The sequence below is a fragment of the Perognathus longimembris genome, chromosome 3, assembly GCF_023159225.1.
Source record: "Perognathus longimembris pacificus isolate PPM17 chromosome 3, ASM2315922v1, whole genome shotgun sequence".
Classification (NCBI taxonomy): domain Eukaryota; kingdom Metazoa; phylum Chordata; class Mammalia; order Rodentia; family Heteromyidae; genus Perognathus; species Perognathus longimembris.
Window position 1 is genome coordinate 80,099,401 of NC_063163.1, and position 140,182 is coordinate 80,239,582.

A 140,182-nucleotide genomic window follows, 5' to 3' on the forward strand; every position below is an offset into this window, starting at 1 on the left:
GTCACCCAAACTATTAGACTGGTGCCCTTATCATCGGCATTGTTTGTGCAGGTGCCCTACCTTGCCTGTAGGTTCCTAGTTTCAGAGAGGTCACTGAGGCTGGGAGCAGGGATGTGATTTGTCTAGGATGATGCTGGCTCTCATGGGGGCAGAGCCATCCACCCTGCCTGAGGCTCTAAGCGCACTTGGCACCTGGCAGTAACTGAGATGGGTAGAGCTGGCCTGGGAGATCTGACCCTCTGAACTCTGACCCTTTTTGGTCCAGACACTGCCTTCCAGGCACATCTCTGCTGTGTGTGAAAAGAGACTGTGGATCAGAGAGGGTGTTGAACTTGCTCAAGACTCATCCAACTTGTGAGTAGCTGTGCCCAGATGTGAACATGGGTCTGCCAGGGAATCAGTTGGTTGGCCAATACAGGCTGCCAATAATGCCCTGTACAGATGGAGCACTGCCCTGGAGCGGGGTGCTCCTGCCCCATCCAGGCTGCTGCATTCATTTCCTTTGCTCATCTGTTAAGCAAAGCAGCAGGTGGGCATTGTCTGCCCCCCTCCCCATGGACTGCACACTGGAGCTGGCAGATTTTAGAAAAACAAAAACAACAACAAAAAACCCCCACCATGACCTGTAGCCCCACCCCACCCTCCCTGCCCTACCCTGCTCCACCCTAGTCCTGCAGGCTAGAGCTCCTCCCACCCTGGCAGCCACACTTGGCTGTTCCTGGCACTTAGCTATCTCTGCATCTGTAGCAGCACCTTGCACCATGCCCCCCTCCCCCAACTGGAGAGCCCTTGGCCTCCAGGTCTTTTTCCTGGTACATTTGATTTTCTCTTTGCTACGTGCCCAGCTTGTCCAAACCCAACATATGGTGATTCTTGGCCTCCCCTCTGGCCAGGCGTCTAAAGCATAAGTCCAGAGGGCTCCATCTATTTTCCTGTCTGCCTGTCGGGATTAGGGAAACATTGAGGACCCGCTCCCGCGACTTAAGATTGGGCAAGGCGGGGTGATTGCATGAGAGACAATGTAGGCTTTAGTAGGGGAATGTGGCAAGCTGGAAGGAGGGCGACCCTGTGGGCCTGGAAGCCTCAGATGGCATAGAAAGGCCACAAGTACGCGGGAGCTTACTTACACTCAGGTGGAGGGCTGAGCCAGCACCTTCCAGAAAGAGCGAGTAGCAGATAGATAAAGCTACCCTGCACTGTGTTGGGGACGAGCTGCTGCCGGGCTGTCCAAGCCCCTCCCCCGTGGCCTGACACACACACCACTGGCCTCTTGCTGAAAGGTGACACTCCATAGGCCCAGTTCCCTTAGTCACCCTGTGGGCGCCTGTCAGACTCGAAGGAGAATGAAGCTGGTGGCTTTGCCCCAGTGACGGTAAGTGACAGCAAGCAAGCAAGCGTTCTGGGCGGGAGGGAAAAAAAAATCTCGAAGTGCAGAGGGACATTGCTGGATGGTGATAGGCTGTCCTGTCCCTCAATTCTAGCCAGGAATGGTGTGTGTGTGTGTGTGTGTGTGTGTGTGTGTGTGTGTGTGTGTGTAGAAACAAAAGCATTCCCCCCCACCAACCTACCGGTACCCAGCAGCTGCTGGTCAGTGCTTGTTGAAACTCAGGAACTTCTTCCTGCATGTATTCATTGTGGCCAGGCCCCGCCCTGGCAGCTGTTGCTTGGGTTTAATTTGTAAAAAGTACAAATAAGATTGGAGAGGAAGAGTAGGGAGTTGTTGTCACTCAAAGGTAGACTACCTGCCTTGCATACATGAAGTCCTGGGTTCAATCCCCTAGCACCACAAATGAATAAAGGAGTATTGATAGCTTTGGCTGGCATCCACTTTCAGGTCAGCTGGGTTATTACAGCAAAAGGCAACAGTCTGCAATGTGAGGTCTACAGGGGTTCATTGGCAGATACCCCAACCTACCCTCGGCCTTTGCTGCTCCTAGACTCAGACCCTGTGAACAGTGCTCATTCTAGACCACTGTCCATGTCTGGCATTGTCAATTTACATATTGACCTATGGATCCATTGGGAAGATGCATGTCTGAAGTTGGGATCTTATCTCAGTGTTTTGTGTAATACCTTCTGCTCTATCAAATTCATTCATGTGTATTTTCTTTTTTTTTTTTTTTTTGCCAGTCCTGGGCCTTGGACTCAGGGCCTGAGCACTGTACCTAGCTTCTTTTTGCTCAAGGCTAGCACTCTGCCACTTGAGTCACAGCGCCACTCCTGGCCATTTTCTGTATATGTGGTGCTGGGGAATCGAACCCAGGGCTTCAAGTATACGAGGCAAGCGCTCTTGCCACTAGGCCATATCCCCAGCCCTCATGTGTCATGTGTTTTCAATGTCTGGGAAAGGTATGGAATGTTGGGCCAGGGTTTGAGCCGGTACCAAAGATTAGGCATTTCTGAGTTATAGTTTCTCAAACTGTGAAATAATGTATATATATATGCTCGCAATATCCCTGAAGTAGTTCTGTGGTTTGGAGGAGGGTAAGGGAGGAATCCTGGAAACTAGGGGAGTGGGCACATGTGTGTGTAAGTGCGATGCATGAATAAATACCATTCAAAGAGCAGCTCTGAGTCAGGAAAATAGAGCCAGAAGTCATGTCTCCATTTTGTAGAGGAGGAAACTGAGGCCCAATGGGTTTCTTTGGCTTTCTCAAACAGTGTCCCTACTTGGAAAAAAAGTCTCTGGTGTCACGACTCCAAAAGAAAAGGAAGGCAAGCATGGTCATGCAGGTAGCCCTGGCCAGGTAGGTGTGGGGTATAGGAGCCACTGGTTCCCATCAGAGGACTGGTAGATCTGAAAGCATTTGCAGAATGAGGAGAGGGGTGATCCCATCATTCATTGTGGATGTCTACTTTCAAGCTTGGTACTTGGCACATGGTCCCTGGATAGCATCCAGCATGTGCTTGTGTCCCCCCCTCTGAACCCCTCTCTCCATGTGCCACCTATCTCTCAGTATCAGACTATGTTCTCATGCAGTGAGAAAATGCCTGATGCTGGGTCTTTTGTAAAGAAAAGAGGTTTATTTAGTTCACTTCTGGGGGGAAGGCCCAAGAGTAATGTGCCATCTTCTGCTCAGCTCTATTAGAGTCTTTCTACCAACAGCACGATGTGATATGGTGGGAAGGTGTGTGGGAAAGAGACCATTTGGTGACACAGGAGGCCAAGGGGCATCAGGTGCCTGGCATGTCCTGTTTATAACAATTTCATTCCCATAAACAACAAAGCCCAAGTCACTCTGCAAAACCAACCTAAACCTTCCAAAGATGATGATGCCTTTATGACCTAATTGCCTCTTTAGGCTCCACCTCTTAAAGGTGCTGCTATCTCCCAGCACTGCCCCCTTCTGGGAAAACCATTTCTAAACCACAAGTCACCACATTTCCCATCCTTTCACGCAGCCAGATCCCCTGAGATTTCCCAAAGACCTTATCTAATACATAGTACAACTTTCCAGTAACAATAAATAGTAAGAACACATCCTCAGAATCTATACAATTCCATACAATTGTAGCATGTTTTGTTTTGAATTCTGTTGTCATCTTAGCAGTAAGCTTAAATATTTTTTGATGGGGGGGGGAGGAAGTGGGGGGGGGACCGAAGGGCACCTAGCAAATAAATCAATTGTATCCACTTAGCTATTACTTCTCTTGATCTCTTATTTTCAACTTGCAGGGTTGCCATGGTGATGACACCCCCCCCCTTACTTCCCCTGGGGCTCTTGAACACCGGTTCAGGACAGCATCCTAAAATCAAAATTCCAGCTTGGTTTGAGCCATTGGTTGGCGCTCAATGTGTGGGCATGGTTTTTTTTCCCCTCATGGATTCTGTCACTGAGCACGCGGTCATTGTGTGCTGGACATAAGGATCTCAAAATCAGTGTTCCCCAGGGCAACCCAGTGGGGCAGGGAGGACAAGGGCAGTTGGAACAGCAGGTTTCCACTTTGTGTTGTAATCAGGACACAGGTCCTCACCCTGGGGCTGAATAGAGAGCCCTGCGGCATGGATGGGGGGGAGGGCAGGCTGGCAACTGTGTATGAGTATGTCTGTGTGTGAATAGTCACACCACAGAGCTAGAAGATCCTTTGCACTCTGTCACACCCTCTTGCTGGACTTGTGGGGGTTTGGGGTGGTCCAGAGGTGGCTTTTGCAACATTTTTGGCAATACCATGTGCCAATGACTAATTTCAGAAAGTTTCTCAAGGGCCTGTTTGAGCCAGAAGCTTTGGGACTCTGACCTTTCTTAGTGACATTTTCTTTTTTCTTTTACAATCCAGTTCTATCTGTGGATTAAGAAATGCTGTATATTGGCTGGGAATGTGGCTTAGTGGTAGAGTGCTTGCCTAGCATGCATGAATCCCTGGGTTTGGTTCCTCAGTACCACATAAACAGAAAAAGCCAGAAGTAGCACTGTGGCTCAAGCGGTAGAGTGCTAGCCTTGAGCAAAAAGAAGCCAGGGACAGTGCTCAGGCCCTGAGTTCAAGCCCCAGGACTAGCAGAAAGAAAAAAAAAAAGAGTAGGGCCAGGATTTGAAATCTCTTTCTAGCACAAGCCCCCCACTGACCTAAAGACCTCTCACCAGGCTCCATCCTCTATCGGCCATGCCTCCTTCTGTAAGCATCACCATGGGGTTTGGGCCTTCATTTATATCATGTTTTGTAGATTTTCAGTGTACAAGTGAATATAAAATTTATGTCCCAAATATTTTGTTGTGTGTATTACCTGGAAAAACATCCTTGCCAACATTTCAGCAGTGCTGTCCCAACAGAGTTCAGGAAGTTCTTGGCTTGTGTATTTCCAGGAAACCACAAGAACTTTTCCTCTTTCCTTCAGAACACTGTGTTGAAATTACAGAAGAAGAGGCTGTGGAGATCCCAAGTCAATCTGGCTATGCGTTTTGTGGTCCTGACTTTGTAGTGCTTTTGGTACATCACTGGGGCAAAAGATTGGCTCATTTATTTATTTATTTATTTATTTATTTATTTATTTATTTATTTATTTATTTATTTATTTTTGGCCAGTCCTGGGGCTTGGACTCAGGGCCTGAGCACTGTCCCTGGCTTCTTTTTGCTCAAGGCTAGCACTCTGCCACTTGAGCCACAGCGCCACTTCTGGCCTTCTCTATATATGTGGTGCTGGGGAATCAAACCCAGGGCCTCGTGTATATGAGGCAAGCACTCTTGCCACTAGGCCATATCCCCAGCCCCAGATTGGCTCATTTATTGACTTTTTTGTTTTTGTGGTGCTGGGGACAGACCCGCAAGGCCTCACGCCTGCTAGCCATTGGCTCTGCCACTCATCTCCAAACCCAGCCTGCAGAATGGGTCCCCAAAGTTGTCAAAGCATGTTCAGAGCCGGCACGGGTGGCTCACAGCCGTCATCCTAGCTACTCAGGGTTGAGATCTGAGGAATGTGGTTCAAAGCCAGCCAAGGCAGGAAAGTCCATGAGACTCTTATCTTAGTTAGGGGTACAGGGTAAGCCACTAGTGCCTGGCTTGTTTTGAATATTTTGTTACCGTGCTTTCAACCTCATCCACCATGTACAGTGTGGATTAATGTTGCCCTCCTTTTTATGACTGAATAATATTGCATGGTGTGGATGAACCACGTTGTGCTTGCCTTTCTACCCATCGATGGCTATTTGGGCTTTTCCACTTTTTTTTTTTTTTTTTTTTTTTTTTTGGCCAGTCCTGGGGCTTGGACTCAGGGCCTGAGCACTGTCCCTGGCTTCTTTTTTTTTGCTCAAGGCTAGCACTCTGCCACTTGAGCCACAGCGCCACTTCTGGCCATTTTCTGTATATGTGGTGCTGGGGAATTGAACCCAGGGCCTCATGTATTTGAGGCAGGCACTCTTGCCACTAGGCCATATCCCCAGCCCCTTTTCCACTTTTTTGACATGATGCATCATGCTGCTTTAATGTCTTCATCTCATTCAGTTCTCTATCATGGGTATATCTATGATCTGGAATGACTGTTGGTACTGTACTGTGGGTCTTAGTCTGTGTGTGATATCATAACCTGGGTATCTGAGTGTTACAACATGAATTTCTTTTTTTGCCAGTCCTGGGCCTTGGACTCAGGGCCTGAGCACTGTCCCTGGCTTCTTTTTGCTCAAGGCTAGCACTCTGCCACTTGAGCCACAGCGTCACTTCTGGCCGTTTTCTATATATGTGGTGCTGGGGAATCGAACCCAGGGCTTCATGTATATAAGGCAGGCGCTCTTGCCACTAGGCCATATTCCCAGCCCCTACAACATGAATTTCTGAGACAGAGAAATTTGTAAGGAACAGAGATTTATTTGTTCCAGTTATGGAGACTGAGAAATTCAAGACCAAAGGCTTGTTTGTAGCAAGGGTCTTCTCATTCCCATAGAGAAGGCAGAAGGACAACAGAGCCATAGGGGCCCAGGCTCCTTTACAAAAGCCCTCTCTCCGGGGTAGGGAATATGGCCTAGTGGTAAAGTGCTTGCCTCATATACATGAAGCCCTGGGTTCGATTCCCCAGCACCACATATATAGAAAAAGCCAGAAAGGCTCAAGTGGTAGAGTGCTACCCTTGAGCAAAAAGAAGCCAGGGACAGTGCTCAGGCCCTGAGTTCAAGTCCAGGATTGGCCAAAAAAAAAAACAAAAAAGCTCTCTCTCATGATTACAAACCCTCTCCTGAGATGACAGCATCAATCCTGGCCCTCATGGCTTAGTCACTTCTTAACCCATGTCTGGACACTGGACACCATCACATTGGAGATTCAGTTTCTAACCCATTGAAAACCCAAAGGAGAGACAGGAAACTGAGCATCAAGGAATGTGCCCAAGGCCACACAGCACATTGTGGGTCTTGTTGGGCCCAACCACTTCTCAGCCTGCTAGCTCCTGTGGGAGAGAAGTCACTCAATTATGTCAACTGAAAAAAATAAAAATCTCAGGGGCTGGGAACATGGCCTAATGGCAAGAGTGCTTGACTTGTATACATGAAGCCCTGGGTTTGATTCCTCAGCACTACATATGTAGAAAACGGCCAGAAGTGGTGCTGTGTCTCAAGTGGCAGAGTGCTAGCCTTGAGCAAAAAGAAGCCAGGGACAATGCTCAGGCCCTGAGTTCAAGGCCCAGGACTGGCCAAAAAAAAAAAAAAAAAAAAAAAAAAAAGAAAAAAGAAAAAGAAAGAAAGAAAAGAAAATCTCTGTCTTTTCTTTTCCTTTACAGATTTCCTGAATGGTCTTGCTCCTTTTCCTCTCTTGCCTGATTTTCTCCTGCTTGACGTTTTCCTGGTTAAAAATCTGGAGGAAAATGACAGACTCCAGCCCAGTCACCAACAGTAAATTGGAAGCAAGTCTCATCCCAAATCAGGAGCCCTTTCCAGCCTCAGGTGGCTCAGAGGAGCCAGGCCAAGAAAACAATGGCAGCTCCCTGCCGAAGACTCCCAAACAGGCCCAGCAAGCCTCCCATGAAAGCCCCAATGATGCTTGTCAGCAGAGAAACTCCCTGCCTCCCCCACACCAGAAGCCCCCGAAAACCCCCCACTCTTCCAATGATACCTGGCCTGCCCGAGAACTGCAAGCCAATGGGACAGGGACCCAAGACCTGGAACCCCCAGATATCAACAGCCTGTCCTCCCCCACCAGGCCCCAGGGCCAGAGAGCCAGATCCCCGTCCAAGGAGGACAAGAAGCAGGCCCACCTCAAGAGGCAGCTCATGACCAACTTCATCCTGGGCTCCTTTGATGACAACTCCTCTGATGAAGACTCAGGGGCTAGCATTTTACGAGAGTCTTCCCGAAAGGGCAGTCGGGCCAGCCTGGGCACCCTGTCTCCAGAGGCTGCTGGGATTGCAACTGAAGCTGACTCTCATAAGCCAGCTATGAGGTAAGGACATCCATTCTCCTCCAAGTGGGCAAGGCAGCAGAGAGAGCGGGGCTTGCTCCCTTTCTCACCCCTCTCCTGCCTTTCCATCAGGGCAATGCCAATACTCAAGGTAGCTGTGTTTGAAAACGAGGAGAAAACCCAGGGTATGTAAGCTCTGCCTCTTAGTTCTCTTTGCTCAGCTGGACAGCCTGTTCTCTTTTTTTTTTTTTTTTTTTTTTTTTTTTTGCCAGTCCTGGGCCTTGGACTCAGGGCCTGAGCACTGTCCCTGGCTTCTTTTTGCTCAAGGCTACCACTTGAGCCACAGCGCCACTTCTGGCCATTTTCTACATATGTGGTGCTGGAGAATCGAACCCAGGTCTTCACGTATACAAGTCAAGCACTCTTGCCACTAGGCCATATTCCCAGCCCGGGATAGCCTGTTCTTGAAGACAAATGTCTTCCAACATTTTGAGGTCTCTAGTTTCTCCAGAACAAAAGTAGGGGGACCTGGGCTCTGGGCTGATTCTCCCAGTCCTTTCTCCATTTCAAAGACTGAAAACTAAGGGCTTAGCTGGGTGCCTGTGGCTCATGCTTGTAATTCAAGCGACTTAGAAGGCTGAGATGTGAGGTTAGCAATTCGAAGCCAGCCTGGGCAGGAACATCTGTGAGACCCTTATCACCAATGAACCACCAGAAAACTGGAAATGGTACTGTGGCTTAAAATGGTAGAGTACTAGGCTTGAGCAAAAGGAGCTCAGGGACAGTGCCCAAGTGCCAAGTCAAGCCCCATGACCAACAAAAAATAACATACAATAAAAAATAAAATAGGCTAAAAACTTAGGGCTAAGGGAACCCTGGGGTGTTCATTCAGGGCTCTCCCCTCCTTGTGGAAATTACAACAAAGACAATAAAAGGACAACGTGCCCTTGCCCTTCATGGTTTCCCAAGGGAGCCCTTTGGTTTGTTCTGTCCTGCCAGGCCACCTCCCCACCACTAGCCTCTTCCTGCTGCTCCATTAGTAGGAGACTGGAAAGCGTGGATGAAAAATGGCTGTGTTGAAACTTGCGTCCTGGGCAGAAGCTTTCTCTAAGCCACATTCAAAGAGATCTTTTCCATCCTCTGGCATCCTCACTCTCAGGCAGCACTCAGCCTCAGCCCTCTCTCTGGGCCTCACTTTAACCTGCTGTTGTTCCTGAGCTCAGTGAGGTGCTTTTTTTTTTTTTTTTTGCGCCAGTCCTGGATCTTGAACTCAGGGCTTAGATGCTGTCCCCAACCCTCTTTGGGCTCAAGACTAGCACTCTATCACTTGAGTCACAGCACCTTCTGGATTTTTTTTTTTTTAATTGGAGATAAGAATCTCGTGGACTTTTCTGGCCAGGCTGGCTTCAAACTGTGATCCTCAGATTTCAGTCTCCTGAGTAGATAGGATTATAGGTATGAGCCACCAACACCTAGCTAGAGTGCTCTTGTATACTCCAAACTCCCACCATGGCCAGCTGGCCTACCTTGCACTGAGAGGGACCACATGCTCTGCTCCCACCCTCTTTGCTGTTGACTAAGGAGCAAGCTCATTTGTATTCTTCCCTGGTTGCTGGAAATTCGTTAGTGGGTCCTTCTATCCAGAGTTACCTCCTCTGGGGGACCCTCCCTGTCCCTGTCCCACCTTTAAAACATGCCCCCCATCCTAGGCCCTAGTTTCATTGTTGTCTCAGTTTCTGTGTTTTGTTGTCTCCCTTCTGGAGATTATGTCTCCTCCTGGAGATTATGATTCTTGCTGGTTGTCTTTCTTCCTGCACTGCTGGGCAAAGTCCATGAATTCAGGGCCAGGTTGGCCATGATCTGTTTTTTTCCTACTGTTTTGTCTTGTACAGACTATGAATGAATGTGTGCCAAATGCACAAATGAAGTGGGCAATGTGGGCTTGCCTCATTGAATCCTGTATCTTGGGACATGAGAAACACTTGAGCAAGGGTGGAGATGGATGAGTGGATAGATGGATAGGGAAATGGATGGATGGATGGATGGATGGATGAGGAAATGGATGGATGGGAGGATGAATAGGCATCTTGTTTGTCTTCAGCAACAGTGATATTTTATTCTCATAAACCCTTCTTGCATGTATTGGTATAAACTTTATAGTCTATCCTGGAGTTAAGCTCCAATTTTAGGAGTTAAACTCCAATTTTGGATTTTTCTTTTGTCTTTAATATGCTCACAGGAAGTCATGGTTTCTCTCACCCCCCCCCCCCCCCCCCACTTAATGAGTGCTGGGTACCATTATAGACCAGAGATTTGTGTGCTGTGTTCTGGTCTCTCTTCAAGCTCATTCCCTCGGGTTCATCTCAGGTCAAGGATTAGGCCTGTCCTGTCCTTGGATTTGGAAACATAGGTTATGTGTCATTGGTATGATTAAATATTTTATCACAATTTTATTTATTTTTACTGTGCTTGAGATGATGCTAAATAATAAGCGTAGCATACCTTAGGAAAACTTCATCAACTGGGGTTACATCGACATTACTGCCGTGTTTTCTTGGCAGCGCAGTTTGGCTCTTTGTCTTTTGTTATATTTCTGGACGAAGGAAGCATCACTTATTCCTTCCTTCTAACTGCAGTCAGTTTGTCCCATTGGGGGAATGCACCTCATCTGTGTATTGGGAATAAACAAACATGTTAACCTTGATGGGAGTTTATTTAGGATCCAGGGAGAGCAGCTGGGGTCCTCTCTGCCCTCCCTTCCTGGGTCCCTTACTTGGGGACCCAACAGGTTCCAAGTGCCTGCAGAGCCCCTCAGTGGGGAATGGGAATGGGGGGGAGGGGAGGAGGGTGTAGCAAACTTGCCATGGGGGAGAAGGGGGGTGTCGAAGTGAAAAAAAAACAACAAATACAGGAGCCAAAAATTGACATGGCAACACGGGCTTTTAAAAGGCACCGGGGGAGGGGTGGGGGTGGGGGTGGGGGAGCCTCTAATTTGAAATGTCTCCTACCGCCCCCCCCCCCCCCCGTGCGTGTGTGTGTGTGTGTGTGTGTGTGTGTGTGTGTCCAACTGCAAGAATAGCCACCGTATGTAGGGGTACAGAATCTTTAATTCTGCTTTATTGGAGGAGCTAGGCAGGAAAGTGCAAGAGTTTTTTTTTAAATTGTTTTCCTCCTGTACTCAGGGTACTCAAGGTCAACAGCGGTCAGCCATTGGTGGGGCGGGGCTGGAGTGGAGCAGAGGGCGTGGCTAACCAGAACCGGGCAGGGGCACCATCGGGGCGTGGCCGGAGAGGGGCGGGGCTTTGACGGGCGGGGCTTTGGTGGCGGGGCGGGGCCGGGGCGGCGCCTTGGTCCCGGCAGCGGGCGCAGGGGGCATTTCCGGATGGAGCAAGCGCAGCACGCAGTTGGGTGTCCGCCCGCAGTGGCCACGCGCAGCCCCAGGCGCTCTAGGACAGTGCCTCGGCCTGCTGGTCGTGACCTAGCTCTCCTGATGGGCCTCGGGGCTGGGGTCTGCTCTACAGGCTTAAGGGCTGCCTGCTCTGCGCCCCTGCGGGAGCCGGGTGGGATTGGCCGGTGGGTCGGTCAACATGAGCCCAGCCAAGTGCAAGGTCTGTTTCTCTGATCGCCCCGAGAAGTAAGTAAGCTGCAATTTTCATAACTGTTACCTCTTACGAACGTATGCAGTCCCCCTCCCTCCTCGCCCCAGGTCAGGCCGTCTGTCCTCTTAGCACCCCTTTTTCCTTTGACTCCCCAACTAAAGAAATGCAAGCTTAAGCTTTGGCTTTGGCTGCGGGGCAGATAGAGCCCGCTTTGCAGAGTTCCGCAGGCCTTGGAGGGAGGAGGAGGAGGACGCCAGACCTGACACCCACAAGTGTGGGATCCAGTGCCTCAAGGCTTACCCTGGGGTGGGGAGCACCCTCTTCCCCCCACTTTGCCAGCTAAGCCTTGAAAAATGCCACGGCAGTGGGAAGGAAGGCTTTTTGAAGTGGAACCCCGGGTGAGACCCAGACCTGCAGCTGGCATCCCTATTAAAGCTCATTTTCTGAACAGACTCACAGGAGTCCCAGAGCTCCTTAGCCACACCCACACGTGATTTTGCCTTCTTCTTTTTGTTTTCATTTTGTTGTTTAAACAGTTGCCAAAGGGATGCTGTATTTGTTGTTGGACATTCAGAAAATCAGAGATAAACAAAAAGGAGGAATATGAGTCACCACAATTCTTTCCCCAGTGACCAACAGTTGTGTATCTTTGTAGTGTTCAGTGCAGATATGTATTAATGTATATAATTGAATCATGCGCCCAGCACAGATGGCTCAGGCCAGTAATCCTTGCTACTCAGGAGGCTGAGATCTGAGGATCAAAGTTCAAAGCTAGGATAGGCAGACATCTAAAAGTCTCTTATCTCCACTTAGGCAGCAAAAAGCTGAAAATGGGATATGACTCAAGTAAGTGGCAGAGCACCAGCCAGTGGGAAAGCCATGTGAGAATGTAAGGTCCTGAGTTGAAGCCCCAGTACTGGAACCAAAAGAAAAAAAAAAGAAAGAGAAAGAAATTATGAAAATTATACAGAGAATACTAGATTGTAATTTGTGTGTATTGGTGTTTGCCAGTCCTGGGGCTTGAACAACTCAGGGCTTGGGTGCTCTTTTTTTTTTTTTTTGCCAGTCCTAGGGCTTGAACTCAGGGCCTGGGCACTGTCCCCGAGCTTCTTTTGCTCAAGGCTAGCACTCTACCACTTGAGCCACAGTGCCACATCCTTTTTTTCTGTGTATGTGGTACCGAGGAATCAAACCCAGGGCTTCATGCATGCTAGGCCAGCACTCTATCACTAAGCCACATTCCCAGGCCTCCCTGAGAGGATTTTTTGCTCAAGTTTAGTGCTCTACCACTTAAGCCACAGCTTCACTTAGGGCTTTTTGGTGGTTTATTGGAGATAAGCATCCCACTGGCTTTTCTTCCCCTGCTGGCTTTAGATTGTGATACTCAGATCTCAGCCTTCTGAGTAGCTGGGATTACAGGTGTGAGCCACCAGTGCCTGGCCCACAAATCAAGGTTTTCTGGAAGATAGTGACATCGTCAATTTGCATTTAGTCTATGGCTCCTTCTGCTTGATTGGTGGAGTTGTTCTGAGGACACAACTGGCCTGAACACTTGAAGAACTATGGATTGACTGATCTCTGCCAGAATTGCCCTGCAACCCTTGCTTTACCATGGTGTCCAGGGTGTTGCTATAACAGGATGCATCTTAAAACTCAAGCTGTTTGTCTCTCTTTCTCTCTTTTTAATGCTGTTATGTGCATCATGTTGAGGAATGCCTTGTAGGCAGTGAGTCACTTCCTGTGTTACTATCTTAGGGTAAAGGTACCTGCTCTGTAAACTTTCTGCACATACACCTTCCCTGTGTGTGATCCATCATCCTCAGTGAGCAGGAAGGGACCCAGAAATCTCTGGGAAGCATGCCTTCTACCTTCTAAAACTGATTTAGTGGGAGTAATTCAGACAGATGTCTTGTCAGCTGACTGTTTTATCTGTGGTTTTGTTTTCTGTCAAATGTGGCTCAAATGGTAGAACATCTTATTAGCAAGCTCAAGGCCCTAAATTCAAAACCCAGTACTTCCACTTTTATTTATTTGTTTATTTACTTAGTTTTTGCTGCACCTCAGGAGTGAGCTTAGAGCCTAGGCACTGTTCCTGAGCTTCTTTGTGCTCAGGGCTAGCACTGTTCCACTTGAGCCACTTCTGGCTTCTTCTGTATAGTTTTTCGGAGTCTCACGGACTTTCCTGCCTGGGCTGGCTTTGAACCTTGATCCTCAGTCTTAGCCTCCTGACTATCTAGAATTGTGGACATGAGCCACCAATGTCCAACTGCCAATTAAAAAAAAATCAGTCTGAAAATATGAAATGAAAAACTCCAGAAGCAAGCAATGTATGTGTTTAAAATCACTTACTTTTCTGAGTAGTCTGATGGAATCTTGCACATTTCTGGGTGGAGAATGCGTTTCCATATTGTATATGCTACCTACATGTTAGTGGTACTCTCATCATTACTTCAGCTATATCATGGAATCATAGTACTTGTGTTGTAAGTAACTAAACAGTGTCTCTTAAGCACAAAAGTAGTGGTGCTGGAAGTTTTATTACAGCATCATATTATAGCTATTCTATTTTATTACTATTGCTGTTCACCACTTAGTGTACCTGATTTATAAATTAAGCTTTATCCTAGGTATGTGTGTACAGAAAAAACTTGTTTGCATGTGTGTACACATATACAGTTTAGTACTAGCAAAGGCTTCAGACTCTCACTGGATGAAGGGTGTCAAAGAATGTGTCCCTGTGGACAAGGGGGCTGACTGTAACTCTAGTTCCAGGCCTGTGAGTTTGCCAGGATTCACCACCACCATTTGTGCTGTGCCACTCTGAGTGCTTTGTAAGTGTGACTTTGTGCCATCTTCTCTAGACCATTTTAGGTGGCCATGCACGACTTGGATCTCTTCTTTCTGGTGTACCGAATCCTTCATGGAGTTTGGAGGTCCCGTGTTGTCCATGGCCGCAGCCTTAATCCATCTCCTCACTCAAGCACGAGCATGTGCCCCAGTCAAACCATGTAGTCTGCAAAGGATCCTTTCTTATTTGATCTGTAAAGGTATTTGGACAAGTTTAGTGTATTAGTCATATGCTGGTACTGGTCCTTGAACTCAGGGCCTCAATGTGTAGCTTTGGTGACCCAGCTCTACTTTCAGCTTTCTGCTGGGTCATTGGAAATAAGAGTCTCACAGACTTTTTTCCTTGGGATGGCTCCAAACTGTGATCCTCAGATGTCACCCTCCTGAGTAGCTACAATTACAGGTGTGAGCCACTGGCACCCAGCTTTAGTATATCAAGTCTTCATTGTTGTTGTTGGTGGTGGTGGTCATGGAAATTAAACTCAAGCCTGGGCTCTGTCCCTGAGCTCTTTTGCTCAAGGGTAGCGCTCTACCACTTTGAGCCATAGCACCACTTCCAGTTTTCTGGGGTGGTTCATTGGAGATGAGTCTCACAAACTTTCCTGCCTGGGCTGGTTTTGAACTGTGATCCTCAGCTTTCAGCCTCGTGATTAGGTAGGATTATAAGCAAGAGCCATTAACACCTGGCTTAGTCAGTCTTGAATAACACTTACTGTGCCCTTGATTCTCATACAAATACACTTCCCTTTAAGCCAGAAAAAATGAACCTGCAAGAACTGGGAGCTGACCCAGCAAGTCCAGGACATGAGGTGCGCATAGATGGTGGAGTGGATGAAGTGGTATGTGCTCTATAGAGTGACCACAATGTCTCTCAGCTTACAGCTAGAATTTCTAGAAGATAGAGTTAGTCCAACTCTGCCCTTGAGCTGTGACCTCGAGCAGATACCATCTAGCCATGGGGGCTCCATTTCTTCCTCTGTCATCCGGGCTAACCCCAACTGGCCTTTCTAGAATTATTGACATGCTGGTTTTAAGAGCTTCCCTGGCTCACCATGAATATTTCACACCAGCTGAGAATAGCCAAGCCAAGTGTGATGACACACACCTACAATCCCAGTATTCAGAAGGTTGAGGCAGGAGGATTGTGAGTTTGAGGCCAGCCTGGGTTCACAGTGAGACTCTGTCTCATAAAACAACCAAACCAAATACAGAGGAGATAGTTGAGCAGTGACAGAAGCCTTGGGGATTCAGAGGCATTTGGGGTCCAGCCCTGGTGCACTGGGCCGTCTAAGGAGCCAGGTGCCTTCACCTTCCTGTGCATGCCCCAAGTGCCCACAAACATTCCCTGCTGCGTGAATGGGGCCAGAGTTCAGAGAGCAGAGGAGTGAATGTGGGTCAGAGTGGACAAGGGCTTCATGGAAGAGACTTAGATGGAAGGGAGAAAAGAGAGAGATACTGGGGAGGAGGAGGCAGCAGAGCTGGGCTTCCAGAGTTTCTCCTGCCCCCCACCCCCATTCTGCTATGGGACTCTGCTCAGAAGGGGACCAGTCCCCGCATGGAAGGGGGTTGCTGGTAAATAGCGCTCTCATCCTTGATTGCATCTAGGATTTCTACAATGGTGGTAGGAGCATGGCTCTGCATCATCACTGATTAGTAAGTCTGGGGTGCACGCAGGCATGGGTGCTTTCTCTCTCAGCATTTTTTTTTTTTTTTTTTTTTGCCAGTCCTGAACTCTGGGCTTGGGTGCTGTCCCTGGGCTCCTTTTCTGTTCAAGGCTAGCACTCTGGCTTTTTCTGTGATTAATTGGAGATAAGAGTCTCATGGACTTTCCTGCTCAGGAATAACTTCAAACCATGATCCTCAGATCTCAGCCTCTGGAGTAGCTAGGATTACAGGTGTGAGTCACCAGCATCCAGCTTAGCATACATTAATTATATAAGACAGCTTCATTGTAAAAATTCCACAGATGGGCTGGGAATATGGTCTAGTGGCGAGTGCTTGACTTGTATACATGAAGACCTGGGTTTGATTCCCCAGCACCACATATATAGAAAAAAAAAAAAAAACAGCCAGAAGTGGCGCTGTGGCTCAAGTGGCAGAGTGCCAGCCTTGAGCAAAAAGAAGCCAGGGACAGTGCTCAGGCCGTGAGTCCAAGGCCCAGGACTGGCAAAAAAAAAAAAAAAAAAAAAAAATCCACACATGCATACACTGTGCATTGAACAAGTTTGTTTGTTGCTCCTCTTAGCTTTCTTCATTCCAACTCCCTTCCCCAGTCAGTATCTAGTGGGTCAGTCTTATTATGCTATCTTTATATATAATATGAATTATAGCTGGATTCTATCTACCTCTCAGTCCCCTCTCCTCTTTCCCACTGGTTTCCTCCCAGTCCCCCTTTATGCTTACATTTCCTCTTCCTCTTCCTCCCCCTCTCCCCATCATCATATCATTTTAGGTCTAGAGTCCACATGTGATTGAAAACATGCAGCAGTTGGTTTTCTTGAGCGCGACTTATCTTGCTCAACATGACGATTTCCAGTTGCACTCATTCCCCCCCCTGCAAACAGCATCATTTCATTCTACTTTAGGGATGAATAGTACTCCACTGTTGTACGTATATCATTTGTGTATCTCCTTTATCCACTTACCAGCTGACAGGCACCTGGCCTGATTCCTCAGCTTGGCTACTGTGCACAGTGCTGCAGTAGATGGGGGCCTACAGGTTTCTCTCTTCTCTGTTGATTTACTCTCCAGGAGTGGTATATTGGTGGGGTTATCAGAAAAGTGTTTTTAGTTGTTTTTATTCCTGAGGACCCTCCATACTGATATCCATCATGTTTGTACTAGTTTACATTCCCATCAACAGTGTGTACAGGTTTCTTTTTCCTAATGCATCTTCCCCCCCCCCACCCCCCCCCCCCCCCAGCATTCACTGCTGTTTGTTTTCTTGGCCATGGCCATTTTGACTGGGTGAGGTAGAATCTTAGTGTGGTTTTGATCTGCATTTCCCAGATGGCTAAGGATGTGGAGCCCTTCCTCATGGGTCTGTTAGCCATGTGTACTTGATCTGCATCTGGATTCTTCAAGTGCTTCATGTCAGGGCTACACACAGCTGCTTGGCTTGCGGGGACAGCCCTCTGTTTTTGTGAGGGACCAGATAGTATTTTCAGCTTTGGAGCTGTATGGTCTCTGGACAGCTCACTCTGCTCCTTCCTTCAGCCTGAACTACAATCAAGCAGTATTTCCAAATGAGCTGAATCTGGAATTTCCCTTCATTTTTGTGTGCCACAAAATAGGATTTTTTTTTTTCACTGTGAACCCCATTAGCCTGTCGGGGGTGTAGGAGCTCCTAGAAAACTGGATTTGGCTCTTGGGCCCTAGCTTGTTCACCCCTGGTCTACAAGTGTGTGGCCTGAAAAACTTCCCCAGGGTCTGCTTGTCTTAGGAGTCTTTTTTAAAACTTTATTTTTTTTGGCAGTGCTAGGGTTTGAACTCAGGGCCTTGCTTTAGCTTGCAGGCGCTCTGCATTGGAACCACACCTTCAGCCTCAGGAAGCCTAGTTTTGTGTTGTTTTAAAGATGTTTTAAAGTTCTCTGCTGGACTACACAATGTCCCTTCTTGCTTTATGATAAGACAAACATTTGGCCCAGAAAGTACCTTTTCTCCCTTCATCTGGCAGTTGGAGTGTGTGTCCCCTTCCATCTCATGGAAGGGAAGAGAAGGTGGTGACTCTGATGGCTGGAAGGGGCCAGGGCCTTGGCCCCGTGTGCCACCCTTGGGCTGTCATTATGGCCTTCTCTCAGAACAAGAACAACAGATAGCGCAGAGTTGTGAGCTCCATTTTGGGCCAGCCCTATTAGTTGTGTGTGTTTGTGTTTGTGTGTGTGTGTGTGTGTGTGTGTGTGTGTGTGTGTGTGTGTACTTGAACTCAGAGCCTGGGCACTGTCCCTGTGCTTTTTTGCTCAAGGCTAACATTCTACCACTTGAGCCACTGCACTACTTCCAGCTTTTTTTTTTTTTTTTGTAGTTAATTGGAGATACAAGTTTCATGGACTTTATCTGGGCTAACTTTGATCTTCAGTCTTCAGATCTAGCCTCCTGAGTAGCTAGATTACAGGCATGAGCCACCAGCCCCGGGTTTAATGCCTCCTCCTCCTCCTCCTCTAACTCCTCTTCTTCCTCCTTCCTTCCTTCTTCTCCTGTTGTTTGTGGGGCTTGAACTCAGGGCCTGGGCGCTGTCCCTGAGCTTTTTCACTCAAGGCTAACACTTCCATTTTGAGCTACAGCTCCACTTCCAGTCTTTTGGTGGTTCATTGGAGATAAGAGTTGCACAGATTTTCCTGTCCAGGCTGGCTTTGAACCATGGTCTTCAGATCTCAGCCTCCTGTAGCTAGGATGACAGATGTTCTTATTTATTTATTTAGTCTAATCAATAGGATATGCTTTCATTTATCTCAGAGAATCCCTGAACCTCGGTCTCATCTGGAGCCAGTGATGAGACACTTTGTCCCCTTTTGCTCCCCAGCTTAGTCCAAAAGCTGGTCCCTGCGAATGCTGATTTCCTGTCTCCCTCATTCAGTTCCCCTGCTCTCCGTGCTGGGATGACTGACTGGTGTTTGGCTGGCACCTCTGTTGTTGATTGCTACCCGAAGCCATTTCCAAAGTCACCGTGGAACATTTCAGCTTGTCCTATTTGTGTGCCCGGCTGTGTAAGGCTAGGGCTTAGGGTTGGGCTGAAGGCTCAGGGCTTAGCAGGGTTGTCCTTCACCTGAAGCAAAGGCTGGCTGAAGGGTGAGCTCTCTGGAGCTCTAGCTCTGGTCTCTAGCATTGTCCAAAAGAATTATAATAGCCACTTGCTTAGAGACTGGGCCAGACACAAGGCCACCTGGCAGTATTATCTGTTCACTTTTGGGGTTCATAGTGATGGCTTATGGCTTGCAGGATGAAGGGGCTTGGTCACCAGCTTTGACATCAAAATGGTGACTGTGAATGGTTCTCTCCTCCCCCCAGGATGGAGTTTTCTCCATTGTGCTTTAGGTCAAACTGTTAGTGCTGGTGATTTGTGTGTATGGAAAAAGGGAAATGGGGGCTGGGAATATGGCCTAGTGGCAAGAGAACTTGACTTGTATACATGAAGACCTGGGTTCGATTCCCCAGCACCACATATATAGAAAACGGCCAGAAGTGGCGCTGTGGCTCAAGTGGCACAGTGCTAGCCTTGAGCAAAAAAAAGGAAGCCAGGGACAGTGCTCAGGCCCTGAGTCCAAGGCCCAGGACTGGCAAAAAAAAAAAAAAAAAAAAAAACAGAAAAGAAAAAAGAAAAAAAAAAGAAAAAGGGAAATGGAAGACTTTCTGGAAAAGGATCAAGGTCATGGCCAGATGGGGAGAGCATTCAAGTGGGGTGCAGGACCTGAGCATCATGGCCCAGGTGGTTGAGGGGCTTGATGCTCTGCTGGATAGGGCTAAGGGCAGATCCATAGTCTCCTACCCTCCTGGCTTGCTGTATGGAAGTAACTGTTTATTGTGTGCCTGACACACTTTTTCCCTCCATCCTTCCCTCCTTCACCCCTCCCCTGCCTTCCTCCCTTCCCTTCCCTCCCTCCCTTTTTTCCTTCTTTCTTTCTCTCTCTTTCTCCCTTCCTTCCTTCCTTTCTTCCTTCCTTACTTCCTTCTTTTCTTTCTTTTTTTTTTTTGGCCAGTCCTTGGGCTTGGACTCAGGGCCTGAGCACTGTCCCTGGCTTCTTTTTGCTCAAGGCTAGCACTCTGCCACTTGAGCCACAGCGCCACTTCTGGCCGTTTTCTGTGTGTGTGGTGCTGGGGTATTGAACCCAGGGCCTCATGTATACGAGGCAAGCACTCTTGCCACTAGGCCATATCCCCAGCCCTTTCTTTTTTTCTTGCTTTCTCTCCCTCCCTCCCTCTCTCTCCCTTCCTCTCCCTTCCTCTCCCTCTCTCCCTTCCTTCTTTCCTTCCTTCCTTTCTTTCTTTCTTCCTTCCTTCCTTCCTTCCTTCCTTCCTTCCTTTCTTTCTTTCTCCCTCTCTTTGTTTCTTTCTTTCTCTCTTTCCTTTTCCCTCCCTCCCTCCCTCCCTTCCTTCCTTTTCTCCTCACTATGTAGCCCAAGCTAACCTCAAACTCATAATTCTTCTGCAGCTAATATAACATGTCCTAAGTACTGAAATAGCCAAATGGCAGCTTGGGCTGTTGGCCAGCTGGGGAGGGAAGTGAATGAGGTCGCCGTGGAAGAGCTAAAACTTCATCTCTCTCAAGATAGGAAGGTCACAGATGGCTTCTCAAGTGGAATGATACTGTTATGAACATGATGGCTGAAGTCTGTCATCCTAAATACTTGGGAGGCAGGGATTGGAGGGATCATAGTTCAAGGCCAGTCTGGGCAAAGAAGTTCATGAGACTCCATCTCTACCAATGGCTGGGTACTGTGGTATACACCTCTTATGCCAGCTTTAAGGGGACACAGTGGCTGGGCAGAGTGATGTACATGCATAATGGGTCTGGAGGCATGGCTCAAGTGGTAGAGCACCTGTCCAGAAAGTGTGAGGCCTGCAGCTCAATCGCAACTACTGCCAAAAAATTAAAAAGCACTGTCATGTGCCAAACAATGGTACTTCAGTCAATAGCCTTTGGCTGCTGTTAATCACTATATATGATGGTGGGCCCATAAGATTACAGCCAAGTGCTGGGTGTGGTGGCACACATATATAATCCCAGCTCTTTGGGAAGATGAGGCCAGCCTAGGTTCCACAGCAAGACCTAGTTTCTAGAGAAAAGGAAAAGAGAAAGTAGCCTGAGGAGATCGTAGCTGATTTAGTCCGATACATTATATTCCATGATGCCTGCAGAATGGCAGGATCATCTATCTACTTATTTCTCATTACTAAGCAATACTTACTGTTTAGAACCTTGCAGATGTGAAGCTACAAAACAGGCTAGGGGTGGTGGCACCTGCCTATAATCCCGAATGCTTGAGAGGCAGAGATAGGAGGATTGTGCCTATAGACCTGCCTGGACTGCTGTGGTTCGGCTGACAGAGTACACATGTAATGCCCTGGGTTCAAACCCCAGTACCAGTAAGAAAAGAAAATGTCAGAAAGAATCAACAGTCATTTGGTAGGGTTTATGGAGGGGCCAAGTGAGACAATAAACCTTTCTTTATTGTAAGTGTGTGTGTGTGTGTGTGAGAGAGAGAGAGAGAGAGTGAGATGGGGCTTGAACTCAGGCCGTGGGCGCTGTCCTTGAGCTTTTGTGCTCAAGGCTGGCACTCTACCACTTAGTGCTACAGCCCCACTTCTGTCTTTTTAGTAGTTAATTGGAGGTAAGAGTCTCATGGACTTTCCTTGCCCAAGCTAGCTATGAATCATGATCCTCAGATCTCAGCCTCCTGAGTAGCTAGGATTATAGACATGTAATGTGTCATGTGGTAAAGAAAAGAAGTGTTGGGGCTGGGGATATGGCCTAGTGGCAAGAGTGCCTGCCTCGGATACACGAGGCCCTAGGTTCGATTCCCCAGTACCACATATACAGAAAACGGCCAGAAGCGGCGCTGTGGCTCAAGTGGCAGAGTGCTAGCCTTGAGCGGGAAGAAGCCAGGGACAGTGCTCAGGCCCTGAGTCCAAGGCCCAGGACTGGCAAAAAAAAAAAAAAAAGAAAAGAAAAGAAGTGTTTTCAGTTTTAATTTAAATACTCATACAGAAAAGTACTTAAAAGATAGAAATATTTTTTGACAAATCTGAAGTATTAAGTATTATCAACTTCCATCGTGATCGTACAGCACCCATCCATCTTCTGTAAGTTTTTTTTGGTAATATCTGAGTTCCTAAATTAGGCGCAGGCAGGTGACGGAGCCACAGCTTCTGCATTCGTGCCCCAGCCCCGGCCTCCTTGCCGATGGCTTCGAGGTCTCTGGGTGGTGAACACGGTGGCCTGATGCTCTGGGCTTCTCCGTTGGCTCTGCTTCTCTCTGCACAGAGCTCCGACTCGCCCTGCCTAGGCTGCTCCCTCAAGGCTCTGTCTTTCTCCGCAGGCCGAGCATGTCAGGGCTCCACCTCGTGAAGCGGGGCCGAGAGCACAAGAAGGTGGACCTGCACAGAGATTTCACCGTGGCCTCCCCCGCTGAGTTTGTCACACGCTTTGGTGGGGATCGGGTCATCGAGAAGGTACGGGTAACCCAGGTGGGGCTGGGCTAGGGTGGGAAGGACGTGGGGGGCCCTCTTCCCATGACACTTGTATTTAATGCTGGTAATACTCTTGGCTCCCACTGTGGTCAGATGCAACAGGCTCATCGCCCCATTTCACAGCGGGGAGACTGAGGCCTCTGGGCATGGTCAGTAGACACAGAACCCTGAGCGGCTTTTATGCAAGGCCGCTTTCCTGGTTATTTGTAATGATGCATACAACCCAGACACCCCCCTCCCCCAAAACAGGTTCAGACCATTGCCATTCATGAAGGCCCACACTCTCCCCCTTCTCTCTCGTCAAGGCTCAGAACCCTACTCTTTGGTTATTCCTGCTGTGTTCCTAGCCAAGCTGGCTGCAGAGATTGGCATTGGTTGTTCAGGCTTGTAGCTATAAAGTGGAAGAGCCAGGACTTGAACCCGGGTCATGTGGTTGCAGAGGCTGTTCCATTTGAGAGCATGGCCTATTGAGTGTGGGGAGGAGGCCTCCTGTCGCCTCCTGTACACCATCCTGTCTCCTTCGGCCATCCTCAGTGCTCTCAGTGGCTTTACAGATGAGGAAACTGAGGCTGAGAAGCTAGGGTTTGAATTGGCTGTTGGACCCCAGTAGTGCAGTTTTCAGGTTCCCCAGCCAGGCTAGCTGAACACAGTCATTCTTCTACTCTGCCCCAGATTTAGTCATCTGGGAAGGATCCAGAAAGTACGGTTTTTGCCACACTTGGCCAGAGACTGTTTCACAGCCTGTCCAACTTGTGGGCAGCACCAAATTCCCAGGAGCTCAGAGGCCAGAGTGCTGGGAGAGGCCTCAGCCCAGAGCTGGTGCACCTCTGGCTTCACTGTGACCTTGGCTTGTCCTCTCCCACAGCCTGGGGATTAGAGCAGCCATCAGTTCCTTCCCCTTGGGCTTTCTGGAGCATTCTAGAACAGATAGGGCCACCCATTCCTCCTTCCCTCCCCTCCAACCCTTGCTTTGGTAATAAGGTTGACAAAGCCACAGCCCAGCCAGCACTGGTAGCTCACACCTGTCATCCTAGCTACTCAGGAGGCTGAGATCTGAGGATCAAGGTTGGAAGCCAGCCCAGGCAGAAAAGTCACCATGAGACTCTTATCTCCAATAAACCTCTCAAAAACCTGAGGTGGTGCTGTGGCTCAAGTGGTAGAGCTAGTCTTGAGCACCAAGAGGCTCAGGGACAGTGCCCAGGCTCTGAGTTTAAGCCCCACGACTGACAACAGCAACAAAAAAGCCACAGCCCGTTTCATCATTGCCTCCCAAAAGTTACTTGTGCCCCAGCAGGAAGAACAGTGAACTTGGGCTGGAAGCCGGTGGTCAGATCCTCGCGTGGCTGCAGGGGGATCATTTCATCAGGTTGAGGAGTCTCAAGCCAATACTTAGCTAACAGTGGAGGAGGACTTAGCACTCTCAGACAGCTTTCAGGACCGATTGAGTCATTGACAGATTGTTTGATTGACTTAAATATTTACTTAACTATTTATATATAATATGTATATTATAAATCATATATAATACAAATACATATAATATATTATTTATTTATTTATTTTGTCCTGGTCCTGGGCACAGTCCCTGACCTTCTCCCACATAACTAGGATGACAGACATGAGCCACCAGCACCAGCTGAGTTTTAGTGTCTTTACCCTCAACTTGGAGAGTAGTAAAAAAAAAGAGAGGTAGTCAAAATGAGAGCAAGTGAAACATACTTACATTGTGGTGCGGTACATACTTACATTGTGGTGCGGTACACACTGAACACTCAAGAAATGTCTGCATTGATCAAAATCCCGCCCCTCGTCCCCTCATCCATTCACGCAGTCTCCCATTCATCCATTCCCTTGGCCATCCATTCATGTGGCTGGCAGCCTGTGAGGGATAGAAACACAAAGCGTCATGGAGGAGTGCCGTGGGTGTGGCGCTAGGCTCTGCCATCATGAGATGGACCTGGCAATGGCAGGCAGCCGCCATGTACATCAGCCTCCTTTCTGGCTTACCTGTGTAGGTGCTCATCGCCAACAACGGCATCGCTGCCGTGAAGTGCATGCGTTCCATCCGCAGGTGGGCCTATGAGATGTTCCGCAATGAGAGGGCCATACGCTTCGTGGTCATGGTGACCCCGGAGGACCTCAAGGCCAACGCAGGTACCTAAGCCTGACCCCTCCCCTTGTCATCTTTACTTGTCCTCTCCTCCTCCATCCTGCCTGGCACCAGAGTTCCAGGATACCTTCACAAGTCTACATTTATTTACTCTTTCTTTTTTTCTTTTTTTTTTTTTTTGGCCAGTTGTGGGCCTTGGACTCAGGGCCTGAGCACTGTCCCTGGCTTCTTCCCGCTCAAGGCTAGCACTCTGCCACTTGAGCCACAGCGCCGCTTCTGGCCGTTTTCTGTATATGTGGTGCTGGGGAATCGAACCTAGGGCCTCGTGTATCCGAGGCAGGCACTCTTGCCACTAGGCTATATCCCCAGCCCCTATTTACTCTTTCTTTATATATGTATATATTTTGTGCTGGTCCTGTGGCATGAACTCAGTGCCTGGGCCCTGCCCCTTAGCTTTTTGCTCAAGGCTAGTGCTCTACCACTTGAGTTATAGCTCTGCTTCTGGCTTTTTGGTGATTAATTGGATTTAAGAGTCTCATGGACTTTCTTGTCCAGTCTGGTTTTGAACTGTGATTCCCCAGATCTTAGCCTCCCAAGTATGTAGGATTACAGATGTGAGCCACCAGCCCCTGACTCCTCTCTTCTTTATTTAACTACAATGTCTGCTGATCACAGGAGAGATCTACGTGCCTTAGGAAAAAAGCAGTGGTCAGTTAATCTGCGGAATGGAAATCCTATCATTGTTCTGGCAGCTTGGGATCTTTTCCAGATGTTTCCCTCCGGTGCTGCTGTTCTCTGCTGTGTTGCAGTCACTTGTCTGGTTGTCTTTGCTCACCTATGTCTCTTAAACAGACTCAGTCTGTAACTGCTAGATGATTCATTCGCTTCCTGAGTAGTCTTGTCTCTTGATAGCCCCTTTAAGAATGCCTCAGAGGGGGCTGGGGATATGGCCTAGTGGCAAGAGTGCCTGCCTCATATATGTGAGGCCCTGGGTTCGATTCCCCAGCACCACATATACAAAAAATGGCCAGAAGTGGCGCTGTGGCTCAAGTGGCAGAGTGCTAGCCTTGCGCAAAAAGAAGCCAGGGACAGTGCTTAGGCCCTGAGTCCAAGCCCCAGGACTGGCCAAAAAAAAAAAAAAAAAAAGAAGAATGCCTCAGAGGCCCGGGTCCTGTTGGCTCACACCTGTAGTCCTATCTACTAAGGAGGCTGAGATGTGAGACTCACAATTTGAAGCCAGCCTGAGCAGAAAAGTCTGCTCCCATTAGCCAGTAAAAAAGCTGGAGAGGAGGTGTGGCTCAAATGGTAGAGCAACAGGCATGAGGAAAAAAAGCCAAGTGGGAGGTCCTGAGTTCAAGCTCCACTACTGACTGGCTTGTTGGCTTGTGTGTGTGTGTGTGTGTGTGTGTGTGTGTGTGCATGCACCCCCCGCCCCCCATACACACACTGCTTCAGAGGCCGCAACACTATACTTGGTGCAATCAACCTCAGCATCATCTCCTAAGCTCTGCCCTGCATGGACATGGCCTTGCTTGTTTCTCAGCCCCATTTTACAGATAAAACCATTTGAGATATGGGGCACAAACTCACCACTTGCCCACAGTCCCATAAGCAGCGTGTGACACAGGCAGGAGGGGAGCCCCACTCTGTGGTCAGGTATTATCCCGTAGGCTTTCTCCACGTTGTGCTGACAATTCCTATCCTTACCTGGGGTAGGTAGGCCTTGTGTGCTGGCCCCTACCAGCCTCGGATCCCTACCGTCCTGGTGAGCTGCCTCCTTTCTCTTCTGTGTCCTTCTGGGCCTTTTCCAGGACACCGGTATTCACCTAATGAAAATCACATGGAGTTTTCTTCCAACTTTATTACATTGGTCCACTGCTGTCATGGAATCTTTGTGGTTGCTTTCAGGGGCTGGAATGTGGTTGCCATTGACTTCAGTCTCCCCATAGATCTTCCCCTTTTCTTCCTGCTCCATTCCAGAGTACATCAAGATGGCAGACCAGTATGTCCCTGTGCCGGGAGGAACGAATAACAACAACTACGCCAACGTGGAACTGATTGTGGACATCGCCAAGAGGATCCCAGTGCAGGTAGGTGGGCCAGGCTGCCCTGGGGGGGCCCCACAGCCTGGGGGGGGGTGCCCTGAGCTCTGGAGCAACTGGGTTCCACCGTTCACCTCAGCTGGTAGGACACCACACAGAGCTCTGGGGGGATGGGAGCTAGGGGCTTAAAGATGGAAGGGTCTGAGTTCACCCCTTTCTGTATTTACAGGCGGTGTGGGCTGGCTGGGGCCATGCTTCCGAAAACCCCAAACTTCCAGAGCTGTTGTGCAAGCACAGGATTGCTTTCTTAGGTAGAATGTTCCATCCAGCAGGGGTGTGAGCACTGGGGCATGGTATGGGATGACACCTGTTCAGCATCTCCTCTGCTTCTGCACTACCCTTCCCTTGTGAGGACCAAGCCGACTGGGAGGGGGGCAGGCCCATGTTACCATGGTTACCACAGCAGAATGATGGGAGGCCAGTGGAACCCTCTGTGGTTGTTTCTGTTGGTCTCATGGTCACGGCCAAGTTCAGATATTTGACTCTGTGTGTGTGTGTGTGTGTGTGTGTGTGTGTGTGTGTGTGTGTGTGTGTTTGAGGGACCACATGTTTATCTGGGTTGTTCTCAGGCCTCTAGGATTCCCTGACTCGTTGATCACAGTCCCCACATCTGACACCATTTGATAGAAATATTACTGTTTGGAGGCATCTGGAGTTTTGTGTGCATACTTGTTAGCTCTGTATTTGTGCAAATCTGTTAACACAGGGCATCATGAGTGCCATCAAGAGATTGGTTTCAGGATACACCTCCCCCCCCCAAAAAAAGACACCAAAGTCCACTGATGCTCAGAGCAGCATTGAATTTGCACACAACACCCTGCCCACTTTACCCTTTTTAGATTACTCCTTTTGTATTTTCTTTTTTTGGTACTGGGGATGGAACCCAGGACATCACACTTGCTTGCTAGACAGGTGCTTTGCCACTGAGCTACATCCCAGCCCTCTTAGATTACTTAAAGTGCCTGACAAAATGCAGAGCGATGTTATACTGCATTAATTAGGGAATAATAACAAAAAAAGTCTACACCTATTTAGTACTAACACAGTTAAAAATAGCTTTCCCCTCCATGGTGGGCTGAGTCCTCAGACGCTGAATGCAAGTGGAATGAGGAGTGTCTGTCCTGGGATGTGGAGTCGTTGTGTCAGAGCACAGGCCCAAAAGGCCGGCTGGCTGCCTCCCCAGTCTGGCTTCGACACCCTGCGGTCCAGCTCTTTAGAGGCTAGCTTGTGTCCTCCACCCAGCTTTGTGCCTCCTGATGGGGTGCTTTTCTGTGTTCACCACACAGCTGACTTATAACCAGTTACAACTGGCTTTCAGTCCAGATGGTGCAAGTTGATGGATACAGTAGCAAAGTGACTGAGTCTTTTCGTATCTGATGTGAACTAGGCTCTTAGGAAGCTGGATCTGAGTCCCTCCCTCCCTCCCTCTTCTCCCTCCCTCCTTCCTTCCTTCCCTCCCTCCTTCCTACCCTCCCTTTCTTTCCTTCTTTTCTATTTTTCCTCCATCCTTTGTCTTTCATCCGGCCTTGTCACTGTGCACTTGTTTGCTAGTTGGCTTCCAGAGTCTTCTGACTGAGGCCATCCTGTTGTCTTTTCCCTGACTACTCAGGCCCCCCGAGTGAAGCCATGTGGGCCTTGGGAGATAAGATTGCCTCCACCATCGTGGCTCAGACGCTGCAGGTCCCAACCCTGCCCTGGAGTGGAAGTGGTAAGGCATTCTAGTTCTTATTTTAGGGGAACCTCTCAGTCTAGCTGGGGTAACAGGAGTGTGCTTTTAAAAATTCTTCTGTTTAGAGCCAGGCACTGGTAGCTCACGCCTGTAATCCTAGCTACTCAGGAGGCTGAGATCTGAGGATCCAGGTTCAGAGGCAGCAGGGGCAGCAAAGTCTATGAGACTCTTATCTCCAATTAACCACCAGAAAACCAGAGGTAGTGCTGTGGCTCAAGTGGTAGAGCACTAGCCTTGAGCTGAAGAGCTCAGGGACAGTGTCCAGGCCCAGAGATCAAGCCCCATGACTGACAAAAGTTTTCTGTTTAGCCAGGCATGGTGCCTCATACCTATACTTAAGCAGCTTGGGAGGCTGAGGTGAAAGGATGGAGGTTAGGAGGGAGACTGGGCAGAAAAGTCCATGAGATTTTTTTTTTTTGTTGCTAGTCCTGGAGCATGGGACTCAAGGCCTGAGCACTGTCCCTAGCTGCTTTTTGCTCAAGGCTAGCACTCTACCTCTTGAGCCACAGCGCCACCTCTGGCTTTTTTGTGTATGTGGTGCTGAACCCAGGGCTTTATGTATGCCAGGCAAGCACTCTACTACTAAGCCACATTTCCAGCCCTTCCATGAGATTCTTTCTCTAGCTAACTAGCAAAAAGCCAGAGGTAGAGGTGTGGGTCAAGTGGTAGAGCACCCCCTTAAATTAAAAACAGCCCCCCAAAGAACAAACCAACCAGTAAATATCACGGGGTCCGGAGTTCAAGACCCAACAGAGAACCCCCAAAAAGAAAAAAAAGGCTCCTTGGGGGTGGTTGGGATTCTTTTTGAAGTCCACATTGCTCTGGGGAGAGGCAGTGTCAGTTTGATTTCCTGGGGGAGGGGGGGCGGGGGGGCCAGGTCAGTTCCAAGGCATGGAAGAGGCAGTGAAGGAGGCTGGGAGGATGGCTCTGTGCTTTGTTGGTCCAGAGCAGCTTAGGTGCTCCCGGGACTGTGCTCTCAGGGCTCTGTTCTGCCCTCCTGGGGGCGGGAGGGCTCAGCCTGCTTTGTGCCTCTCTAGGTCTGACGGTGGAGTGGGCAGAGGAGGACCTGCAGCAGGGGAAGCCCATCCATGTCCCCGAAGATGTCTACAGCCTGGGCTGTGTGAAGGATGTAGACGAGGCCTTGGAGGTAATGGCAGCGCTAGCAGGGGACCAGGGTGCTAGAATTGCCTCCTTGTCTTGGCAGTGGTGGGTTGGTACCTGTCTCATCTCTGAAGAGAGCTGTTTGTTCTTGGTCCTTAGGCAGCAGAAAAAATCGGTTTTCCACTGATGATCAAGGCTTCTGAAGGTGGTGGAGGGAAAGGAATCCGGAAGGCTGAGAGTGCTGAGGATTTCCCCATGCTATTCAGACAGGTGAGCGGTCCCTGCCTTCTTGCGTGTGTCTTTTCTTTCCTTGGCCACCCGATGACTTCTTTCAGCATTCTTTTCTCATCCTCTAGGAGGGATTTTCAGGAGCTGGGGTTGTGGCTGTATGTTTTGTGTTTTGTTTTGTTTTTTTTTAACTTTTATTACTTTTGTGAGTAGTGGTAGAGATTATACCTAGGCCTTCAGCATGCTAGGCAAGTGCTCTGCCTCTGGGCTATGTTCCAGCTTTGTGTTAAAGAGGTGTGTGTGTGTGTGTGTGTGTGTGTGTGTGTGTGTGTGTGTACGCATTGTTATTGGGGCTTGAACTCAGGGCCTGAGCTTCTGTTCTCCTATCTTCCCACTGCCCCTCACCTGACATTTCTGGGGTAATAGGCACCATGCTTTATTGATTGAGATGGGGTCTTACTAACCTTTCTGTCTAGGTTAGCCTCTAACTGTGATCTTTTTTTTTTTTTTTTTTCAATTGGTTATGGGGTTTGAATTCTGGGCCTGGGTGCTGTCCCTGAGCTCTTCAACTCAAGGCTAGCTCTCTACAATTGAGCCACAGTGCCACTTCCAGTTTTCTGGTAGTTAATTAAAAATAAAGAGTCTCATGGACTTTCCTGCACGGGCTGGCTTGGAACCTTGATCCTCAGATCTCAGCTTCCTGAGCAGCTAGGGTTAAAGGAGTGAGCCACCGGCACCTGACTTACTATGATCTTTTTTATCTCTACCTCATGAGTATGAGCAGTCAAGGGTTATGTGGTGGTGAAGAAAAGTCCCTTTCCCCATCCCTTCCAAGTCTCTTCTCTCTCAGATGGAACCTTGTAATTAGGTCTTTTTCTTGAGCCCTGTGTATGTTATGGAGAGTCCTTAGTTCAAGCTTCAGTACTGGTGTGTATGCACATGTGCGTGTGTATGCCCACGTGCGTGTACACGCACACACAAACACACACAGAGCAGATTTGCAGAGGAATCAGTGCTGTTGTTTGATGCTGTCTTTTGATGACTTCCAGAAGCTTCTGGAGTGGATTTCCCCATGGAGAGCCAGCAGCTGTTTTTCCCCTTCAGGTGCAGAGTGAGATCCCGGGCTCTCCCATCTTTCTCATGAAGCTGGCCCAACATGCGCGGCACCTGGAGGTCCAGGTGCTCGCTGACCAGTATGGGAATGCCGTGTCACTGTTTGGGCGGGACTGCTCCATCCAGAGGCGCCACCAGAAGATCATCGAAGAGGCGCCAGCCACCATTGCCACGGCAGCAGTGTTTGAGTTCATGGAGCAGGTATTCTTTGCAGAGCTGGGGTTGGTGGTGGTGGGGATGGCACTGCCGGGAGCCACCCCACAGGGGATTTCAGGGCCACACAGGTGTGTTGTGGGTGTCAGCTGATTGCTGAGGTCCTGAAGCTTTCCGCACATCACAGGTCCTCAGTGGGCACTGGACAAGGAAGCCCACGGTCCCTTCTGATTCCCGAGGCAATTGCTGGAAACCTTTACCTCTTCCTGCAGTGTGCGGTGCGCCTGGCCAAGACGGTGGGCTACGTGAGCGCCGGGACAGTGGAATACCTGTACAGCCAGGACGGCAGCTTCCACTTCCTGGAGCTGAACCCCCGCTTGCAGGTGGAGCACCCCTGCACAGAGATGATTGCTGATGTCAACCTGCCGGCTGCACAGCTGCAGGTGAGCCAGTGCCCCCCCCACACCCCTACTGCGCCTCCTTCCCTTCTCCTGTTCCCTTTCGCTCTTTCTGCCCTCTCACCCCATGCCTCGCTGACCTTCCAGAGCAGCGTTTCTCAGCCTTTCATTTCACAATCAGATCTTCAGGACATTTTCTCTAATCCTTCTCTTGGGAGATCTGTCATGAGAGAGGTCCTGTATGTATTTACATTCCATAAATTTATCTGTGTTCTGCACACTAAAAGAGGAAATTTTTTTTTCTCCACACCCCCTGGGGGGTCAGTGTTGCTTCCATTGAGGACACATGACCTGCAGGTATTAAACTCCCGGATTAACAAGAACTCTTAAATTAGTGTATCTGTCCTCTGTTCTTCCTTTCCTTCTTCCCTCCCTTCCTCCTCCCTTCTGCTCCTCCCTCTTTCTTACTTGATGTACTCACACACACACACACACACACACACACACACACACACACACACACATTTGCCAGTCCTGGGGCTTGAACTCAGGGCCTGGGCACTGTCCCTGAGCTTCTTTTTGCTCAAGGCTAGCACTCTACCACTTGAGTCACAGCACCACTTCTGGCTTTTTCTGTTTATGTGGTGTGGAGGAATCAAACCTAGGGCTTCATTTATGCTAGGCAAGCACTCTAGCACTAAGCCACGTTCCCAGCCTGTATTTATATCCTTAAAAAATTGCAGGAGAGTTACACAAAGAATACACCCTGTAACTATATTCACCAGTTGTGAAGTTGCCATCCATCCATCCATCATCTACCTATTTTCCTACTTACCTATTTCTCCCCCCCCCCCCCATTAGTCTGTATAATTTCTTTGGAGAAATTTTTTGGAGTCAATCTTTTAATGGTTGGGCTGAACCTTTGTGAGGTGATCCATAAATATTGTAATATAGGCATCCTGAGAACAGGCAGTCTGGTGCAGTGTGGGATATAGCCGTGTCCCTTTGGAAGGAGAGCTGCAGCTAGTTACCATTCTGTCTACAGTGGCAATGCCCTGCTTCCTGTTGTCTCCATAGATAGGTCTTACGGCTGCTTTTATTTGTTTGTATGAAATCTGGATGCCAACCCAGGACTACACCTTGTATTTCATTGTCATGACTCTTTAGTCTTTTTTTTTTTTTTTGCCAGTCCTGGGGCTTGAATTCAGGGCCTGAGCACTGTCCCTGGCTGCTTTTTGCTAAGGCCAGCACAGCGCCATTTCTGGCTTTTTCTCTATATGTGGTGCTGAGGAATCGAACCCAGGGTTTCATGTATGAAAGGAAAGCACTCTACTACTAGGCCATATTCTGAGCCCCCTTTAGTCTTTTTAATCTGGAACATTCTTCAATCATAGGTTTGTTTTTTTTTTGCCAGTCCTGGGCCTTGGACTCAGGGCCTGAGCACTGTCCCCGGATTCTTTTTGCTCAAGGCTAGCACTATGCCACTTGAGCCACAGCGCCCCCTGGCCGTTTTCTATATATGTGGTGCTGGGGAATTGAACCCAGGGCTTCATGTATATAAGGCAAGCACTCTTGCCACTGGGCCATATTCCTAGCCCAATCATAGGTTTTTTGTGGTGTTTTTTTTTTTTTTTTGCCAGTCCTGGCTCTTGGACTCGGCCTGGGCACTGTCCCTGGTTGCTTTTTTGCTCAAGGCTAGTACTCTACCTCTTTATCCACAGTGCCACTTCTGGCTTTTTCTGTTTATGTGGTGCTGACTAATTGAACTCAGGGCTTTGTGCATGCTAGGTAAGCATTCTAGCGCTAAGCCACATTCCCAGCTCCCCTTTTTTGTTTTTTCTTTTTGGTTGGGACAAGGTCTTGAATACAGAACCTTGCACTCTCTTTCTTGCTCATGGCTTGTACTCTTATCTCTTGAGCCATACCTCCGTTTTGCTTACAGATGGAGTCTCAATTACTTTTCTGCCCAAGAGCTGGCTTTGAACCATGAACTTCCAGATCTCAGTCTCCTGAGTATTTAGGATTACAGGCATGAGCCACCGGCGCCTGGCCCCATTTTTTTCATTCTTGTCATTGGCTTTTTGTGTATGGCGTCCTGCAGCACTGGCACTTTTGAAGCATTTAGGCTGCCTGTCTGTGAATCTGGATCTGTCCAGAGATTTCTTCCAGATCACATCACATTCTGACAGAATTATCGCAAGGGGGATTGCCTGTTCTTAGTGCATCCAGAGAAGAGGCCCAAACTGTGAAATGTGAGTGTCTGGGTTTTGCTTCTTCTTCTTCTTCTTCTTTTTTTTTTTTTTAAACAACTTGTCTTTTTAATAAATTTTATTGTTAAGTAGTTGTACAAACAGGTTACAATTTCTTAAGTCAGGTTGTGAGTACAGTTCATGTCCATGAATGTCACAGTTGATCAATGTGACTCCTTTCATCATTCTCCCCTTCCCATCCCTATCTTCAAGTTACATAGTTCAGTTTTTATATAATGTACATTGAATATAATGCCAGCATTTGCTCACTCATTCTCCCTTCATTCATATATACCTCCCTTGTTCTCTTCCCAAATAACATGTTTCTGCTTCCTGGTATTCATTTAGATAAATAATACATTTGTTGTTCAGAAGAGTTACATATTTTGCTGTAACTTTTAGCTAAGTGATTTTTTTTCCAGTCCTGGGGCTTGAACTCAGGGCCTGAGCACTGTCTCTGGTTTCTTTTTGCTGAAGGCTGGCACTCTACCACTTGAGCCACAGCACCATTTCTTGCTTTTTCTGTCTATGTGGTGCTGAGGAATCGAACCCAGGGCTTCATGCATGCTAGGCAAGCGCTCCACCACTAAGCCACATTCCCAGCCCCTTGTTTCTTCTTTATGCCAGTATTCCTGTGGCCTTCAGAAAGCCTCCTGCCTGAGCATTACAGCCGGGTCCCTTCCCACTCTGGTAGCTCTGGGCACCAGGGCTTTCCTTCATGTGCATATTTCCTCATGTGACTTTTGTTTCTTGAATGCGCTTCTTTCCACACACTGTCTGCTCTGCGGGCGCCTCCTCTTGTCTCACAGATTTTTCCATTTGCTTTTCCTATCCCACTGTAGCACAGCAGCCTGTATAGATAGGCTGGGCTTAGTATGTCTGAAATTGTTGACTGAGCCTCTTTCCTCACTACTGGGCCATTTGGGACCGGGATTCCAAGGGAATGGACCTGATTTGGAGGCCTGGGTTCTTTGTTATAGATTGCCATGGGTGTGCCGCTGCACCGGCTGAAGGACATCCGGCTTCTGTATGGAGAGTCTCCATGGGGGGTGACGCCCATTTCCTTTGACACTCCCACCAACCCTCCACTTGCCAGGGGCCATGTCATTGCGGCCAGAATCACCAGCGAAAACCCAGATGAGGCAAGTGTGGGGCCCCTGGGTTTCCAGCATCTTCCATTTCCCAGGATGTGTGGGTTAGGCACAGAGGGAATGCTTCCTCAACCTGTGACGTGTCCAGGGACCAGGCAGATCCTCACTGTTACCTGGAGAGCCTGCTGGGTAGGTGTGTCCAGTGGGTAACTCGTCCTTGGCTGCTCCTCTGGTGCAGAGCCCAGGTCCTTAGGTTTCCAACCCCTGGTGCTTTTTCTGTAACATGGAGTCTGGAGCACTGTGGAAGTTTCCCTCTGTGGCTTGCTCTTTCTTAGGTTTTGTAAAGGACCACGGGCATGTCAAAGTTCATAGGCTGCTAACTGATGGTCACAGGTCTTAGTAATCTACTCTGACTTAATTTTTTTTTCCTTCATTTTTGAAATTAGTACCTACGCATAATTTTTTTTTTTTGCCAGTCCTGGGCCTTGGACTCAGGGCCTGAGCACTGTCCCTGGCTTCTTTTTGCTCAAGGCTAGCACTCTGCCACATGAGCCGCAGCGCCACTTCTGGCCATTTTCTGTATATGTGGTGCTGGAGAATCGAACTGAGGGCTTCATGTATACGAGGCAAGCACTCTTGCCACTAGGCCATATCCCCAGCCCCCAACCTATGCATAGTTTTTGAGACAGAGTCTTGCTGGGTAGCTTCAGCTGGCCTCAAACTCACAATTTTTAACTTTCCTAGTGCTGGGATTATAGGTATGTGTGCCATCATGCCTGTTTCTTAAAATTAAAAGAACAAATACATATACACATATATGTATGTATATATGTATATATATATATATATGCACACGTGTCTACACATAATTTGTTTTGGTTTTGGTGGAACTCAGGCCCTTATCCTCGCTAAGCAGGTGCTTACCACTTTTGAGCCACTCTAGTAGCCCTAAATTACGTTGTGCTCACACTGGTGCTTGAACTCAGGACCTGGGCTCTCTCCTGTAGCTTTTTGCTCAAGTCTGGTGCTCTACCATTTGAGCCATAGCCCCACTTCTAGCTTTTTCTGGTTAAATGGAGATAAGAGTCTCAAGGATTTTCCTTCCCCAGGTTGGGTTTGAACCTTAATACTCAGATCTTAGCCTCCTGAGTAGCTAAGTTTGCAGCTGTGAATCACTGGTGCCTGGCTTTTAAACATGTTTGTAATTGATGCATACAAAATAAAAAATTGAGCCTCCTAGCCAACTGTTTTTTCTCTATATTAACTATAAATATATAAATACATATTTATATATTTAAATATGTATATTTAAAGACATTGATGCATTCACGTAGATCCACAGCAGGAGATGCAATGCTGGCTGAACTTTGCTTGGGGGAGGGAGAGCCTCTTGCTGGCTCTGGCCAGAATGGAATTCAGGTGAAAATATATCCAGAGTAATGACTTATTCCTTCTTACTTTTCCTTGGGGCACCAGGGGTTTAAGCCGAGCTCGGGGACAGTCCAGGAACTCAACTTCCGCAGCAGCAAGAACGTGTGGGGCTACTTCAGTGTGGCAGCAGCCGGAGGCTTACATGAGTTTGCTGACTCCCAGTTTGGGCACTGCTTCTCCTGGGGCGAGAACCGTGAAGAGGCCATTTCGTTAGTATTGCCGGCCTGCCTTCCTGCCCGCCCGCCTGCCTGTGTGCCCTCCCTGCTGCTTACCCTCTTGCCTTCTCTCCCTCCCTCTTGTAAGAACCAGACTCTAGGGAGCTGGGAATGTGGCTTAGCGGTAGACTGCTTGCCTTACATGCACGAAGCCCTGGATTTGATTCCTCAGCACCACATGTACAGAAAAAGCTGGAGGTGGCGCTGTGGCTCAAATGGTAGAGTGCTAGCCTTGAGTGAAAGAAGCCAGGGACAGTGCTCAGGCCCTGAGTCCAAGCTGGAGGACTGGCAAAAAGAAAGAAAGAGAGAGAGAGAGAGAGAGAGAACCTTTCCAGTAGGAAGGTAAGACCCAGGGCTGGGTCTTGAGCACATGAGAATACTGACTTAAAGGAGACCCAGAAAACCTGCAGGTTTCCAAGATGGTGAGTCTGACAGCTGCAAATGGAAAGGGCCGGTGGTGTTTTGATAGTCTAGCTTCTTTGTTGGCTTTATTTATCCCAAGTGAACTCCCTCTCTCCCTTCCTCCCTCCCTCCCTCCCTCCCTCCCTCCCTCCCTCCCTTCCTCCCTCCCTCCCTCCCTCCTTTCCTTCCTTCCTTCCTTCCTTCCTTCCTTCCTTCCTTCCTTCCTTCCTTCCTTCCTTCCTTCCTTCCTTGTCCTGGTTCTTGAACTCAGGGCCTGGGCACTGTCCCTGAGCTTCTTTTGTTCAAGGGTAGTACTCTACCTCTTGAGCCACAGCACCCCTTCCAGATTTTTCTGTTTATGTGGAACTAAGGAATTGAACCCAGGGCTTCATACATGTTAGGCAAGCACTCTACCACTAGGCCACATTTCCAGACCCCCAATGAGTTTCTTAGGAGGATGTGTCCTAACGTGCACCGCATAAGTTAGCTGTGAGTGAACTTAGTTGAGTTTGACCATTTGAATGATGGCACTTCTCTGCCAGCTTTGAGTAGTTCATCGGAATCATGTCCAGTGGTGTATTGAGATCCTGGAAGGATGGAGGATTATTTCCAGCAAGTACCATCTGCTAGGGGGAGGTAAGAGACAGGTCAGCCAGCTTACCCCACTCTGAATGAAAAAACCTTTAGCTTGGCCCATGCTCTTCACAGTGGTCTCTCAACTTGAAGAGCACCTAGAAGGAAATTTCCAGAACTTCCTATTAGATCAAGTAGTGTCTTGGGTTCTGTTCTAGTGTCCCCAGATGTGGAGACCCCTCAATGCTAAAGCCAAGAAAACTGGGCACACGTTGCTGTGTGTCTCCACCCCCTCCTGCCTAGCTGAGTCCAGGAGCTTTGCTGTCAGATCCCCCTCCTGACCCCACACTTGGCTCCCCAGACCTGCTTGGCCCCCACTTTTTGGCCTCTTCATTTTCTCTTTTACACTGAGGCCATTGATGCCCCCATTCCACAGCTGCTCACAAGTAGAAAGGCCCCCTTCCTCCAAGAAGAGGTGTGTTCAGCACCTGGTCTCTTTTCCATGCATTTCCTCCCAGTAGTCACTGGGTCCCGCCACGGGGGAGGAAGCCACATGCGCCAGGCCTCATGTCCCCCGGGTCGGGCCACAGTGACACTTGTCCTCAGAGCACACAGCTATGTGGCTGGCAAGAAAGCAGCTCCAGCTCTGGGGATGAGAGATGCAGTTAGGTCTGGGGTAAGACAAACGGCATCAGTCAAAGAGAGGAGCTGTTTCTCTGTCATCCATGAACTCTAGCCGTAGTTAGAATGAAATAGTCGTCACATGCACGCTGACATTTGCTGCTGATTGTCAGTAACTTTACATAGAGAATCTCAACCCTCCACCATCCTCATGATGTCATGATTGCACCTCCATTTTCCAGATGAGGTGAACAGAGGCCAAGGGAGTGGCTAAGCCACTGGTATGAGGTTACTTAGCCAGTCAGTGCTGGAGCTGAGACAGACACCCTGCCCCTCTGTCCTGGGCCCCCCTCTTACTTCTTGTGTCTTGCTGGCACTCTGAGAACCATGCCACAGAATGTCCATGGTCATTCTATGTGGAATTGGAATTCATTGGCGTGCCCTTCCCTCTCTAGGAACATGGTGGTGGCTCTGAAGGAACTGTCCATCCGGGGTGACTTCAGGACCACGGTGGAATATCTCATCAACCTGCTGGAGACCGCGAGCTTCCAGAACAACGACATTGACACGGGGTGGCTAGATCACCTCATCGCTGAAAAAGTGCAGGTGGGGAGGCTCCTGCGTCTCTGAGCGAGGTGGCAGAGCTCTGTGGCTCCTGGGGGCCCAGACACTGAGCTGTTGTGTCTCCTAGGCAGAGAAGCCAGACATCATGCTCGGGGTGGTGTGTGGGGCCCTGAACGTGGCAGATGCGAAGTTCAGAGACTGCATGACAGATTTCCTGCATTCCCTGGAAAGGTACTGGGCATTAGCCTTGCCCATCTTGGGGTGTCTGTGGGGGCCATGAAAGGCAGGTCGTGCTTTATTTAGGTGACCCATCAGTCATCGGCAGTTGGTGAGCTCCTCCCACCAGCCTGCCTCTGCCCTGGAAGCGTCCTGGGGTGGGGTGAGGTGGGGTGGAAACCCCAGGTGGTGGTGGGGCTTGGAGGGGCCTTGAGGCCTGGGTAGACCATCCAGGACAGCTTCCTGCTGACATGGAGTTTGGAGGACACAGGTGAGATTGGAAGCAGAATGGGTCAAAGGTCATCTCTCCTGATGTTTCTTTCCCTGGCCCTCACCTGATCACCAGGTGAGCGCTGGAGTGCTAGGACGTGGCCGGCCACTCTCCACCTCAGCGCCAGTGGTGTTCACAGTGCCGGCATGGCTCTGAGGGGGGTGTGAAGCAGCTGAAGCAGCAGCATGGTTCCTGCTTGCTCAGTGCCAGGGGCCAGCTCCCCCAAGGCCGTGTTGAGTGTCCCTGGAGTACAGCCAACATGGCCTCCCAGTTGAGCACACGGGAAACTTCCAGGAAAGAAGGGTGAGGTGGTTTAGCACAGTTAGCAGGCAGGCTCATGGCTGGTGGCAGAGCCAGGGCCCCTGTTGGCTTCTTTCCCAGAAGTGACCTCTCACCATACAGAGAACTTTTCTGAGAAGCCCATGATGGACTTGGCTCCCCCAAAGCCATTGAGTTTATTTTCTCAGTCATTCAGCATATACTAGTTATACAGGTGTGTTTTGTTGAGATATTCCCACATATGTATTCAATGTATCCTCATCAACCTTCTCCTTCTATCATTTCTCCCCTTCTGAAAACAGTTTCAACAGGTTTTGTTATTCTGTATTTATTTCCATACATGCAAATAAACTGCATCAGACATAGTCATCCTCAGTCACCCTCTTCCTTAGCCTCCCTCCGCCCCTCTCACTCGTGCCTACCCCCCAGTAGAGCCAGTTTTACTTTCCTATCATTCTTCCTTTTTTAGTGTGTATTAATTTCACCATGACATTTCAGACTCTCATATACTGTAATCAGAATAACCCTGTCCATTGTTCTCTCTCCACCTTATTGACCAGTAGCTTCCACTGAGATTCTGTATGCCATCTTAATATATATGTAGTTGCACTGTACTTTTGTTTTGTTTTGTTTTTGCCAGTCCTGGGGCTTGGACTCAGGGCCTGAGCACTGTCCCTGGCTTCTTTTTGCTCAAGGCTTGAGCCACAGCTCCACTTCTGGCCTTTTCTCTATATGTGGTGCTGAGGAATTGAACCCAGGGCCTCATGTATATGAGACAAGCACTGTTGCTACTAGGCCACATTCCCAGCCCTGAACTGTATTTTTAAATTATTTGCCCTCCACATTTCCCCAGAAAGTCTTGTTAAAAGTTCATATCTGGGGCTGGGAATGTGGCATAGTGGTAGACGGCTTGCCTAGCATGTATGACTTTTGACTCCTCAGTACCACATAAACAAAAAGCCAGAAGTGGCGCTGTTGCTCAAGTGGTAGAGTGCTAGTCTTAGCAAAAAGCAGCTCAGGAACAGTGCGCAGGCCCTGAGTTCAAGCCCCAAGACTGGCAAAGAAAGAAAAAAGTTCATATCTTCAGGGTGCTGGTAGCTCACACCTGTAATCCTAGCTATTGAGGAAGCTGAGACCTGATGATCATGATTCAAAGCCAGTCTAGGCAGGAAAGCTCCCATGAGACATCTCCAATCAACCACCAAAAAGCCAGAAGTAGAACTGTGGCTCAAGTAGTAGAGTACAAAAAAAAAAAAAAAAGTTCAGGGACAGTGCCCAGGCCAAGTTCAAGCCTTAGGACCAGGACAAAAAAAGAAAAGAAAAAAGGAAAATGAAAGAAGGTTCACATCCTTCAAGATGCCAAGTTCTGGGAAATGTCAGGTGTGATCTGTGTACTGTGCCTTTTAATCAGACTTATTTTGTTAATGCACTAGCAAGAGATTTTATTTCTTTTTTGATAGTGGGGTCAGGGCCTTTTAGAACTCACCACTGAGCCACAGCCACCAGTGCCCTGGGTGATTTTGCTGAATTTGGGGGATGCTCTCATGTGCTCAGCCCCTCCCCGGTTTGACGGCAGGTCTGTCTTTTCTTGCAGGGGCCAGGTCCTCCCTGCAGATTCTCTGTTGAACATTGTGGATGTAGAGTTAATTTACGGAGGTGTCAAGTATATCCTGAAGGTAAAGGCCCTTGTGCCTCTCCGATGTTTCCAGTGTTCTGAGTGCTTGAGGGAATTTACTTCTTCCATGAAGCGACCCTGAGGTGTAGAACAGATTCTTCCCGTGCTTGGGTCTGAACAGTGAGGTTTCCCACGTAGTCTGGGCGGGCTCTGGAGTGCAGAGCTGATGCAGAGATCACCACACAGTGTCTGTGGTATGGCGACAACGTCACAGACTGGTAGCTGGAAAGACCAGAAGGTGGGTGCAAGGTGCCAGCTGGGCACCCGGAAAGGAGCTGCCCCCTCCTTGCTTCTGGTAGCCACCAACAGTCCCTGATGTTTTAGTTTGCAGCCCCATCACCTGTGTGTGGTTTTCTTCAATGTGTATGTATGTGTGGGCGCGCATGTGTGCGCATGCACGTGTGTCTTCCTCTGTGCCTGTGTCTCCTCCATCTCATTTCCTTTCACAAGAGGCTAGGGAATTCCAAGGTCAAATTTACCAGTGTAGATTTGGCATCTGGTGAGGGCCCACTTCCCAGCCTGCAGCTGGCTCCTCCTAACCCCCCTCACATGGTGGAACAGGCAAGAGGGCTCTCTGGGTCCTTTTGATAAAAGCACAAATCCTACCATGGATTCTCCGCGCTTTAAATGTGATCCCGCCAGAGGCCCTGCCTCCTAATATTACATTTGACATAAAGTCTCCATGTAGGACCCTGCCACTGTGCCAGGCCCTTGAAATTCCCTCCAGGCCTCACCCAGTGTGAGGCCCAGGCCCTGCCACCGTGGTGGTTCTGCTTCAGTCCGCTGCTTGGAAGCAGGCATCAGATGTGCTGGAGGGCAGATATTGAGAGAGGGTAGGCAGGGCTTGTGTCTGCCACCCGTGGCCCCTCGTGTAGGGGCGGATGTGGCTGAGTGACTCCAGCCCCTCTTCAGCCCCCTCTGTGGCTGTGGCTGCCCCAGGGTGGTGGAAGCTGGAGCTGGGGGGAGAAGGTGACGTCCACTCCTGCAGTGGACAGCCAGCCCTTCCCCACTGCTTCAGCAGGGGTGATGTCCCCCTGCCCCTGCAGGTGGCCCGGCAATCCCTGACCACGTTTGTTCTCATCATGAATGGCTGCCACATTGAGATCGACGCCCACCGGCTGAACGACGGGGGCCTTCTGCTGTCCTACAACGGCAACAGCTACACCACTTACATGAAGGAAGAAGTGGATAGGTGTGTAGCTGCCCACCCCTGTGGGTGGAGCCAGAAGTGCCAAGCTGGCCTGGCTCTGAACAAGGCCCTCAGGCACATTCTCAGGGTACTAGGAGAGAGGGTGGGGGCCCAGCAGGACCTTGGGGCGGGCCCCAGGTGCCACCTTTCTAGGGACCTGGAAGGATCCAGAGCTGAGGTGATAGGCCAGGTGTGCACCCAGGTGCCTGCTAACCTGTATCTGAGCCACTATGTTCACGCCGGACAGCTGTAAAGTAGACATGCCTTCTATCAGCAGAGTTGTATACATGTGTGTACCTATGTGTGCCTGCCTGTGTGTGGGTATCAGAGGCCTCATACCTCAGAACACCAGTGTGTATGTATGTGTGTGTGTGTGTGTGTGTGTGTGTGTGTGTGTTCCACAGTCCTTGATGTTTAAGGCAGAGGAGATTGACACCTGACAGTGACCCTCTTCCCTCTCTTCTTCCCTCCTTCCCTCTCTCCCTCCCTCCTCCCTTCCCTTCCTGTATAGTTCAGGCTGACCTGGAACTTAATCTTCCTGCCTCAGCCTACCAAGTGTTGGGATTACAGGCATGTGCCACCATGTTCAGCTTTATTATTTCTCTTCTCATCTATGTTCTAACTGCCAACAATACTGGAGCCTTCTAGCTGGGCATGGGCGGCTCATGCCTGTAATCCTAACTATTCAGGAGACTGAGAACTAAGGATCATGATTTAAAGCTAACTGTGGGCAGAAAAGTCCTTGAGATGCTTATCTCTGCTACCAAAAAAAGCTGGAAATGGAGCTGTGGTTCATGTGGTGGAACAGTAGCTTTGAGCCACCATTTTGGGAATGTAGAGTCCTTTACACAGAGCCACAGGTGATAACCTAGCTGCCTTTTGGACAGGTGACATCCTGTCCAGAGCTGGACTGGGGCTTTCTTGGTTAGGTGGTCCTCATGGGTCCCTCTCCTGTCCCCCTCTCTTCCTCTCTCACAGTTACCGGATCACCATCGGCAACAAGACCTGTGTGTTTGAGAAGGAGAATGACCCTAGCATCCTGAGGTCCCCCTCAGCTGGGAAGCTGACTCAGTACACGGTGGAGGATGGGGGCCACGTGGAAGCAGGGAGCAGCTATGCTGAGATAGAGGTGATTGCAGGGCTGGACTTGGGCATGATTGGGCAGCCTGGAACCCCTGCTCTCCTGGCATGGCCTGTGTCCAAGTAGATGGGCCTCCCTCTCACCTTGACCAGAGTCTGCAGATTCCTACGAGGCCCGGACTATGGGGCTTAGCCTGGTGGTCCTCAATGGGAAAAATCTCCCCAGGAACAGGGAAGAACTGGGCAATTAATAAGAAGGCCACCATTAGAAAGTGGTAAGCTTTGCTGGGTGCTAGTGGCTCACATCTGTGATCCTCCAGCCTCCTCTTAGGAGGCTGAGATCTGAGGACCACAATTCAAAACCAGCCCAGATAGTAAAGTCCATGAGACTCTTATATCACCAAAAAGCCAGAAGTAGAGCTGTGATTCCAGTGGTAGAGAGGTAGCCTTAAGTGAAAAAGCTAAGGCCCTGAGCTCAAGTCCCAATATAGACAGACAGACAGACAGACAGACAGACAGACACACACACACAGAGCACCTGTCTTCCTGTCCTGGAAACCTCTCCCACCCTGGCTGGCTTTGCAGACAGGTAGCTCACGAGTGCACCATGCCCGCTTCATAGCCAGCTCACTGTGCCCGAGGGCTGCTGGGGCACTCGCTCTGTTTCCATGGCACAGTCCCTGCTCCAGAACCCCTCATTTTGTGTGACTTGGTGCCACACACGGCCAGGCCTGGCAATGGGCTCTGCCTTCCAGCGTCTTCTGTAACGCAGGTGATGAAGATGATCATGACCCTGAACGTGCAGGAGAGTGGCCACGTGAAATACATCAAGCGGCCCGGAGCTGTGCTGGAAGCTGGCTGCGTGGTGGCCAGATTGGAGCTCGATGACCCATCTAAAGTGCACCCGGTATGTGGTACCCCGTTTGACCTGTGGCTGCTGTGCCCACAGAGTCCCTACCTCATGCATTAAGAGATGAGCAGACTGGTGGCTCCCTGCTCTCCTGCCTCTGCTGTCCCAGCAATCAGTGTGAAAACCAGGAACGCCAGTCGGCACTGCCCTGCTCGACTCAGATCCTTTCGCAGCTCTCTATCGCGTCCCGAACAAACCCCAAGTTCTCACAGTGACCTGTCTCCTGGTGCCCCTCCCCAGTTTTCCATCTCTGCCCTTTACCCCAGTTTCACAGGACCCCTGAGCTTGCTTTCTACAGGCTTTCCCACCCATGTGGAACTATTTCAGGCACAGATTGTTAAACACATTGCATACAACATTATGCGTGAAAGCAGAGTGCAGAACAGTAATTTTGTGCCTAAACGTGGGCCCTATTCCAAAGATATCTCTCTCTTTGTATGCAAATATCCCCAAACCAAAAATTCCACATGTTCCTGGGGATTCAGAGAACGTTTTTTCGTAAGGAACACTCCACTTTCTTGGAAATAATTCGCACATCTGCTCAGAACAACAATGAAAGATCAGATTGCAGATGATTTCTTCTAAAATTTGGCCTTATAAACTCTGGTTGAAGCTTTCTACATAGAATTCTCCTGTAATATAATTTTTTAAGTCAAAGAATTTTTTTGTTTTATTTGTTCTGTTTTTGTTGCCAGTCCTGGGGCCTGAGCACTGTCCCTGGTTTCTTTTTGCTCAAGGCTAGTACTCTACCTCTTAAGCCACATCTCTGCTTCTGGCTTTTTTCTATATATGTGTTGCTGAGGAATCGAACCCAGGGCTTCCTGTATATGAGGTGAGCACTTTACCACTAGGCCATATTCCCAGCCTAAGTCAAAGAATTTTATTTAAAATAATTTAGGTGAAATTTTAGATCCATAATATCAGAAAAATAAGGTTTAAATGTAATGAGTCTTTTTAGATCAACACATTTTGATTTTCTTGCATTATTAGAAGAACAGAGAAAAGGTACCCTTCCGTCCTTCTAAAGAAACAACACAAAAACTCTGAAAGTATGACTGCATAAAACACTTTCAAATTGATTATCTCTTTTTTTAAATTACAGTTTTTTGTTTTTTTTTTCGGCCAGTCCTGGGCCTTGGACTCAGGGCCTGAGCACTGTCCCTGGCTTCTTCCCGCTCAAGGCTAGCACTCTGCCACTTGAGCCACAGCGCTGCTTCTGGCCGTTTTTCTGTATATGTGGTGCTGGGGAATCGAACCTAGGGCCTCGTGTATCCGAGGCAGGCACTCTTGCCACTAGGCTATATCCCCAGCCCCTTAAATTACAGTTTTATTGTTATTATTAAGGTGTTATACAGAAGGCATTTTGGTTATCTCTTGATTGCAGTTAGCCAGGGTATCACAAACTCCTTACTGTGAGGTTTCAATGCCTAGTCTAAGTTTCCCTTAGTCATGACAAAAGAAAACTGACAAGAAACCAAACTGGCTAAGAAATGAAAACCCAAATCAAAAGAGAAAACTAGACTGTATCCTTTTGGCGTGGGATATGATTTGCTCCCAGTAGCACACGAGGTCTTCATTTCATGCTAATGTGGCCTTCTGTTACTGTGACCAAATGCCTGGCTGAACACGTTAAAAGGAGAAAGGGTATTTATTATTATTTTTGTGTGTGTCAAGTACTGGGGATTAAACTCAAGGGGCTTAGGTACTATTCCTCCCCCCACTTTTTTTTCTTCAAGGCTGGAGCCCTACCACTTGAGCCACACCTCCTCTTCTGGCTTTTTGGTGGTTAACTGGAGAGATGAGTGTCATGGATTTGCCTGCCCAGGTTTGCTTGGGACCATGATCCTCATATCTGCTCATCCTCCTGAGTAGCTAAGATTGCAGGCATGAGCCACCAGCACCCAGCCAAAGGGTCTATTTTGGCTTTCAGGTTCAGGGGTGTCAGTCCACTGTAACTGGTTTTTTTTTTTCAAATTTTTATTATCAAACTGATGTACAGAGAGGTTACAGTTTCATACGTTAGGCATTGGATACATTTCTTGTACTGTTTGTTACCTTGTCCCTCATGCTGTAACTGGCTTGATTATGCCAGGCCTGCAGGAGGGGAGAGGGGAGGAGAGTGTGGTAGAGCTACTCACCTCATGGTGGCTAGGGAGCTGAGAGCATGAACAACAGCGTTTGCTCTTTTCTCCTGAGTACCCTATTTGTTTCATTGGTTTGACCTTGTTCTCCTTGCTCTTTTCTCTTTAAGGAGTTCAGTGGGAGGGAGACTGGGCTTCCTTGGGTACCCCTTTAGCAGGCAGTGGAGCCTCCCTTTCCCTCCCCACCAGCCCCCTCACATGCGTTCCAGTGGGTTCACAGGAATGCCTGAGAGCAAGCCCAAGAAGGCAGGCCTTACCACTGCACTGAGTGGGGGCTTCCCTCAGTCCTCAGCTGTGAGGGCTCAGTGGAGGAGCCAGCCCTGGACCGCAGAGGAGGGAACCCCAGAGTCAGCGCTGGGGCAGAGGGGGAGCCAGGAGCTGTGAGGTTCGAGGAGAGGAGGGCAAGAGAGCAAGTGCTCTGGGCTGGGAGGACCGTCCATCCCAAACCACAGGGCACCAGGGAACTGAACAGAGTGGACCCTGGTGGGGAGAATTAGAAAACAAAGGGGTCAGCATTGCATCTCTGGGGAGCTTATTTTTTTTATACAGCAAATCTGTGATTTTTCAGAACTCTGGTGCATTTGTTTGTGATCTTCTTCATTTTCATCCTACTAGATGTTCATCTTGGGGGTTTAATAGAGAATGAAAGAGATGGGTGTGGTGGTATCTGCTTGTAATCCTCAGCACTTGGGAGGCAGAGAGAGGAGGATTGAGAGTTTGAAGCCAGCTGAGGCTTCATAGTGAGACCCTGTCTCCAAAAAAGAAAACAACAAAAACAAAAACCCCAAGGGTTGGAGACATGGTTCAGGTGGTAGAGCACCAGCCAGTGAGTGAAAGCAAACAACAGCAAGTCTGAGTTCTGGCTTTGGACAAAAAACAAAACAACAACAACCAAACACTCTAAGCCTTCCCAAAACAAAATGAGATCATTTTTACTATGAAGCAAAGTGAGACAAAATAAATCTGACTCCTAAAATTGCAGTGTGGGTCAGTAAGCAGTACCATTTGCAAAGGGGGTGATTTGCAAAGTCTGGATTGGGATGTAGATACTGGGGTCTAGGTGCGGGCTTAGCAATCCTAACTCCCCAGGACACTTTTCCTGGGGTTTTGTCCCTGACAGTGGGCGGTGGATCTGTCCCATCCCTGCTGCGTCATTGGGATTGGCAGTGTCCTGCCACATTGTCCCCCATGTCCTTGTGTCTTACCAGGCAGAGCCGTTCATGGGTGCGCTCCCGGCCCAGCAGACCCTGCCCATCCTTGGCGAGAAGCTGCACCAGGTGTCCCACAATGTCCTGGAAAACCTGAGCAACGTCATGAGTGGCTACTGCCTGCCAGAGCCGATTTTTAGTATCAAGGTGAATCAGCCATGAGGAGCAGGCACTGCATGCCGTGTGTATAGGCAGGGGTTTGCTCTGTGACGTCAGAGGAAGGTTCATGGAAGGAGAGCCCGCCATTGTTTCCAGAAAGCACCTGGTGTCCCAGGGTTCCGCAGGCCATTTATCTACTTCATCGAATGTTTTCTCTTTGGTGATCAACTGTTGGAAATGACGGGGTGGGGGTGGGAAGGGTGGGAAGCCCTCACCATGACACTCCAGGCTCCCACTGTCCAGTCCCTCCTAGGCTTGTCTGGTACCCACCACGTGCCAGCCACCATCATCTGTGTTTCACATTTACTGTATCACTTCAGTGAACCGACATGCATTTATTTATACATCTCTCCTGCCACTGAGGGGTTGTCTCCATGCTGATCCTCATCCAAAGCCATGGCCAGCATCCCCGAGACACCCCAGCAGCGGGGCAGAGAGGCTCAAGGGCTCACATTGGCATTCCTGGCTTTTCTCCCTAGTGCTGGGTGACCTTCAGTAATTGAAGGGGCCTCTCTGCATGTTGGTTTCAGTGGTGAATGGGCAGCCATTGTTGGCCACCGCTGGCCCCTGCTAGTAGGGTGGTTTCTGAGGATCATATGACAATAGGTGAAGAAAGGTCTTTGGATATAGGCAGTACACACATGTCCTGTCAGTGTGAGTGTGTCACGGGGTGGTCTGTATTTTCCCACGTCTGGATGCTCAGTGAGAGGAGCAGGGACCTCCCTGTGTGGGAAAGCAGGGTTCCCTCCTTGTGGGAAGACTTTACCCCACTCTGGACTATTCCAGAGGCTGCTGGCCTCAGACGCTCAGCAATTGAGTGCATGGGGTCTGTGGCGGGGGGAGAGAGGGGTGCGTTGAGTTGGGTTGAGTAGTCTTGAGTACCTTGGTGGGTGGTAGTCTCCACATTTGTGTGGGGCTGCAGTCCATGCTTTGGTTCCCCCCTCCCCCCGGCAGCTGAAGGAGTGGGTGCAGAAGCTCATGATGACCCTCCGGCACCCGTCACTGCCATTGCTGGAGCTGCAGGAGATCATGACCAGTGTGGCAGGCCGCATCCCCACCCCTGTGGAAAAGGCGGTCCGCAGGGTGATGGCCCAGTACGCCAGCAACATCACTTCAGTGCTGTGCCAGTTTCCCAGCCAGCAGGTGTGTGACCCAACCCACCACCCTCCCCGTCCCTTTTCCCCCTTCCCCCTCCCCCGAGGTGCCCTGTCTCTGTGTGTCTGACATCTGATCTGCTGAGTGTGGGGAGACCCGAGGCTTTCATTTGAGCCTTCTCTGCACATGCAACAGAGGTGTGTGTGTGTGTGTGTGTGTGTGTGTGTGTGTGTGTGTGTGTGTGAGAGAGAGAGAGAGAGAGAGAGAGAGAGAGAGAGAGGGAGAGAGAGAGAGATCAGGCCCCCAAAATGGTTAGACCCCATAAATCAGGTTCCCAGAAAAAGCTCATACTACTAGCAGGAACACAGCATCCCATCTGTACACATAGACCAAGAACATTCCAGAAGCCAAGCTGGCTAGCAGTATGAGGAGCTTTACAGGGTGAGAGAGTCCTGGAGCTCTACCTATAGCTAGTGTTTTCTAAGACTAGAAACCATTCCAGGTAATTTAAATGACCTCTATTAATTCTTCTCTGGTTTCCTGTTGTTTATTTCCTTCCTGTCTGTTAGTGTTGCTTTTGTGGAGCATCTTAAAAATCATGTAGTTTTAAAAGTATGTTTGAAAAGGAATTGCATTGGGAAGAGTCCCTCATCTGATTGGAAAGGCTTCTCTCATCAGATTCCCCTTGCTCTGTTTTTGAGAAAGTCAGAGGTAACCCATCTATAAGGGAGGATTTTTTTTTTCTTGAACACTGGGGAACAAATTTGGAATTTTCAGGGATTTGTCACTGATGTGAGTTTTTCTTTAAAAGTACTTTTATGGCCAATAGCAATGTACCAATGACATAAAAATCTAAATCCTGCACTGCTCCCCAAAGCCAGCACCTGTGTTTCCACTGGGGTCAGACACTTCCCTCCCCTCTGCCCTTTCCTAGCACTGTCCCTTTGCATAGAGAGGTACAGTAGAATCTGTGGGCCCCTCTTTGTGTAGCCCTTGATGTTCCCAGCTTTTGAGTTTTTCTAGCAAGACATTGGAGGGGCTGGGGCTGGTGTGTCATGCCTGTAAGGCTAGCTACTTGGAAGACTGAGGTCTGAGAATCTCCATTTAGAGCCAGCCTTGGCAAATATATCCTGAGACTCCAATTAACCAGTAAAAAACCGGAAGTGGAGATACAGCTCAAGTGGTAGAACACCAAACATGAGCGAAAAAAGCAGAGAGCACAAGTCCCAGTTCCAGCAAAAAGGAAAAACAAAACGAAAAAGACAGACAAAGAGATAAACAGGACCATTTCAGGGTGACCAGATGGCTTTAGGCCTGGAAACCTGGGGTGGTGGGGGAGGGGCTGGGGGAGTCCAGAAGTGACAACATGTGGCAGCTAGATTGAGAGCAATCAGCAGTCATCTGACATCTGGATCATGTGACCAGTGATCATGTGACAGCTGGATCACATGGTGACCAGTGGTCAGGGGGGGTCTTGTTTTCCCATCCAGATAGCCACCATATTGGATTGTCATGCCGCCACGCTGCAGCGCAAGGCCGACCGAGAGGTCTTCTTCATGAACACGCAGAGCATTGTGCAGTTGGTCCAGAGGTGAATCCAGGGGCCCCCAAGAGAAGTGGTTATCCCACTTGAGTTGTTACACGTATCAAGCGTTTCTCTGGGGACTCTCTGGATAGTCCCTTAGGGGCAAACGCAGACCAACAGCTAGGACATTACAGTTCTGGTGCTGTTCATGCTGGAGCAGAGTCCTCATGTGACTTCTTTTGAGTCTCAGTTGGCTCACTGGTGAAACAAGAATTACAAAATTTTGTAAGGCTGGGCACAGTGGCTCACTCCTGTAATCCCAGCTCCTTAGGAGGTGGAGATTGGGAGGCTTATGTGTTTCAGGTCGTTCTATCTTTTATTCTCTCTTTTTTTTTTGGTTATTGTTGGTCATGGGGCTTAAACTCAGGACCTGGGCGCTGTCCTCTTCAGCTCAAGGCTAGCACTCTACCACTTTGAGCCATAGCACTACTTTTGGTTTTCTGGTGGTTAATTAGAGATAAGAGTCTCATGGACTTTTTTGCCTAGGCTGACTTTGAATTGAGATCCTCAGATCTCAGCCTCCTGAGTAGCTACGATTACAGGTGTGAGCCACCAGTCCAAGCTTTTGTTCTTGTTTAGTGATGCTGATGTTAGGTCATTATTCCACCCCCTAAGAGTCTTGATATCCTATGTTCAGGAATACTTTAGGAGAGGAAAGATTTTGAGGTCCCTCCCAGGCTGAAGTTTTGTTTCCAAAAGGAAGTGAAATGTATTCAGAATCTTTTAGCAAATGTCTTCCAAGTTTGTCTTTGCAGAACATCTCTAATATGTTGCATAGGTCACTGGCAAATTTTGCTTTCTTGATTAAAACCTGCAGAAACTGGTTCCTCCCTTTTAGTATCCCAGCTCAAGCATTTTCGCCTGGCAGGTGCTGTCTGAAGGCTCAGTCCTGGGTGCCAGCCCTGCTAGGCCTCAGTGTTGCTTGGTGCACCATAGCTCCCTCTGGCCAACAGAGCCAGCCAGCCCTGAGGAGCTCACTTCACATCTTGCAGGCCTCAGGATTCAGGGAGGTTTTCTCCTCTAAAAAACCATTGAGGCAACTGTGTACTAATAGCTCATGCCTATAATGCTACTCAGGAGGCTGAGATCTGAGGATCCCAGTTCAAAGCCAACCTGGGCAGGAAAGTCTGTGAGACTCTTATCTCCAATGAACCACCCAAAGCTGAAAGTGGAGCTATCATTCAAATAGTAGAGCACTAGCCTTGTGCACAACAGCTCAGGACAAGGTCCAATCCCAGAGTTCAAGCCCCAGGACTGGTACACACAATGCACACACGTGTGCACCCATACCCAAAAGGTAGTCAAAATAACCATCAAAGCCCTAGCCAGATGGTTCCAGAAGGCAGAGGTACAGGGCCCTCTCTGTCCCCCAGGTACCGCAGCGGGACCCGCGGCTACATGAAGACAGTGGTGCTGGATCTCCTGCGTAGATACTTGAATGTGGAGCACTATTTCCAACAAGGCAAGAGACCCAGACCTGCCTGTATCCTCCATGACAAGCTTGGGGCAGGGCAGGGAGGAGCCCAGGCCTCATCCAGGCACTGTCTTCTGTCTCTCCCCACCCCCCACCACCACTGCAGCGCACTATGACAAGTGTGTCATCAGCCTCCGGGAGCAGTTCAAGCCGGACATGAGCCAGGTGCTGGACTGCATCTTCTCGCACGCACAGGTGGCCAAGAAGAACCAGCTGGTGATCATGCTGATCGTAAGCAAGAGGGGTGGGGAGGACTGGGGTGGGAGGCCAGTCCCCAAATGCTTTCCAGAGTGGGCCAGAACGGAGATAACTCAAACAAGTAAAGGATCGTGACAGAGACAGAGACGGAGGGAGAGAGACAGACAGGCAGATGTGTGTGCATATGTGTGCAGGTGTACCAGTGTGCCTCAGGTTAATCAGTTTGTGAATTGAGGTGGCCAGTGTAGAGGTGATGAGTGAAATGCGTTTCAAATAAGGGGCACCAGGGCTACTAGGACTAACCAGGTTTGTTTTGGAGCAGATGAGTGAGTAAATGAATGAACGAGTGAGCAGATGAATGAATGGGATGCACCATGGTGGACAGGCATGTCGCTGGCTGAGCCCTGTCCGTCCAGACAGCTGAGATGGGACCCCTCCCCCATCCCACCGAGTGCTGGCCTGTCCTCCTTTGGCGTAGTAGAGCCACCTGAATTCTGTGTTGTTTCCCCCCCCCCCCGCCCCCCACCGACCAGGATGAGCTGTGTGGCCCAGATCCCGCGCTGTCGGACGAGCTGACTGCCATCCTCAATGAGCTCACTCAGCTGAGCAAGAGCCAGCACTGCAAAGTGGCCCTGCGAGCCAGGCAGGTGGGCATCCAAGGCCACTGTCAGCCCTCCCACCCCCGCAGATGGCCCTCCTGTGCCCCAGCCTCTCCCACGCCAGCCGTCCTCCCCCTGTCCCCTCCCCGCAGGTCCTGATCGCCTCCCACCTGCCCTCCTATGAGCTGAGACACAACCAGGTGGAGTCTATCTTTCTGTCGGCCATTGACATGTATGGCCACCAGTTCTGCCCAGAAAACCTCAAGGTGAGCCTCTCCTGACTCCAGCATGTGCGCTCTCTGGGGGCCCAGGGCTCCCCTTGCCCTCCATGGTTCCCAAATTGGTGCTGGTTCAGGGTCAGATGGCCAGGTTCTGCCGTGAGGGGCATTGGCAGGCTTTGGAGGAGGGCAGCACAGAGCCCAGATTTGAAAGGAAGGCAGGCCCAGCACTCTCCTGGCAGGTTCTGTGTTCAAATCCAGATGCGATGGAGCTTTTCTTTGGGAGCCACAGGTTTTCCTGCAATGAGTTCCCAGGGTCTTTGTGCAGTGGCTCTGGCTCATTTAGAAGTGTCTAGAAACTCCCTTAGTGTATCTAGGAATCCTGGGTGTTGGGGGTGGGGGCAGGCAAGGATGGTGCCCCAGCCTCCATAAGTGATGGAAACAGGGCCTACTCACCCCTGCCCCTGCCCCTGCCTTCTCTGCCCCTGGCTGGGGGTTAAAATTTCCCCTGTTCTGTTTCCCCTAGAAATTAATCCTTTCGGAGACAACCATCTTTGATGTCCTGCCTGCGTTCTTCTACCACACCAACAAAGTTGTCTGTATGGCGTCCCTGGAGGTAAGAGGGTGGCACGGAAAAAGCTGCTTGTAGCAATTGCTACCCACTTGCCACGGGGCAGCTGGCCCTGGTGTGTGCCCCTGCAAGCAGGGTTGGTTTTATTCTTTCTACGGAGGAAGCAATGGTCAAGTACACACAGCTAAGAAGGGGCTAGTGGTAGAGTGCTAGCCTTAGGCAAAAAAAAAAAAAAAAAGCTCAGGGACAGCACCCAGGTCCTTAGTTCAAGCCCTAGGACTGGTGCACATGTACATGTGTGTGTGCACGCACACACACATTATATATAAGTGGCTTGTGTTACATTTTTGTGGGTTGGAGTTGTTCCTGAGCAGGGGTTAACAAACCAAGTCTGGCCCACTGCTTGTTTTTATGAGTAAAGTTTCATTGAAACTTAGCCACACACATTCATTTGCATACTTTCATGGCCGCTTCCAAGCTACAACTGCAAAATCAAACAGCTGCCACGTCCTAGGAAGCCCAAAATAATGACTAAGTGAATAATTACTAAAAGTGGGAAGAGTGGAATTTTTTTTCTTACTTATTGTCAAAGTGATGTACAGAGAGGTTACAGTTTCATAGGTTAGGCATTGGATACATTTCTTGTACTGTTTGTTACCTCCTCCCTCATTCCCCCCTCCCCCTCCCCCTGAAGTAGAATGTTCTTAGCTATGTAGGGATCCTTTAGAAGTAATTTCCAGGGGCCCTGCAGCTGGGATTTTCTTAGGATTGGGGGGAACTCTGCTTTTCCCCTATCAGGTTTATGTACGGAGAGGGTACATCGCCTATGAGTTGAACAGCTTGCAGCACCGCGAGCTCCCAGATGGCACCTGCGTGGTGGAGTTCCAGTTCATGCTGCCTTCTTCCCACCCGAACCGGTATGGAGAGTGAGCACCCTGGTCTCCCCCATCCCGGTGGTTAGATATCTGGAAGGACCAGTGCCTCTGTGTGTCCCTCAGTTTCACATTCGTGTCTGTAAAACCTGATGCTGCCCTCCTCCTGCTCCTGCTCCTCCTGCTCCTCCTCCTGCTCCTCCTCCTCCTCCTGCTTCTGTGCTGTCCAGCCTAAGCATCGCAGAGCATAACGCTCTCTCACTCATTGGTGGGCGCAGTAGTGCACCCAGGGAGGCTAAAGTAGAGGATCCCAGCTCAGGCCAGCCCAGGCCTAAAGGAAGACCCTACCTCAACAATAACCAATGCAGTAAAAGGGGCTGGAGATGTGGCTCCAATGGTAGAGCACCTGCTTAGCATCAGGCCCTGAGTTCCATCCTCCGTACTACAAAACAAAACAAAACAAAACAAAACAAAAAGCGGAAAGAGTGAGCTCTATAGGGCCGAAGTCAATCAGAATGCAGCCAGGTGGAATGGCAGTTTGTGATCTCTGGGCTTAGTTGTGTGGGAACAGGGACCCGGGCCATGATTTTGGGGGTACCCCTCAGGCATATGCACACACAAAGCTGTGTCTAGGGGTCCCTATGAGCACCACCCCCCTGGTGGGAGGACTCTGACTCTGGCTTGTAAAGCAGAATCAGCATAGGCGATGGTGAAGTTCAGGGTTGAGGCACCACTTTCAAGGTCACCTCAGCAATGCCTGCTGACAAGCTGGTCCCCCAGCCATCTGTGTGTGTGTGTGTGTGGGGGGTGATGTGTGTGAAGACTTGTCGAACCTGGGCTGGTTCTTAATGGCTGCTCACAGAAGCACAGAAATCCCAGGCTCCTAGGAGAGAAGAGATACTCAGCATCCTGAGACTGGGCCCAGCTAGGCGCCCACACCATTCAGGGGAGGGTGGGAGAGAACCTGCCCCAGTCTAAGCTCCCAGACACCAGCCAAGGGCCAGCCTTGCAAGCAGGTCTCCTTCCTACAAAGATCAGTGCCTGCTCACCCCACTTGCACCCACACCCCATTCCTCAGCCTCAGGTGCCCCAGCTGGCTTTACCCCTGGGAGCTGCAGCCATCCAAACTCTCATCCCCCAGTGGCTTTGTCCAGAGAGAGGTTGAGTGGAGGGAAGGAGGGGGAGCATAGCTGTCCCTCAGGGGCTGCCTGGGGCCAGTGCCGGCCAGGAGAAATGCATGCTGGGAGTTTTCCCTTCTCTGCCTGACCGCCTTCCGTACTCGGATCTCTGGGACTGTGTTGAGAGAGGACTTGTGTGCGTGTGCACATCATTCATCCTTTCATTTGTTCATCATTCACTCCCTCCCTCCCTGCTGGGCTTCCACTCCCTGCCAGGTCCTGAGGAGTTGGATGACAGCCCTCAGCCCCCTGGCCTGGCTCCCTGAAGCAGCTGCCATGGTGGAGGGAGCAAGCAGTGTGCCTCAGTGTCCCCTCCTTGTCCCCCTGCAGGATGGTCATGCCCATCAGCATCACCAACCCCGACCTCCTGAGGCACAGCACCGAGCTCTTCATGGACAGCGGCTTCTCCCCGCTCTCCCAGCGCATGGGCGCCATGGTCGCCTTCAAGAGATTCGAGGATTTCATCAGGTACCAACTTCCCAGATACCCCAAGCTGGGGTGGAGGGGTGGGTGGTGGCGCGGAGCTGGACAGGCTTACCCTGGCCCCTGCCTGTTTATTGGCACATGGATGGCTTGTGAATGAAAAATAAACTCACAGGAGGAAGGATGGGGAGACGCTGCCCAGAAGTCCTGGTGTGCTGTGGTACACTGTAGATAGCTAGAAAAGGAGCTGGGTGTGGTGGCTCATGTGTGTAATCCCAGCTACTCAGGAGGTGAAGATCTGAGGATTGAGGTTCAAAGCCAGCTCAGGCAGGAAAGTCTGAGACTTGTTATCTCTAACCAGCAAAAAGTTGGAAGCAGAGGCTTGGGTTCAGTGGTAAGGCGCCATCCATGAGTGAAAAAGCCAAGTGGGAGGCCCTGAGTTCAAGCCTCAGTACCAGTGCAACACATTCTTGGTTTCCTCGTCTGTAAATGGGGATAGAAGGACCCCTTTTAACAGAAGTGTCATGCGAGTTCAATGGGGAGCACTTTCAGTGTGGTATATGTGTGTCTGTCACTTGCTGGGTACATACCAGCTCTCAGGACTATTGGCCTTGTTACCTTTTTTTATCCTGTTACTGGGGAGCTCTCTGGGCTTGGGTCATTCGTGCAGCATGGCTCCAGTGAGGGGTGGTCTGCTGGGTCTCCCAGCCAGTGAGGAGGGGCACGAGTCGCCCTTGGGCCCTGCGGATGGCCCCTTGATTCCTGATCTCAGGCCACACAGGCCCAGCCTTCTCCTGGGCACAAACCCCCTGTGGGGTACAGTGGAGTTAGCAGGGGCCATGTGCATGCTGCAGGGACATGCTGAGGTCAGAGAGAGGGAGGTCTGGAGTGACCATCCTCTTGGCCTGTAAGTTGATCCAGTGCCCTCCTTCCCTCTCTGCCTGGTGCGCCAGGAACTTTGATGAAGTCATTTCCTGCTTTGCTAACCTCCCCGCCGACACGCCCCTGTTCAGCAAGGCCCGCACCTCCCTCTACTCAGAGGACAGCAAGGTGAGCTGGAGCTCCAGGGAGGGGCCCTCAGGAGGGGCCGGGCTGCTGCCCCTCCCCCCTCTACCTCCAGAACCTTCTACCTGCAGAACCTTCGCGAAGAGCCCATCCACATCCTCAACGTGGCCATCCAGTGTGCCGACCACCTGGAGGATGAGGCCCTGGTGCCGATTTTCCGGACTTTTGTACAGTCCAAGGTACTCCTCCTGTGCCTCTGGTGTTGGTGAAGACAGTTGTCCCGGGCAATTTCATGTGCTCTTAGAAAGCGAAAAGGTTTGTTTAGGTCACAGTTCTCGAGGCTGCATCAGGTAAACGCATCTGTCTGGGACATACTTACCTCCAGTGGTGTCACAGCAGGACAGATGTCATCGCATAGCAAGAGTACAAGGTCAGCCCAAAGAGTTAGGAGACACCCTCCCCCCCATCTCAACAAAATATAGTGCATGGCAGCTCACACCTGTAATCCCAGCTGTGTGGGAGGCATATAAGTAGGATTGTGGTCTAGGCTGGCCGGCCCAGGCAACAATCCAAGACTCCTAGCTGAGAAATAACTAATGCAAAAAGGGGTAGAGTTATGCATCAAATGGTAGAGTACTTGTCTAGCAAGTGCATGGCCCTACACTCAAAACCCCAGTACACAAACAGGCACACCCAGCCTCAAGGATGCTGGCTGACAGATAGCAGGTAAGATTTCATTACCTGTGTGACCTGGGCAGTTTGCTTTCCCTCTCGGATCCTTAGTTTCTCCATGTTTAAATGGGAGGGGGAGATTCTTGGTTTACAAAGTCAGGGAATCTGCCAAGCGCTGTCAGGGTGGGGCTCACCCTCTTCATTTGCTCTTTACCTCAAGACCACTTGGAAACAGTTTGGGGTCCTTCGTATAACCCCATGGGCTTTTTATCCCTCGTCAGTCATGGGGCTTGAACCTGGGGCCTGGGCTCAGTCCCTGAGCTCTTTTTCTCAAGGCTAGTGCTCTACTGCTTTGTGCCATAGCATGACTTCTGGTTTTCTGGTGAGTAGTTGGAGATAAGAGTCTCAAGAGGGTCACTGGCTTACACCTGTAATCCCAGCTACTCAGGAGGCTGAGGATAAAGCCAGCCTAGGCCGGAAAGTCCATGAGACCCCTATCTCAAAGCCACTACCCCAAAAACTGGAAGTGGCGCTGTGGCTCAGAGTGGTAGAGCACCAGCCTTGAGCAAAAAAGCTCAGGGACAGTGCCTAGTCTCTGAGTTCAAGCAGCCGACTGGAAATGGATAGTACCCCCTCCCCACCTACAATCTGGCTGTGTCCTGCCTTATAACAATGGAGATTCATGTATTCTTGAATTTTATGTACATGGATTCATAGTCTGTTTTCTTTTCATGTTTTCACATTTTTGTTTACATTGGCTCCCCCCCAAACTTTATTGGGGAATAATTGACTAATACAAAAAAAAAACTGTACATTTACAGAGCACATGATTTTGTGTCTCTAACAGCTTTACTGAGATACACGTTCATATACTTCCCAGTGCAGCCATTGAATGCGTACAAGCCAGTGCTTTTTAGTATATGCAGAGAGCACAACACTCACTGCCCTGTTGAAAATCCATGTAACCATTAACCTTGTTCCCCATCCCTACCACAGCCCCCTGAAAACCCACTCCAGTCTCAGGCAACCAATAATCTACTGTCTATTTCTGTTCACTGCCCTATTTGGGATATTTCGTAGCCATGGAGTCACACTGAGGTCTTTTTTTTTGCCAGTGCTGGGGCTTGAATTCAGGGCCTGGGCACTGTCCCCGGCTTCTTTGTGCTCAAGGCTCTACTACTTAAGTCACAGCGCCACTTCTGGCTTTTTCTATATATGTGGTGCTGAGGAATTGAACCCAGGCCTTCATGTATGAAGGGCAAGCACTCTACCACTAGGCCATATTCCCAGCCCCATACTGAGGTATTTTGTGACTGACTTCTGCATAGCATGTTTACCAGATCCATCCACATGGTAACATGTACACAGTTAAGGCTAAATAATATTCCATTGTGTCTTTTTAAAATGCAGAAACATATCCTCGTGGATTATGGTCTCCGAAGAATCACATTCCTGATTGCCCAGGAGGTCAGTCAGTCCTCGTGAGTCCTGTGGGTCTTGTCCAAGGATCACAGCCTCAGGGTGGTGCACCTGGTCCTTATTTTGCAGGGTGGGGAGGCAGAGGTCCATGGTAAGAAAGGAATGCTTTCCAAATGCTTTCTTCCAGAGGCAGATCAAGTCCACACTAGCAGCCACAAAAGAGATGTGGAAAACAGTTCAACTGGATCTTCACTCGAGTTCATTTGTCTTTATTATGGGTTTCTTTTTCAGAAAGAATTTCCCAAGTTTTTCACATTCAGAGCAAGAGATGAGGTATGACATAGAGCCATGACCCTGTTCTCTTCCCAGCATGCTGGGCTTCTCATGAGGAATCTGTCTTCCATCCTTTAAAGGCAGCTGGGTATAAACTCTGCATTTCCCAGGAGAGCCCCGTGGTTTCCAGCCTCAAATTCAGACCCTCAAATACCACTCTTTCACTCAGGGTCTCTCGCTTGGATTAGTTTTTCACTTGAAGGTTTATTAAGATGGTTCCTTTCCCTCTCCTCCCCTCCCCTTTCTTTCTATTCTGTGCCAGTCCTATGGCTTGAACTCAAGGCCTGGCCATTGTTCCTTCGACTTGCCCAAACCTAGCATTCTACCACTTGAGCCACAGCTCTGCCTCTGACTTTTTGGTGTTCATTGGAGATGTGAGTCTCAGGGACTTTTCCACCTAGGCTGGCTTTGGACCTTGATCCTCAGCTCTCAGCTTCCTGAGTAGGATTTGTAGACATGAGCCACCAGCACCAGCTAGGTTCTTTTTTTCTTACATTCTGTTAGACCAGTGGTTGGCAAACTGGGCCTTGCAGATCAACTGTCGATTTTACAAACAAAGTTTTATTGGAACACAGACACACCCACATTATTACATCTTGTCTATTATGGCTTTCCCACCAAGTGGCTGTGACCAGGGCTGTGTGGTTCATCACCCTAAAACATTGAGTGTCTGGCTTTGTAAGAGAATGCTCACTGATCCCTATTCTAGAACACACCTGCTCATTTCCAACAGAATCAAGACTGCACCAACTTCAAATTTTTGTATTTTAATTGAAACAAAACTTGACTTCCCCTGCTGAACCCCAGATCTCTTGAGCCTTGGTTATTGCAAGAAGGTGACAAGGAATGCTGGCTTCTGAGCGCTGAGTCTCTGGCCTGGAGCTGGCCTGTAGTTACTGTGTGTGTGTGTGTGTGTGTGTGTATACACGTGCATGTGCACACACGTGCATCCATCTGTCCATCCATCCTCTCACTGGCTGGCCTGGTCTACAGTTTGCAGAAGACCGGATATACCGTCACTTGGAGCCGGCCCTGGCCTTCCAACTGGAGCTCAGCCGCATGCGCAACTTTGATCTGACTGCTGTGCCCTGTGCCAACCACAAGATGCATCTTTACCTGGGCGCTGCCAAGGTGAAGGAAGGAGTGGAAGTGACGGACCACAGGTTCTTCATCCGGGCCATTGTGAGGCACTCAGATCTGATCACCAAGGTAAAGTGTCACAGGGTGATTTCTTGCTCCCTTCCTCTGCACCGGTAACCTCCTGTTTTGGTCCTTCCTTCCCTGAGTTCCTGCTCTGGACCTGGGCCCTGGCTGCATGCCTAGACATCAGAGGGTGCACTGGGCACACAGCCCCGCCTCAGTGACCCCCCCAGCCTGATATCGCGGCCTGTTGGGGTTCTAGACCCTCTCTCCCCGTTTCTCCGTCCAGTGTGGCTAGTAAAAGTTCCCATCATTACCATGAGAATGGTCACTAGGGCCAGAGAGTGCCATGGTCTCCTCTGGCCAACTCCTGCATCTTGGGCATACCCAGAAGTTTCTAGGGCTGGGGCCTCCAGGGTTCAGGTCTGTGTTAGGGTGACGGCTATGAAGGGGAAGTTCCCAGGTCGTGATCTCAGCAAGAGATGTTATTCTGTTAAAAGAGACTTTTGAAAAGGTCAGGCAAAAGACTGATAAGTTTATAGGGCTAGTTAACATGAATGGCAGAGAACATGCCCTGGGCATAAGCCAGGAAAGTTCCATTTGGAGCATAAACCCAATTGTAAAATGAACAGACAAGGAGGAATGATTGAAAGAAGTGTTTAGTGATAGAAAACCAGTTTGGCGTAGCCAGTCAGAGGCAAAAAATAAATATATATACATATATACAACTGGCAGAAAAAGGAAAATGGACAGGTATTATTTCTCTCGATTTCCCGGCTCTGATCCGTTTTGAAAGGGCGAGACAAGGCAGCTCCGTTTAGGATATGACACCATTCTCCTCTCACTCCACTCCACATTCCCGTCTCCCGGACTGGCTGAGTCCCAGGAGTTCCAGTGCTTGATGCTGGGATGGCATGCTCCCACCCACACTTACGGGCTTTGAACTCGGGGCCTGAGCACTGTCCCTGAGTACTTCTGCTCGAGACTAGTGCTCTACCACTTGAGTCACGGTGCCGCTTTCAGCCTTTTGCGGTTCTCTTGAGCCAAGCTCTCGATCTGGCTCTCTGCTGGTTAACTGGGAGGTGGAGTCTTAGAGAGATTTTTCTTTTGCCTGGGCTGGCTTTGAACTGCATCCAAGGAGTTTTAGATATAAAAGCCCTTTTTATTTCCAATTGGAGCAACAAGGGAAACAACAGAGATAATCCATTTGTAACTTGTTGAGAGCTGACCAAAAACTGCTTGTTAAAGTTTTGCTGTAACACTTAGAGAACATGAGATCTATGTGCCATCAATCTGAATCACGGCATTTGATCTTACCGGCAGGTGAAAGAGAACACAGATAAATGACAACCGGGGGCAAAGGGTTAAAGCAGTGTGGAATTTTCAGTTTTAGCAATGGCTGCATCTTTCATCCCAAATTGGCAGGTTCCATGCCATGCGATGGAGTCAGGCATGAGAGATCTGGGCAAGGCTTCAGTGGCATCTCTGGATAGGCTGTCATATCTCGTTTTGGGTTGCCTGCAAAATTTCTACACAGACTGGTCAAGATATTTAAAATCCCCCAGCATTTCTGGCTTTTGTAGGCTGATGCCCTTCTGGTTTAAGCAGGGTAAAAGGATTTTCTTTTTTTTTTTTTTTTGGCCAGTCCTGGGCCTTGGACTCAGGGCCTGAGCACTGTCCCTGGCTTCTTCCCGCTCAAGGCTAGCACTCTGCCACTTGAGCCACAGCGCCGCTTCTGGCCGTTTTCTGTATATGTGGTGCTGGGGAATCGAACCTGGGGCCTCGTGTATCCGAGGCAGGCACTCTTGCCACTAGGCTATATCCCCAGCCCTAAAAGGATTTTCTTAATCACAAAATCCACATGGCTATCTCTGTGGCCACCAACATAACTATGATGTTTTAACCTGGAGTAACTGTTAGGATAGGACTATTCAAATCCTCACAAGGCTCCTAGATGGTTTGAGCAGTTTCCAATGCGAGAGAGAGAGAGAGAGAGAGAGAGAGAGAGAGAGAGAGAGAGAGAGAGAGAGAGAGAGAGAGAGAGAGAGAGAGAGAGAAAGAGACCAAGGAATCGTTAGTGGTGAAACCAGGCAGCTTGGGAACAGACAGCTAGCACACGCATTGGACCTGTATCCTAGGAAGCAAAATGTTTTAATTTGGGTTAGGAAAATTTAGGTTAATAGTCACATTTGTATGAAACGATTCCGATTTTTTGATCTTGAGAGTTTATGAGAACACAGGAGAGAAAAATGGGAAGGTAAAATCTTAATTTATGCCAAAGAATTGTCAGGACTAGATTTATACTTGACTTTTAACACACTGAATATAAAGAATAACACACTGGTTTTATATCATTGTACTTATACCACATGCTGTATTATTTGAACCTTTTGGAGTTTTTCTTAGACATATTCGCTCGCACCCGAACATGACCGGTTTGGGTTGAAAACCTATTTTTGTTTTGCTTTTAAGTTTTACCAGACAGACATACAGACACACAGACACACATATGAACCTTGAGCGCTCTTAAAATTGCTTTTTTGATTGGCCGTTTAAGTTTTCTGGAATTCCAGTGGCAAATGGTATTATTTTGCCCATAATAGAACCACGTGGTTGATAAAAAACAACAACAACAACAAAAATCTTTTTCAGTAAACCAAAATTTTCACAGATTATCTGAGAAGCCACATTTTGAGAAACCAGTTTAGCTCCTGTGGGGACCATAAGAGAGACAGGACATGAACATAGACAGCAAGCTCACAGAAAGACACTTTCATCTTCCAGCATCTAAATTGCAAGGCACCTTTGAAATGCAAGGCCATAGTTACAGAGTTCAGAGTGGGGGCAGGGTTACCGGGAGCTGGAAACTCCAAGTCCCAGCTCGGCCTCCAGGAATTCGACACGCCCATCACCTGGGGGATGGGTGGGACTCCACCTTCAAGAGTTTTTGGAACCTTGAGGGAACCAAGATGGAGCTTGCTAAAACTGAATCTATTGCCCGCCACGTGGTCAATGCTAGAGAAAAAGGATTTAGCCAACAACAAGCAGAACTTAACAGAATCTCCAGGCTTAACAAACATCAATAACATGAGCAGAAAACCTTTCTTTGTGTCTTTCAAAGCAGTTTTTTTTTTTAAATCACATCAGACAAGCAAACTTTCCATCCATCCAGAAAAAACTCCTCCAAAAATTTTTTTTTCTTTGCACTGGTAATTGTAGGAAATCCAACCAAATTACTTACTGCTGTATCAGAACTCTTTGTTTTCTTTTTTCTAAATATCTCCAATTACTCCGCCTTTTTGTCAAAAATTTGGGGCCTTTAGGACTGCCCCTGCTGCTGCCGCCATGCCCTCGGGGCCCAGTGCACGCCGCTTGTGAACCCGAGCTGGGGCGCCGGCTCGGGTGGCCGCAAACGACCCCAGCGCTCTCCGCACACGCCCCACGACCCGTTCGCAGATTGGGACCTGGAAAGGCCAGGTGGGCGAGGGATCCGGGGCGGGATGGTGGCACCTGCTCCGGGCACCCCAGCTTCCTGCGCCACTGCCATCCCCAGTGCTCTCCTGCCGTGTCTCCCTGGGACACGCACCCGCTCCACCCTGCTCGGTGCAAAGCCGTGTCGCGGGACTCGCAGAGCTGCTCGAGCCCATTCCCCCGAGGGTGGCAGAAAATCCACTTCTCTCTCTATGCTTCTGCCCCATCTGGATGGGCACGACCTCTGAAAACCCACTTACTCAGCTTAATCTGTGGGGGTTACTGAACCTCGAAATTCCCGGCCGTGCGTTCCTCTGCCCGCCCCACGTTGGGCGCCAGATGTTGGGGTTCTAGACCCCCTCTCCCCGTTTCTCCCGGGGAGATGCCTGATCCCAAATTGTGAAAGAAACTCGGCTCTACCCCTCCTGCCTGCAGAAGGAGTAAAGCATATCTTTGTGGACTACGCTAAGCTGAGGAGAAAGTTGTTGAAACCTCCCTCCCCGCCGATGCAGGAAAGAGACTTCGGGGAGCTGGGTTTGGATGTTCCGCCGGTCTCAAAAGAATCTTTAATTAGGGAGGGATTTATAACGGTAATGGCGGGCAGGAAGAGGAGGGACTAAGTGAATAGTAACGATTGGCCAAATGGGCTGTCCCTCATGTAATGTCATGGAACTCCCTCTGTGGGCGGAGACCACAGCCCTCCCAAGAGCCGGGTCTCTGGGGGCTCTGCCACCATGATGGCACACATGTGTTCGCCCCCAGGGGCGGGGACTTCTCTTCCGGTTGAAGCCGGAAGGAGGCGGGGCGGCTAGCTTTTACACTGTTCCAGGGCTGGGGGAAGGGCAGCGTCTCACTCTTGTCGCCCTTCCCCCATTAAGGCCAAAACTGAATCCCCAACAGCGGCCCAGCTGCTGGCCCTTGGATCTGTCCATTGGGCCCTGTGGCTCTGTAGGAAGGAGAGAAAGGAGCATGTAGAGACACCTGTGTGTTCAGGGAATTTCTTGTGTTTACTGACTGAATGAGTGATCATTTTACATTTTTTCTTGGTTTTAGAAAAGTCATCCATGATTATATTGTGAAAATTTCAAACACTATGAACACTGAGTTTTAAAACATTGTTACCAACATATATTAGTTATACAAGAGCAAGGTTCACTGTGACTTTTCCATATATGCATGCAGTATATCCCTTCAAACTCACCCCTTCCACCCTCCCTCCCTCCTCAGGAGTGTGTTTTTTTTTTTTTTTTTTAATCAAGTGAAAGAAGCCAGGCATCAGTGGGTCATGCCTATGTACGCATACACGTACACACACACACACACACACACACACACACACACACACAGAGTAAAAGGACTCAGAATTGAGCTACAGAGAGACCAACCCTTTCTAGAAAAAGCCCATCCCTGGAGCTGGAGACAGTGTTGTAGGTAGGAGGCAAGATGAATAGACCATATTGAAAGATATATATATATATATATATGTGTGTGTGTGTGTGTGTGTGTGTGTGTGTGTATGTGTATATGTGTATATATGTATGTATATGTATATATATATTAAACTGGACAGTGTTTTTCCATGTTAATGAAGCGTAATCCGTGATGCATGTTATTTTGTTTGGGTATGGTAAGCCAACAGATCAGGGTAGCCATTTAAAAGCAAGCTCACCACAGTTCTAAGAAAAGGGACTGGGCACATTGCAGGGTGGGGCATATAGGGAATGTCCAGGGTTGGGCCAGGTGGCAGAAGAAGTGAGAAGAACCATGCTGAGCCATTGTGGTTCTGAAAGAGAAGGTGAGGCTGGGTATGCAGGAGGCTGACCCACTCATGTGAATTGTTTCAGTTGCCCTGGACACGTGCTATCCTAGTTGATGGGGGCAGGTAGACGGGTGGCCTGGGAGAGAGGGGCTGAGGTCCGGGGTGTGAGTTAGTCTGAAGTGAGCAGAGCCCTCCAGGGGAGGCGTCTGCCATCTCTGGATGTGGTGGTTCCTGCGAGGGTAGATGTCCTCAGATGTCATGGCAACAGCACACAGGTGACAGGGCAGCCTGGGCACCTCTGGCTCTTGATGGCTGGCACTGGAGGAGGGGATCCCCTCACTCAGGTCAGGCTTTGGACCAGCCATGAGCCACCCCGTCCCCTGGCCTCAGATTAGCTTCCTCCCTTGACAGGAGGCCTCCTTCGAGTACCTGCAGAATGAAGGGGAGCGGCTGCTCCTGGAGGCCATGGATGAGCTGGAGGTGGCCTTCAACAACACCAGCGTGCGCACCGACTGCAACCACATCTTCCTCAACTTTGTGCCCACGGTCATCATGGACCCTTTCAAGGTCACACCTTTAAGGGGAGGTCTGCCCCTACCTTTCTGATTTCACCTCCACCTGGGTTTTGGGTGTGTCCAAAGAGGGTGTGGTCTAAGTGGGTATGGCCTTGTGGGGGCGTGGCCTCCAGACAGGTGTGCAGTGGAGCCCCAGCTGCCACAAGAAGAGCATGGGCTGTTGTATGCTGGAGCCAGATTTCTGCCATGCCTTGCATGGCCTTGTGTGCGCACATGCTCAGAATGCCTGGCGACAGAGCTTTGTCCTCCTGCAGGTTCTAGTCTGAAGGCAGGGAGGGAAGTGCGGGAACGAGAGAGGAGGGGAATGAAGTCCCAGTCTGTAACCAGGCTGATCCGTGCTGCCAGAGTAGGCAGATGCCCATGGCGCTGATTCCAGCATGCCAGAGGTCCCGGGGCATCTGTGGGGTGTAGAGGACCCATGCCAATGCCTCGACATCACTGGTACCCCTAATTCTGGAGGAAACCCGCATAGGATTGAGAGGTGTGGGGAATGCTAGTGGCCTTGCTCTCACCCTCTCCTCTCATCCGTGGGTGGGAGTCTGGCTCAGGCTCACTGATAACTCAGTGGGAAGGTGCTTCCCTGGCGGATCTGAGGCCCTGGGTTCAATCCTCAGCACTGGAAAAAGAAAAAAAAATGAGATGAAAGGAAAAAGGCATGCCAGTCTAGCTGTGTACTTCAGATAGCAGGTCTTACATACTTAGCAGGATGCTCTTGTTGTCGTCAGTGGATAGTTTATGCTGCGTGCAGCTGGGTCCCCGCACTGTTTTGCATGCTTCCAGGGTGCGGTGGGCTCTGAGGTGCGGTGTGTATGTATGGGGGTGACCCCAAGGGGACCCGGCTTTCTCCCTGCAGATCGAGGAGTCGGTGCGCTCCATGGTGATGCGCTACGGCAGCCGGCTGTGGAAGCTGCGCGTGCTGCAGGCCGAGGTGAAGATCAACATCCACCAGACCGCCACCAGCAGCACTGTCCCCATCCGCCTGTTCATCACCAACGAGTCTGGCTACTACCTGGACATCAGCCTCTACAAGGAAGTGACCGACCCCAGATCTGGAAGTGTGAGACTGGGCCCAGCCGGGGCGCGGGGGTGGGGGTGGGGGTGGGGGGTCACAGGATGGCGATTACACTGGCCGTGGTGGTGCCCCGGCCTCCCCTGGCACTGAGCACTCAGGGGCAGGTGGCTGGGGCCGGAGGAGAACTCGTGAATCCTGAGGTTGCATCCCTCCCTCATTTGTGGTGAGGTGTGGAGCACTAGGATGAACTGATGACTGACTCACTTTAAGGAAGTGGGTCTTTTCTCCAACCACGCGATAGAGCAGACTTTTGGGGGGAAATTTGTAAAATTATTTTGAAATAGTTGTACGAAATTATAATTCACAGTGTCAGTTTATGAGTATGATGAGTCTTGATCAGGGTCACTTTTCCCATAAACTTTATTAAAAATTTTTTTTTTATAATTGTTGTAAACATGATGTGCCAGAAGGGTTAAAGTTACGTAAAGTCAGGTAATGAGGACATTTCTTTTTGAATGATGTCACCCCTTCCCTGGCTCCCTCCCAGTCCCCCCACCAGCCCCACCAACAAGTTGCATAGTTTATTTTCAACGTAATGTCCAGTGAGCACCCACTGCTGCAGTTTTTCACCCTTTGTTCCTCCATTTCTGTGCCTCCCCTTACCCTACCAAAGACAGACTAATGAACAAAGAACAAAAAGAAAAACAACAAAAGAGAGAGAGAAAGAAAAAAAGAACTCTTAGGGTTTTTTTTGTTTTTTTTTTTTTTTGCCAGTCCTGGGATGTGGACTCAGGGCCTGAGCACTGTCCCTGGCTTCTGTTTGCCCAAGGCTAGCACTCTTCCACTTGAGCCACAGCGCCACTCCTGGCTTTTTCTGTATATATGGTGCTAAGGAATTGAACCCAGGGCTTCATGTATATGAGGCAAGCACTCTACCACTAGGCCATATTCCCAGTGCCAAACCTCTTGTTTCTGTTTCCTAAACTTTAGCAAACTAAATTTTATCTGCATGTATATGTGTGTGTATATATATGCATGTATACACATGCATGTACAGATGTGTATATGCATATGTAGATATAAGACTTTTTTTTTGTTTGGTTTGGTTTTGTGCCAGACCTGTGGTTTGAACTCAGAGCCTGGACACAATCCCTGAGCATTTTGGTTCAAAGTTAGACCTCTACCACTTGATCCACAGCTCTACTTCCAGCTTTGTGGTTGTTAATTGGAGATGAGAGTCTTATGCACTTTCCTGCTCTGGCTGGCTTTGAACTGTAATTGCCAGATCTCATCCTCTTGAGTAGCTAGGATTACAAGTGTGAGCCACTGGCACCCAGCATACGACATGTTTTATTCTGATATAGACTCAAAACTCAAGACGTTGCAAAACTTAGTACATAAAATGAAACAAGATGGAGATTCCCGAGGTGTCGTTTGACTCACTTCCTCATGGCACATTTTGCCCCAATCACATTACCCAAACAGGAAAACAGCCAAGTGATAGTGGCTTATGCCTGCAATCCTTGCTGCTCAGGAGGCTGAGATCTGGAGTTCTGGGTTCTGAGCCAGCTCTCATGTACAAATCTGCTAGGCTCTTATCTCCAACCAGCAAAAAGCTGGAATTGGAGGCATGGCTCAAGTAATAGAGCACCAGCTATGAGCTTGTATACACACACACACACACACACACACACACACACACACACGGGATTAACATTGGTACAATACTGTTATGTTAACTACAGATCCTATTCAGAGTTGGGCAATTTGTATACACGTAGGGGTGTGTCTGTGTGCATGTATGGTTGTGTTGTGGTTATGTCACTGTGTCCCCAGTGGGCCCTTCCTGTCCTGGTTGTCCCCAGGGAGGGAGTGAGCTCAGGCATGGTGGGCACTGGGTTGGGCATGCCGGGACCACACTCTGCTCCCCCTGTTGGGATTCCAGTTAGCCGGGCTGGTGCTGGGTCTCCTGGACCCGCCTCCCCTCACTCCTTTCTCCTTCCTTGCTGGTCCAGATCATGTTTCACTCATTTGGCAACAAGCAAGGGAGCCAGCATGGGATGCTCATCAACACCCCGTATGTCACCAAGGACCTGCTGCAGGCCAAGAGGTTCCAAGCACAGTCTTTGGGGACCACCTACGTCTATGACTTTCCAGAAATGTTCAGACAGGCAAGTCCTGCACAGGGACGGGGTGGGGTGGGGCACCACCCTCAAGGGCTCCCCATTAGAACCCAGCCCGCCCCCCTGCTCCTTAGACCCCAGAAAACAAAGCCTTCTTAGGAGAAAAAAAAAAGCCAGGTGCTAGTGGCTCATTCTTGTCCTAGCTGTCAGTAAGACTCTTATCTCCAATGAGCCACCAGAAAACCAGAAATAGTGCTGTGGCTCAAAGTGGTAGGGCCTTGCGCCGAAGAGCCCAGAGGCAGCACCAGGCCCCAGGTTCAAGCCCCTCATCTTACAACAACAACAAAATAGTGATACACTGATAAAAGTGACATAGCAATTTTGCAAACATAAAAGAGCACTGGAAAAAAGTACTTCATAGTTCCCCATTTTATGTCACAGTGGTTGGCATTTTAATATATCCTAGCCCTTAGGCAGGGGTTCCTCCAGTGCTTTTTGTGTTTTGCTCTGGTTATTTTGAGATAAGGTCTTGTACTTGTTCATCTAACAGTCTACCACTTAAGCCACACCTCCAGCCCTGACTCCTGCTTGTTATTTTGGACTTTTTTTTTTTTTGCCAGTCCTGGGGCTTGGACTCAGGGCCTGAGCACTGTCCTTGGCTTCTTTTTGCTCAAGGCTAGCACTCTACCACTTGAGCCACAGCGCCACTTCTGGCTTTTTCTATATATGTGGTGCTGAGGAATCAAACCCAGGGCTTTATGTATATGAGGCAAGCACTCTCCCACTAGGCCATATTCCCAGCCCTCCTGCTAGTTATTTTGGAGATGGAGTCTCAAACACTTTTCTGCCCTGTCAGGCTTTGAACTTTGGTCCTCCTGATCTTAGCCTCTTGAGTAGCTAGGGTTACAGGTGTGAGACACTGGCACCTGGCCCTTTTAATTGGTACCCGCCGGTAGTTCCTTATTCAAGAGGCTAAGACAGGAAGATTACTTGAGCCCAGAAATTAGGGGGGGTGTCAGGGGGAAAGAAAACACACAAAACAAAACCTAGCCTGGGCAAGGAGCTATGAGAAACTTGGTTTGACCAAGCCACTCACTGTGTGCCTATGTATTTATTATTCTGCACATTTCTGGCATATTTTACATATTTCCTGACTACAAATGAGAGCAAGTACTAGGCTACTATCTCAGATACCATGATCATTAACTCTAGCTCCCCTACTGACAACTTTGTCTTTTTCCCTCTTCCCTCCCCTCTTCAGGCTCTCTTTAAACTGTGGGGCTCACCAGACAAGTACCCCAAAGACATCCTGACATACACTGAGTTAGTGTTGGACTCTCAGGGCCAGCTGGTAGAGATGAACCGCCTTCCTGGAGGCAATGAGGTAGGAGCCAGGGGGATTCCAGCCCTGTTCCCATTGATTCCCGGGAGAGACAACACACCTGCTTCCCTGCCCCTTCACCTCTGCCAGGTGGGCATGGTGGCCTTCAAAATGAGGATGAAGACCCCGGAGTACCCCAAAGGGCGGGACGTGATCATCATCAGCAACGACATCACCTTCCGCATCGGCTCCTTCGGCACCCAGGAGGACCTTCTGTTCCTGCGAGCGTCCGAGCTGGCCCGGGCCGACGGCATCCCCAGAATTTACCTAGCAGCCAACAGTGGGGCCCGCATCGGCCTGGCAGAGGAGATCAAACACATGTTCCAGGTGGCCTGGGTGGATCCAGAAGATCCCCACAAAGTATGTCACCAAGTGGGGGTGCCATCCAAGGAGTACAGGCTGAGCATCACTAAGAGAAAAAAAAAACAACAACAACAGGCAAACAGTGTATCAGTGTTAGGAAGTGACAGTTAGTGGATAAAAGAAAAAAAATGTCTAAAGGTTTTCATCCAAGCCAGGTGTAGTGCCTCACACCTGCGATTGTAACTACTCAGGAGATTGGGAACTGCAGAAAGTTAAGGAGACCCCATATCAACAAATGAAAAGCTGAGTTTGGTGGTGCATGCCTGTCATCCCAGCTACGTGGGAAACCAATAGGATGACTGTGCCCGGGCAAAAAGCAAGAGCCTATGTGAAAAAGAATGGAAGGGGCCGATGATGAGGCCATGGCTCAAGTGGCTGAGCGTCTGCCTAGCACGCTCCTGGCCCTGTGTTCAAACCCCAAGACCCCACTTTTTGTTTTTAATGGCTTTTATCATCCTTTGGTGGGAAGGGGTGATAATGAAAAGATATTTATAAATACTGAGCTCAACTGCACAGAGCACCTTCTAGATGCTGTGCACCAGGAACACCTACACACAAACACACAGACCCGACACATACAAACCCAACCCAACATACACACCACAAACTCAGTACACACATAAACCCAACACACAGGCATACACACAACCTCAGTGCACACACACATACACACACACACAAGCCCAATCCAACACACACACCACAAACTCAGTACACACATATAAACCCAACACACAGGCATACACATAACCTCAGAGTACACACACATACAACATAACACACACACCACAAACCCAGCACACACATACAAATCCAACACATGGGCATACATACAACCTCATTGTACACAAACACAACACAACTCAACACACACCACAAACCCAACACACATAAATCAATGTATATACAGATAAACCCAACACACACTCACACACACAAGTGTCTAAGCGGTTTGTATACAGGAGGAGCACGAGGCTACAGCCCCTACTGAGAGCAGACCTGTGCCTTTTGAGGCTTGCTAACATGTGTTGACACATTATGAGCATACACTCCTCCAGTGCTGCCGTTTACAACTACATGGTTGTCGAGAGCTGGAGGCTCACGCCTGTCATCCTAGCTGCTTAGGAAGCTGAGATCTGAGGATTGCAGTCCAAAGCCATTCTGGGCAGGAAAGTCTATGAAACTCTTATTGCCAGTGAACCACCAGAAAACCAGAAGTGGTGCTGTGGCGTAAGTGGTAGAGCACTAGTTTTGGGCAGCGCCCAGGCCCTGAATTCAAGCCCCATGACCAACAAAACAAAACAAAAAATCCCAACAACTACACAGTGACTGTCCCGCTGGGGCAACCAGACTCGTAGGCTCATTGAAGTGTATTTCTTAAGGGCTTCAAGTACCTGTACCTGACCCCCCAAGACTACACACGAGCAAGCTCCCTGAACACCGTGCACTGCAGACACATCGAGGAAGGAGGAGAGTCCAGGTAAACGGCCTGCCAGGCCCCGCCCTCCCCCCCCCCCCCCACTTGTTCCTGGTTTGTCATCTGAAAGGAGTCACCCTTTCTCTTGCTCATTGGGCAAGGGAGAATTAGACTGGATTCACTCCATGTCCCAGGAGCCAGAGGCTCACAGTTTATGATCACATTATCCCAATGGGTGCAGGTAGGTTAAGTTAGGGGTCTATTCTTTAAGAATCACCAGTGGCTCCCTATTTTTTTTCTTAGTGGGTAGGCCAAATCAGAATTTTTCAGACATGATTTTTTGAGTGTTGGTGACATGTACAGGAGGAAAATTAAAAACAAAATAAACTCTATAGTCTAAAGAAGCTTGGAAGGTACTGAGTTAAGTGAAGTCTAACAAAGCATCTTTCCCGCAGGTGTTCTCAGAGCCTTTGTCATGCTGAAGTGCTTGGTGAATTTGAATAGGGTCTGAATACATAGTATACTTCATTTTTGTATCTTGTGTGTGTGTGCCAATCCTGGGGCTTGAACTCAGGACCTGGGTACTCTGTCCCTGAGCTGTTTTGCTCAAGGCTAGTATTCTTACCACTTAAGCCACAGCTCTACTTCCAGCTTTTTGGTAGTTAATTGGAGATAAGAGTCTTTGAACTGCAATCTTCAGATCTAAGCCTCCTAAGTAGCTAGGATTACAGGCGTGAGCCACCAGCGCCTCGCTGTATACTTCATATTTTGTGGCCATGGAATCTGGATTGATTGACTAATGGTGGATTCAGCAGCTTCCCATATGTGCCCCCACCGCTGTGCAGGGTCACATGCTAATCTAGATTGCTCTGCAAGAATGTGGATGAATGTGGGTGGGGGTGGCATTTCACCGACAGTCTCTAGAGGGCAAATGGCTTTGGCTAGGAGAGGTGTCATTGCTGACCTGTTCAGAAATGTTCGCTCCCATTGTGAGGGCTGTAGCCCTCTTCCCTCCCTCCCTCCTCCCACCCTCCCTCCCTCCCTTCCTTCCTCCCTCCCTCCCTCCTTTCCTTTTCCTTCCTTCCTTCCTTCCTTTTAAAAAAAATTGCCTCCAATACTTCTTCCTGCTCCTGGCTCCTGCTGTGAGCACCGAGCGAATGCACCTACCCCAGTGGTTCCCAGGTAGAGCGCTGTCTAACCTGCCTCTGGTTCTTGCAGGTATGTGGTCACAGACATCATTGGGAAGGACGATGACCTGGGTGTGGAGAACCTCAGGGGCTCGGGCATGATAGCTGGGGAGTCCTCCCTGGCTTACGAAGAGATAGTCACCATTAGCATGGTGAGTCCCCTCCTGGGTCCCTCTTTCTTTCCCGGTTCCACTGTCAAACCATCACAAAGCAGTGAGAATGAACTGTGAGCCACCCATGCCCATCACCAGCAATGCCAGCTTCCAACGCTCAGCCATCCCTGGGTTTTTGTCTCCTGATGTTTCCCCCTCAGACTTTTCTACCCATGATTCTTCAGGGTTTTCTCCTCTTTTTTGATTAACTAACTACAGAAGCAGTTGCTTAAGTTGGACTTGAACTCATTATTTAGCTTGGGCTGGCCTCCAACTCCTGATCCTCCTGCCTCTCAGCCTCCAAGAGATGGGATTACAGGAGTAAGGGGAGGGGCTGGAGTTCTAGGATCCTCTTCAAGGCCAGTCCCAATGACCTAAGGACCTCCCACTAGGCCCGGCCTCTTAAGATTCCCACCAAACAGGACCAAGTTGGAGGCCAAGGCCTTAACACACAGCCACTGGAGGACACGAGATCCAAACAGTAGACTTAGCAATCACCGATACACGGCTTGAAGAATAAATAGCCGCTCACCGGGCTGTGTGGCCCTAACGTCAGGTTGCCACCGGCTAAGACCTAACTTTCATTTTGTAGGGTCCTTGAAAAGAGGTTCTGTCTCCACAGGTGACCTGCCGAGCCCTGGGAATTGGAGCCTATTTGGTACGTCTGGGACAGCGGGTCATCCAGGTGGACAATTCCCACATCATCCTGACGGGAGCGAGTGCCCTCAACAAGGTGATGAGAACAGGGCTATGGGGAGTCACCCGTTGTCCTCTCATGGGCTTTTCTTAATATGAAGCCAGTTTTGTTCCTCCTGGAGCAAGAACTATTTATCATTTGTAGTTGTCTGGGGGCCCTCATGATATTAAATAAGTTGTTCTTGCGGAACTAAGTTCCTAATTTACTTTTTTATTTTTAGAGTTTATTATTATTATTTTTTTGCTGGTTCTGGGACTTGAACTCAGGGCCTGGGCTGTATTCCTGAGCCTCTCTGTGCTCAAGGCTAGTGCTCTGCTACTTGAAGCCACTTCTGCCTTTTTTTGGAAATTAGAGTCTCACAGACTTTCCTGCCTGGGCTGGCTTCAAATCATCATCCTTAGATCTCATCCTCCTGAGTAAGAAGATGACAGGTGTGAGCCACCAGCCCCTGGAATTTTTTGGGTTTTTTTTTGGTGGCAGTGGTGATGGCCCTGGTGTTTATGAACTCAGAGCTTCACATTTGCCAGGCAGGCACTCTGCCACCTACCACTTGAACCATACACCAAGTCCCTTTTGCTTCCATTAGTTTGCAAATAGGATCTCACTTTTTGTCTGCTTGGTCTGGACCACGAGCCTCCTGTTTATACTTCCCATGTACCTGGGTTGGTGGCACATCTTGCCCAGCTGCTTTTGTTGTTGCTAACTTTAAAGTCACATTATGCTTTGCAGAAAGCTTAGAAAAGACCTCCAAAACAATGTTGCTGCTTCTTTAATTTTGGTGTAATTATCTCCCATGTCTGGATTCCCATGATGAACTTTAGTGACTATGCAGTTTTGTTTTGTTTTGTTTTTTTCCCCAGTCTCAGGGCTTGAGCTCAGGGCCTGAGCACTGTCCCTGGCTTCTTTTTGCTCAAAGCTAGCACTCTATCACTGGAGCCACAGCACCACTCCTGGATTTTTCTTTATATGTGGTACTGAGGAATCAAACCCTCATGTATATGAGACAAGCACTCTACCACTAGGCCACCTTCCCAGCCCCTATGCAGTTGTTTTGAAATACTGAAATGTTTTCTGCATTTCTGCATTGCTATGTAGTCTCCTTATTTAATGTCTGCTCAGATCCCTTGGAGAGGCTCAAAGTCAGGCTCTCAGGGACATTTTCTGAGACAAGGGTCTTATTGTGTATCTCAGGCTAGTCTTGAACTCACTATGTAGCCCAGGCTGGCCTAGAACTCATGATCCTCCTGCCTTATCCTTCCAAGCTCTGGGGTTCCAGGAATGGCTACCACATCCGGCTATGACATCAGAAAATTTTCTGGGTTGGATTACATGATGGAATTGCTAGAACTTATTGTTTGTTTGTTTGTCAGTCCTAGTGCTTGGACACAGGGCTTGAACACTGTCCCTGGCTTCTTTTTGCTCAAGGCTAGCACTCTGCCACTTGAGCCACAGCACCACTTCTGGCCGTTTTCTATGTATGTGGCACTGGGGAATCGAACCCAGGGCTTCATGTATATAAGGCAAGCACTCTTGCCAGTAGGCCATATTCCCAGCCCGAATTGCTGGAACTTAAAAAAAAAAAAAAGATGACCTTGGCCACCGACGCCTGGGGGCTCCCTTTAAAGATTCAGATGTGGCCAGCCTGGGTGCAGACTGGGAGAGTGTGTTTTCTAATGCTCACAACTGATTTCAATGTATGGCAAGGATGGGGAGCCTGTGAGCCGGCACATGTGCGGTGGGCAGGTGGATGGGCAGCAGGCAGAAGGACGGAGCCATGTAGGACCTCCTAACCATGTTGGATGAAAGCAGGTCCTGGGAAGAGAGGTCTACACATCCAACAACCAGCTGGGCGGCGTGCAGATCATGTACCATAATGGTGTCTCCCACAACACTGTGCCGGATGACTTTGAGGGCGTCTATACCATCCTGGACTGGCTGTCCTATATGCCAAAGGTATAGTGTGCCCCTGGCAGCTCAGACTGGGAAACCCTACAGTCAAGCTCATGTGCTAATTGGTGTTGCTGTCACTTCCGAGGTGGAGGCAGAAGTGCTACCCGTGTGGCTAGGTTTGGTTTGCTTTCCCTCCCTTCCTCCCTTCCTCCCTTCCTCCCTTCCTCCCTTCCTCCCTTCCTCCCTTCCTCCCTTCCTCCCTTCCTCCCTTCCTCCCTTCCTCCCTTCCTCCCTTCCTCCCTTCCTCCCTTCCTCCCTTCCTCCCTTCCTCCCTTCCTCCCTTCCTCCCTTCCTTCCTTCCTCCCTTCCTCCCTTCCTCCCTTCCTCCCTTCCTCCCTTCCTCCCTTCCTTCTTTCTTTCTTTCTTTTTTTTTTTTGTCAGTCATGATGCTTGAACTCTGGGCTGGGCGCATTCCTGAGCTCTTGAGCTCAAGGTATTCTACCACTTTGAGCCACAGCACCACTTCTGGTTTTCTGGTGGTTCATTGGAGATAAGAGTCTCAAGGACTTTCCTGCCCAGGCTGGCTTTGAACTGTGATCCTCAGATCTCAGCTTCCTGAGTAGTTAGGATGACAGGCGTGAGCCGCCAGCACTCAGCCTATGTTTGCTTTTTCTCCTTCCCCTTTCCGTCTCTGGCATCTGCTCTGTCTGAGCTGCCCCTTGCGCTTTGGGTGGCAGATGTGTCACCGTCAGGATGCTATCTGCTGGTCCTGTACAAAGGGTGACACTGCTTCTCAACAGAGGCAGTACTGGGCAGCGGAGCCTCATCATCCTGCGATGGATTCTCAGCTTCCTCAACAGAAAGAGTGGTCCTAGGCCTCTCCTCATATTTCTGAGCCTTGGTTTCCTCATCTGTGAAATGGGGGCCCAGACGAAGGCTGTTTCTGCTTGTGTGTGGATGAGTTTGTTTGGCTGGGAGTTTCTTTGACTAGAATTTGGCTAGGTATTGCTTTGCGCCTCATAACAGTTTCTCAAAGGCTAGCTTCTGCCCTCCTACAGCAGTAGTGTCACTTTCCTGTCTTTCATTCCCTTCCCACCTCCATCAAATCCATCTGAAACTTGAAGTGCACTCAAGTGTACAAGAACCTAGATTTCAAACAGAACAGTAGTCTCAGAAACTCCAGGGAGAGGATAGCGCTGCATAAGTAGGTGTCATCATAGCCAGAGGAGGAGTGTGCTCACATGGTGGGTGTCGCTGACAAGTGCTGGAGACTGAGCTGCACACCTGGCTTCTGTTCTCAGGATAATCGCAGCCCGGTCCCCATCATCACGCCCACAGACCCCATCGAAAGAGACGTGGAGTTTGTCCCATCCAGAGCTCCCTACGACCCCCGGTGGATGCTTGCAGGAAGACCTCACCCAAGTAAGTGCCCAAGTAGTATGACAGGGCCCAGGGACTCAGGTGTCTTTTCTGAGCCTAGGGAAAAAGACGTAGGTGGAAGCAGAGATATTTGTTCCCCTGTCCCAGAGGGATGATGGGGAATGAAGGAAGGGAGATTTAACTTCATGCTTCTCTTGAGCTGTGGACCAACAGGGGTTGGAACTGCTCATTTTGGGAGTCAGTAGATGAAGATGAGATCCAACAATGGCCATGGTCTCCCTTCTTCCCTCCCTCTTTCCCTCTTTCCCTGTCCCTGTTTGGCTGAACTCTTACAAAAGGTACTTAGCTTCCCAGAATGGGTACCTTCTTACAAAACACACGGGTTCTCTCTCGCCCCCTCTGAAAGGGATGTTGCTGTCTCCTGAGTCTCTGGTCCTCCTTCTAAAGTGCTCAACAGGGCTGGGAATATGGCCTAGTGGCAAGAGTGCTTGTCTTGTATACATGAAGTCCTGGGTTCGAGTCCCAAGCACCACATATATAGAAAACGACCAGAAGTGGCGCTGTGGCTAAAGTGGCAGAGTGCTATGCTAGCCTTGAGCCAAGAGAAGCCAGGGACAGTGCTCAGGCCCTGAGTGCAAGGCCCAGGACTGGCAAAGAAAAAAATAATGATAAAGTGCTCAACAACAGTCAGGAAAGCCGAGTGCCCCTCCCCCCCAACCCAAGTGCTGCCTGTGCCCACCTGTCTGTCCCTCCAGCTGCCCAGTGTAGGTGTGCAGGCTCTCGGAGCCTGTGGCCTGCCAAGGAAACAGCACCTCCCTCCACTTCTGGGAAGACATTTCCCTCCTAGAGCTCGGTGGAAAAGCATCCAGCTAGAGTGGGCCCGCTCCAGGCAGAGGCTGCAGCGGGCCCCTGACCCCCAGCTGGGCTCTCCTCTTGTCCTGATGGCAGCCATGCATGCCACGCTATGGGTCTAAATCACCAGCTGCAGCCGGGGCGGGGTTGACGCCCCACCCTACTTTTCTGCCTCTGTGGAGACTGAGGACTGGGAGACATCATCCTCAGCTCAGCATCCTCAGCCTGGGTGGGTGGATGGGGGATGAAATTTTCAGGGCCAAGAGGTCCTTTCTGAAATCCCACCTCCAGGACAGCAAGCAGGACTGTGGTTAGCCTCAGACTATCTGGTGTTGACAGATATGGAGTAGGGTGCTCCAGGAAGGGACTGAGTAGGTTTTGCAGCCATGTGTGGCTTGGTTTTGTGTGGCTTGGGGAGAGCTGGCATTGCCTGGCTGCGACATTGGAATTGTCTGTGCTGCTGGGTACATCCGGGGCCTCAGCAGCCCAGCCCAGCCCAGCCCCTGCCCTCCTGCCCGCAGCGCTGAAGGGGACTTGGCAGAGTGGATTCTTCGACCAGGGCAGCTTCAGGGAAATCATGGCAGCCTGGGCCCAGACGGTGGTGACGGGGCGCGCGAGGTGAGTGGGCTACACACAAGGGCCTTACCAGCTCACTGCTGGGGTGCTCCTGGAGCCCAGTGGCTCAGCCCTTTGGATTTCTCCCCAACCCTTGATGTGTGTGCCAGGCAAGTAAGTGCTCTACCCCTGAGACCTGGCCAGGTCCTCAACAGCCTGTTCCTCAGCAGTGCAGCCCCCAGCTTTCTAGACAGCCCACCCAGCAGTGCCTGTGACCCCTTTGGGGGTGCCGCCCAGCTCCCATGCATGTACCTTGCAGGCTGGGGGGCATCCCCGTGGGCGTCATCGCTGTGGAGACACGGACCGTCGAGGTGGCTGTCCCCGCGGACCCCGCCAACCTGGATTCCGAGGCCAAGGTCAGGAGGGGAGGGGCTGTGGCTGCTGACAGGGACTCTGCCAGCAGAGGGCGCCACTGCCTGCCGCCTCTGGCCAGGGAGGAGGGTGGCCAGGGAGGCCTAGGAGCTCTGCCCATGCCTCCTGCAGTCCCTCCATGGGCGCATGACATCCGCTTCCTCCCGGGGACGATAAAGGCCCCACAGTCCCCTGCCTGTACCCCCTGCCGCTGGCTCAGTGGCAAGCAGGCCGCAGCCTGTCTTGAGAACTGCCTAGGGTGGAGGTTGGTTCCTGGGCACCGCCAGGCTGGGACTGTGCAGTTTGATTAGCATGGTGCCGCTCTGATTGCATATGTGGGGACGGAGGGACCCTTGCCTCCTTGCTGGGCTGCAGTCAGGGCCTCATGAGGTCCTGACAGATGCACTTTGGTTCCTCCTTGAGCCCCGGCTCCAGAATTGGGGACCATAAGTATCAGGAAGCCTGGAGCAGGGCCATGGCCATGGTCCCTGGCCCCCAGGGCCACCAGGTGACCTGAACGGTTCTGTCTCCAGATCATCCAGCAGGCTGGCCAAGTGTGGTTCCCGGACTCGGCGTACAAAACGGCACAAGCTATCAAGGACTTCAACCGGGAGAAGCTGCCCCTCCTGATCTTCGCCAACTGGAGGGGCTTCTCAGGCGGGATGAAGGGTAAGGGCCCCCGCGCCTAGTTCCCAGCCTTCCATTCTCCCTTCAACCCTGCGTCCCAACAGCTCCACCTGGAGGCCGGAGGCCGTGGTTGCCTGGATGAGGGGCCGAGGGGAGGAGGTGGGGCGGGGAGCTGACCCCTGCCCCGTGAGACGCAAGGATGTGTGGCCATCCACCTTCTTCCCGTTTCTGTGCACCCGCAGCCCCATGCCAGCCAAAAGGACCGGCGTGGGCTGGGGAACTGAGTGCCAGTGGTGTGGGAAGCAGGCAGATCTGCATGTTCTGGTCTGCTGGGTGATTACTCTCTGAGCCTCAGTTTCCCTCCTTTGTGAAAGGGAGGAGAGAAAGCCACACAAAGCCCACCATGAGGGCCCAACATGTTCTTTTTCTTTGGTTGGTCGTGGGGCTTGAACTCAAGACCTGGGCACTGTCCCTGAGCTCTTTTGCATACAGGTAGTGCTCTACCACTTGGAGCCACAGCGCCATTCCTAGTTTTCTGTGGTTAATTAGAGACGAGTCTCATGGACTTTGTTGCCTGGGCTGGCTTAGAACCGTGATCCTCAGATATTAGCCTCCTGAGTAGCTGGAGTTATAACCACCAGCACCAAGCCCCACATGTTCTCACTGTCACCAAGGGGGTGACCAGGTAGTAAGGAAGGTATCTGGATGGGATACGAGGGCCGTGTTGTCCACCCATGGGTGGGGACAGGGGCCTGTGTCATGGACGCAGAGGAATAGGGTGGGGACAGGCACTGACGGCATTTCATTGTCAGCCGGAAGGGGCTTCCTGCACCTCCAGGTGGGGATGAAGGCCCTGCAGGGCTGTGCCTCACCCGGCCCTGATTCCTCACCACAGACCCTGGCTGGGCCACGGGACCGGAAGGCCACGTGGCCTGGTGGGCGGGAGAATAGGGCTTCGGGCCTGAGCAGGCCTTGCTTTGCAGACATGTATGACCAGGTCCTGAAGTTTGGGGCCTACATCGTGGACGGCCTCCGGCAGTACTCGCAGCCCATCCTCATCTACGTCCCCCCCTTCGCGGAGCTCCGCGGGGGCTCCTGGGTGGTCCTGGACTCCACCATCAACCCGCTGTGCATTGAGATGTATGCAGACAGAGAGAGCAGGTGGGCATGAGCCCCTGGCTGGGGCTCACAGGGGGTTACTGGGGCCTGAGGGACAGAGGGCTCCAATCTCACCACCTAGCCAAGGCAGAGTTAAAGTCTGGCACCCAGATGTAGTGGAGGAATTGTCTTTTCCTTCAGAACTGTTTGCCACACAAAAACAAAGGGAGGGGTGTTGGGGTTCAAGACCCCTCTCCCCGCTTCTCCCGGGGAGATGCCCAAATCCCAAACTATGAAAGAAACTCGGCCCTACCCCTCCTGCTGGCAGAAGGAGTAAAGCGTATCTTTGTGGACTTCGCTAAGCTGAGGAGAAATGCCGAGGCCTCCCCCCACCCCCACCGTCCCCCCTCACGTGTCCGGAGCCGACGCAGGAAAAAGGCCTCGGGGAGCCGGTCTGGGTGTTGCACCAGTCTCACTCACTCAGAGGGAGGGCAGAAGAATTTATTATGGTGACGAAGGCGGGAAGGAGAGGGACTTGGGGGTGACTAGATGGAAGTTAGCGATTGGCTGAGCTGGGCTGCCCATCAGGTGATGTCATGAAACTTCCTCTATGGGCGGGGACCACAGCCCTCCAAGAGCGGGGTCTCTGGGGGCTCCGCCGCCATGATGGCACGCACATGCTCGCCCCCCAGGGGCGGGGACTTCTCTTCCGGTTGAAGCCGGAAGATGGGGGTGGCTAGCTTTTACACTGCCCCAGGGCTGGGGGAAGGGCAGCGTGAATCCCCAACAGAGGGGGAGACCAGGCAAGCCTGAGCATCCTGAAAGCCAAGTTGAAAAGGAAAATACAAGTTATGACCCTTGCACTCAACTCTGGGTCTAGTATGGTGCCTGACTCCTGTCAGGTGGGCAGGAGGTACTGGCTGAACAAATGAAATGTTGTAGGCCAGGATACTGTCACATTCTTCATGGCACAGAAACCTTTAGTCCATCCACTGGGGAGGCAGGGGGAGATTTTTTTTTTTTTGCCAGCAGGTCTTTTAGAGACAGGTCTGCAACCCAGTAACTGACACCTTCAGAGTCAGAGTCAGACTGCTACAACACTGACGGATGTAAAGGCCTCGAGGGTCGTTCTGCCTAAAATATAGTTCACACCTCCATTCACTGAGTCCGTGGCGGTGGACTGAGTGCCTGCCATGTGCCAGGCTTTTCACTGAGTGCTGTGGTATGGTAGCGGAGGAGCCAGGCCTATCATGCTGTGGTGCTGAGTGAAGTCCTCGTGGGTTGCTGTTGCTCTCAGACCTCTGGGGTGATTCAGGATCTTGAGCCACATCCAAGTAGGGTCATTATTCACTTTTCACTCTGGCCACTAGGAAGCTTAGAGCTGCCAGTGGTATTCCTCCAGGCTAATAGGAAGAAAGAAGCCAGGGAGTTTGAGGGGTGAGTGGCAAGGCTGGAAATAGGAGGCCTCTTATCTGGGGCGTGGGGCAGTGAGCTCTCACTGTGCCTGGTGAGCTCTAAAGAGATTAGAAATCGTGTCTCAGTCCTAGGAGAGCAGACGTTGGGAAAGTTAGGAAGGACGGAGTCCAAAGATCAGGATTTCAAGTCATAGAGAAAGTCGAAGGACCCCGCTGAGTTCAAGAAACATTGATTTAGAGTTGACACAGGTAGAAAAGCAGACAGTCAGAGAGGGCAAGTGATGTGTACAGAGATGCGCAGCCCCTGGGAGGAGGAGCTTGGAAGGGTATGGGGAGCACTAGTGTCCAGCCTCCAGCTCCCTCTGCCTCCTTGAACGGAGCTGGTTAGACAATGCCTCAGGCCCCCATCCCGCCTCTTCTCTTCCCAGAGCGGGGGTTCTGGAGCCCGAAGGCACCGTGGAGATTAAGTTCCGCAGGAAGGACCTGGTGAAGACCATGAGAAGGGTTGACCCGACCTACAAGAAGCTTGTGGAACAGCTGGGTAAGGGACCCCAGAGGTGGCTCCCAGAGGGGCCAGCAGAGGCCCATAGGGCTCGTGGCTGGTGGCTGGTGGGCTCTGACATGTTCAAGATAAAATGAAAGCGATGGGAGTGTGGTCAGGTGGTAGAATGCAAGGCTCTGAATTCAAATCACAGTGCCACAGATAAATAAATACAAATTCAAAGATAAAATGAAGATACAAAGACAGATGGAATACTTGAGAGATTCTAAAAAGGGTCTCATTTTCCAAATCCATCCAAGAGGGGCGGGGCACAGCAGTTCACTCCTGTAATCATAGATACGTGGGAGACAAAGGCAGGAATAGTGCAGTAGCCCAATACCAACATACATGCACACACGCATGCGCACACACACACATGCATGCAGGCATCCACAGTGATGGGCGGCATGTTGGAAAGCTTTGGCCAATTGGCAGCTGAGGCCCACACCTCCCGGGGCCGGGACAGACTTGTTGGTTCCTCCAGGGACGGTCCCCCGCCCCTGCCCCTGACCTGTTGTGCGCCGCTGGCTTGCAGGGATGGCTCAGGTTTCTGATGAGGACCGGAGGGACCTGGAGAACCAGCTGAGGGCGCGGGAGGAGCTGCTGCTCCCCATCTACCACCAGGTGGCGGTGCAGTTCGCCGACCTACATGACACACCGGGCCGGATGCTAGAGAAGGGCGTCATCTCCGTAAGGGCACTAAGGGTCACTGGGTTCCCAGGAGGCCTTGGGTTGGTGTGAGGCTCACCTGGGTTGTAGGATGGAACTTCTCAATGCCCAAGTGGGGCGGGTGTGGGGGAATCCCGCAGGCAGCTGAGGTGGGGACCCCCGAGGCTAACCTGTGCTGATTCACTTTGTACCTGTGTGCGACTTGGAAGCTGGGGTCCTGCCATGCCTGCCCAAGTCCTGCCCTATCACCTGCCCCTCATGGGCCTGCCGGGGCCCAGTGGTCCATCTGAGCCCCCTGTGCCCTCTGCCCAGCAGTCATGGCTCTCAGGCACGAGCCTGTGCTGGGAGGCAGAGGGCTGCCAGGCTGAGGCACCTTGGACTTGGCCCTGCAGGGCACCTGTCTCCCTGGGCTCTGTGTCCTGTGGAGCAGGTGCTTCCCCCCCGGAGGTCATGGGGGCTCTGGACGCCGTGTCCGCTGACCTGCCCTCCTCTCCAGGATGTGCTGGAGTGGAGGACCTCGCGGACCTTCCTGTATTGGCGGCTGCGCCGGCGGCTCCTGGAGGACCAGGTGAAGCGGGAGGTCCTGCGAGCCAGTGGTGAGCTCAGCCACGACCACGTGCAGTCTATGCTGCGCCGCTGGTTCGTGGAGACCGAGGGCGCCGTCAAGGTGGGTCCTGGGGGTGGGCGCCGGGCACTGGGGACTTGGGGGGACCCTGGCAGTGTGCTCTGAAGCCCACCCGAGCCCCTCTCATGCCTCCCCCCCCAGGCCTACCTGTGGGACAACAACCAGGTGGTGGTGCAGTGGTTGGAGCAGCACTGGCCGGCAGGTGAGGGCCTGCGCTCCGCCATCCGAGAGAACATCAAGTACCTCAAGCGGGACTCGGTGCTCAAGACCATCCAGGGGTGAGCGGCCTGCGTCGGCCTTGGCTTCTGGCTGCCCGGGGCTAGGGAGGCTGGTTACTCAAACACCACCTCCCCCAATCCAGAGGCCCCCAGCCCCAGAGCCAGGGCAGGGCCCAGTTGCTGCTGTCCCCAGAGCCTCTGGGGGCTTTGGGCCGGGGGGTGGGGGGAGGAAACGCACTGGACAGAAGGAAGAATTGACTGGGTCCTTCTCTGCTCCCTCAGTCTGGTTCAGAAAACCCCCGAGGTGGCCATGGACTGTGCCATCCACCTGAGCCAGCACCTCAGCCCCGCCGAGCGGGCGCAGGTGGTGAAGCTGCTGACCAGCGCCGAGCCCCCTGCATCCACCTGAGCCTGCGGCCCGCCAGCCCAGGGTGCCCGGGCGAGACGCGCCCACCTGCTGCCCGCACCAAGCCATGCTGACCCTCGTGCCGGCACAACGGCTGGGCCCCGCCACCTCCTGTCAGCCAGAGGCCGGGTGCCCCCTCCCCACGGGGAGACCCCTCCCTGCATTGAGGGGGGGGGCGGTGATGTCTGCATTGTTTGCCAACATTTTGCTACAGGGATGAACCGAATCAAACCAACACCCAGTTTTCTCTATGATTCGGGTGGGTGGGGGCCCGGAAGGCAGGGCTCTGTGTCTCCTAAAGCGCCTTTTCTGTCACTCCGTGGCATCGTTTCTTCTCGGGTATTTTTACTCCAAGGCTAGCACTTGAAGGCACTTCTCATTTCTTTTAGCTGAGTAAACGGGCCTAGGGAAAGACTAGGGGGGAAAAGAAATCTATTTTTGTAATGAGACCCATCAGATACTGCCCACCGTGATTTATTATTATTTTATTATTGTGAAGAGAATAAATGGCATTTTGTTCCGCAAGTGAACCACAATGGCTGTCCTGTCGGCAGCCCGGGCCCTGTACGTATTAGCAGAGTCTCTGTTCCCGGGAGAGAGCTATGGAGCCATGGGCCTGGGGGTGGCCGGAGGAGTCTCCCCCAAAGTAGCCAGAACCTGCCCCGTGCGGCCACTCCCACGGGATCTGCCGGCCACCCCTGCCTGCGTTGGGAGGCAGAAGCCATTGGAGCCTCCCTGGCATGTAGCTGGGCCTCCGTGACCACTGATGTCCCCTGGAGGGAGCGTGCGGCCTCCATGTCCCCGTTGGACACCAGAGCCCTGTGGAGACAGGAGAGCTTGGTGAGCACTGCAGGGCGCGCGTCTGTGATTCTCCACCTGGGCCAGTGTGAAGATGGAACACGCGTGTGATGTGGGCCATGTGCAGATCCAGAGACACTGCCACGAGCCAGGATGCTCAAGGATGTCTGAGCTTAGAACTCAACACGTGTGGCCAACAGCCAAGGACAGCCCTGGCGGATGCGATGGCGGGCGGGAAGGGGTGGAAGAGCGGAATTAGGCATTGCCCCCCTGGACACTGGGGGGTGTGGGGAGCTGGCACCCTGACCGGCGGCGGCCCAGCCTTCCAGGAGCCCTGCAGAATAAACTTCTTTTTGAAGGAATACTTCGTGACTTGCCGTGAAGGCCAGACAGGGCAGGCCCACTGCGCTTTGAGCTCTCCATCTTCACACATGGGCGGAGACCTGGAGGATGCATCTGTCTCTCCAGTTGGTGGGAGGCAGGAGTGGAGGAAGCCGGGGACCCATTTCCAGTTCTCAAAGCCTTCCCCTTTCTCAAGCCCCAGAAGGCATCGTGTGCCATCACCAGGGAAAAGCTAGCTGCTCAGGAGGAAGGGAGGCAGGCCCCCGCAGCTTTCTCCTTCCCATTTCTCCCCACCTCTCTCTTCCGTAGCCCAGATGGGTGCTTTACCGCTTGTCATGCCTCCAGCCTGGATTTTTGCAGATTATTTTTAGAGATAAGACTCTTGTAGACTTCCCTGTCTGGGCTGGCTTTGAACCACAATCCCCCAGACCTCAGCCTCCTGCGGATTATAGAGGTGAGCCACTGGTACCGACTTGTATTTTTGTTTTTCTCTCCCTAACTTTTGCATCAGCTGGCCTGGAATTCGTGATGCTCCTTTCTCCACCTCCCTCCAAAGTAGCTGGATTACAGGTGTGCACCATTATGCCTTGCCAAGCCATTGCTCTCTTCCCTGCCTCCCCTCACAGAGGGGAGGGCAGACCCATGTGGATGTTCGTTGCTCCATCTCAGCGCCCTCCCGGGGTTTGCTCAGGTGCCCTGGCCCGGCCGCCATGCCCACACGCCCCTTCCTGCCTGTCTGCCTCCCGTTCCGCCCCCACCCACTTCCAGTGTGGTGCTGCCAGCCTGGTCATGGCAGACCCTTCCTCTGGAGCCCATGGAGGAGGAAGCAGCGGGCAGCAAGGCTCACCCCTGGTGAGAAGGGACCCGAGGTATGTCTTCCCATCTTCCCCCTCCACCCATGCCCCGGCCTCCAGCCACCCACACCTCACCTTTCAACTGCACCAAAGAAGGGGGCTCCATAAGTCTGAGTTGGAAGAACATTCCAGGCTCTGCAGCCCAAGGGTTTACCTTGGCTTAGCTACAGCCCACCCAGGGACCCCCCTTTGTGCCCTTCTCTCCTTACCCCAAGCCTCTTCCCAAAGTCATCAGTAGTTAGCCAGGCACGGCAGCTCATACCTATAATCCCAGCCCTAGGGAGGCCGAGGCAGGAAGATGGCGAGCTCCAGGCCATAGCTGGGACTATGCAGGCAGACTCTATCTTCAAACAAAAGCTCAAATTGCTCCTGGCCCTGGGGGTCCAGAAAGGGCTAGGTGTTTGCAAAACTTGAAAGGGCCTAGGAATTGGTCATAGGCTACAAACTTTCCAAAGCTGGGCAGAGGGCCAAGCCAATGGAAAGAAAGGCCTGGAGAGGAGGAGGAGGCTGCCCTCCTTCCAGGACTAGCGGCCTCCGGGGCTGAGTCTCCCTGGCCTCCCCCTCCTGTCTGCTTCTATCCCCGGGCAGCTGCCACGCTGAGGGGACAGGCAGGGACAGCTTCAGGGCCAGTCACTTGGCAGCGTGGGGTGCTATTCACATAATAGCTGCTCATTCTCCCTTGGGGCTACCCGGGCACTGGGGGTTCTGAGGTCAGAGGTCAGGCATCCACACCATAGGTAGAGCTTACTAGTCTCCTTTAGGCTTACTTGTTTCTGGGCCTCAGTTTCCCCCTCTGTGAAATGGCAACGTGTGGACCACTGTCGTAACCACCACAGCCCTAGCAGCAGGCACTGATACAAATGATCATCTTACAGCCCTGGAAGTCTAAAATGGGCCTCACAAGGCCAAGGTCAAGGTGCCTTCAGGGCTGTAGGGCCTCTTTCTCCCCTCTCCCTCCATGACTCTAGGGGAGAATCCACTTTCCTCTTCTGGCTTCTAATGACCCTGGTTCCCTCTTCAAAGCTGGCTCTTTGAGCTTTCTGATCTGATGCTGCCTCAGCTGCCTCCCTCTCTCCCCCATTCAGGCCCTGGGGACCACATCAGGCTCAGCCTGAGGGTCCTACACTAAGGGCAGAGACATCTGGACCTTTCATTCCCCCTGGCGGGTCACATGGTGAGCTCACAGGTTCCAGGGTTCAGGATGCAGTCCCGATTATTGGGTCTTCTCTCAAGGTATAATGACAGCCTTGCCCCACAGAGGCAGAGGGAGTCAATGGGGGTAAGCTGAGTCATGGCACCCACAGTGCTGTTTTGTTGCTAGAGTGTGGTTTTTCGTGAAAAGGGGGAGAAGGCACCATGACACCCGAGCCTCGGTTTTCTCATCCGGGAAATGGGATCGTGCTGCGCTCTCGGTGGTTGGTGCTTAGCCCCAGCTGCACTGCCTGTGGAGGTGTGTGGCTCGTGTGGCTTGGGCGGCATGCGGCAGATGTGTGGATGGTGCCCAACTTGAGAGAGAATCGGGACAGCCCTACCCTCGCTCCTGCCCGCCTTTGTGCTTATTTCTGATGGTCCTGGGGCTCTGGTTGTGACCTGGGCTCTGCCTAGAGTTCGTGATTCTCTGATGCTAGTTTGGCCCCCTCCTGCCTGGAGTATAAGGACGGGCATCGGACTCACGTCCCACGAGGTGAGCCATGGCACTCCAGGGTAGCTGCACCCATAGCTCCTGCAAAGGCCTGGCTCACTCCCCTCCAACCAATTGCTGGGATGGCTGGGAGTGGTGAGGCTTGTGGTGGGGGTAGCAGGTGCTGGGCCGCTGCAGACTCTCTCTCTCTCTCTCTCTCTCTCTCTCTTTCTCTCTCTGGGCACCCCCTGCTGAGCTCCCCTTCCCCCCTCCCCAGCTACTCCCAGACATGTCCACACCCTTCCTTTCGTACCCTCCCTTCCTCTGGGTGGTGGAGCTCCGTGTGCTGCAAGTCCTGTCCCCCAGTGAAGCTGCAAACCATTTTCTCATTGTGGTGTTTAAAAAAGAAAGGCAGACAAACAGGTTTGGTGGCTCACGCCTGTAATCGTAGATACTCAGGAGGGTGAGACCTGAGGATTATGGTTTGAAGCCAGCCCAGGTAGGAAAGTTGGTGAAACTCTTCCATCTAATTAACTATCAAATAGCTGGAAGTGGAGCTGTGGCTCAAGTGGTAGAGCACTATCCTTGAGCACAAAAGTTCCGGGATAGTGCCCAGGCACTAAGGTCAAGTTCCCAAGGTCAGCACACACACAAAAAGTCAAGATTCCAAATCCATGTACCCCACTACTGTAATCTTGAGGCTCCAGTCACTTGCTGTACTCCAGGTCTCCATTTTAAAAATTCTGCAATATGGCTGTAACAGCTAGCTAGTTAGTGTCCCAGGGCTGCTAGGAGAGTTGGATGTATTCACAGCTGTGGCCAGTGCAGAGCCCGGAACATGGTGGGGTGCATGGTGTGGTGCTAAAAGCGAGCAGTCCTTCCATGCATTGCCTCCTCCCACCCACACTGCAGGCAGCTCAGAACAGCACTGAGCGGGGCCAGCACACGCCGACTCCATCCCACCCAACCTCCTGGAGCCTTTTGCAGTGTCTGCTACCCAGGCTGAGGCCAGGCCTGTCCAGTGTGGCCACTGAGGGACAGAGCCGCAGCTTGAGCTGATTTCATCCTTAATGACCTCAGCCCTGGCCCTGCCTTCAACAGGAACTTGGGGTCAGAGGACCTAGGGTCAGAACTGTGATGCCATCCCCCCACCTCCTGAGCCATAGATCGGCTGCTCAGCCTTTATTGATGCTACGCTACAGTCCTGGTGTGTTCCCAACAGGGTCTTCATTAACAACAACTTGAGTCTCTTCATTTGCTGGGGAAGGCGGTGGAAAGGTCTGGATCTAGAAAGGACTTCCAAGATGGCTCTTGGGGACAAAAAGCTTTCTGTCAGCCTCCCCAGCAGCTGACTGGTCTGTTGATTGGTCAGGATGATCTGGGTGTGGGGTCTGAGAACCCCTAGACAGAGGGATCCCCCATCAGGGGGCAGGGAGAAAGAGGTGGGGTCACTGCTGCCCCAGTGGGAAGTGTGGGCTCCGGCCTCCCATCTGCGGGACCGGCACTTATGCCAAGGACAAGGCCATCAAGTGCATTGTGCTCACTGCATGGGTCAGGCCGCCCATGGTTCGAGGTTCGTGTCTTCCTATCCAGGGACATCTTGCTTGTTCCTGCCAGGCCTGCCATTTGTCCTTAGGAAGTCTCCAAACCACAGCACCCATGGAGTGTAGAACCACAGTGGGACACCCAGCCTCTAACATCACCAACCGGGTGCCTCACAGAGGCACAGTGCTGGCTTGTTTCAAAAAGGAGTTGCTGCCCCGGGGACTGGAGGGGCAGTTCGGGGTCCGGAGGGCTGGGACACGGGGAGGGACGGAAGAGCCTCGGCTGGGGTTGTAGATGTGGTGGACAGGCCACAATAAATAGAAATACATTTACACATGGTCCCAATGCCCAGCCTGGTCCCAGAGGCTGCCATGGGAAATTCTAGCACCTTCCAGGACAAACTAGCAGGGCAGAAGCCAAGGCAGAGGAGTCACTGAGGCTGGAAAAGGCCTGCCATCCCAGAACCTGGAGGGGCAGGATGCGGTGGGGTGTTTGTCCACACTCCGCTGTCCTCTGGACTTGGAGGGGGGCCGTGTTTCCTGTAGGGGTAGCGGCACCAAGGGGAGCTGCTTCCTGTCCCTCTGTAGCCCTGCCATAGGCAGGTCCTGGCAGTGCCCAAGGCAGGGTGGGGGGACCAGCCTCCAGGAGCACCTGGTCTGCTGGCCCCAGATATTGGGGCCCTGGAAGGGAGGCTGGGAGGCTACAGGATCTCAAAGCAGGGTGATGGGCTTGTTCCCTCCGCTGCCCAGGTACTGGGGCACTGAGGGGGCCGCCCCGTCGGGAGTGGAGTAGGCCGCGTAGAGGCCTGTCACCTGTACATCCGGGAAGGCCTGGTCACTGCAGCCAGGCCCGGGAATCAGACCTGCAGGTCCCAGGTCACAGCCAAGTGGGGAGTCTCCAAAGGCGCCCAGAGCGTCATCCTTCATCTCCTCCCAGAAGTTCCCTTTCAAAGACAAAGGCATCTGGGTGAGGTGAGCTGGTTCTATTTTTATAGGGGCCGGCTGCAAGGCCGTGTGTTGTACAGAGAGCTCAGAGGGACCTCAAGTTCTAGCCCTAACCCCTGCCACCTGCTTATCCGTGTGCGTGTGTGTGCATGTGTGTATGTGTGCATGCGTGCGTGCGTGCATCCATCCTTCCATGTCCTCAGGAAAGTCACTCCTGCCCGAGTCTCAGGAGAAAATGGAGATGATCAGAAAACCTGCCTCCAGGAACTGCTGCATTGAGAGCCAAGGACAAACCATTCTTTTCCCCTTCCCTTAAACTCCAGGGCAATTCAGGGGCAGAGGCTGGGAGCTCCTGACTAACCGCCTTGTCCTCAGAGCTACCGGCTGGCACACTGCATTCATTCATTCATTCACTCACTCATTCATGCGTTTGCATCCCATTCCCTGAGGATGACACATTCAAGCTGAGGCTGTTCCTGAAGGAAGGTTGGAGGTCAGAGAGACTCGGCTTTAAATCTTAGCTCTGCTGCTGAGGACCTGGGTGACCTTGAATGACCCTGGGTGACCTTGGCTCAGTGACTTCTCATTGCTCATTGTCCTCATTGGCAGAAGAGGGCCAGGACATGGTGGTGGTCTTAGACTGCTGTATACAGTAAGCAAGGAGCATGGACCGGGGCCTTGTATACAGCAAGTGCTCATTAGCTGCTTTGTGAGCTAGGCTGGCTGGTTGCGACGAGGCTGTAGGTGGATACAGAGAGATGACTTCTTTCCCCCACACCTCTTTTTTTTTTCTTCTTGGCCAGGCCTGGGGCTTGAACTCATGGCCTTGAGCTCTAAGTTGGCTTTGTGCTCAAGGTTGGCACGCTACCACATGAGCCCCACCTTTATTTTCAGCTTTCTGCTGGTTCACTGGAGATAACAGCCTCACTGCCTTTCCTGCCTGGGCTGGATTCAAACTGAAATCCTCAGATCTCAGCCTCTAGAGTGGCTGGGCTGACGGGTGTGCGTGAGCCACTGGTGCTGTCTAAGGGCCCCCTTCATAATCTTCTCCTTGCTACTCCCCTCTCCCCAGCCGGCCTCACCCTGCAGAGCGAAGTCCATGATGCTGGGGTCCAGGGCGTCCACTTCGGTGCTCATGTCGGCGCCAATGTTAAGGAAGTCCCCAGGAGCCTGGCCCATGGCGGGCTGGGGAAGGGGCCTGGGGCTCAGCGCTGCCAGGCCCTGCAGGGGCGGCGTCTGGGCAGGGGCTGGCGAGTCTGGGGCCAGCTGTGACTGCTGCTGGACCTGCTGGTGCAGGGCCAGGGTCCTGGGTGGGAGCTGGGAGACGGCCAGGCAGCTGCGGGCCACAGCCACTGTGGTGGCGTGAGTGAGCACAGGGGCCTCGGGCTCCCCGGCTTTGCTGGGACGCCGGCAGTTTTCAGGCCGGTCGGAGATGAGCTTGTCCAGCTCCTCTGCAGACAAATAAGAGAGGGTACTCAGAACCCGGTGTCAGGCCTGGGTTCCAGCCCAAGTGCTCTCACCGTGTGGACTTCACAAGGGTCTCAAAGGCTCCGACCCATGGTGATGTGATGACATCATGATGATGTCATGATGACAAGGACTGAGAGGTGCAGTCAGTCAATAATTACACAGCCCCAGCCCTCAGCACAGTGTGTAGCTCATAGGCCTGTAGCCTGCGCCTCCACTTAAACCTCAGAAGTGGTGCTGTGGACCAAAGTGGTAGAGTGCTAGCCTTGAGGGGAAAAGCTCAGGGACAGTGCCCAGGCCTTGAGTTCAAGCCCCACACTGATAAAAAATTTTAAAAATAAATATGGGGCTGTGAATATGGGTTTGCGATAGAGTGCTTGCCTTGTATGCAAGAAGCCCTGGGTTCAATTCCTCAGTACCACATAAACAGCAAAGGCCAGAAGTCGTGCTGTGGCTCAAGTGGTAAAGTGCTAGCCTTGAGCAAAAAGGAAGCCAGGGACAGTGCTCAGGCCCTGAGTCCAAGGCCCAGGACTGGCAAATAAATAAAATAAAATAAAATAAAACAAATACAAGCAAGCTCAGGGACAGAGCCCAGGACCTGAGTTCAAGCCCCACAACTGAAAAAAAAAAAGTCATCCTTTACCTTACTACCCACTTGGTACAAAGGGACCAATATCCCCCCATCTACTAGGCCACAGGAGAGTTACTCTTTGGTTCCGTTCCACATCACCAATGTGGTCAGGAAGTAAGCAGTAAAGACTGAATGTTGGGCTGGGAATATGGCCTAGTGGCAAGAGTGACTAGTGGCAAGGGTGCTTGCCTCATATACATGAAGCCCTGGGTTCAATTCCCCAGCACCACATATACAGGAAACAGCCAGAAGCGGCGCTGTGGCTCAAGTGGCAGAGTACTAGCCTTGAGCAAAAAGAAGCCAGGGACAGTGCTCAGGCCCTGAGTCCAAGCCCCAGGACTGGCAAAACAACAACAACAACAACAAAAAAGGACTGAATGTTGGCCTATGATTCTGTGTGAGAATGTTGGGGTGACAGTGAGATCCAGCACACAGCTCAGGCTCGGGGAGGGAGGGCAGCAAACCAGGCTTCTGTGTCCCCTTCACCTTGAGATCCGTGGCAGGGGGAGCAGGCCCCGGGCAGAGCTGGGGAGGCGGGTGTGTGTACGTGTTTGTGTGCATGCGTAACGCGAGTGTCCGTGCAATGTGTGCACGCGTGTGCGAAGGCACACATGTGTACGCGAATGTGTGGGTTCTGTGCCCGCGCGTGTGCGATGTTGCATGTGCACACGTGGTGCGGGCCTCACCCGGGTTGGCCATGCTCCGGTGGATGGCGGCCAGGTCCTTCCTCTTCCACTTGTACATCTCCTCCTCCATCTTGTCGATGCGGGCCAGGTTCAGGGCCCACAGGCAGCCCTTGCGCGAGGAGCCGCCCAGCTTGTTCTCCACCTTCTCGAAGCACTTGTTCAGGGAGAGGTTGTGCCGCACCGAGTTCTTCCAGCCGTCAGGGGCCGTCTGCGGGGGACACGGGCGCTCAGCCCCCCTGCTGCAGCCCCCTACTTCCCCGCCTGGGCTCGCCCCGCTCAGCCATGGCTGGGGCAGTTCCGGTACTCAGCTTCCAGCTGGGGAGGCGAAAGGGCCGGGTGGGACTGGACTAAGACCGAGACTCATCCGGGGCTTGGAGGGGAAGCCCTTCAAGACCGGCAGCTCTGTTGCTAGGTAACGAGACGCCTGGCCCCACGCGCATGCGCATGTCCGTCCGCCACTATGCTCCCGCGTTTCGGCTATGGACGCTTAACAGGCTGGGTCCCGGGCAGCTGGTGGTGGGGGGGGGGGGGCGGCTCTCTGGCTTCCTGCTCTTTGTTGCTTTTATGCCAACAGGGACAACTTTACCAATGCCAGCCACATGCTAGCAGCTGCCGGGATCTTCCTGGTTAAAAACTTCGCTCACTTGCAAGCTGGGTATTGTGTTCTCCCACCTCACAGCCAAGACCGAGGCCCAGAGGCCGCGCTGAGCAGCCAGGGCAGCCTTTCTACCCTCCGGAGATGCGTGGTGACCCTCTCTCCCTCCATCAGAGCCCTGCTTCGAACCCCTGCTTCTCTAATTTGCCTCAGTGTCAATATACAGGTGTGCCTCTTTACTCCAGGTACACAGACATAATTGGAAAGCGGGGGTGGGGGATGGGGGGGGCGAAGTGGCCCAGTTTGGCCTATAGGCAGCCCTGGATCCTGGCAGCGTGAGGACCCCCAGCCTGGCCAGACCCTCACCTTGAAGTAGGGGAAATGCTCTTTCATAAAGCTGTAGATCTCGCTCACTGGCATGCTGCCCGTCTTGCTGCTCTTCAGGGCCATGGCGATGAGACAGCTGTGGCAAGGTGGGGAGAGGGAGGCTTGGTGGGAAGCGGTCTCAGGCGTCAGCCCAACAGCCCGGGACCCTTCTGCTAGGAAGTCTGCCCTTCTCCATCCCACTGTTATTAAGCCCAAACATACACCCAGGGTTTGCTCCTAGCACCTCTTCCTGACCCAGGGCTCAGCTGTTACTTCCTCTCTTTGTCCCAACCCCATAATTAATACCTACAGGCCTTTATCTAGGCCCCCTCCATCTGTCACTGCCATAACCTTTCACATTTGAGGATACAGAGGCTCAGAGAGGCCCAGCACCTTCTCAAGGCCACACAGCTCATGCAGGATGGAACATCTGTCCCAAGTAGCGTCTCTACCTCAGGGACTTATCTGAGCACATAATGGTCATTCTGGGGAACAGGTCCCAATGGGAGGGGGCTCCCCACTCCCCCTACCTCCCCCTCTGAGGCTCTGAAGGTGGCCCCACCCCCTGCCCAGGACACCCCCCACACCTCACCTGTAGGAGTAGATGGGCTTGGGGTAGTGTTTGGGGTGCAGTTCCGGAGACGAATGTGTTGCGATGTGGGTCTGGGGATATGGAGGTCGGGCACCAAATGGGGAACCATAGAGGCTCATGGGATGATACTTTCACAGGCAGAAACAGACAGACAGCAGATGAGACAAGCTGTCAGTCACAGAGCCCTGCCCTGGGCACAGTGTGGAGGTAAAGTGGGTTCCGACCACAGGACACACCTTGCCCCCCCTCCCATAGAGGGCCACCGTGAGGATGATGAAGACACTCCCACGTGCTGGGTGGGTACACTGAGGCTTATACAGGTCCCTGGCCACGCTGTGGCAGGGGTATCTGCCTCCAGCCCCCCCCTCCGCCCCCATACCTGCTGAGCCCCTGAGGGGAGTGGGAAGGGTAGCTGTGTGGCTGGTGTGTACAGAGGTGGGGCATCCTGAAGGTTTGGGGACAGCGGGGCCCCTGCTGGGAGCTGGCTCATGTGCTGGAATGCAGAAGGAAGGAAGGACAACGAGTCAGTGGGGGGTGGGGCGCCTCCTCCCTCCCCCAAGTGTGCAGCAGCACTTACACTGGCTCCGTGGCTGGTTATGGGGCTAAGGCCCAGCATGCCTCGTGGGGCCATGCCGGCTGAGGCATGGAGCAGGGGACCAGGGGTGGAGGCCATGTGCAGGTCAGCAGCCCTCGCCAAGGCACCTGTAGGAGGGAGGGAGGTACAGAGAAGGCTGGAGGAATAGTGGCCATGGCTGGGGACAGCCCCATGCCTGGACACATCCCCAAAACAGAGCCACCCCCCCCCCCCCCTTGTAGGAGTAGACACATAGTGGGTGTTTGGCAAATCACTTTGCTGAGATACAGTGGTGAAAAGTGGGACTGGGGCTGAGCCTCGGTTTCCCTATTTGCAGCTACCTATAAAAGATATGAAGGGTAACAAAATACTGTCTAACAAGCACTGAGAACATGGTTAAGCATGTGAGAAAATCTCCATAAAGATGAGTCACTAATAAATGATGAGGATAAAAAAATTTATTTCAGTTATTCAGGAAGTTAAAACACCAGTTCATAGTTTATCTCTTCTCAGAGAGAGAGAGAGAGAGAGAGAGAGAGAGAGAGAGAGAGAGAGAGAGAGAGAGAGAGAGAGAGAGAGAGAGAGAGAGAGAGAGAGGGCTGGGAATATGGCCTAGTGGCAAGAGTGCTTGCCTCGTATACATGAAGCCCTGGGTTCGATTCCCCAGCACCACATATATAGAAAATGGCCAGAAGTGGCACTGTGGCTCAAGTGACAGAGTGCTAGCCTTGAGCAAAAAGAAGCCAGGGACAGTGCTCAGGCCCTGAGTCCAAGGCCCAGGATGGCAACAAAACAAAAAAACTCTCTTAGCTACCCAGTATCTCCAGGTTTAGGTCCAATGCCTGTGTGCCTTCTTCCCCTCTGCCAAGCCTTACCCAGGGTTAGCTCCTGGAATAGCAGATGTGTAAATGCTACCTGTGCAGGGCCTGTGACAGACATTGCTAATCTATCCCAGACTCTCACAACAGCAGCTAGATCTTAGTCACTGATAATCAAATGAAGTTACCCTGTAAAGTGCTGCCACAGGAAGGAAGGAAGAGCTTCCCTTGGTTTAGCATCTCTCGGCCGCCAACTGTTGGGGTGCTTCTCACACAGCCAGCTCAGTGTCCCCCACAAGGGCAGAAACTGATCAAGGGTCACACAGCTACTTCTGTGTGTAGGTTTCTACAGTAGGGCTAGAGAACCAAGCCAAAGCTGGCCTGCAGCGTGGTTTGTAAATAAAGTTTTTTCCTATTCATTTACCTACTGCTGTGGCTGGTTTTGCTCTATAGCAACAGGATTGCTTTGTTTACACAGAGACCTCATGACTTACAGAGCCTATATATATATATATACATTTCTAACTGGGGGGTGGGAGTATATGCCTGTAATCTTAGTACTGGAGAGGCTGGGCAGGAGGATCACAAGTGTGAGGCCAGCCTGGGCAACATGAAGTTAAGGCCAGCATGGACAGTGAGATCCTGCCTTAATAAGAACAACAAATAATAATAAATAAATAGATATTTCTGTATCCTTTAAGATCCAGGTACCTGGGGGAGGGGGAGAGGGGAATGAGGGAGGAGGTAACAAACAGTACAAGAAAATGTATCCAATGCCTAACATATGAAACTGTAACCTCTCTACATCAGTTTGACAATAAAAATTAAAAATAAAAATAAAAAAGATCCAGGTACCTGTGGTTCTTGCCTGTATTTCTAGCTACTCAGGAGGTTGGGACCTGAGGATTGTGGTTTGAAGCCAGCTCAGGCAAGAAAGACCCTGTGAGACTTATCTCCAATGAACCACCAGAAAACTAGAAGTGGTGCTGTGGCTCAAAGTGATGAGTGCTAGCCTTGAGCAAAAGAGCTGAGGGACAAGGCCAGGCTCTGAATTTGAGCCCCACAACTGATAAAAATAAAAATAAATAAAGTAAGTTTACTGACCATCTGCTTTTGCCCAGGAACAATTTGCCTAATGAGAGCCACCCATGCTTTGAATGGTTGTGCCTTAATGCGTTGTGCTGACAGTGTTTGTCATTGTTTGGTTTTTCTTCAACCTGTGATCACAACTTGCTGACATTTAGAAGGCACCTATTGTATGCCACGGTTCCTTTGAGTCTTCTAGAATAGAGATGGCAAACTTCTTTATCAAGAACTAGGTAGCAGATATTTTAGGCCTTGCCAGCTATGTGATTTCTGTCCTTTCCTTTCTTCCCTCCTTTCCTTCCTTCCTCCTCCCTCTTTTTTTTTTTTTTTTGCCAGTCCTGGGCCTTGGACTTGGGGCCTGAGCACTGTCCCTGGCTTCCTTTTGCTCAAGGCTAGCACTCTGCCACTGAGCCACAGCGCCACTTCTGGCCGTTTTCTGTATATGTGGTGCTGGGGAATCGAACCCAGGGCCTCATGTATATGAGACAAGCTCTCTTGCCACTAGGCCATATCCCCAGCCCCTCTTCTTCTTCTTTTTTTTTTTTTTTTTAATGTTGGTCGTGGGGCTTGAACTCTGGGCTTGGGAGCTGTCCCTGAGCATCTTTAGCTCAAGGCTAATACTCTACCACTTGAGCCACAGTGCCACTTCTGGTTCTGGTTTTCTGTTGGTTAATTGGAGATAAGAATCTCATGGACTTTCCTGCTCAGGCTGGCTTTGAATCATGATCCTCAGTTCTCAGCCTCTTGAGTAGCTAGGATTACAGGCGTGAGCCACCAGCGCCTGGCTTGTTCCTTCCTTCCTTCCTTCCTTCCTTCCTCCCTCCCTCCCTCCCTCCCTCCCTCCCTCCCCCTCCCTCCCTCCCTCCCTCCCTCCCTCCCTCCCTTCTTTTATTTCTTTCTCTGTCTTTCCCTTTTTCTCTCTCTTTCCAATTCCTGCAAAATAGGCATTCGTGTGTGTGTGTGTGTGTGTGTGTGTGTGTGTGTGTGTGTGTATACGTGCACACTGGGGCTTGAACTCAGGGTCTGGGTGCTCTCCTTTAGCTTTTTCAGTCAAGGCTTGTGCTCTACCACGAGTTCCACTTCTGGCTTTTTGGTAGTTAATTGGAGATAAGAATCTCACAAACTTTTCCTGCCTGGACCAGCTTTGAACCTTGATCCTCAAATCTCAGCCTCCTGAGTAGCTAGGATTCCAGGCGTGAGCCACCATTGTCGGCTACAGAACCATTCTTTGCACTTGGAAGAAATGGGCCTTGGGCTGCACTTGGCCCTTGGCCTGTAGTTGTCTGGTGAGGTCAGGGTGCAGCAGCACGGGGAAAGGCTGTCTTTCTTGTCACTGCAGGCTCTGCATTCTGTATATGAGCGTGGAACTCGTCCCACTTGGTGGAGATGGAGATAGAGGCCCAGAGAGACAGCAAGCCACCCAATGCTGCCCCGCCCAGCTCCTCGAGCTGCCTACCTGGGTGTGGGTGTGGCATGGTGGGGCTGCCCAGGTCCATGCGGACGTTGGCCATCTGCTGCAGCCGGGGCACGTCCACAGCTGTGAGCCATGACAGTGACTGCAGGTCCCCGGGCAGGTCCTCATCGCGGCTGGGCGGAAGGAGGCTGTGGAGAGGAGGGGAAGCTCGCGCGGGAGGGGGAGCTACAGCCAGGTGCTGGGTGGGAGGGGGATGCCTGGCCTCTAGAATACCCCTCAGCCCCTGCCACCAGCCCACCTGCCTCTAGTCGGTGCTGGACAAGGGAACCTGGCTCTGGGGGCTCCTGTACATCCTAGTCGCTCATTGAAATCCATGCCCACTCCCTGAACTACAAGCCCAGATATTTATTGATAACTCCCTATGTGCCCAGCACTGATCCAGCCCTGTCACCCTAAGGGGCAAACATTCCATTCCAGGGTACTTATCTTTGATTCCCCAATCTGCAAGGCTCCAAATTCAAAACTTACCAAGTGCCTCCATAACATCACTAATGGAACACACCCCCACCTGGGTTCATTTGAAAGGTCACAGTCAAACTGAGGTATGTGGAAAATACTAGAGGAAATCAATCACCTTGGCTACATGGATAAAATTTTCCATGAAGCCAGGCACTGGTGGCTCACACTTATAATCCCAGCTACTCAGGAGGCTGAGATCTATGGTTCAGAGTTTAAAGCCAGCCCTGGCAGCAAAGTCCATGAAACTGACTCTTGTCTCCAATAAACCACACACACACAAAAATTACCAACACACATACCCACGTGACATAGGGCATGCCATGAAGCAGAGCTAGGAGTGTGCTGAGTGGTAGAGCACTGGCCTAGCATGCACAAGGTCCTGGGATTGATCCCCTGCCCAAATCCTATGTGTAAGATGTGTGTAAAATGAATGATTTAATGTTTACTCCTGAGTCCTACCACCTGAGAAATCTCATTATGTCTCTGAAAATGTTACGAAAGCAAAAGCAAAGTATAAGACACAGACCAACACTTTTAGCTAAGGGATTACTCATTTGCATTCCCATTCCCATGTCGCAGCTAGGGAAACCGAAGTTTGGATCTCGGAGTCCTTTGCTCACAGGGCACCGGAGGGGACGAGGCAGGGACCAGGCTGCGTGGCTGGCACAGAGCTCTCTCCCCAAGATGGGCAGAATCTGGGGGCTCTAGGATGGATCAGAACTCATGCCCGGCTGTCCCTTACAGGTTCCTGAACACAAGTGGGAGGAGAGGTCAGGCTGCCTGGGGCAGACACCAGCCAAGTGACCACAGCCACCCCCAGAGGCCCACAGTCTTCAAACCCAGGGGAGATGGAGCCTGAGACCCAGCAGAGGGAGAGGAGAAGGCAGGCCCTGGTTAACCACAACCTCTGCTTTCTGGGGGCATCTGGCATGGGGTCCCCACCACCCGCTGGCCGCCTGGAGTTCCTGGGCTCCCTCTCGGCCTCCCTCCATCTTCCTTCCCCTCCTCCTCCCCTCTCAGCTCACTCTTCCTGTGTCTTTGGGCCACAATTAGCGTTGCCATGACCCCCGAGCTGCTCAGTTGGGCCTGGGGCCCTTCGCCTAGAAACTGGCATCAGCTGACTGACTGGCTTGCTCCTGCCATTGGCTGCCTCTCAGGGAAACCCAGCCTGGGGGAGACGGTTTGAAGGTTCAGCTGGGCCATTCAGTGGCAACTGTTGGTGCTGCTGCTGGCCCCCAGGGGCCCAGGGAACAAAAACTCGACTGTTGCCCCTGCCCATGGCACGTGGCCCCCATTGTTCTGAGGTCTCTGTGCTTTTGTTTCTGGGGGCCCCCCTGCTGCTGCTCTCCAGCCTGCTCCTAACTTATCTGGCTGAGTGACAGCCACAGCCCAGGTCTCCGCCATCTGTCCCTTAAGGCCCTCTGAGACCAGGGTGTGAGGTAGAGCCAAGCAGTCCCATGGTTCCACCGCCTGTGGCCAGAGCTGCCTGGCCCACCCCACCCTCTCTGCTTCGTGCCACGGGCCAGCCAAACCCACAGGGTCTATGGGGCGAATCCCACTCCTGCTCAGTAACCTGCCATGGCCTCCCCCCCCACTTTTGCCCTCGCTGCTCTGCTTGGCTCTGGTGGAGAAGGAAGGGGACTCTCTGCTTGTAGGTTTCTCAAAATGGGGGGCCCACAGAACTCCCAGTGTTGTTGGAAGGCATCTTGCAAATCAGTTAGCCACTTGGATGATTACACACACACACACACACACACCCAAAAAAGCAGAGAGGTGAGTGAGACCAGCAGGCCCTGGTTCTAATGCTGGCTCCCCTTGGACCACTGTCTTCACCTCTCTGCGCCTCAAGGTTTTCACCTGCAAAAATGCAGGTACGTGACCATTCCTCCCACCGCATAGGACATGGTTGTAGTCTAGCACTCACACCACTGTGAACATCACTAGGAGCATTAGCCATGTCCCTGGGGGTCCACGACCTCTGACCTTTGACCACTAACCACGCTGCTTTATTAAGTGCTTCCTAGGAGCCAACCTGGGTCACATGCTTCTGGGGGTTATACCCCCCAGGTCTCTGGGGAGGCCAGGACCAGGGCTCTGCCCCCTGCTGGGTGTGAGTGACCCCAGGGATCCCCTCCATTGGAGCGGGGAAACCTTGAGCCCTGAAGCTGAGTGCACAGTGGGGTCAGTGCGGCAGCTCCACCTGTGTGTGAGGGGTGCGAGGGCACAAAGTTCTGCTGGCCCCTGTGGGCTCGGCTTGGGTGGTGGGCCCTGGGCGAGGCCTTGCCCAGCGGAGGGTACCCCTGCACCTCACCGCATGGCCCTCACCCACTCCTGCCATTGCTGGGTGGATGGTGAGCCGGGCCGCCGCCTACAGGGGCAAAGACCTGTGGCCTCCCGGGAGCGCCCACCAGGAAGCCCCTAGCCACACTTCTGAAGTATCCTTTCCCTCTCTGGGCCTCAGTTTCCCCCTTCACGCAGTAAGCAGCCCAGCAGGGGGACCCCTCAGGGACCCACCAGGACTCAGGACACAGGTTGAGCGGCACAGTGGGAGCCATGTGACCCAACCCACCCTGGCCTCAGTTTCCCCATGTGTACACTGGGGGAAATCAGAGCTCCCCTCTGCCTGAGGCGCCCACTAGGAGAGGGCATGGCAGTTCACTTTCGTGACAGTGCAGAGGCAGTGCCAGGGGGCAGGCTGCAAAAGTGACAGATTCCTTCAGGGCTCCCCTGGGACCCTGACCTGGTCTTTCTCAGCCCCACAGGGGTTCTGTCACCAGCAGAGAGCCCCCTGATGAGTTCACACACACACACACACACACACACACACACGGCAGCTCTTGCTTTGCACATATTTTCCCTCAGCCACACACAGAAACATGCACACGCACTTCCATCTGCCCATTTCATACAAACATGCATGCATGACACGCATGCATGCCCACACATTCCATTCACATGTACGCGTGCTTGCACGCACGCGCGCGCACACACACACACACACACACATACAGATGAAGGCGCATGATCACCCTCTTTCACCCAGACAGGAAAAGGTGAGGTGGAGCCATGCACATTTCACAACTCAGAACTGCAGCAGCCCCAACACCATCTGGTGCCTGTTTCACCACTGGAAATGCCACTGGCGGGCTAGGCCCCATCTTTCTCTGTGGAGCTGGCTCTGTGATGTGTGAGGATGGCCTGGCTGGGGACTGTGAGGTGGTGCTCACGCTTTACCCAAGGTAGGGGCCAGTCCTGCACTAGGAGCGAGACGACATTGCAACTGAAGTCAGAACGATCAAGGCCCTGCTCTTTTTGTCCTCGTTCTCTGCTCTGCCCTGGGTTTTGCGCAGGAGGCACTGAGCTCATGGGAGGGCCCCAGCCCTCTGCATTCCCCCACTCCCCACACACCCCCGGCTCTCTCTCCAGCACAGATAATGGAGCAGCCGAGGCCTGGGTTTCCAGCCCACCCAGCCGCTTCACTATACGGTACCTCTGTGCCCATCCTCCCCTGTGGGCCTCAGTGTGCCCAGCTGTAAAATGGGGGCATTCGTGCCCTTCCCCCACATGTGGTGAGGACGGGTGGAAGCTGCGCAGGAACGGGCCCCCACAAATGCAGGTGGATCATCCGATCCAGCATCTCCTCCAGGCTGTACGCAGCCCCGTGGGAGAAGGGTCCCCAGCTCTCAGGAGCTGTCTGCATTCTCCACAGAACATCCTGAGCTCCCATTTGCCAGGTGCCCCCTGATTAGCACATGCCTGACCAACCCGGACCACTGAGGAGGAGCAGGCAGTGGCCTCCTTCCTGAGGCCCCCTTTTGTCTCCCCCTGTCTAAGTCTCCCAGAGCCCCGGGAGAGGCGAGCTCTCACCTCCGTCCCACAGCTGGGTGGCTGAGGCTCAGAGGGACCGGGCACGATGGCTGTTCTAATGCATCACTGGCAGGCTCCTCTCTAAGCTGCTCTGCCAGTCTGGCTGCCACAAACCAAGCCGTGGCAGGCAGGACAAAGTGTCTCATCCGTTAGATGGCATAGTGATTGTTCTGAGGAAGGAAGGTGCACTGTAGGTCCAAATCCCACCACAGCCTCATTGGTAGCCAAGTGATTTGGGGCAAGTTGCTCTTAAGTGCTCTGTGCCTCAATTTCCCCATAAGAAAAATATCCTGAATTCCCACCCCAGGGCACAGATGGGGGTGTATGATCACACAAGCTGCCAGACAGTGCCAACACCATAGAGCCCCCAGCCCTCACTAGGTCCTTCCGCCTGCTTTGGACAATCGCCAGGGCATCTGCCCAGCAGATGCTGTCTGCAATCCTATCACCAGCCCAGGACCTGTCCCCCGCAGGGCATTTCCAGTCCCATCTGATTACAAGGAGCTGTCACAGCCTTCCTGAACCCCATGGGTAAGAAACTGTCTACGGGGTGCGGTGGCTCACAGGTGGCTCACATCTGTAATCCCAACTACTTGGGAGGCTGAGATCTGAGGATTGTGATTCAAAGCCAGCCCAGGCAGGAAAGTCTGAGACTCTTGTTAAGCACCAGAAAGCTGGAAGTGGTGCTGTGGCTCCAAGTGGTAAGGTGCTAGCCTTGAGCACAAAAGCTCAGGGACCACACCCAGGCCCTGAGTTTAAGCACCACACCACACACACACACACACACACACACACACACACACACACACCCCAATTCCTGTTTCTGGTCCAGCCATTACACATGAGGGATTATGCATTTTCACAGGGAGGGGAGTGTTTACTTAGCTAGCAGATCTTTTGTGATATATTTTGTAAGTGTTTATAGGAAAAGAAAGGAAGGAGGGAGGGAGGGAAGGAGGGAAGGAGGGAGGAAAGAAAGGAAGGAAGAAACAAAGAAAGGAAGGAAGGAAAGAAGGAAGGAAGGAACGAAGGAAGGAAGGAAGGAAGGAAGGAAGGAAGGAAGGAAGGAAGGAAGGAAGGGGAGAAAGAGAAATTAAGTGCTACTTGGCATACTCAGAAATTCCCAGGGAGGGCCAAAGAGAAATGATTTGAAGAGTTTGGTAAAAAATTTTAAAGAAACCTTTAACAACAGGTGGCTTAGAGGTAGTGTGTGTGTGTGTGTGTGTGTGTGTGTGTGTGTGTGTGTGTGTGTGTGTGTGTTTCAGGGATTTCTGGGGAAACAGAGCTATCCGGCTCTGAAAAAGGGCCCCACCCCAGGAGAGCCACCTCTCCCCCAGCGCTCCTCCTGGCCCATAATGCCACCATGAGACTGTTCTGCCTTCCTGGAGGGCAGAACATGCAAAGGCCAGAATGGGTACCAGCCATCACTAGCACCTGACAGCCCCCTAGGGGGGCAGGGGGATATGACTGATGGGTGAAGATTCCTGAACTGGGGGCTTGGAAGGAGGCCCCCATCTCTGGGCACAACACATCTGTGTTTCCATGGCTGCACATTCATCTAGCCATCCCTCTCTGCGGCCCAGGTCGCTACCATGTGATTCTCTCCCACAGGTGAGAGCAGTGCCATTTAAGGCAGGGAGGGGTGCCATCCAAGGTCACCAGCCAAGGTCACCTCGTTTCTCCAGGGCAGATCTAGATATGATCATGTCTAGGACCACACTCTGCAAGGGAGACCATGGCATCTACTGACGCTGAGAGGAGCTGAAGATGCAAAGAACCAGTAAGTGCCCCACCCCCCTGCTCTCCAGGCCTCAGTTTCCCTATCTATGATAGGAGCTTGCTGGATCTAACCTCTCCTAAGTGGAAAAAGTCGGGACAGCGGCTTTGTCATCAGCCATTCTCCATGTGTGTGCCTTCAAGCAAGTTATGTCTCATGGGTCTTGCCACCTTGATCTGAAAATGGAGGGGGGGGGGCAATAGCAGCACTTACTTACCATCCATGGCCTGGCACAAAGTAGGTGCTCCCTAACTTGGCCTTCGTGATTTGAGCTAAGAAGAAACCTTGCTAGCTTGAACCCTTCTGCTGCAGGAGCCGTGGTGCAAGGGGATTGCTCCTGAGGTCGGGGGCCATGCCTGGTCCCCAGACCTTTGTCTCCTGCTCTGGTGTCAAGGCTGGGCTGGGTGGAGAGCCCCCCTCCCCCTCCCCACCACTGTCACTGATCGGGCCGGCAGCTCCCCGGGGACTGGCTGGCTGCTCACAGCTGCTGTCCCCACTCCCTGCACTCATGCATTGATGGTTAACGGCTGCCCTGGGCCCCAGGAGATGGCCAGCCAGGCAGCTGTGCCCAGGGCTGCATAAGGGCAGTAGCAGCAGCCTGCACAGTCCATTCCTAGAACGATTGCTGGAGATGTAGGAAGCAAATGAGAAGCCCATAAACGTCTACTGGGCTATTAGTGGAGGGGCAGATAGGAGTGATTGAAAGAGGACCATCCACTATGTATATTCATCAAGGCTTGCTCCATGAGAGAGTGCTGGAGGCCTTGTCACACCTCAGGTGCAGAAGCTTCCCAACATCTTGCAAACCCCTTCTTTGATGATTTCCTAGGGACAGCAACTGAGGCACAGAGAGGGGCAGCAACTTGTCCATTGCCACACAGCATGGAGATGATGGCACTTTTATTCTGCCTCCCCAGGGGATGTGCAGCTGGTGTGTGTGTGTGTGTGTGTGTGTGTGTGTGTGTGTGTGTGTGTGTGTCCCAGTGCTCTCAGAATGAGTAGCTTCAGATTCAAGTTCCCACTTGACCTGTCACTATTCATCCTTTTGCTAAGGAGTTTATTTATTTTGTGCTGGCACTGGGCAGGGTTTTGAACTCAGGGTGTTGCTTTCTCACTTGGCTTTTTCAGTCAGGGATGGGGCTCTACAGGCTTGAATCACACCTCTAGTTTCGAGGTTAATGTTTCTCGGGTTTGTCTGTCCAGCGCTGACTCAGAGCTGTGATCCTCAGATCCCAACCTCCTGAGTAGCTAGGATTGCTGGTGAGCCACCTCTGCTTGCTAAGGCAGGTCTGGATCTCCTCATCCATCCCACTGGCACAGGGTGCACCCCCATGGCATGGTATCGGGGATTTGGCCCAGGAAAGGCAAATAGAGTTAACCCCCTTCCTCCCCACCGCCCCCAGCTGCTAGGATTGTGTTCCTGTTGTTTTCTGCTCTCTGGGTTCCTGGCCATTCTGTGCAGAATATAACCCTGAATCCAGGCAAGTAGGAAAGGGCTGTGCCAGGCAGGGAGCCCAGCACCTCCTGGTCCATGCTGGTGAGGTCTAGCCGGCTATTCTCTCCACTCCCTCAGCTCATCCCCTCACCTCTGCCGGCCAGCCAGGGAACTGGGTGGCCCTGATTTTGCAGAGGAGGAGCAGCTGCCAGTGCTCTGAACTGCTCATGGGTGGGGCTGATGCATCCCTGTTGTGCGGTGCCTAAGTGCCTGGATCCAGGGATCCCCCAGCCCCAATGGCCTGCATCCCAGAACGCTGGACTCCAGTGTGACTAAGAGGGAAAGGCAATGGTGGTATCTACTAGCTGAATTTGCTGTTGCCTTAAGAACAAGCTTCATTCTAACAAACAAAAAAAAAAGTGGAGGGGTGTGGTCAGATCTTGGCCAAATCACAGGCCTTTTGTTTGTTTTGTTTTTTGTCAGTCCTGGTGCCTGAATTCAGGGCCTGAGCACTGTCCCTGGCTTCTTTTTGCTCAAGGCTAGCACTCTACCACTTGAGCCACAGCACCACTTCCAGCTTTTGTCTATATATGTGATGCTGAGGAATCAAACCCAGGGCTTCAGGTTTATGAGGCCAGCACTCTACCACTAGGCCATATACCCAGCCCTCATGGGCCTTTTAAGATGAGGAAACCAATCAAGTCTTGAGACTTGTTCTAGCTATATTTTAGGGGTGAGTCAGAGTCCATTTCTTGAATTCCTGCAGCCAGTCCTGGAGAGGGCCGGCTCTTTCTCAGACTCCCACCTAGACTCACTCAGTTCCTGCCTGACTGCCTGCCTGCCTGCCTCATGCCTGCCTCAGTGCCTGCCTGCCTGCCTCATGCCTGCCTCAGTGCCTGCCTGCCTCATGCCTGCCTCAGTGCCTGCCTGCCTGCCTCAGTGCCTGCCTGCTTCAGTGCCTGCCTGCCTGCCTGCTTGCTGGGTGCCCTTGAGCATAGGCAATATCTCCTTTCTAATATTCCCTTGGCACAACCAAAAGAGTGCTCCGAGGTGAACTTGCCCAGGATCAGACAACCCAGTTGCCATAGCAACTCATGCCACAGGTGCTATCTCATTCCCCCTGCACAGATGAAGAAACTGAGGTTCCGAGAGGTCCACCCAGCCAGAGAAGCTGGCTTTGTATGAGAAGCTGTCACTCTCCCTGGCTGCCCCTTGGGTGGATTTGAATTCTCTGTGTACTGGAAGGAAGCGCAGAGACCCTTGCTTATATAACCCTGGGAAAGGTCTTTTTATTTTTCTGAGCCTAAGCTTCCCAGGCTGTTTAATGGAGCTGTCAGAGCAGCATCCTGGGCTAGGAGTGATGGGTGGGGCCCATGCTGCCCCTCACCTGGTCCCAGCTCAGCCCAAGGCCAGGCCCTGGGCCCATTAGAAACTGCGGTCTCACTGGGATCTCAGAAGGCAGCATCTGTCTAACCGGGGGCTGCTGAGGGCTCAGGGAGTGCTCATGAGCTGCTGTAGCCCCAGATCTAGACAGCCCTTGGGTAAACAGGCCTGATCCGAGGTGACAGCCTGCACCTCCAAGGCCAGCCCCCATCCTGTCCCCATTTCTTCCGAGGTGGGGGGGCTGTGCCCCTCAATCCAGACACAGTGCTTGCTTTGGGGGGTTGGGCGCTGGGAATGAGGTCAAGGCCCCCTCCCAAAGGTCCTCCTTCTTGGTGGCTGTGTGGTCTTCACAAGCCCCTTCACCCCTCTTGGCCTCAGTTTCCCTATCTACAAAGGAAGCAGTTGGACTGGCTGAACCCCTTCTATTTGTAAGGGTTGAAGACAAAAAAGAAAGAATTCTGAGGCCACCCCCTACCCCCATTACCTGAAACTTGCTTCTTTCTATTTCAAGAAAGAATTTAGCTGGGCTGACCTCTTTTTCCATCCAGGGACCCATCAGGTCTTGAAGATTCCTTAAGACCATAGAATTCATAGGCAACAAGGCCCAGAGAGGGCACAGCCCTTGAGGAAGGTCACACAGCCAGGTTAGGCACCCAGGAATTCCAACACACCACTTTCTAACATCCAGGAGAGGAGAATTCAATTCCCTCCAAAAAGTTTTCAAAAGGCGGCATTTTCTAAAGTCCCTGCTAGGGCCAGGAGCTCCAGTTTCTAGTCCAGAAGGAAACCCCTTTAGGAGGGGACAAGAAACAGCAGGCATTTAGTGGTTCCACTGAGTTCTGTAGAGGGACCTACTCTGAAATCAAGACCTTCTGGCTCTCCTGCAAGGGTCCCAACCAAAGTAACAACTGGAGAAACAGTGTGATCACATTTGGAGCAGTGAGACACAATCATCTCATGTGATCTGCGACAGCCCTCACCTGTATTCCTGCGGGCGCCGTTGGTGATTTTGCCCTGCATGGTGGACAATTCCTGACATTATGGATGAGATGTCACTTTCTATCATCTCCTGGGGGTGGGGGTGGGGAGACAAGCAGACAAACAGACAAGAAACAAAAAAGGTTCCATCAGCAGTGATGTGCAAACGGGGCAGGAGCCCCCCGCCCCAACTTCCCCACAATTCAGAAGGATGGAGACTTCTCCCAGCACCCCCACATCCGTCCCCCGGGGTGCAAACTCCATTAGCGGGACATGAAGAGAATGCAAGGGAAGTCTAGGTTCTCTCACAGGAACAGGGGAAGGGCTGAGAAAAGAATTTAGGACACCTGCAGAACAAGGAATCTGAACTTTATCCCCTCCCTAGACTTCCACGTTCCATCTCCGTTTCAGTTGGGGTCACTTTGAATAAAAATAATACATATATATATATATTTTTTTTTTACAATAAAAGATCAAAGAGAAACTTGATGTGTGGTTTCTCTGGGTCAGACAAATCCTTACTTGGGAAAGAAGGGTGGGGGGGATCTCACAGGATCTGGAAACACCTTCAGAAATGCCACAGGCTCGGTCTGGAAAGCCAGCCCGTCCCCCCAGCCCCCCCCATATGTATATTAAAAACCACGAAGTGTTCAGGTGCCCCTCCATTTCTCAAATCAAAGCAAGAAACGAATATAAATCCCGCCAAAGACCCTGCTTACTTCCAATCCCTCTCCACCCCGAGTCCTCGACAGGGTCCTCCCGTCCCCCCAGAGAGAAGAAGCGGAATAGAGGGAGCCCGCCCCCCCCCCACCGCGCCCCTGCGCCCCGGGGGTCCCCCTCACTCGGGGGAAGGCGCTGCCCGGCACTGCCCGGGAGGAGGGCGCAAAGCCCACCCTGCAAGGCGGTACCTGGAGCCGGTCCTCGCGGGGGGATTCGGAGGAGGGCAGGGGGCTCCCCGGCGCTCGCCCCTCGCCTTCTGCAGTTTGACCACCGTCGCAGCAGCTCGAACCGTTTTTAAATTTCCCTCTTCTGGAGCTGTCCAGCTCGGAGCATGCGCAGTCTCCGCGCGGGGGGCTTTTTCCCCAAGGGTCAGTTACAGGGCAGGGTCAAGGGGATCGTAGCGGACGCCCCGGGGGTCCGAGGGAGGGGCCGAGGGGAGGGAGAGCGCCCACTGGGGCGGGGGATCCCTCGGCCACACGTTGCCAAAGGTGGTGGCCACAGTGTGCGCTCCAAGATCGCGCTCGCGAGCGGCGGGCAAAGGCTGATCTGGGCCGGGGGGATTAATTTGCAAAATCCGGGGTGCATGGAAGCCCGCAAGCCGCCCCGGGCCCGGGAGCAAGGGCCAGGGGCGGGCCGAGGGGTGCGCGGTCACCTCCTCTCCCCTCCCTAAGTGTGTGTGTGTGGAGACACGGCGGGAGGCCGAGGCCAGGCCCCAGGTGGCCGTGCCATCCACCGGGTCACCTGTCCCTTTAAGAAAGTTGCGCCTGCGGGCGGCGTTGGGGGGCCCTGGGGCGGGGGTCGCTGGAGCCGGGAGCCCCGGGGTCCCGCGCGGAGGGCGAGCCCGCCCTGGGAGTGCTGACGATGGGGCTGGGGGGCGCCTGCGGCTCGGGATCCGGCCCCGCGGAGCCGTTGGGGAGCGAGGCCCGCCGGTGCGCCCGCGCTCCCGCCCCTTCCCCGCCGTCCCCGCCCCGGGCCCGCGCCGCCCGCCCCGTCCCCGCCCGTCCCCGCCCCGCCGCGGGAAAGGTGGCGCGGACCGCGGGCGCGGCGGGACCCGGCGCGGACAAAGGTCTCCCGGGCCCCGCCGCGCGTGTGAGGAAAGCCCCCATTCCCGGCACCCCAATTCTTGAGCCTCCCCAGCCTGCCCCGATTCCAGCTTGTGGCCCTTTCCTCCTCTCATCGCCTCTTGCAAGCTACGAGGATCCTCCTTTATTTTATTTTATTTTTTATATGGGAGACCCGAGTCCCAGGGCGCTCCTGGGTGGGCGCACGAGCCGTGGAGGGCAGCGTCCACAGTCCGGTCCCTGCCCGGCAGGCATTCCACCCGAGACTCGAACCTGCAGCTCACATCCAGTGAGGCTGCAGCGCACAGCGCTGCTTGTTGGAAGCCATCCCCAAGTTATGTGTCCCTGTACCTGTGCCCCGGGAGCCTTTTCTACCCCGTGTCCCCCAAGTTCAGAAAGAAGCGAGGACTGGCCCGCTGGGTGGGGCTGCCACCCTGGCCCTGGGCCCTGCCTTCCTGAAGGGGTTTTCTGTGGCACCTGGACCCGGTTCCTCCTCCTCCCCCAGCAACAGAGATCAGCTTGCATTCACCAGGAGGAAAAGCATAGTGTACAGACACTGGTCTTGTTCCAGGAAACCTCAGCTTTCATCTCTCCCACCTGCATTTATTTTCAATCTAGGGTCTGGAGCAGCGGCTAACGCTTGTTAACCCTAGCTACTCATGAGGCTCAGATCTGAGAAAACAGTTCAAAACCAACCAGAGCAGGAAAGTCCTTGAGACTCTGTTCTCCAGTTAACCAGCAAAAAGCCAGAACTGGAGTTGTGGCCCAAGCGGTGGGAGATAAAGGCTAAGCCAGGGGTCCTGAGTTGTGCTGGTACTGGGGCTTGAACTCAGGGCCTGGGCAATAACCCTTTGCTTTTTCTCTTTGGATGCACTTGAATGACCTATAATGAATTCACTGGTTAAATTATCTACATTGAAAGCATTTAATTCTGTTACTCCTTCTTGGGGGTGGTGGGCATCCTGACACCTCCCCTTGGGGTATCTCATTAAATAATGTGTCTTTACACAGGGAAATATTTCTGAAAGCTGAGGGATCTGCTCTGAGTCCTAGATGGAAAACAAGAGAGAGAGAGAAGAGAGAGAGAGAGAGAGAGAGAGAGAGAGAGAGAGAGAGAGAGAGAGAGAGAGAGAGAGAGAGAGAGAGAGAGAGAGAGAGAGAGAGAGAGCCAGAAGAGAGAGCAAAAGAAAGGGGATTTGAGGAGGGGTTCTCAAAACCCCATTTCCTTTGAGAACTTGATTTCCGTCTTGCAATCCACCCAGGCATTCCATGATAACTAGGGTGACAGGCACCCAGCAGAAAAGTGGAGAAGGGTAATGGCATGAACTTTCTTGCCCAGGCTGATCTTGAACCTTGATCCTCTCCCTCTTAGCTTCCCCAAGTAGCTAGGATGGCAGGTGTGAGCTGTCAGTGCCTAGCTCTGTTTTTTTAGTTTAAATGAAAGACTGTGAATGCTGCCTGTTATCATAGCTTGATTACCTTTCACCCATTGCTTCTGGGTAGGAGTTGAGCTTGATTTTTAAGGTGCCCTGCTAGCAAGATGCTCAGCAAAAATCAGATGTGCCTGCTCACAAGGGAAGCCTTGCAGGAGGGAGAAAATACCAGAAGTGGCTTTGGGAAAAAAAAAACAACACTTGACACTGAGTTGCTTAGGTTTTGAGTTTATGCAGTGAGACTGTTCTGTTTAGAGCTGGGGTACCCCTGGCAGTGTAGGTATTTGTGAGGTAGACAGACTTCAAACCGACTGTTAGACTGGGCAAGCTAGTACAGCATTTATATGGAAGGATTCGAAATATCAACTCTCTTGGCAAAATCAAAGCAGGTTGCTCATTGGTCAGACAGCTCAATTTTATTTCAAGTCATGACTCCTCCCCCTTCCTCCCCAAATTCTGACTTTTGTGTTGTTTCTTTTTTATTTATTTATTTATTTATTTTTTTTTTTATTTTAGGCCAGTCCTGGGCCTTGGACTCAGGGCCTGAGCACTGTCCCTGGCTTCTTCCTGCTCAAGGCTAGCACTCTGCCACTTGAGCCACAGCGCCGCTTCTGGCCGTTTTTCTGTATATGTGGTGCTGGGGAATCGAACCTAGGGCCTCGTGTATCCGAGGCAGGCACTCTTGCCACTAGGCTATATCCCCAGCCCCTGTGTTGTTTCTTGCTTTGATTCAGTGGCGAGGAAGAAACCCGAGTGACGTGGTTTGTAGCGATGGTCTCTTGTTTTCCCCCCATGACTGCTAGGCATACTGATCCCATGTCCTGTGTACAAAAGAAAAGATTCAAGTCCCTTTGGGGGGCCCTGAGTTCAAGCCCCAGGACCGACACAAAAACCTGTGGAGGAAGGTGCAGACTTTTGTTTTTCCTCCTTCACTGCTGTTAGCATGACAGGGATGGATTATGCTCATCTTTGGAGCATGATTAAAGAGGAACTGTTTCTTAAGAGGGCTCAGAGACGGTTTGTGGGTTCCAGGAAGGGAATTCTAGAATGTCTGGCTCCTTGGGAGTCTGTTGTCTCCACCTGGGTCCTGTTCAACCAGGTCTTGTTCTGTTTCTTAGGAAGGTATGAATTGTTGGTAGAAAATTAACCTAATGAACAATGTTCACAGGCAAGTTGTGGGGGCTTTTATTTTTTTAGTTGATTTTCCCCCTCTGTCCATCGTAACCCTATTTAGTTGGTGGTGTTATTTCCAAAAAGTTCTGAATCTTTTTTCATTTGTGCTGGTACTAGGGTTTGAACTCAGTGCCTGGGTGCTATCCATTACCTTTTTTGCTCAAGTCTGGTACTCTACCACTTGAGCCACAGCTTTGCTTCCCTTTTTGTTGTTATTGATCATGGGGTTGAATTCAGGGCTTGGATGCTGTCCCTGAGCTGTTGTGCTCATCTAGCACTCTACCACTTTGAGCCACAGCTCCACTTCTGGTTTTGGGGTGGTTAATTGGAGATAAGAGCCTCACAGATTGTTCTGCCCCACTGGCTTTGAAGCAAGATCCTCAGATCTCAGCCTCTGGGCAGCTAGGATTACAGGACTGCGCCACCAGCACCTGACTCTTTTTTCCTTTAAGACTTTTCCTTGAAGATCTAAATAAAAATAATTTTTAAAAGGGTCTTGCTGGAGAGGTGGTACAAGTGGTAAAGCGCCTGTCTTACAAATTCTAGACTCTTAAGTTCTAACCCCAATACTGGAAAACAAAACAACAAAAATCAGGCTCTTTATCACCACCCCCCCCCCCCCCAGCGCCACAAAGAGCTAAAATCACCCAGGTGTAAGTTCTAAGGCTCATTTTAATCAGCATAAGAAAAACTCTCTAGCAACTGAAGCGATCCTGGGCCGGGTCCTGGTCTGAGGTGCAGATGGTCCATGCCTGTATTCCTAGCTACTCCAGAGGCCGAGATATCTGGTGGTTTGAAGCCAACCCAGGCAAGAAAGGCTTCAATTAATCACCAAAAAGCTGGAAGTGGAACTGTGGCTCGAATGGTAAAGTGCCAGCCTTGAGCAAAAGAAGTTCAGAGATAGTGCCCAGGCTCTGAGTTCAAGCACCAGGACTAGCCAAAGAAAAAAGTGCTTTCAGTGAGTCTTTTCCTGGTGAGAGCATTCCAAAGTTAAACTCGAATTGGCTTGAGACCTCCCAGCTCCAACTGAGACTTGCCATCCCACCTTAGTGTACAGCTCCCAAAGTTAGAGGTCAAGTTTATGTACCTAGACAGTGATTTCTTTTTTTTGTTTTTTTGTTTTTCCAGTCCTAGGGCTTGGACTCAGGGCCTGAGCACTGTCCCTGGTTTCTTTTTGCTCAAGGCTAACACACTACCTTTTGAGTCACAGTGCCATTTCCAGCTTTTTCTGTGTATGTGGTGTCGGGGTTGTAAATTGCCGGGCTTAGCTCTATCCCTCCCCAACACATGGGGAGGGGTCCTGGGCTTATCTATCTTCTCTACGGGGGATCCATACCTACTCTCTCACGTCCCCCAGGCCGGTAGGGTATCGATGCTGGAGTGGGATCCCGGGTTTTAGCCTCGGGTCGCGTGTGGGTGTGAGACTTCCATGCTCGTCAGCCCAAGGAAGACACCAGTGCGTGAGATCTCGGAGAAAACCTCTAGGGCTTCTGTTTATTCAAATGAGGAGACCCCCAGATATACCCCCAAGGGCGGGCACAAGAGAGGGATTGCAGATTGGTCACAGAGGGCTGTCCATCAAGTGATGTCAGGGGACCTCCTTTGGGGGCGGAAGCCCAGCCCCCAAGGCTTGGGTTTCTGGGGTGTCCTCCATTACACACGTGCTGCCCCAGGAGCAGGGCCTTCTCTTCCTGCCAAAGGAGGAAGGGGAGGGACAGGCCAAGGTCAGCAGTGGCCCCTTAAAGGCACAGCTGACCCCAACATATGTGGTAATGAGGAATTGAACCTAGGGCTTCATGCATGCTAGGCAAGCACTCTACCACTAAACCACCTTCCCAGCCAGACAGCAAAATTTCTGTTGCTTTCACAAATATTGACATCTCCATGTAGAAGATTGCAAGAGGAAAATATGTTGGGGAAATAGTTAAAAATCAAATTCAGGGGCTGGGGATATGGCCTAGTGGCAAGAGTGCTTGCCTCGTATACATGAGGCCCTGGGTTCAATTCCCCGGCACCACATATACAGAAAATGGCCAGAAGTGTCGCTGTGGCTCAAGTGGCAGAGTGCTAGCCTTGAGCAAAAAGAAGCCAGGGACAGTGCTCAGGCCCTGAGTCCAAGCCCCAGGACTAGCAAAAAAAAAAAAAAAAAAAAAAAATCATCAAATTCAGCAAATGTGGTCTTGGTGATGAAAACGCAGCAATGTGTAGGGCTGTTATTTGGCTTAAATTTATTGATCTTAATTCTTATTATAAAGGTGATGTACAAAGGGATTACAGTTAACATATGTAAGTCCTGGCTTAAATTTAAAAGCATCAAACAAATGTGAAGACTCATTTGGACTCTTAGACCTAACTTCATCTAGGATATCTTCTAGTTGGAATTTCTTTTCTTCTTCTTCTTCTTCTTCTTCTTCTTCTTCTTCTTCTTCTTCTTCTTCTTCTTCTTCTTCTTCTTCTCCTTCTCCTTCTCCTTCTCCTCTCCTCCTCCTCCTCCTCCTCCTCCTCCTCCTCCTCCTCCTCCTCCTCCTCCTCCTCCTCCTCCTCTTTCTCTTCTTCTTTACCATACTGGGATTGTGTTTTGAACTCAGGGCCTTGCACTTGCTAGGGAACATTATTCTATCACTTGGCCCTACTGTTAGTCTAATTTTGGTGTTTCTGAAGATTCTCATTCTGTAGCTCAATTCTCCCAGCAAAAGCAAGATTCACTGGAGTTACTTTGTGATGCAATCTCATTTTTTTGTCCCCACTAGTGAAGTCTTGATTTTCACTTAACAGTTCTAATAACTCGGAGAGATCAGACATGGCCATTCTACTAGCACCAGAGAGCTTAGTGTACATTTTCTTTCTTTCTTTTTTTTCCCCTGTCAGTCCTGGGGCTTGAACTCAGGGCCTGGGCACTGTCCCTGAGGTTTTTTTGCTCAAGGCTTTACCACTTCCAGCCACAGCTCCACTTTCGGGTTTTGGTGGTTAATTGGAGATAAAGAATCTCATGGACTTTCCTGCCTGGCTGGCTTTAAACCATAATCCTGGGATCTCAGCCTCCTGAGTAGCTAGGATTACAGGCGTGAGCCACCAAGTGCTCAGCTCAGCTTCTATTATTTTTAAGGCCACTGATGCCCGGCTGAGGGCAGGATGTTTTAAGGCATCTTTTTTTATTATTATTTTTGGCTTGGGATAAGATCCTAGCCAGAGAGTTGCCTCTCTCTACTCTGGCTCTGTAGTGGGAACAAGTTTCATTCATGGAGTGGATTATTATTATTTCCAAAATAGTTAAATAAACTGGACATGCAGACCACTTTCCAAGGTGTGTGTGTGTGTGTGTGTGTGTGTGTGTGTGTGTGTGTGTGTGTGTGTGTTTGTGTGTGTGTGTGTTCTGGCTGTTTTTGAGGCTTCATTTTAAATAAGTATGCACTTTTGCATAGTATACTTTCAAATTCACGGAGATAGCTTTTGTGTAGGAAGGCCAAAACCACCACCACCTTGTCATATGAAAGGAACCATTTCATTATCACAGACTAATTTCAGAGGCTCCTCATTTGTCTGAGAAAAGGCTGTTAAATAGCCAGTTGCTCAACAGAAAATCGAAGTGCTCTTTACCGCAAAGAGCTTCATCCTGCAAACATGCTGCTCTGCGTGGTTTTGAAGAATTGCTTAGAATTTTCAGCCTTTCACCAATTATATGTTCAGATTCTGCTCTTCAACTATAACAAGAACAACAACAAACATCTAACCTCCCTTCCGAAGGTTCTAGACCTGGCTGTTTGCATCTTTCCAGTTTGTGAATATAAACAAGGGTATGTAGAGAGAGAATAGACATTCTGTGGAGACTTTTTAAATTTTGGATGACAAAGTAACAATCCTGATGGTTTTTGACAAATGGTAACATTGTTTTCTTGTAACAAATGATACTTAAAATCATTTGGTGTGAAATTGCAGGTTAATCCCATAGAGGCTGGGACTTGAACAACACCGCCCCCCCCAAGCCCCTTGGTGCATACAGATGGTGAATGTGGGGTTTACAATAGGAATGATTGCTAACTACAGGCCTGGGTATAACGGACAAAAAAACCCCAACAAACCCAACTCCTCCCAGCCCAGGCTGCAGGCCCCAGTAGGGGTCCTAGTGCCTGCTTGTTCCTCCCACCCCACTGTCTGGGGGCTGTCTGACCTCTTACCTAAGATCTCTGTAATTCTGCAGCCCCATCCTTGTGTTTGAGATCACCCAAGCACATACCCAGAGCGTGCGAACTTTAGCTCTTCTGAATGCCAGTGGGATTTAAGAGCAGCTTCACCCGGAGCAGGCAGTGAGAATTTGGCCGATGTGCCTGGATGAGAACCCCTGAGTATGGGAAGGAAAGTCCAGCCACATGCCCTGGCATGAGCCTCCAAGATGAATTTGAGCAGAGTACCTGTGGCTCACACCTGTAGAAGCTACTCAGGAGGCTGAGATAAAAGGATCATGGTTCAAAGCCTCTCTGGGGCAAGAATGTCCTTGCAACTCTTGTCTCCATTGAACCACCAAAAAGCCAGAAGTGGAGCTGTGGTTCCAGGACTGGCACACAGATAGACTCTCTCTCTCTCTCTCTCTCTCTCTCTCTCTCTCTCTCTCTCTCTCTCTCTCTCTCTCTCTCCTCTCTCTCTCTCTCTCATCTGTATCTGACATGGAAAGGTCTCTTAAAGGACAATGGGCCTGAGTTAAAAACTTTCATCTGGATGAGCCCCCCCTGAAAACACCATCGTGGGTTGTGCCTGTCCCCTCAAAACACTGTGAGCATCTGGGAAGCCACGTCCAGCTTGTACACACTGGACGCACTGCAAACCGAGAGCCTTGCAGGGAAGCGTGCCACCACCGTGCCACGCCCCCTCAGCCCGTATTACACTGAAAATCATTGTTTGAAATTCAGAGGCCTGCTGGGCTAGGGGTGTAGCTTGGTGATAGAGTACCTACCTACCTAGCATGCATGACATCCCCCCACCAGTGCTATCTCTAATAGAAATGAATCCAAGAATGACCATTGTAGGACATTTGGGTCCATGGCTAACTTCGATGTATTCCCATCCCTCCCTGCTAATGTCTGGTTTGACCTCCTAGGCATCAGTGAGTCTTATTTTGGGGAGAATACGCTGATTTTTGAGAAAAGAAAGTGAAGCTTATTAACTTTCCATATACTTCTCTTGGTTTTCTTTCTTTTCCTTCCTTCCTTCCTTCCTTCCTTCCTTCCTTCCTTCCTTCTTCTTCCCTCCCTCCTTCCTTCCTTCCTTTCTGCCTTTCCTCCCTCCCTTCTCTCCCTCTCTCCCTCCCTTCCTTCCTCCCTCCCTCCCTCCCTCTGTCCCTGAATGCCAGACATGGAGCTGTGGCTCCTAGTAGAGAGAGCATCAGCTTGGAGTAAAGAAGACACAGGACAGAACCCAGGCCCTGAGCTCAAGACCCAGTATTGGTCTAAAAGTAAAGAAATAAAATATTGTATTTATTATATATACTTTTTTTTGTCATTTGTAAGACTTGTACTCAGGGCCTGGGCGCTGTCCCTGAGCTCTTCTGCTAAAAGCTAGTGCTCTACCACTTGGAGCCACAGCTCCACTTAGGGTTTTTGAGTGATTACTTGGAGAGAAGAGTCTCACGTGGACTTTTCTGTCCAGACTGGCTTCAAACTTTGATCCTCAGATCTCAGCCTCCTGAGTAGCTAGGAAAATTGCAGGTGTGAGCCACTGGTGCCTAGCTAAAATATTTTTATTTATTTAGTGGGTATGGCCTTGGTTAGAGGTCAAGAAGACACCATATAGCCAACAATGTGTAAAGTTTTATTGGCATGAAGGCATGCATTTGCATTGTAGTATCTCCTGCTGCTTCCCAGAGCAGCAGAGTTGTACAGTGGTAGCTACCACAACCGGGTATGTTATAGCTGGCAGAGCCTAAAATAGTTGCTGTGTAGCTCATCCCAGGCAAGTTTGCTGGCCTGTACCTGAGGCAGTGTTGTCTTCCCTCCCCGGGTCTCAGCGGGGAAAACAGATCCTTTGGCAGAGAATGGGTCAGCCTGCTAATGGTAACTGAGTTTTGCCTTGCTCCGTCGGAGAGCCATTGCTCATGTTGGAAAAGGACAGGAAGAAAGCTCTAATGTAGATTGTTGACCCAGCTGCTAAACGGGGGAGCTGTCTTTGGTCCCTGGCTTTGCTGCAGAATAGAGACCTTTTCCCTTGCATACATTCTACTAAGAATAATTAAGTACCTGCCAGTACACATCCCCTACCATGACACCATGCTCCCCTGCCTTCCAAACTGCATACACGATGTGCCAACAATCTGCCAGCTGTCCTGCCGGGGCCTCTCTGACAGAGCCGTGCATGCCCTTGAATGAAAGTCGGCCTTGCTTCTCAGAATTCCACCACATGACCAAAACTCAGAGCTGGACGGACAGCCAGGGCCTCTGCTCTGGTGCCGTTGAAGAGAGGCAGATAAGACCACAGGACCTGGGACAGAAAACAAATATTTGTGGCAAAATTGGTGGAATCTGAATCCCACTGATCTTTTTTAATTTTGTCTGTCTTGGGGCTTGAACTCAGGGCCTGGGCGCTGTCCCTGAGCTTTTTCTTTTTTTAAAATTAAATTTTATTGACAAGGTGTTGTGCAAAGGGGGTACAGTTACATAATAAGGCAGTGAATACATTTCTTGTGATATCTTACACCCTCATTTTTCTTTCCCTTCCCTAGATCAGGTAGGCATATATACAACATTTTTTTTTCTTTTCTTTTTTGCCAGTCCTGGGGCTTGAACTCAGGGTCTGAGCACTGTCCCTGGCCTCTTTTTGCTCAAGACTAGCACTCTAACACTTGAGCCACAGTGCCCCTTCTGGCTTTTTCTGTATATGTGGTGCTGAGGAATTGAACCCAGGGCTTCTTGTATATGAGGCGAGCACTCCACCACTAGGCCATATTCCCAGCCCCCCCCCCTCCCGCCGAGCTTTTTTACTCAAGGCTAGTGCTCTACCACTTTGAGCCACTGCACCACTTCTGGTTTTCTTGTGGTTAATTGGAGATAGGAGTCTCATGGACTTTCCTGCTTGGGTGGCTTCAAACCATGATTGTCAGATCTCAGCCTCCTGAGTGGCTAGGATGACAGGCGTGAGCCGGCAGTGCTGGGCTGATGCAGTCACTCTACAAGTTTTCATAGTGACTGACACCAATTGGTCCATGGGGGGGGTGGGGCAGGGCAGGAGGGCAGGGTGCACATGGCTCTTGAATGACGGGACACATCTTTGGGGGTTACTCCAGTGGGGAGGGTCTAGGGACTTCCTCTTAGTTAATAAGAGGGCTCAGAGGGTGTCATAAGCTGGGAAGACCCATAGTTTGTGGCCTAGCCTATCCCTGTGACCCCTACCAAGACCCCTGTCCCAATGCGTCTGTCAGAGAAAAATGAATCTACGTCGGGAGCCACCAGCCCTCATTCTCTCTAATTGGATCTGGCGGCTGGAGACAGGCCTCATTATTTTTAATTGGGGTCCCTGGTTTGGAGAAGGAAACACTACCCAGTTTTATGCAGATCGTGCCTGGGCATTCGCTGGCAAGTTCAAAGTGAGATTGCATTGTGGGATCTCCAAGAAGCCCCAAGCCCCACTGTTTTCTACCCTTTTCTTCACCACTCCCCCATCCCACTCCCGCCCATCCATCATTTAGAGTCGCTGTTCTAGGACTGTCAGGCTGAACAGAATCATTGAATTCAGACTGCCTGTGTTTAGTGGGGCGCTCTCTGAGCATCTGGGTAGTGGTCTTGTAAGTTTCCTTTCAGAATCCATGAATATTACAATACTTGGCAATTGCTCACTTAAATGTCGTTGAAGTGTGGCTGTGGGCGTGGCAGATGGATAAACTTCCCTTGTTGAAAGGAACTCCAAGGTGTTTTTTTTTTTTTGTTTTGAAGGTTTTTTTTCTTTATTTTTGGCTCATTTTTAACATCAACTATAAAAAAGGTAATCCTTCCTGTTTCATAGGCTATTGGGCTTTTTATTGGGACCTTGATTTTGCTAGACTATATATGAGCCACAGAAGTAGGAAATCCACTTCTGAAAATATCCAACAGGCTTCTTTTTTTTTTTTTTTAATTTGTTGAGATAGGGGCTCCTTAATGCAGCTCAGGCTGGCCTTGAACTCACCATCCTCCTGCCTCAGCCTCCCAAGTGCTGGGATTATAGGTGCAAGTCATCACATTGGGCTCTCACACTAAGCTATCCTAGGTTTCCTAATGTTTAAAGCATCCGTGATGACAATTACTTTTGTGAATAAATATCTACTGCTATTTGTTTTATATATATATATATATATGTGTGTGTGTGTGTATGTATATTTGTGTGTGTGTGTGTGTGTGTGTGTGTGTGTGTGTGTCTGTGTCTGTGTGTGCATGCCAGTCCTGGGGCTTGAGTTCTCTATGTCTGGATTTTTGGTGGTTAATTGGAGGGAAGAGTCTCATAGAATTTCCTTCTCCTCCTCTCTCCAAACTGGCCTTGAACCTTCACCCTCAGACCTCAGCCTCCTGAGTAGATAGCATGAGAGGCATGAGCCACCAGTGCCCAGCTCTCTTACTATATTCTGGGTTTTTTTTTCCAGTCCTGGGGCTTGAACTCAGGGCCTGGGCATTGTCCCTGAGCTTCTTTTATTCAAGGCTAGCACTCTACCACAAGCTACAGCACTGGCTTTTTCTATTTGTGTGATACTGAGGAATCAAACCCAGGGCTTCATGCATGCTAGGCAAACACTCTACCACTAAGCCACATTCCCAGTCTTATTACTGTATTCTTTAAGAGCCATCTCACATAATCTCTCCATGTGAAGGTTTGAGGCTCCCAGTGAACAAGATTCACTGGGAGCCCTTTGCTCATCTTTCGCTTGGCCTGGTGCATTGATTATTTGTGTTCTTGTCTCATCCTATCATACTGTATTTTCTGTTTCTTAGTGGAGGTCTCTGGATCTCTTGTCTCCTGTATAGTAAGCAGTTCCTTATTTAATGGAAGAAGCCAGAGTTCATGCTGGGCTCCAAACACTGACAAGTTAATTTAATCTAATAAGACATTCTTGTGAGATAGAGAATATCATTTGTTCCTATTTCACAGATTAGGCTTTGCAATATCCAGACATTTCTCATCCTAGTTTGTTAGATTCCAGAGCTCTTGGGTCTCTTTCCCTGGAGGTTTTATTTCTTGATGAAGTTGTATGAAACATTGGCATTTATAGGGAGTAGGGGTAAGGGGTCACTGTCCTTTCTAGCCTAATGCCTAAGTTTCTAGGAGGCCTTAAAAATCTTGTGTAGTTTTTCATCTCAGGCTGGTTTTATTTCTAGCATGTTATTGTTTCACACATACTTTCTTAGGGGCAAATAAGTACTTCCTATTAATACATTCACATTTGCACTTGAAGCCATTGTGATTAAAGAACCCCAGGATTTGAAGTCTCAGTGGCCTTGATGAATAACTCCTAGAGATCTTTAACTTATTCCTTTCAAAGAGAAAGGTTTCAAAGCCAGGCACCAGTGCCTCAGGCCTATAACCCCAGTTATTCAGGGGACTGAGATCTAAGGACCATAGTTTGCAACCAGCCTGGGCAGACAAATGCTCAAGATTCTTAATCTCCAAATGGCCAGCAAAAAGCTGGAAGTGGACGTCTGGCTCAAGTGGTAGAGCATGAATGGGCCTTCAAGTGGAAAAGCCAGGTAAGAGCGCATGACCCTGACTTCAAACCTTTAGTACTAGAAAAGAAATAAGGAAAAAACAAAACAAAACCCCTCATGTTTCACCGCATATTTCTCCTCCTTTATTGAAGAACTCTGTCTAGAGCAGAGGGCCCAGAAATGGGCACCGGCAAAGCTTTTCCAAAGGGCTGGGAACATGGCCTAGTGGTAAAGTGCTCGCCTCGTATACATGAAGCCCTAGGTTCGATTCCCCAGCACCACATATATAGAAAAATCCAGAAGTGGTGCTGTGGCTCAAGTGGCAGAGTGCTAGCCTTGAGCAAAAAGAAGCCAGGGACAGTGATCAGGCCCAGAGTTCAAGCCCAGGACTGGCAAAAAAAAAAAGAAAAAGAAGCTAGGCACTGGTGGCTCATGTCTATAATTGTCACTACTCAGGAGGCTGAGGATCTGAGGATTGAGATTCAAAGCCAGCTGGGGACAGGAAGGACCATGAAATTCTTCAAAGGTGGAGCTGTGACTCAAGTGATAGAACACCAACCTTGAGCAAAAGAAAAGAAAATCATAATAAGCTCAGGCACAGCATGCAGGCCCCAGGTTCAAGCCCCATTAGAGGCACACACAAACATATGCACAAGTCCACACCTACATATAATAATAATACAACTTTATAAATGCAAAATGCAGACTCAGCCTGGAAGGAGTAAATGTAAATTGCATCCCAAATCTCTGTTGTTACAGTATATTAGAGAGAGTGGAAGCATGCACTGTTTTTCCATCTGGAAACCAATAACAAAACAAAAGGCCATCAGCCTGAGCAAGGCCAGAGTCTCCGGACCATGGAGCTTGAGGTTGGCCATTAATTCCCTGAAGTTTAAGGGTGGTTGCTGGAAAGTGGTTGCATTAAGTGGTCCACGGGACTGGCTCCAGGTAAGATGTGGAGAATTTCGGTCTTTAGCGTGTGGCATAGTGGCATCTTTATTTCAATCATCAGCTCTTGGGAGGGACTAATCAAAGATCAGCAGTGGCTGCAACCTTATCTCCAGGAGCGGCTCAGGTTTCCTTCCAGTTCTTATTGCTCCGAAGGGCAGTGTGGCCGCAGGTGAGCAACAGGAAGGAACTGGCCCTGCCTCTTCACATGCATTATTAACTCCACTCCGCCTGGGGAACTAGCATCGCCTCAGAAGCTGGTGGCTTCGTGTGTGTGTGTGTCTCCAGATCACCAGCCAGGGGAAGAGTTAATAGCCTGCTCTCTCCTACGCCATGGGATCCAAGGTACTGTGACTTGAAGGTGGCTCTGATGGCCCCTCTTCTGTCAGGTCTAAGTGACAGGAGCACCTGGCCTCCAGCAGGCCCAGAGAAGGAGCTGGATTCATAGCCGAGACTCTGCACTTGTGTGGTGAAAAGGTTCTGTTGGGGGTGGGTTGGGAGAGTATGATCATTTAGGACCAAAGTTTACAATATAATCCATGTGACCCAGGTGGCTGAGGCAGGAGGATGGTGAGTTTAAGACCAGCCTGGACTACCTAGCAGGATCCTGTCTCAAATAAGCAAACAAAAACTAATTTTGGGGTTTTTGTGTGTGTGTGTGTGTGTGTGTGTGCCAGTTCTGGGACTGGATTTCAGGGCCTGGGCATTTGTCTTTGAGGTTTTTTTGTTTTTGTTTGTTTGTCTTTTTTGCTCCAGCCTAGTGTTCTACTTCTAGCTTTTGTGGTGTTTAATTGGAGATATGAGTCTCTCTGAGTTTTCTGCCCCATCTGAATTTGAACTGTGGTCACAGATCTCAGTCTCCTGAATAGCAAGGATTGCAGGCATGACCAACAAAAATCAACTTTTGATTTAGATAATTTCCAGTTATTTTGTTTTTTAATTGTTATTTATTAGTTTTTATTTTTGGTGCCAGTCCTGGGGTTTGATCTCATGGCCTGGGCACTCGCCCTGAACTTCTTCAGCTCAAAGCTATCACTCTACCACTTGAGCCCCAGCACCAGTTCTGGCTTTTTCTGTTTATGTGGTACTGAGGAATCAAACCCAGGACTTCATGCATGCCAGGCAAGCACTATACCACTAAGCCACATTCCCAGCCCCTGCCAGTTCTTTTAACCTGGACTAGAATAGCATGCTATCCAGTATAAGGTTTTTTTTTTGTTGTTTGTTTTGTTTTGTGTGTGTGTGTGTGTGTGTGATGATAGAATAATGGTCTGTATTAACCCAGCCTATGACTACTGATGTGTGGAAATGAGGTAATGTAAGGTTTAGCCATTAGAATGTGCAGGTGGTGAAACTGTAACTTTATTTAATTTTTAATTAATTTTAATACAGCATGAGACTAGTGGTTACTGTGCCTAGACAGCACAGAGAGAGCCTTAAATAGTAGTGGCCTAATGTTGAATCATACAATAGGTAATACTTGTGCTTACAGGAAAGACAATTTGTATGTCTTCTTTTTCCTTTCTCTCTCTCTTTTTTTTTTTTTTGTCAGTCCTGAGGCTTGAACATGGGACCTGGGTACTGCTGCCCCTGAGCTCTTTTTGCTCAAAGCTAGCCCTCTACCACTTGACCTACAGCACTGCTTCTGGTTTTCTGGTAGCTAATTGGAGATAAGTCTCACCATGGACCTTCCTGCCCAGGCTGGCTTTGAACCACGATCCTCAGATCTCAGCCTCCTGAGTAGCTAGGATTATAGGCCTGAGCCACTGGCACCCGGTTGTACATTTTCTTTCTTATCCCAGATGTATTATTCTGTTTTAAATGCAATAACCCAGACTGTTGTGGGTAACAGAAGAAGCTGGTGAGGTTTAGGGAAGATGGAAGGTAGAAATTTAATTTCAATCCTATTGCTTTTCTCAAGGAGTTCATTCTAGGCATGCCTCCAAGAACGACCGGCCTTCCTTTCTTCCTTCCTTCTTTCCTTCTATCCTGCCTTCCTTTCTTTCTTTTACTTGTCAGATGTTGTCTCTGTATAGCACATTATCTGTTGATGGATTCTCTTTCCAGACAGCCAAGGGATTTCAGAAGCATTTCTCTCTGTCATCAGCGTAACATAGTAGCCCTCCAGAATAGCATCGTGCCCCATCAAGAAACCCTAGCTGACGCCTGCCACAGATCCTGTCAGTCAGTTATCCATTTCTGTACCACCCAGCGCTGCTGCCCAGCAACCAGGAGCTCAAAATGGCACTGGCCTTGATCGAACTGCATTTGAACACCTAGGATAAGGTCATGGGCCTGGTTTAACTTACCAGGGCTATGTTACATTTCAGCTCCAGGAAGCCAACCCCACCAGAAGTCATCTGTTGATTGGTATGGAGGGGTGGTTAGTGGGCCAAAGCCTTGAAGAAAAGCAACGAGGTCATGAGTATGTGTGTTGTTTCCAATTGTCATGACTATGTGACTGTGTGACATTCATATCAAGGTAAACATGGAGATTTCTCTTGTGTTGTTAGACTTTTAAAAAAATAATATTAAAGGGATCTCTCTTATTAACTAATTCCCAGCTTCTCTATGCAGGAGTTTAAGTAAAGTAGGTCTTTCAAGATGTAGATGATGTGTGTGTGTGTGTGTGTGTGTGTGTGTGTGTGCATGTGCACATGTGTGTATGTGTACCAGTCCTGGGGCTTTAAATCAGGGCCTGGGTGCTGTTCCTGAACAGTTTTGCTCAAATCTAGCACTCTACTATTTGAGCCACACCTCCACTTCTAGCAATTTTTTTCCCTGAAATTAATTGGGGATAAGAGTTTCATGGACTTTCCTGCTGGGACTGGCTTTTTTGTGGGTGTGCTAGTCCTGGGGCTTGAACTCAAGCTAACACTCTATCACCTGAGCCACAATACCGCTTCTGGCTTTTTCTATATATGTGGTGCTGAGGAATCGAACCTAGGGCTTCATGTATACAAGGCAAGCACTCTACCACTAGGCCATATTCCCAGTCCCTGGGATTGACTTTGAACAATGATTCTGAAGATCTCAGCCTCCTGAGTAGCTAGGATTATAGGTGTGAGTCACTGGTGCCTGGCTGATTCTCTATTTTTAATAAGACAACTGAATATTACGTCTACTGAGCAAAGAAATACCAGAGTGAAACTTAACTGCAATCTGTATTTCAAGTGACATTTCTTTCCTGGAGATAGGGGCTGAAAATGGCAGAGCTCTTTCCTAGCCTGTGTGAGGTCTTGGTTCAAGGTTATTCCTTCAAATAAAGTTTCTTCACAAAAGAAAATATTTCATTAAGGTGCCCTTCAAAGTAAGTAAAACCATTTTTTGCAGCCTTGTGCGGCAGTCTATGTCTATATTCCCAGCTACTCAGGAGGTTGAGAATAGAAGGCTCACAGTCTGAGGCCAGCCCAGGCAAAGATGGAGGAATCCTATCTGAAAAAGAAACTGAAAGCATGGCAAGGCTCCCCCAGCGGGGGGGATTATCTTTCCTCTGCTTTGTACATTCGTGCCATTTTAGGGGATGACAATTAGTATGCTACTGACTCTCCCTTCCCTAGTTAAGCTTTTGGATTTTCACCGCATCACTGGACTAGGTCTTCATTCAGCACTACAATGCAGAGATGAATTGTGGGGCACAGACTAGGATGGTACATTTCTAACCAGCATCCAAGGAGATTCTGGATTGCTGGGTCATGGACCATAACTGAAAGAGGAAAGTTGTAAGTATGGTCTGGGGCTGCTGTCATTGGAACAAACTACCGTGCATGTAAAATTTGCAAATCCTAGGACCTACCATCAACATTTATTTTTCTAAAATCCACCAGGTAATTCTACTACAGGATAAAAAGGTGAGCACTAATGGTTGAGCATTCCTAATCTCAAAATTAAGGCTTTTTGAGAGCTGACCTATCACTAGGAGAAAATGCTACATCTTGACAGGTGTGGCTGCTTGTGCCTATAATCCTAGCTACATGGGAGGAGGCTGAGCTCAAGAGAGGAGCCAGTTGGATCCAAAAGCTTGCAAAGACCTCATATCAACCAATAAAAAGCTGGCTGCTATGACACCCTCCTGTCATCCCAGCTACATGAGAAGTATAAATAAGATGTCTAGGCTGGGCTGGGAAAGAGAAGACCCTGTTGGGAAAAAAAAAAAAAAAGAAATCATAAAAGGTTGGTGCCTGGCTCAGGTGATAGAGCACTTGTTTAGCAAGATTGAGGCCCTCTAGTGCTAACAACAACAACAACAACAAAAAGCCACAGCTGACTTCATGTTGACATATCACAAGCAAAATGCAGTCATACTAAAAATATTGCATAAATTACCTCTAAGCATGTGTGTGTGGGGTATAAAAATATTTTCTGCTTAGATCTAGGTCACTTCCAGAAGATTGCTCATTATATACATGCAGATATTCCAAAATCTGGAAAACATCCCAAACATGAAGGCCTTCTGATCCCAAACATAAGGGACAGTGGAGCTGTGCAGCCTCAGTTTGCCTTTTTTTTTTTTTTTTTGGAATAGGGGGATTTGCACTCAGGACTGCATATTTGCTGAGCCGGGTGTTTACTGGCCGAGCCACACCTCCAGGCCTCAGACTATATGACTTCTAAGCAGGCCATGAGTCACAGCCATTTTCCCCAAAGCATAATCTAAACACAACAAATGGACAACTTCTCCAGGTGGTTTTCCATTTCATTTCCTAACAAACCCAAATGGATGTGGGTTAAGGCTGAAGCTAAAACGCCTCTTCCACAAGGTCAAGGACAGCTGGTCAGACAAACAAGGGACTTCTGTGATCCTGGGTGGAGGCCACATGGGGCTGGAATCCATGTCTGCCACTTAAGGAAACAGCTATAAAGTCCCAAAGAGCTTTTTTTTTTTTTTCTGTACCTCAATTTGATTCTAACATTCTGTATTTTTCCTAACGTTCCTTGTCTGCCGTTGGCTTGTGCCTGAATTCTGGTGGTGAAATATGGCCATTCTGACCACCACTGGGCCAATTAAGACTCCACGAACTGTTCTTGTGTTTTGTTTTTTTGCTAAGCAGACTCTTTAATCCCGAAGGTAATTTACAAGCATGTTCTGTTTGCTGATCCTCATAATTATCCTCATTCAGCAGTGATTAAGGAGCTACAGCTGGGTAATAAAAACGCCAACAGTCCTCTGGTCGTTAGATGAAAAGATAATCCTCAGACTCGTGGGACCAGGGACTGAGGAAATGAGTTGATCTCTGTCAGTCTCCCAGCTCAGGCACCTTCCATTCCCAATGAGAAACGGGTGTCAATAGGCGCTGTGGCTGTGCGAGCCCCTTTCACTGCAGAATTGGGGACAGCACCTTCTGGAAGGGTTTCCTTGACAGCTGGATGGGTCTTTCTGCTTGAGGATTGAATGTTTGCTAAGTTTTAAGGAACTGCAGCAGGGGCTCTGCAAGGGATCCCTTTAAGTTTGGGTTTGGCTAGCCCAACTGGAACTCAAAGTGAGGCAATGGCTCCGTGTTATTAGGAGCTGGGAAAGTAGAGCCCTAGAGAATAAAGATCCCCTACCCTACTTGGTTTCTGTTTTGTTTTGTTTTGTTTTGTTTGACAGTCCGGGGACTTGAACTCAGGCCTGAGCACTGTCCCTGGCTTCTTTTCGCTCAAGGCTAGCACTCTACCACTTGAGCCATAGTGTCACTTCTGGCTTTTTCTATATATGTGGTGCTGAGGAATTGAACCCAAGGCTTCATGTATACAAGGTGAGCACTTTACCACTGGGCCACATTCCCAGCCCCCCTACTTGTTTTTTAAAATGAGATATAGCCCAGGCCATCCTGGAATTTGGGATCCTCCTGCCTCAGGCCCCTGAGTACTGAGATTACAGGAATGCCCCACCACACCTGGCTGGGTAGATCGCAACTTAGAAGTATTACAGCTCACAAGTATATATTTGGGCAGGGTTATATTTGAAACCCCACTCTTCCCTTGTTTTGGGCAGCTTTAAAGTGTCACAGAGGGCACAAGAAGATGGTGGTGTGAAGATAGCTCATGCACAAAGCTAGTGAGACCTGAAAAAAAAAGCTGGAGGCATGGCTCAAGTGGCTGAATACCTGCCTAGCAAGCACTAAGTACTGAGTTCAAACCCCAGAACTACTGAAGGAAAAATAACTTTTTATTTTGGTGCCAGTCTTGGGGCTTGAACTTGAGGCCTGGGCACTGTCCCTGAGCTTTTTCACTCAGCTGGCATTCTACCATTTGAGCCATACTTCCACTTCCAGGTTTTGCTGGTTCATTGGAGATAAGAGTCTTGCAGACTTTCCTTGCCAGGCTGGCTTTGAACTGTGATCCTCAGATCTCAGCTTCCTGCATAGTTAGGATTACAGGCCTGAGACACTGGTGCTTGGTTGGCTGCTTTCAAAGGTCATGTTATGCCTTTTTAGAAATCATCCTGCAATGAATATTTTCCAATCCTTGTTACAAATTAGCTTTGGGAGCCAAGTGCCGGTGACTCACACCTATCATCCTAGCTGCTCAGGAGGCTAATATCTGAGGATCACGGTTCAAAGCCAGCCTGGCCAGGAAAGTCTGTGGGACTCTTATCTACAATGAACCATCAAAAACCCAGTAGTGGAACTGTGGCTCAAGTGGTAGAGGTCTAGTTTTGAATGCAAAAGCTTAGGGACAGTGGCCAGGCCCTGAGTTCATGCCCTAGGACTGGTACCAAATTAAATAGCTTTGGGGGCTTTGAGACTGAGTTTCTAATAAAAACAAAAGCAGACCTAAAAAAGGTAGGCATGTAGGACATGCTATAGGGCCCTTTGCTGTCGTTGCCATTTCTAACTGCTATGAGTATATATGAGTTTATTGTTTGTTTGTTTTTTTTTGTAATGTCTGTACCCAAGAGATGGCCTTTTGGGGCACCAGGAGGTGGCCAGGGTGCTGTCCTTCCCACTAAGTTATCTACACTGCGGACTAGAGCTTTGGCCTAAACCCAGACCCAGGGCTCCTAGCTCAGAAGGGAACCTGACGAGCAATTGTATTATAAAAGCTGACATGTTGAATGAACCCCTTTTAATGACATTCTTTACCTGTCTCTTTGTGTTAAAGGGGGAACAGGCGACGGTGAAGGAGGAGGGAGTGGACCAGAGTGAGTGGGAGGGCGGGAGGTGGCAAGGAGAATGAACCATCAGGCGGTGTGGTGGGCGGGGGCTGACGGAGACAGTCCTCTAGGAACAAATCTCTATTGTTCCTGGTCATCTTGAAATGAGTGTCAGCCGAAGCAGGAGGCCTTTGACGGTTAACCGCACAATTTAGCCGGCCTGCTGTGTGCTGTGGGCCCACCTCCTCGGCGGTTCTCAGCTTAGAGAAGGAGGCCCCCCAGCCCCGTTTCTAAATGGTCCAGCTCTTCTGCTTTGTGAGCCGAATGCCTAGTGTGAAATCCACAGTGACGTTAAATGTTTTCTAATGAATAATTACTGAAAGGAAATGGAGGGCTGGATGTGTAATGGATTGTAGCGCATTCAAATGTTTTATTTTGCCCACAAAAATGTTGCCCTTCTCCAGCACCAGCGGTGATTGTTGCCAAAGGGCTTTTGTTGTGGGACCTGTTTCAATGGGTTATCTGCAAGCCTCTTCCATCCCCAGGGAGAATCAAAAGGGAGCTTTTGGCAAACAAATGGGTTTCAAAATGGCAGCCATGAAACTACATTTAGTATTTCAAGTGGGGTGAGGTTTAAAGGAATGTTTGAACTCAAGAGATTTTCTCTTTCTTTCTCCTCCCTCTAACCCCCACCACCTCCCCAACACCCCTTTTGATTTAGGAATGGGAAGCGGGTCCCCCTCCCCCTGACCTCTGTGCATGCCCAGGGGTGTCTTTACCACATGCTTGGAACCTCTTTCTTAAGAGACAAGCCAGGGAGTCCAGAAATGGGGGCAGCCACCTTCTTTTGGCGCTACTTTTTATTTTTCTGGATCTGCGTGGGCATATAGGTGGCTGTGGGGGATTTTAAATGCTAAAACTTGGTTGGGGAAGGAAGTTTTCAGGACATTTTATGGAGGAAACTACGAAGGGATGAATGGCTCATTCAGTGTCTCTTTCTCCATGATTCTATGTATTCTTTCTAACTACCAAGATGGTGAGGATTTTTTGTACTATCTCTAAATGGTTTACTTAGGACATAGTGGAAGTTTCTGGTGCTTCAGGAATCAACATGGAGTAATAGCAACACTCAGTTGATGCTTTATGATTAATTAGACAGACAGCTGGAAAGTAGCCAGTTTCTCTCTCCCTTTCTTCCTCTGTGTCTGTCTGTCTCTTGCTTTCTCTATCTCTTCAAATTCACCTCTCCCTCTCTGTCTCTCCATCTCTTCCATTCTGTCTATCTGCCTGCCTGGTTTCTCTCTCTCTCTCTCTCTCTCTCTCTCTCTCTCTCTCTCTCTCTCTCTCTCTCTCTGTCTCTCTGTCTCCCTCTCTGTGTGTCTCTGTCTCTCTCTCTGTCTCTCTTGGTGTGTCTCTCACATACACATTGAGAGAAGTGGGGGCAAGATGAGCTATGGTTGTGCATTGTTCATGGCTCTTCTTGGCCAGCTGCCTTCATGGGGTAAGTGCGTTTGGTCCTTCAGGAGAACGTGGGGCCCAGAGCAAAAGCATCCACCCCCCCCCCATGCTGCTGATGATATGGAAGTGCATTGTAGACAAAGACAGCACATTGGTTCTCCATGGCCTGCAGCCATGGGCAGCCATGGGGCTGGGTGGCCAGGGGGCATTGAAAGCCCCTCGCCCAGGGGTCTGTGAGTGTTATACAGGGCCACACAGCAGTGCTGCCTCCCCCTTTTGGCTTCCCAGGGCAAGTTTACAGAAAACAATCAGAGATCAAACACCAGGGAGCTCCCGCAAGAATGGAAGGAGGATGTACAGCATATTGTATTATAAAGCATATATCCGGGCAACAGCCTTCTGGGCCCAAGGCATAGAACATTCTAGTACCTCAGGTGGAGCCCAGGATTTCAGCCTGCTGAGCAGGTGCTCTGCCCCTAGGCTGTATGTATTGTGTATCTATTTAAATATATTTGTATCTGTATATATTTTGTAACCATACTGTGGGTGTCCTTGGCATTTGACTGCTGTCCCTTAAGAGGGAGAGAGACCATGCTGGTTCTGATCCTCTTAAGCATCACCTTAAAGTCTGCATTCCAGCCAGGTGTGGTGGCTCACTCCTGCAATCCCAGCTACTCAGGAGACTGAGATCTGAGGACTGTGGTTCAAAGCCACCCCAGGCAGGAAAGTCCGTGAGACTCTGATCTCCAATAAACTACTCAGAAAAAGCTGGAAGTAGCACTGTGGCTCAAGTGGTAGAGCACTAGCCTAGAGCACAAAGAGGCTCAGAGACACACCAGGCCTTGAGTTCAAGACCCAGGACTGGCCAAAAAAACACCCCCAAACCCTAGAACACAGCTTGTCTGTCTGTTGGACCATCAGCTCCTTAAAGACACATTTTTCTGGGTTGTTTCCAAATGTGACTCAAGTCCTCAAACAGGGCTAGGCATATAAAAGGAGCTCCACAAATGCATGGTAGATAATTGAAGGTCATAAACAACAAGATAGCCAGGCATGGTGGTACACTCCTGTAATCTCAGCTGTTCATGTCTGAAATCTCAGCTTGAAAGTTAGAGGCTAGCCAGGTGCAAAGTAGTAAGAGACTATCTCAAAATTGAAATGAAAAACAGAAGGGTTTGGGTTGTGGCTCGAGTGTATAGCCCTTGGGTAGCATGCAGGAGGCCCTGGGTTCAGTCTCCAGTACTATACATGCACACATATGCACACATGTGTGCACATGCACACATGTGCACATGCATGCACACACAACACACACATGCATACACACAAACACATAGGACCATATGCAGTCAATAAACATAATAAGGCAGTCTTGCTGGTGGATACTGTAACCTTATTCTAGAATGTTCTGGACCCTTGACCTTGCTGGTAAGGTGGACCATATTCTAGGTTCTGGTGTTGGAGAGAAGGAAGAAGTGTGAGCTGTGTGCTACGGGAGACGCACATATAAATACCTCTCCCCTCTACCCCCCCCCCATGATACCTCTGCATGTTTTCTGGAAGGACTCACTCTGAACGTTGAGGAAGAAGGACTGAGGCTTAAAGAAAAATGGGAGGCTTTTGCTTGCCCTTCTTCCTTGCTTATTTTTGGCAGTAGTGGGGTTTGAACTCATGGCCTTGCATTTGCTATCCAGGCTGTCTACCACCTAAGCCATGCCCCAGCTCTTTTTTGCTTTACTTATTTTTCTGATAGGGTCTCACATTTTTTTCTTTTCCCAGAGCAAACCTCTGACCAAAATCTTTCTATTTGTTCCTCCCTTATAGTTGGAATCGCATACAGGTATATGTCACCATGCTCAGTTTGTTGGTTGATATGGGGGTCACACCAGTTTTTCCTCTGGCTGGCCTCAAATCATGGTCTTCTCCATCTCTGCCCCCGGAGTAGTTGGGATTACAGGCATGCATCCACACACTGAGTATTGCTATTTATTTCTTACTAGACTGGTTAACATTTTTAAATGGAATAGGTATGATAAGATTAATATTTTAGAATATTGTGTAAGCCAGGTGCCATGTCTATAATCCTAGCTATTCATGAGATAGAGATATGAGGATTGCAGCTCAAGGCTAGCTCTGGTAGGAAAGTCTACGAGACTCTTCTCTCCAATTAAACAGCAAAAACCCAGAAGTGGAGCTGTGGTTCAAGTGGTAGAGCACCAGCTTGAGCAAAAAAGCCAAGTGAAAGTTGGGGCCCTGAGTTCAAGATCCTGAACCAGCACACACACACACAAAGACTGAGCATGGTGGTACACACCTGTAATCCCAGCTATTCAGAGTGGACAGAGCTGCAATTTCAGGGAGCCCTGGCATGCCTTAAGTGGTGCCCATCCCTCAAGTTTCCTGCCGGGAGTATCTTAGACCTCCTGCAATCTGCAGATGTTGTTCAGTTCTCTTCCCTGTCCAACTCCCAGTTTTCTGGCAAGGCAGAAGAAAGCAAGATGGTGTGGCATGACCCCATAAGAAGGGCAGGGGCAAAATCTGGAGTGTGGGGAAGGCGAGGAGCCATTGCACCATTTCTTCCACAAATAAATGACAAGAAATAAACTTCATGGAGCAAGCCTGGCTGCACTCAACCCATGCACCCTGCTTGGGTTCTGATGTGGGCAAACCAGTTGTGAAAGTTCTTGTGGAAGTCCGTTTATTTGGGCATGGGGAGACATCTGGTGGCCATTCTGTTGGCTTTCCTTTGGTTTGCTTGGGTTTTGTTTTTGCTTTTTTTTTTTTTTTGCCAGTCCTGGACTTGGACTCAGGGCCTGAGCACTGTCCCTGGCTTCTTTTTGCTCAAGGCTAGCACTCTACCACTTGAGCCACAGCTCCACTTCCAGCTTTCTCTGTTTATGTGGTCCTAAGGAATTGAACCCCGGGCTTCATGTATGCTAGGCCACCTTCCCAGCCCCTCCCCTTTTTACTTTATTAACAGTTTTTTTTCCCTTTCCCTTTTTTCTATTATAAATTTATGTTTCAGTAGTGGTACTGAGTGGTTTTGATTCAACATGGCAGTATGAGGACAATACAGCTTAATCAGCGTCACCCCTTCCAACATTCTCCCCATCTCTCTCAACCCCACACCACCCCTCAATTTCCCTAGTTCTGTTTTCACACATGTGCATTGCATATTTTGACTGCCTCTGCCCTCCTTTCCTCTCTCCATCATCTGCCCCCCTCCCCTTAGTCTCACCCCCAAACACCTCAACTTCTAGCCTACTGGTGTTCATTTTGTTGGACTGTGAGTTAGTTGTTCAAAAGACTTGCTCTGTTGGAATTCTCCCCTGTGTAGACCAGCCTTACAGCTTATACATTCGTGTATATATGCATGTGGCCCTGGATGCATTTACACATGTGTTTATAGATTAGATCTCACTTCCCCACACAAGAGAAAATACCATGTGTCCTTTGTTTCTCTGGGCTGGACTCCACTGCAGAGAATCCCCACCCCTCCAGGTTCATCTATTTCTTTGCAAATAATGGAATATCATTCTTCAGATAGATGAGTAAAATTCTATCAGATAGATAAATAGACAGATATATAAATGTATTGCCCATTGAGGGGCATCTAGACTCTCTGTGTCTTGGCTCTATTGAACACACTCTTCATCAGCAATGAACATGCATATGCAAGGGGCTTTCCTGTATCTTGAAGGGGAAAAAAACCCTTTCTTGTGGAAAAATTTAAATACATTCAAAGAAAATTAAACAATGTAACAATTCCCCACAGCTTCCATATCTAGCTTCCATGAAGATGAATACTTGCCCAATCAATTTTTATTTCTCTCCATCCTCTCTACATCTCCTCCTTTCCCTTCTCCTTCTCCTCTTCTTCCCCCTCCTCTTCTTCCTCCTCCTCTTCCTGCCCCCTCTTCTTCCTCCTCTTCCTCCTCCTCCTCTACCTCCCCCTCCTCCTCCTCTTCTTCCTCCTCCCCTTTCTCCTCAATTTTCTGTCTCTGGCTAAGAAAAATTCATCAAACTTCCACATAACTAAAATGCATAATATGTCCATGATGTCACTTTGCTAACACGATTGCAGATAACCAAAATGGACAAAACTTTCACGATGTCTCTCTGAGCCCAATGAGTCCCTTGCACTCAGTCCCTTCAACAAACAGAAAATTTCCATGGCTGCAAAGATGTGACCGCCCCCCCCCCTCCCGCCGCCTCTCAGCCAGGCAACAATTGTTCTGATTTTTCACTGGAGATTAGCTTTGCTTGTCCCAGGATGTCACATAAATGGAATGGCACAGCGCATTCTCTTTTTGTGTGTGGGGGCTCTTTCATGCGGCACGATGTCTAGGGGAGCCATCTATATTCTTGCCGGTCCCTATCATTTCTTTTTCTGCTGTATTCATTCTATTGTGCAGAGGGACCCTGTCTGTCCTTTGGTAGCTGGGCCTTGGACTCTTTCCAGTTGTTGCAACCGTGATGAATAAAGTTGGAAGCAGGAGTTGAGCTTCATGCTCATGTCTTTTTCTGTGGGTAGATGTTTACATTGCTCTTGTGTAAATATACCGAATGGTGGGATCAAAGGCTTGGAGACATGGCTAACTTCATCAGAAAGTGCCAGTTCTTTCCTCTGAAGTGGTTGGATTCCTTAGCATTTCTTCCAGCAATGAATGTAGCTTCAGACAGTGTGGTCAGTGTTTGTATTTGATGACTTCTTGTGTCTTCTAGTATTTTGTGGTTTAAAATTTTACATTTCCCCAGTGATGCATGAGGTTAGATGCTTTTCTATGTGCTTAATGACAGGTTATCTTTTTTTGTAAAATGTTATTCAAATCTTTTTACCTCAGGATGTGTGTGTGTGTGTGTGTGTGTGTGTTTGTGTGCCAGTCTTGAGACGTGAACTCAGGACCTGGGTGCTGTCTCTAAGCTTTGTTTGCTCAAGACTAGTACTCTACCATTTGAGCCAGAGCTCCACTTTGGCTTTTTGATGGCTAATTGGAGATAAGAATCTCACAGACTTTCTTGCCCAGGCTGGCTTCAAGCCACAACCTTCAGATCTCAGCCACCTGAGTAGCTAAGATTACAGACATTTGTCCAATTTTTGCTAAGTATGTTTGAACTGAAGATTTTAAAATTCTAGTTATAAATCCACTGCAGACATATTTTGTGATAATTTTCCTCTACTGAGATGTTTTATATTTGATGAAGCTAATTTCTCTTTCTTTGATTTGTCTGTATCTTGTCTTAAAAAGAACACTTTGCATTTCTTCCTCCAGTTACAAAGATTTTTCTGCTTGTTGCTTTCAAGTGGCTTCAGAGACTTAACATTTTACATGTGTGTCTATGACCCACCTCATAAACACATGTATACTCAGGAGGCTAGGATCTGAGGATCGTGGTTTGAAGCCAAGGTTGGGTAAGAAAGTCCATGAGACTCGTACTTTAATGAACCATCAAAACCCACCAAAAGCTACTTGACCTGTGACTCAAGTAGTAGAGTGCTAGTCTTGGGCTAAAAAGCTCAGGGATAGCACCTAGGTCCTGGGCTCAGGACCTGTGCATGCACGTGCACTTGCACACACACACACACACACACACACACAGAATAGACATATATTAATATATTTTTGCTCAGGGGTATCTAGCTATTTTTGCACCATAGATTGAACAGGTTTTCCTCCTTTTTTATTGTTGTTGGTGGTCGTGGGGCTTGAACTCAGGGCCTGAATGCTGTTTCTGAGCTCTTTTGCTCAAGGCTAGTGCTCTACCACTTTGAGCTACAGTGCCACTTCTAGTGGTTAACTGCAGATAAGATTCGCAGACCTTCCTGCCCAGGCTGGCTTCGAACCACAATCCTCAGCTCTCAGCCTCCTGAGTATCTAGGATTACCTACTCCTGGCTAGATTTTCCATTGGTTTTGTTTGTTTGTTTGTTTTGTTTTGTTTTGCCAGTCCTGGGGCTTGGACTCTGGGCCTGAGCACTGTCCCTAAGCTTCTTTTGCTCAGGGCTAGCACTCTACCACTTGAGCCACAGCACCACCTCCAGCTTTTTCTATATATGTGGTGCTGAGGAATCAAACCCAGGGCTTCATGCATGTTAGGCAAGCACTCTACCACTAAGCCACTTTCCCAACCTGGTTTTCCATTTTTGTACTGAGCTGTTTTTTCAAAGATTAGCAGGCGTGATTACTTACTTAAGTCGCGTGAGTCTTCTGTGTTTCTTTGGCAGACTTCTTTGGGCTGTCCTAAGGCTGGGGTCCACCTCTCTGGGTCAGTTGCCAGTTCCTGCCTCGGACCCAGCCTGCCCTGCCTTGCAATCCCACTCTGCAGGGAGGAAAACCTAACCAGCATTTCTCCCCCCAGTGTGTGTGATGCTAATTCCTGCCACAAGAGGAAGATGATGGCACATCAGGGAGTGTCTTCCAGTTTCCACTTTCCTTGTTTTGGGGGCTGTATGACTAGGGCGTGCCCTGACCATATGCTTATGCTCCCTTGATAGCTTCATGACTCCAGGGCAACACTAGTGACCCCTTTGCCCCCACAGCCTCCCACCAGAACTCCCCTGCTCCAGCCGATGGGGTGGGGGTGGGGGTGGTACACTGAGGTACTAGGGATTGAACTCAGGGCCTAAGTAGCTGGACTTACAAGTGTGCACCACCACCGCCCAGCCTCTGCGATTGCTATTTTTCTACATGTGCCTGTGCAGACTTAACAGGAATATGTTCTGAGAAACACATAATAACTGATTTTGTCATTGCCCAGAGAAATTGTAGCTGAGATGCTGTAATCCAGGTACACACCTGAGTGCTATATAAAACAGCCTGCTGTGCCTGGATTCACATACCCAAATGGCATGTTACAATATTATTTATTACACCATTTATTTATTTGTTTGCTTTCGGTCCTGGGGCTTGAACTCAAGGCCTGGGTTTTGTCTCTGAGCCTCTTTGTGCTCAAGGCTAGGGCTATAATCTCAAATACTATTGTCAGTTATAACAACTCAGGAGGCTAAGATCCAGAGGACTGTCGTTGATCCCCAGTAGAAAAGTGTGTGAGACTCTGTTTCCAAAAGTAATCAACAAAATGCTGGGCTTGGCTTCAG

The 140,182-nt window shown here is 50.4% G+C and overlaps 2 protein-coding genes and 1 long non-coding RNA gene across 7 annotated transcripts; 1 reads left to right on the plus strand and 2 right to left on the minus strand.

The window, feature by feature from the left end:
* The first annotated feature begins 1,129 nt into the window (after positions 1–1,129).
* On the plus strand, positions 1,130–86,425 carry Acacb (acetyl-CoA carboxylase beta). Of its 4 annotated transcripts, XM_048342784.1 has the most exons (54): positions 1,131–1,372; positions 2,662–2,747; positions 7,202–7,860; positions 22,301–22,433; positions 24,467–24,605; positions 26,542–26,651; positions 26,833–26,914; positions 28,273–28,371; positions 29,430–29,539; positions 29,653–29,763; positions 30,826–31,035; positions 31,260–31,430; positions 34,615–34,776; positions 36,202–36,365; positions 38,423–38,573; positions 38,659–38,762; positions 40,892–40,973; positions 42,019–42,164; positions 43,140–43,290; positions 44,014–44,148; positions 47,501–47,647; positions 48,614–48,802; positions 50,245–50,345; positions 51,713–51,801; positions 51,920–52,044; positions 52,545–52,658; positions 52,763–52,876; positions 53,355–53,444; positions 54,198–54,316; positions 55,780–55,917; positions 56,826–56,922; positions 57,009–57,116; positions 58,960–59,016; positions 59,260–59,301; positions 60,295–60,510; positions 66,083–66,238; positions 67,100–67,303; positions 69,274–69,429; positions 70,643–70,765; positions 70,853–71,122; positions 72,508–72,605; positions 73,761–73,881; positions 74,504–74,614; positions 76,388–76,531; positions 77,770–77,890; positions 79,222–79,318; positions 79,575–79,671; positions 80,200–80,335; positions 81,277–81,454; positions 83,235–83,347; positions 83,883–84,037; positions 84,513–84,683; positions 84,783–84,919; positions 85,142–86,425. In XM_048342784.1, exons 3-54 carry the CDS (start codon positions 7,211–7,213, stop codon positions 85,266–85,268), a joined length of 7,371 nt encoding a protein of 2,456 aa, XP_048198741.1. In that variant the 5' UTR covers positions 1,131–1,372; positions 2,662–2,747; positions 7,202–7,210; the 3' UTR covers positions 85,269–86,425. The 4 variants fall into 4 exon arrangements, with proteins under 4 accessions (XP_048198742.1, XP_048198741.1, XP_048198744.1 ...); XM_048342785.1 differs by lacking the exon at positions 2,662–2,747 and having other exon boundaries at positions 1,130–1,372; XM_048342787.1 differs by lacking the exons at positions 1,131–1,372; positions 2,662–2,747; positions 7,202–7,860 and adding exons at positions 11,228–11,452; positions 11,617–11,815.
* LOC125349024 lies at positions 60,707–67,982 on the minus strand. Its single transcript, XR_007210437.1, has 3 exons — positions 67,815–67,982; positions 64,586–64,588; positions 60,707–60,720 (listed from the first exon to the last, which is right to left on the minus strand). It is a non-coding gene; the product is annotated as an uncharacterized LOC125349024 (long non-coding RNA).
* Positions 86,426–91,135: 4,710 nt separating the features above from the next.
* Positions 91,136–109,648, minus strand: Foxn4 (forkhead box N4). Of its 2 annotated transcripts, none has more exons than XM_048340902.1 (9): positions 109,560–109,648; positions 99,641–99,786; positions 96,278–96,408; positions 96,086–96,199; positions 95,707–95,834; positions 95,115–95,211; positions 94,154–94,361; positions 92,452–92,820; positions 91,136–91,368 (listed from the first exon to the last, which is right to left on the minus strand). In XM_048340902.1, the coding sequence occupies exons 1-9, from the start codon at positions 109,643–109,645 to the stop codon at positions 91,136–91,138; spliced, it is 1,512 nt and encodes a 503-aa protein (XP_048196859.1). In that variant the 5' UTR covers positions 109,646–109,648. The 2 variants fall into 2 exon arrangements, with proteins under 2 accessions (XP_048196859.1, XP_048196860.1); XM_048340903.1 differs by having other exon boundaries at positions 96,284–96,408; positions 109,560–109,645.
* Positions 109,649–140,182: the final 30,534 nt, after the last annotated feature.

Coding starts and splice junctions, on each gene's coding strand:
- Acacb (XM_048342785.1), top strand. CDS start 7,211: ATGGTCTTGCTCCTTTTCCTCTCTTGCCTGATTTTCTCCTGCTTGACG. Junction 31,036..31,259: donor TGTTTGAGTTCATGGAGCAG/GTATTCTTTGCA, acceptor CTCTTCCTGCAG/TGTGCGGTGCGCCTGGCCAA. Junction 76,532..77,769: donor GGCTGTCCTATATGCCAAAG/GTATAGTGTGCC, acceptor TTCTGTTCTCAG/GATAATCGCAGCCCGGTCCC.
- Foxn4 (XM_048340902.1), bottom strand. CDS start 109,645: ATGATAGAAAGTGACATCTCATCCATAATGTCAGGAATTGTCCACCAT. Junction 95,835..96,085: donor TCCCCTCAGGGGCTCAGCAG/GTATGGGGGCGG, acceptor TGCCTGTGAAAG/TATCATCCCATGAGCCTCTA. Junction 91,369..92,451: donor CATGGACTTCGCTCTGCAGG/GTGAGGCCGGCT, acceptor TGTCTTTGAAAG/GGAACTTCTGGGAGGAGATG.